Source organism: Telmatherina bonti (genome assembly GCF_933228915.1).
Source record: "Telmatherina bonti genome assembly, chromosome: 24".
Taxonomy (NCBI): domain Eukaryota; kingdom Metazoa; phylum Chordata; class Actinopteri; order Atheriniformes; family Telmatherinidae; genus Telmatherina; species Telmatherina bonti.
This window is the reverse complement of record NC_136633.1, coordinates 19,735,284-19,863,380: the sequence shown is the minus strand read 5'-3', so window position 1 is coordinate 19,863,380 and position 128,097 is coordinate 19,735,284. Positions and strand designations below refer to the sequence as shown.

The 128,097-nt window shown below is 40.1% G+C and overlaps 4 protein-coding genes across 4 annotated transcripts; 1 reads left to right on the top strand and 3 right to left on the bottom strand.

The window, feature by feature from the left end:
• Positions 1–2,286: 2,286 nt before the first annotated feature.
• On the bottom strand, positions 2,287–5,681 carry LOC306774131 (protein boule-like; the record flags this gene model as incomplete). Its single annotated transcript, XM_079264114.1, has 10 exons — positions 2,287–2,433; positions 2,548–2,619; positions 2,822–2,938; positions 3,446–3,517; positions 3,702–3,862; positions 4,068–4,137; positions 4,251–4,305; positions 4,423–4,514; positions 4,684–4,830; positions 5,658–5,681. The coding sequence occupies 10 exons, from the start codon at positions 5,679–5,681 to the stop codon at positions 2,287–2,289; spliced, it is 957 nt and encodes a 318-aa protein (XP_079120240.1).
• Positions 5,682–34,493: 28,812 nt separating this feature from the next.
• Positions 34,494–55,927, bottom strand: LOC306773743 (DNA-binding protein SATB2-like; the record flags this gene model as incomplete). Its single annotated transcript, XM_079263641.1, has 11 exons — positions 34,494–35,117; positions 37,503–37,694; positions 41,388–41,540; positions 41,799–42,011; positions 42,086–42,600; positions 42,808–42,858; positions 49,729–49,831; positions 50,691–50,814; positions 51,375–51,501; positions 53,688–53,867; positions 55,726–55,927. 11 exons carry the CDS (start codon positions 55,925–55,927, stop codon positions 34,494–34,496), a joined length of 2,484 nt encoding a protein of 827 aa, XP_079119767.1.
• An 8,391-nt stretch (positions 55,928–64,318) lies between these two features.
• On the top strand, positions 64,319–65,999 carry LOC306774130 (gamma-crystallin S-like; the record flags this gene model as incomplete). The annotated part of the gene is made up of 3 exons (XM_079264113.1): positions 64,319–64,327; positions 64,780–65,022; positions 65,727–65,999. The coding sequence occupies 3 exons, from the start codon at positions 64,319–64,321 to the stop codon at positions 65,997–65,999; spliced, it is 525 nt and encodes a 174-aa protein (XP_079120239.1).
• Positions 66,000–67,424: 1,425 nt separating this feature from the next.
• On the bottom strand, positions 67,425–118,281 carry LOC306773988 (voltage-gated delayed rectifier potassium channel KCNH8-like; the record flags this gene model as incomplete). Its single annotated transcript, XM_079263949.1, has 15 exons — positions 118,059–118,281; positions 103,288–103,521; positions 103,054–103,185; positions 101,659–101,804; positions 101,198–101,456; positions 99,994–100,151; positions 97,958–98,165; positions 88,681–89,058; positions 88,398–88,597; positions 87,459–87,708; positions 83,894–84,108; positions 78,822–79,096; positions 70,716–70,825; positions 70,522–70,574; positions 67,425–68,147 (listed from the first exon to the last, which is right to left on the bottom strand). Exons 1-15 carry the CDS (start codon positions 118,132–118,134, stop codon positions 67,425–67,427), a joined length of 3,417 nt encoding a protein of 1,138 aa, XP_079120075.1. The 5' UTR covers positions 118,135–118,281.
• Between the last annotated feature and the right edge of the window lie 9,816 nt (positions 118,282–128,097).

The window sequence follows — 128,097 nt, the reverse complement described above, 5'->3', positions numbered from 1 at the left end:
TATTTGAGCAATTAACTGCAGATCTCAAGCATTTATTACAGCTTTAAAAGTGTCTCTATACAGTACAAAGCTCTTCATGCATTTTTGGCCGACAGACACACAGCTGCTTTATAAACCACAGTCTGAGGTCACGAGATTCAGTCTTTTGTTATTTTAATAAGCAGACAGTTGAAGCTTTTGCCACTGTGCCAAGTTCTTTATCCCCTTCATACAGATAAAAACCCTGATTCATCAGCGCCGACGGCCTAACTGGCACATTATTGATCCCACTGTCATACCATAGCATCTCCATAGACATCTTTTTATTTGGTTTTGAGGGTTTCTTTAGTGCATCTGATTCCTGTAAATGAGGGCAGGCGCTGTAAATGGCACATAGCAATTTGTCCAATAAAAAAAATATCACACTGAATAATAGAAACTGTGTTCAGAAACTTTGCATCGGGAGTCACAAGATTTACACTATTTAAACGTGTTGTTTCCATTTATTAACATGAAACAAATCACTAAGTCAGAGTTACTGCAAAAAATTGCAAAACAATGTCTCTGCATTGAGGGAAACATCCAATTGTTTTAAACTAGATCAGTGTGAAAACAAAGCAAATGCAGTATCACAGAGCTGATATACAGTGGAATAATTGAAATATAAACAATCATTAACCCTTCTGGATGCTTATATTTGGGGTATACAATTTGTCTTGTGCTTAAAAGGCAAAAAAAACTTTTTTAACCCCAAAGAAATGTAAAACAAATCTAAAGCAATACAACAAATCTCAATGACATGAAAGAACACAAAGAATTTAAAGTGATGATTAACCTCGCCATTTTTGTGTTCAGTACTGTTACAAGTAATGTAGCCAAAAATGTCAGAACAAAATAGACATAAAACTAATTCAATATATATTTATTTTCGGGCAGTGTCATCTGGAAAAACGTTATAACTCTAAAATATAAAAATCCTAAACATGAACACAACACTTAAACTGCTCTAGAGAAACATTTCCTATAAAGGGATTATTTATTTACTTCCTTAACACCATATAACTACTATAAACAAAGAAATAAAACTTGAATAAACTTTTCTAATCACTTTTACACCCTCATCTGCTTGAAAATCTATCTTGTGAGATTTCTGACAGGCCTGTGTAACCTCTGAAGGCGTTCTATCAAGATGATAGATCAATTTAAGGTGAAAAACACGACCAAGCGAGGCTGCTGTTAAAGCAGGGTCCTGGAGGCAAACAGCTACCTACGCATTTACAGACTCATTACAGCCCTGCCTCTAACATGCTCAAATATAACATGTTTTCAGACATATTCTTGATCTAAAAACTTTCCAAGGAATCAGTTCGCTCACACCACCCTAAAATGATCATGTTGGTGTTCAGTCAGTAATGTCTCAGCGCCTGTTTTCTACCTTCTGGTTCTTGTATTGTATTATTATCACGTATTAAATCCATGAACAGCAAAGCAGACAGGTTTCTTGACAATATCATGTTGAAAATGGTAGAAAATGTATTAAAACCCTGCTTTAAAAGTAGGTGGACGAGAACCGTTTCTGGTGGGTTAAAACCTCCTGAAAGACTCCATCACTGATAAAACTGGTCAGGTGAGTGAAGACACAACTATACAACAACAACAACTATAATGTGGTGTGATAAACTGAACCCATGGTTCTGCATGTACAGCAAAAAGAGCCGGCATGGTGAGGAATACAAAAACATGGATTCAATAGCTGCATGACTCTGGCTGACAGATAGCTGCGGTTCCAAAATTATAAATATTAAAGTAAATAAAGGAAAACATTACAAAGTTGTATTCTAAGGTGTTGGATTGATGTTTGAAGGGTTTTAAGTCAACTAGGCTTTCCATCAGAAGCACACTTGGTGGTGTATTATATTCAAATGACGCTTTTCCAGAGAGAATTTGAGATTTTAAAAAAAAGGGAACACAATAGGGACCCATGATGTGATGCTGCTGTAACAGATTTCTGACATATCTGTATTTATTGAGTTATAATAATAATAAAAGTATTTTTGTAAGCGAATTGAAGCTTTTCTCTGCAGTTTAGTGAGTCAATGTGGAGCAAAATGAATGTAAAACAACCCCTGTAACTGTAAGGCACAATTTGAAGCAGAATAAACATCAGTCTTCCAGACCATCCAACTGCAAGGCTGACAATGTGAGTGCCTACCTGCTTTATGCTGTGAGGCACAGGGTTAACAGCTGATAGATCGTCACTTTAGAGTCACAGTGCTGAGTGCAACATGCTTCCCTTGAGAAAACAGTTTAGCCCACATGAGACGCTGGGATGGTGTGAAACATAGAGCTGTCTGGTGAGTCTGTGAATTCTTGCAGATAGTGGTGGTTCTTTCTGGGCAGGGAGCGACGGTATTTTGGCTTCAGATGGACTTGTGGAGGTGGGAACGTCAGGTTCTGCAGAGAAAAGGGGATATGAGTCAGTAAAGAAGAATCCAGTGACATTAATGTATGTTTTCATTAAAATGTTTCTCTTTAGTGCAGCTTGGATCTGCAGAAATGTTTGATTACCTTGGCAAGGTCATGCTGCAGAATGATGGGTGCCATTCTAGGGTAAATGTGAGGCACTGTCGGGTCTACAAACTGTAAAAGAATCAGTGAATGCTGATTCAAAAAAACACATCTCCTGAATACCTATAAATCCTGTACAATCATCTGGAGATGTAGAACCAAGTATTACACTAATATTTCAGAAATCAAGCCCAGAAAATGAGGAATCTCCCACATAAAAAGAGCCCAACTTAGTTTGATTTAAATCTCCTGTTAACTCTTGTAGAATCTGTACCTCTAATGCAGCATCTTCCATTACAGGCACAGGAGGCTGGAAAGAGCTTCCGTCACCAGCTTGATACAGATACTCTGACTGATGAGCATACATAACGGTACTGGATGGTATCGGCACCTGGACAGTAAACACAGAAAGTGTGTAAAGGGGACATAATAGGACAGATGTCTCATGCAGTCATATGATTTGAGGTGGAGAGAGGTCAGAGAGAAAAATGTCTAGCTTCCTTGTCTCCATCTCTACTCATCTTCAACTTTAAATCATCTGTTGCATCTTTGAGGTGAGAAGTGGAAACTTTTTTGCTTTCTTCCTAAACACCTAACTATGACCAGGAGTTAAACATTTCCCTTCAGTATAAGCAACGGAAATGCAAGTATCCAAAAGTAAAGAGTGACATTTTATACTAATTCATGTAAATATTGAAGACTTGCATCTGTTCATGAAAAATATGCAGAATGTCTGCTGTCAAACAAAGAACGGCCGTATTTCACTGACCTGAACTGCACTCCACGGACACTGGTTAGGAACACTCTGTTGAGAAGATGAGGCATAAAAGAACAACCCTTTTAATCTGGACCAAAACCTGACAGTGCTGGTAAATAATTAATGATATGAAGAGCTGACCTGGTAGTGCTGATATGTTGGCTGTTGGGGAACTGGCTGTTGAGACTGAGAGACCACCAAATGAGGTGCAGGCTACAAGAAAACATAATCAGACAACAAAAAGCGGTATTCGTTATCTTAATACAACTTAATTGCCAACTGAGCAATGCAACCATTCAGAATGAGTTTTCTTTGTTTATGTTTTTAGGGACCATTAGTTTTCTTTATAGAATGACAAACATGAGCATATAGGTGTAATTTCTCAACTAGCACTTACAGACCAGTGGTGGGCCTCAGGGTACATGTTGGGGCAGTGGAAGTAGGCCACTCCATTATGGTAGGTGTAGGGATAACCTGTGGATGTAGTCAGGTAAAAAGTCCCATAGGACATTTGATAAGGTCTGGTAGGTTCAGGGTTGACCAGGGGGGGATTTTTAGCTGGAATCAGAATCAGACAATGAAATTACTTCCAGTACAACCCGTCCAGACAGGATCAGGAAGACTGAGGCAGAAGCCACACCTTTTTGCGCGCCGTACATCTCTTTAAATGGAGGGAAACCATCAAACTATGAAACTTCAAAGCTGGTAAAAACTGGACTTTAATAACAGAAAAAGGATTTTGCTTTACAATTAGGAACAATACCTGAAGTTTGATGCTTTCGGACAGCTTGGCCAATGCAGAGCTTCTTGTCTTTGAAGAAAATCCCATTCGCCTTTAGGTAAGCAGTGGAGGGGAAAAATGTCTCATGAAACAAACTCTGGGTATAAAACCTAAATTTTATATGTTCTGTAGTTACAATTTGCCAGTTTTAGGTATTGTACTTACATTACAGAGAATTTTCAGTACATCCTCTTGAGTTTCAAACGTAACAAACCCATATCTGTTCAAGCAGGCAGAATCAAGACAAATGTTTCAATTGGCTAAAAATAAATCTAAACAAACGAACAGACTTGGAGTTTAAGGACAAACAGTCGAAGGAAGGATCTAGTAAATTTACCTCTTTGACATTCCAGAGCGATCTATGACTATCTTCACCTCTTTCACAGCACCGTATTGTGAAAAGACATGCCGCAGGTCACTCTCATTAACCTTAAAACACGCATAAACATAAGTAACTAGAGACTGGTGAAGCTCAGAGAAAGTAGCAGTAGTGGAAGCAAGTATCATCTTCCAAAATATTTCTCTATGATCTGATTTTCTGCACAACATACATACAGACCAAACATTTACAGAACCAAAGTGTCTTTGCAGATCTCACCTTATAGTCAATTCCCCCAACAAATATTCTGTTAGGGATAACAGTGCAGAGGGTGGGACGAGTCAGATGGTCACTGTGGTATTCAGGAGGTAAAATATCAGGGGTGGAGGAGCTGCTACCATTGTGAGATGAATGGTATGATGAAAACTTAAAGAAAGACAAACAATTATGGTGTAAGTTTGGATTTTAACAAAACCCTTGCTGGACAGCTGTAACACCATTGTATCACGCTTTTTTCTCACAAATATTTGGAGTTTTATTTTTACTACACCCGATGACACTTGTTTCTTTTACCAGATAGCATATTTAAAGTGAATGAGTATCCATTTTCAACATGTTGACAGAGTTTAAGTAGTTCCCTGTCTGATGAACAAAGCACATATGGAGGGAAATGTTTGATCTATGTATGACCTCTCCCCCCCCCCAACCCAAAGCTGAACAGTTAAACAGCTTTAAAAGCTAATTTAAATTGATTAAACAGAAACAAAATATTTGTAAAGTCTTTGAAGCAAGACGAAGTTGACAAACCTGCAACTTGCAGAAACCCCCCCCCCAAAACTAACAATCATTGACAAAGCACAATTTAAATAAGGTGAAAAAAAATCTATTTAAAGCAATTTAAGTAGTAGTAGTCTATATAAGCTTATTTCTGTGCAAAAATCACTGAACTATCCAATGAAATAACTAACTTTTAACTTTAGGTTTTGTTTCCAATCTTCGACATCTGAACCTAAAAATTGCATTGCTTTACTATCAAAGTAGTTTCAGAAACCCAGGCAAATGCTAAAATATTTCTACTCCAAAGGCGCTAGTTTACATAAACCAGAATATGTAAATATGTCGGGTTATAAAAGTTAATGACACTAAAACTTTAAACAACTCAACGTAAAATAACTTCACTGTGTGAAGAAACTCAAGTTTAGCACTGCTAGCTGGCTAATCGATTAGCAAGCTGTTCGGGCCAGTTTACTCACCGTGCTTTGGTTTTCCACCTCCATGGCCACATTAATCTAGTTAATTTCTGTTTTTAGACGTTTGTGAAACTTATTGTGTAAGATTAAACATGGCCAGGAAGGGTTTAGCTACGCTGCTTCACTGGCCGCCTCCAACGGTCTGACTCCTTCCGTCGAGCCGGAGACCCAGTATCCGACGGTTACCTCGTAACCAATCCCTTCATTAACTTCTTTAAACGCAGGGTGGCGCTGCAACAACTAGTTTAAAATTAGTTGAATAATTAGATGATTTTCAAAACATGTTGTTTAAACCACAGTTACTTAAAACACGTATTTGTCATTTAGAAATATATCTTCCTCGGTGTTATGGAAGACATTGAGTTTAATTGATAATAAAAAAAAATCTTCACTGGGTATACAGAAGTCCAAGTTGTAACGTTGGATTGATTGTCGTCTTAAATATATACCAGACAACAATAGGAAGAAAAGTAACACATTGTTATAAAAGACTAAATTTGGTAGATTTTTTAGTATAATTATGCAAATAAAGGAGAAGGAAATTGGATTATAAATGAGAAAACTTGTTTTTTCAACATGAAAATGAGTGCAGTACCACAACCTCACCACACAGAGGCGCCACTTCACTGAAAAAGTAGATCTTCCTTTTTGCCTTAAATAAACTAACTTTACATTTTGAAAAATAAACGAATAAAATAAAAAAAAAGTCAATCACGTATTATTATTATTATTTAAATGTACAAAACTCATGCTTGTGTTTAAAATGTTCAATTCTAAAGCTTGTTTTTTTATTTAATTTTTTTCTTAGTGTCTCCTCTTTGGAAACGCTTATTAGTGACCATTCACTCTGGACTGATGAATAATGCAGAGATCACGGTAGAGGAATCGAACAAGGTTTCAGAGTCTGATCATGTGAAGCAATCTTGGCTTCTGCTCTTTTCCATTTGAGCCACTTTGAATGTTGCACTCAAACCTTCAGAAACTATCATTTTTCAGTGTTTGGGATTGAAGGCATTTACATTTTCTGCCCCTATGTTTCCCTGCCTTTCCTCACACCACATCAAGGCCAGTGCGCATTGCACAAAGTGTCTTCAGTTGTAAGAAAATCACTTGCTTTAAAGTCAACAATACAAGAAATGAGTGAACAGCTGAGAGCAAAAGCAGCCTGATTAACATTTTTTCTTTTTCTAACATAAATAGAGCAACAAACACAATGTGGTAATTCTCTCTTCTGAACAATAAGCACATAACACGTTTTAAGAACGTATCTATCTTGAGCATCTTCTCTCAACAATCTTCAGACTGGTCACTCTCTTCTGAGTTTCCATTACTTGTGACTCATTTAAAGTTTATCTTAATTTTGGATGTTTGAACATTTCAGCAATGTAAGAGCCTTTATTTTCAATAAAAGATAGGATAGTAAATGAGAAATCTCAGGGGAAACCTGTTTGTGTTTTATGGCAAGCAAACAGAAATACAATCAGTGCTGAGACTTAAAGAGTAAATTACAGACAAAGAAAGGTTGAAGGTCAAATATCAGGTCAGACACGCATGTCCCATTGAGAAAGTGTCCATTTTCCTACAGTCGGTCAGTTAGTCAGACAGTCATGGAGACAGAGTTTGATGAAAAATGAACCATAACAGAAGGGTTCAACACTGGCTCTGTAATTACTCTACAAATCTCTGATTTCCCCTCCTTCATCTTCAGGCTATTTATAGCTCCTGCATTCCTCTTGGAGAAAGAAATGATCTCTTTGAGACAGTACAATGCCAGAAATAACAGGTTTGGACAAACATTTGCTGAGGCGTGGTGGGCCTGGCTGACCATCGCTGAGTTCCACTGTGGTTTCAGTCTACTGTTTTTTCCCCACGTCCATTTATTCATCTGTTATTCTAAATGGCAGTGGGTTTGCTGGGGTAGGTGAAGGGGGCGGCGGTGAGTAAGATGTGTTGGTTCAACAAAAGAGCTCTACTGAAATTGCTTTGCAGTATGGCAGAGCATGGCCTTTCCCACCATTTTTCTTCTCTCTTTTTTTTTTTCTTTTTTTACATGCGAGGATATGGGAAAAAGTAAAAACACACGCTCAGATCTGCAAACACTCAGGTGACTACAGGGCCCAGACCGCCTGCTTTGTGCTTTGTTTTGTTTGTGTTTTAATCATATGGCTTCGCTGGAAAATATGATCAACAAAAACATGTGGCTTTGAACAAGAATATGTGCAATTGTGTGTGTGCGTCTCTGCATGCCCTGTCTTTAGGTCGTCGGGGAAGCAAGGCTTCATTTATGATTGTGTTTCTTGTCACACTGAGATCTCAGGTGATCAAGGATCAAATCTGACCTCACTTGGTAAATTTCCACATCCAGATATTCCATGCATGTTGATTAAATGTAAACTGGTAAATAAATGAGTACAAACTTTAAAATGGTCTTTTACTGTCAGTGTTTGATTTTATCTCTGGTTAAATATCTACGTATGTCAAACAAGCTGAAAGCAAATGTGGATGTAAAACTATGTAACTAGTTCTCTGTGTACATCCCTGTTACTGTTATGTCTCATATGCCTGAAGAGACTATACAGAAATATGGTTTTTATTATTTCTAAGCCATTGTAGTTGATGGTATTACAATCCCTAAAAGAACAGTTAATGTATTCCTGAAGGTATGCATCTGGATCCCAGATCAGGCCTGTCTTTTTAACTCAAAATGGTCCAATTGTTTGAAATATTATACATCTAATGGACACACATGGGTGATAGACACAGACAGGAGCTTCACACAATAATCTTCACCACTCAACACTTATTTTCACTCCTAGATGAAGTAGATCTTTGTCCACTTTGGACTCTTTTTTTTTTTTTTTTTTTTACAGCAGAGCACAACAAAGGCCCATCATCAGCATAAAGACAATGAGAAGCAGCTTAAATACTACAAAATATAGGCCTTGTCCACACGTAGCAGAGTACTTTTATTTGATTTAACCTGTCATCCACAAAGCGTAGATATACGGCTTTATTTAGATATACGGATTCTTTCAAAAACCTGCGACTAAAGTTAAGATTATTGAATACTCAGTTTGTACATCTGCAAGTGAACATACAAAACCAGAGTTTTAGGTTTTGAAAAATCACTGGCTGTGAAAAAAAAGTTCCCCATCACTTGTGCGACCACGTTAATACTCAGAAAAAGCATGGAAGCCTTCTTAACGCGCTTATGCAGTAAGGTGTGGACTCAAACACCCGGCTAATGTGTACACGGCCTTTGCCTCATGCTTGCTAAAGACAGATTGCGCATAGAAAGGAACTTTGCCTGATCTGTCACAGCTAGTTTCCATTGTTTTACCAAAATCTATCTGCTGCAAACCTGAATTTGCCATTTTGCACTTTCTCACTACAACTGTGACAACCTTGTTTTGTTTTAAGTGTCTTTAGCTGTTTTCACTTGCTAATGTTTTCTCAATTCGTGATGTTTTAGCAAAGAATACAATGTGCAAGAGTACAGTCATAAGCCATAATTAGGAAAAATGGTTCATGGTTGAAGAGAGCTGTCTCTAAATACAGAGGCATTACAAAGCTGGTTGCTGTGTTAGCCTGCTTTTCTACAAAAAAAAAAGACTGGCTGGTATGAACCATGTCTTCATCACAGCAGCTTTCATGGTGATCGAGATACACCAAGGTGAAGAAGCCTATGTATGCATTTATGGAGAAGTGGATGTTTGAGAATCCATTATTTATTTGTATGAATGTGACAATGCATTTTAAAGAAAAAGAAAAAAAATTGCTTTTAATTTACCAGATTCAGCAGAATGCTACTTTCCATCCGTAGTCCCATGACAGAAGAAACATCTGAGTGCCTACAGATGTGGTGAATTCAGCATTGCTGCCACTGTGCAACATGCAGAGATCACATGAGACAACAAAGCACCTGATTCATTGTTCATTTAACCTCTAAAAAATAAGATTTAGAACAGTGTCAAATTATTGGGAAAATATACTTTAAATAAATCAAAAGTTAAACTTTCCTGCAACAACTCTGTGATTGTGAAGTATGGTGGAGGAAGGATAACTTCATAACTTCCATAACTTCAGGGTTGAATCGTTACCTTAGGATATGGACACCTTGCAGTCCAAGCAAGACGTATGATACGGGCAGCAGCCTACAAGTTGCTTCGCAGCATCAAGACAGTGGTGCAAAGTGTTGGAATGAATCAAGAACAAAATGTCAGAAAAAAGTAAACCATGTTTTGGAACATTGAAGAAGAAACCAGATCTTTATGACAGCCCGAAGGTGGTTGATTCATACAAAAAAAAGAGTGTTAGAAGATGTCACTGAAGGAGGCTGAAAGTGTTTGTTCTTCCAGGTTGGACTGATCGCTCAAGGTTTCAAGAAAGAAATGAATCATACAACTGTATCTGCTCCTAGTTTGTGTTTGGAAAAATTTCCTCATTGTTTATTTATAAAAACACAGTCTGGTCTAAACCCTTCTTGTAAGGTTCAGAGTCAGATTATGTGCTATAGATATAAAAAAAATGCTCCTGTGCGTTATTTCCTGTTACAAAGTCCCAGAGTCCTTTGGTTAAACATTTACGGTATAATTTTTAAAACTCTGTTTCCAGATCTAAATGAAAAAGTCTGCTCTCGATGGTGCCTCTCATGTCCCTTCTGTTCACACACATCATGAAATTTCAGAATGATCGTGTGGAAGTAGATAAACAGTCAAAACTAAAGATACAAGAAAAAGAAAAAGAAAAAAAGATAAAATTGCAGCACACATAAAGTATTCCAGTAGATCAAGAATCCATACTAATAATGTTACACATTCAATATTCCTACTTTCAGACTGTTCTAAGTGACGAATCAGGAGTTTTGATCCTGTTAATGCTTATTACAGAACATTTACAGAAAGAGTGGATACTCAAACATTCGCTTTGAGACCGCCAAAAAGTCCCCAAAAGGTAAAAGTGTCAACCACGTTGTATCCTATCCAAACAAGGATCATGTCCCTACTCTGGCTTTCTCCAGTGGTTGTTTGCTCTTTGTGAAAATGCTTCACCACGATGGTGTTGCATTCCACAGCAACACCCGATGATTTCTCTAAATGTAGACATATTATTTAGGGTTTTATATGCCGGGGCCCCGGCTATAGTTAGTGGGTGTGCACACACTGACCTATAATAAAGTCAACTGAGCTCTGACCAGTGAAGTCAAAGTGAAGCCAAGCCTCCCCCCTGTTGTTTTTTCCTTCTCTTAATTCCTTTAATGGATGTAGCAGGTAAATAATTGCACAATTCTGGGAATCTGAACATCGGCTGTGGTTTAATGACGTAAAGTCAATCCAGCTGGAGTGGCCTTTGTCATTAACCACAAACCCCCAATAACCATCGCCCCGGGTGGCAGAGGACAGATTTACTGTGACATTAAATGGAAAACAATGTTTCATTGACCTCTTCTGCTTGGAAGCTGAAAGCAGTCATAGACAGAGTGAAGTGACACTAGCAGCGATGCTGCTTTTCTTACACAATGTAACACCAATGCATCTTGCATATAGTTACACCTTCCTATAACATGTAAAATCCACTCAACTATTTCATGAAAATCTCTCTAGTTAAACAACATTTCAAAATAACATCAGTAAAAATTTGTTAATATATGTGATATTTAATCTTCCCACCATCAGATATTAATAGATTGCATTTAAAAATGTTTTCTTCTCAAAGTGGCAATGTGTCAAGTAGAGCACTGTGGTTTTTTTTTTATTTAACCTGCCTTTACATCTCTATTCTTTTCTTTAAAGTGGAACTATTATGTGCATTTCAGGCTAATTTATTTTTTATTTCTGAGCCCAGAAGGGCTGGGATTGATCGAGTTATTGTCACAAATCGCTTTATTTACTTCAGACCGACCCTCTCCGTAGGCTGTCAGATCAGCCTGTGGGCAAAACGAGTGGATTGAGACTCTTCCGCATTAAGCCCCGCCTCCCGCCACTGCACTACATCGGGAGCGTGCACCGCAACTGCTTTCGCCGTCATTGTAACATCTCATAAACAGAAGGATTAGGCTGATATGAACTCTATAAAAAAAACAAAATACCATGTCAACACATAGCATACAGTCCTACATGTTGGAACCTGAATCAGACCCTGAAAACGAAGTGGAAAACAGCAACCCGCAGCAACGAATGCAGCAGGATGTCTCTCTTTGGTAAACTCACCAGCCATCGTTGGAAATAACTTTATCCCACGTTTTCCACCCGCCTGATGTATTTGTACATGCCCTTGTTAACCAGTAGAAGGTAACCAATCACTGAACCTTATCCCCCGGGACATCACAAGGATTTCCAAGTAGAAAAAACTCTCTAAAACAACGCGTTTTTCGTCGCCATGGAAACCGAACGGAGAGAGTGCGGGAACTCAAACTCAAACTCAAACATGCGTTTAGGTGATAAAAAACAGTGTCGTTCACATGTCTGATGAGGATTCAACACTGTAACACTGTAGAAAGCTCAGACAACTTAAAATACCATAATAGCACCCCTTTAACAAAGAAAGTTGCTTTATAAGAACAGTATTTGTGAAGGAGCCCATTAACCTTATCACTCATGTGCTGGACATCTATTGGGGATGACTAGTGGTCCTCAAACCGATGTCTCAACTTAACTTTAACATTTTGAGCAACAACTGTTTGTGTCAGATTTGTTTACTATCTATGCTTTCATGCATGTTAAAGCATTTTCAGTCTTGTCTTGCAATAAAAAGTGAAATGGTTGCATTCACTTTCATCGGGTCTCTCCAAGGGCCTCAACATTTAGTATTGGGGCTCCCCGATTAATCAGCTTAATAAGGCAATTTGTTTGGGTGAAGATTCCTTCACTGAAACTTTAGTTGGTAATAATAAATAATTTCCTCCAGAGAATCTATTCTATTAACACTTGTTATTTTTCTATTAAAAAAAAAAGAAAAAATGATATAATTTTATTTTGGATTATTATTATTATCATGATTACATCATTCTAACTTTAATTGTTATAATAAAATACTATTATGTTATTATTCGATTACTATTATTTTATATTGTTAATTATTCTATTAACAATTTTATGAACAATTGTCATTAACTATTAATAACAATCTTTGTGATTTGCCAAAAGCTTGAAAACACATCTATGCAGATGACACTGTTTTTTTTTTAAATAGCTGTGCCCGATCTCTTACACAGGCTCAGGAGTATTTACAGTCCCTAGATAAATCTCCACCAGATCATAACTTTAAAAGGAAGGGCTTTAGAGAGAGGCACAGACTGCAAGTACCTATGGGTTTCTAATGGACCCAAAGTAGTCATTTAAACAGATCCTGTTTCTCTTTTTGTGTAAGGAAGCATCTGATGTTGCAACCTTTTATTTCTTCTTAATTACACTGAGATCTACAATCTTCAAACTCTGTGTGTGTGACTGTACTTTATGATTCATAACAGGTGGCAACATTTTACCTCACCACCATGACTGCAATGCCAAAAAACACAACGGGTTCCTTGGTGCTTGGTAATCTCATTTCAAAGGACTCAAAGGCAGTGTGTCTTGCATTCTTGAGATTTTTATAGTTTAACTGTCCATCATGTGTGCAATGAACTCAGGAATACTCTAAATTTTTGGCCCTTTTTTTAAAAAAAACAAAAACAAAACAAACAACAAAAACACAGAATAAAAGTAGCCCAGATAAGGCAGTTTCAGAAACAGTGACATGTAGAACTACGCTACATAAATCCACCAGTATATCTGCTCATCGTCACATCATTTCTGCTATTTGGTTTCAGGGAGGAAGAGTTTTGGAATAACTAACCAGTACTGGCACACTGACTGAAGAGAGACAGGCTCATAGACATATTTATCTGTATTATGTCTATGTTAAGGCTGAAGTTAACGCAGTTGATGGTTAACTGCACCAGTGTAGCATACTGGTAACCTTATCTGAGCTGCTGGGCGACGTAGGTACATGTGTAAGGATGTTTGTAAATGTATAAGCAGCATCACAGGGAGTTTAGAAGTGGGTATACTAAATTCTGACTGAAAAAGCAGTAGGTATACGCCGTATACCTTGGACTACACCACTGATCTTAAATAAGAAACGATGTGAAGCAGTGGGCAGTGCTTTTGTTTTTAAACTTCTTTCTCTAGTTGGTTTTGCTGTTCATTGTTATTACGTTGACTTGAGTTGCTGATCTTTCAGCCAGATCATCCTTGTGAAAGATGTAGTGATCTCAGGGAGCTGAGTTTATATGTAAACAATGATCATTTCCAATAATTTCATGTCCAAACAGAAAAACAAACATGATGAAATTCAAACCACAGTTGACTTGTCCGTCCTGTGAAAATACAGACAAAGTTATACATCAGCTAAAATGATGCCATTTTCTGGCTTTTGCGCGTTGAGTCAGGCCTAAAAGCCACCTGGGATCAAATGTTACAACTGTTAATCGTAGCTGCACTTATTTACTAGTTTCTGCTCCATGTGACGTTTTAAATAAAACATCATTCATGGGGGAGAGTGACAAAGACAGAGGGGATGACAAGTCAAGTCATTCTGCAATCATTTTGGGATCATGAATTATTTGGCAGGAAGATAACACTAATTTTGCATTAGATTCATGGCCCAGTGCACCTGCAGAGTTTCAATCCCTACACACACACACACACACACACACACACACACACACACACACACACACACACACACACACACACACACACAGGTGCGCGCACACAAGCCTGCCTCTCCTGACACCTTGTTGTTTGTGTATAATGAATGTAGGTCAGAAATTTCTGCATGCATATGTGTATGTGTGTGTTGCAGTGGACACGCAGTGTTCTCTTCAAGCGTCTCCACATATAAATCACATGCACACATACACACACAGACACACACACCTACACACACACACACACACACACACACACACACACAATCCAGCGGTAGGTCAGTTTAATATTTCATTTGGCTGATGGACGGCGTCTGCTGCTCTGTGAGCCAAACATCATTACAACACACTAAGTGACTTAACTCTAATTAGAGCTGAAAATCACATTAAAGCTGCTCTGTGATACAGGAAGTAGCTCACCTTTCCCCAACTACGTACGGAGTCCTTACGTCCACACTGACTGGGTAAAAATCATCTCAGAACTAGTCAGAATGAAAGACACAAATGCTGAAGTTCCAGGGAGTGAAAATCACTGTATACTGACCTAAGTTTTCCTCTAACTTCAGTATATTCTGCACATTCTTCATCCCACTCAGTTCAAATAAACACATGTTTTGTACTTTAATGTTAACTTTTATTTTTAGCTGATATTTGTCACTATCTCAGCTTACACAAATAAAATAACAGCACTTTTGTCTGTGATCCTGTGCATGTGTGTGTTTTTGTGCATTATTTATGAATGTGAAGGGAGTAAACAACTTCCCCTTTGGTTACATGTTTTTGCACTTTATATACACATGTGTAAACGTGAATGAATTAACAGCCATTTTTAAAGTTTTTTTAAAAAACTTTTTTAATATGGACATTTTACATCTAATGTACATAAATGATTATGAACTGAATTTGGCTATGTTTCAGTGTGCGTACAATAATTTCCTATTTACATTCACGGTAAAGTAGTTGTAAAAATGCTATAATACTTACGTCTTAGAAGTTTGTATTAATGGAAAATACTACTGTAGATTAAATCCTTTATTTATGCTCATTTCCAATCTAAATTACCAACAGTATGTATGGTTTCTTTGGGAATATAGAAACCCCACACTGTAGTTCTGAGAGTAAAATAATTTCCCTTCTAACTTAGATGTTGTAATGTTTGTTTCCAAATGACGACCAGTTTGACTAGTTTAACAGCTGGACTTATTTATTCTGCGTCGATGCATTAGTAATGTGTGAAGAAATTGGCTTTGTCCTCCTAAAATAAGGAAATTCTTCCCTGAGGAAGAAATCATATGAATTTTAGCAGAATATATCAGTGCATATATCAGTCAGCAAAGACTTTAAAATCTGTAAAGTAGATTAATTCTGCATTAAACATCACACATGGTGATTTCTGACCTGTGAGGCGAATGCATGATATCATCTTTGCTCAGCATTATTTTTTAGTCAGCCATGTCATTGCTTTTAAAAATGTTCTCTGGAATCTTTTATTATTATCATCTTTGTTGTTTTCTGTAGTTTGGCCACTGATTTAATTTTAGTGTGGTGAAGACCTCATAGTCCCTTCTGAAGCATGTTTCCTTATGATGTAACTACAGCACCCATCTGACTCCTCTCTACAGTTGTAATAAAAAAAATGTTTTTGATAAATATCGTACATACTTTTGAAATCTCCCCATCCTCCCCCTTCCTCCTTCCTGCACAGCATCGTGCTTCACCTATGGTGGGAATCAGAGATGCCCTTGTTTTCTTCTCCTTCCATCCCTTCATCCCTTGCTGTGTTTGTGCTGAACAGATGCCAGTGCTGGGTAAAGTCCTCTCCGGAGGGACTGCCAGCAGCATATTGGTTTATAATTAATGAAATTAGGGCTGCTGTCTGTTGAGGAGGCTTTGGTCCCACTGTAGGATAGACAACTGTCTGCCTGGAAGACAGACTGCTGGAGAGATTCAGGAGGACAGACAAAAACAGAAAGATACTTTTGGATTATATATGTCAATCCACTGTAAGGACGTAGTATTTCCACCAGCTTCCATTCATTATAAAGTAGGATCTGATGTCATCGTGATAGTATTAATGGCCTAATGCTGCCTACTTTAATGGTAAATCATGAAAAAGGGCATATAGTTACAGGATGGGGGTGTAAAATGTGTTCAAATTACATGATGACATAAAGAGCAGCATCATTTTTCTTCTTTAATTTAATTTCCAGGATGACAACTGCCATCCCAAGAGGTGACCAAGATACCGCTGCTTTTGTGGGGAATAAAAGCTGTAAGAGGTTTTAGTCACACTTCATTAACATGACAGCCAAAGTTTTATGTTTATGGTGACATGTTGCTGCTCAATCCTCAACTTAACCAAAGAGTTTAGTGCCTAAACCTCACCACACGAAACATCAGAGCTCTACAAGTGAACAAAAAGTTTATACTTAAGTTCAGCTAAAATGGAATGATGTGTATTGTACTGAGATACATTTTTAAACTTTAAATGGTTGCTCAACTAAATGCTAATAAAATGCTGCAATGCAAAGATGAAAAATAAGTTGTTTTTTTTTTTTTGTTAATTATAATTAAACAAAAACATTATTATAAAATCTCTTTGTGTTTTTGCCTTTAGCTCTTCACTGTTTATAGGACACTCAATGAAATACCTTGAAATGAGAAATTTTGTTACTTTTTTTTATTAGTTTTATGATGAAAATGATGAAAACAAAGTGATGAAAAATAGTCACTTGCTTGATAAAGGGTAAAAAGTATCAGCAAACTTAGAGCTGAACCAAAAGTAACACAGGAATGCCCAAATGGGCTGATGTATTAGGATGACATCATCATGCTGTAAAGATGCATATCAAATATTTACAGCTGAATAAATAATTTGGTACTTTCTGGATTAAACATTGTTTTGCACAGATGACATGATATTAATAGAATCAAGTCCTGGACTTGACTTTGCTATTGTCACCAACCTGAACACATCTGGAAGATGTGAGAGACCTAAACAGAAGTCTAACATCAGCAGCTGAGAAATTCATTGCAGGTAACTCTTTTTTATGGTTTCCTGCCAAAATGTTATTATCTGTATGCATGTTTGAATTAATAATCGACAGCAAGTAGCCCTTGCTTTTGAGAATACTTTCCTATTTGCATCACTTCACACTGACTTGTATAGATGCTGCAAGTCTTCACAGTGAAATGTGATGTTTGGGATGAAGGTTTATATATTGTTCAAAAAAGAGGACGCATCCCCATGATGTGGCTGTGTAAACAAATTAATGTCCCCACGACGTAAGTACACACACGCTCGCTCCTAATCATGTCCACTAACCTTATTTTAGTCACTTTCAAGCTCTTCTCCCAGTAATTCAGTTAGAGCAGCTCAATCCATCAGCAGCCATTAAAACTCTCCTGCTGTGTCCTGATGCAGTCGTTCTTCATTCCACTTGGACGTGAAATGATACTGTGGCCATTTCATGTGCACGTTTTATTTTAAAAGGATTTCCCTGAATCACAATGTTTAAACTGAACCAAGCCACATAGTTGTATTAACAAACCAGCTGCTGGGGACAGGCAGGTACATCCTACAGGGGAGTGCAACAACCAGGCGGAAAGAGAAGTAATACGTTTCTTTTTTTTAAAATTTTTTTTTAAGCCTTTTTCACTTTTGTTTTCTTAACCCTTTTGGTCATTTTTAACATGGTGATTTGACACTTTGCTTCTGTCCGTAGGTACATATTTCATTTCTATGTTTTTTGCTTCTTTTTAATTTCTTTTTGTGCTCTTGTTGCATAAAACCTGCCTTTGTGTTGTGTCTGTGGTGCTTTAATATCTTTTTGAAGTTGTTTTGGTCTCTGTGTGTGATATAAATACATGCCCCTATATCAGGGCTACTCATTGTGCTCCTATGAGGGCTGCAGCCCTGCAGGTTTTCAATGTATCCCTGCTCCAACACACTCATTGTGCAGAACTTCATAGGCAGACGGGTTCATTTAATTTGAGTCAGGTATGTTGGGGCATCTTGCAAACCTGCAGGACTGTGGTCCTCGTGTTACCAAACTGAGAAGCCACGTCTTCTATTAAGAGTAAATATGACATATATTTTACATATGCTGTGATATAATGCTGTAACGTGACATAAAGTATTTGGTTATAGTAGTAATGAGGTACTTCTGTAGAGTTTTAACCAGAACTAATAGATCTGAACATGATATCCCACCAGTTTTAACATCTTCACACTGACTTCCCGCCAGTCACAGAATGGATATTGAAACCCTTCTGATAGTCTATAAATCCCAGAACTTTTTATTTCACAATATATCTGTGATATGCTTAAAATATGTAAACCATGGCTCTTAGATCCAAAGACTCTGGTCAGTCCAGATCAGGGTCCAGACTAAACGCAGAGAAGCAGCATTTACCTGTAAACTTTCACCAAACACCTTAAAAAAAACATTCATTTTCTCATGCACCTATGCATGAACTGATCTGGACTGCCTTTAATTGTGTAACCAGGTGGTGGGAAAACTGAATATGTGGTGTAGAAATAGTTTATTTAAAATTGCTGGTGAGTCTGGGAGTTTATCCTGATTGGGAACAGCAGGGGGCCTATCCATCTGTTGCTAAAGGTGATCTCCTTCTTAAAGGTGCTCATGGGAAAATAGCTCCAGGAAGTAGACAGGAAGCACTCTGGAGGGGGAGATTGCTAATGCCAGTGGTGAGGAAAGACATTTTTAACTGTCCTATGCTATTTAATAGGGGTGGGAAAGTTGAATCGAAAAATTGGAAATCAGGATTTTATTCTTCACAATTTTAAAATAGATTTTTTAGTTAAAAAATCTATTTTTTAAAAAATAAATAAAATTAATGCACTATAAAATTTTTGTCATTTTTACTGTTTTTATTGAACTTTTTACTTGTGTTCTTGGGCATTATAGCAGCAGAATGATGGTCTGGCTACTGTGTTGTTTTTTCCTCATTGAAATCAAGAAAAATGACGAGCAAAAAAAAAAAAAAGTTTTATAGATTCATTTTGTTTTTAATCTACAAAAATCAGCAATATTGGAGAATTGTGAGAATCGCAATTTAAATCGAATCGGCACCCAAAAAAAATCAGAATCGAATCAAATCGGGACAAAAGCATGTTGTCACACCCCTACTATTTAATAAACAATCAGGACTTTCCTGTTATATAATGACTGAGTTTTGTTTAATATATTGATTACAATCTATATTTTGTGTTGTTGCCTTGCTAGGAGTGTTGATGGTAATGGGATGGGGGAGCAGCATGTGGGTTGGATGTCGTTGCATGTGCTAGGTAGGAAACTTTTACTTTTCTCCTAAATGCTGTTTTGTAATTTTGCTTGTGTAACATGTTCTTGGTTAGGATGGTTTGATATGAAGGAAGAGTTTTTTGTTTTATGTTTGCACAGCAACTGTATTACGATAAGTAGGCAACGTGGCAAATATTCTTTTTATTGGTCCATTTAGATGCCACTGCCGTGTTGTACCACCAAATTAATACCCATATTTCATATTTTTCTGTGTTTTTTACATATTGGCAAATATTATTAAAATGTGCCTGAAGTTTGCTGGATTCTTTGTTTAATCAGAGTTAAAATGCACTGGCAATTAAAAAATATGGGGCACCAAGACCCCACAAAGACGAGCTGTATTTGAAGCTTTGTGTTCTTTCTACCTCGGCTTTGATTGTTTTAATTAATTTATTTTACAATATTTTATTATGATTTTATCTTTATATTCCTTTTTAATGCTTCTTCTGCACCTGCTGTAGTGCTTATAGTGGTTTATGAGGCATTTCAACAAGTTTTGTGCAGCTTTTTTTTTTTTAACCAATATTTTAATTCTTTAGTCTGAAATAAGCTTTTTTTTTTCCCAATGTAAAGTAAAATATATCTTTCAGTGATAACTAAGTATAATAAATAACAATAATTTCAGTTGATATTGTGACTGAACAAAATATAATTTAAATGAAAAGAAAACTCAAACAAAACGCTGTACTTGTCTCTTTCTTTTTTCTTTCTTTTTATTTATTTATTTTTTGTAATGAAAATGAATTAATTCACAATTGACAATGAAAGTGTTGTTACAGAAATGATCCATCTGGAACTCCTGGAGTTTCTCACATGACAATGTGAGCTGAATAGTTTTAAAATGTGTTGAAAATGACAGAACATGACCCTTACTGTGCTGCTTCACTGGTCCAGATGACTGTGGGCTCGCAGGTAGAAAAAGTTCATGAAATGGGATCTGAAAGATGATCAAAAAGAGGAACCCATACATCTTTCAAGGACTTCTGGGATATAAGATATTATTGGGGCAATTAGTCTAAAGTCATTTAATACAAATAGTTGCAATTTTTAACATTACTTATACTCATTTGTTACATCATTTTGTCCTGAAGGTTAGGTGTTAAAATCGTGGAGCTGCTGTGTTGAAGTGTTCAGCTTTCAGTAAAATGACTTCAGTGAGAATTCCTCAGTTTGATTACATACCTGCATCTTCAGCTCTCCTTCCTGTTGTTGAATACAGTCCAGACTCTTTGGGCATCATGCTGATAGTGCATCTTGTTTGTCTCAAAACTTCACTGTTATGACATTTGTGCTCCATCACATTATAAACAGGCAGTGTGGCTGGCTGGCAATTCCAAAACCACTAATTGTTGTAATTGTTAGCAGTTGTTTGAGCTGCCTGGGCTGCAGACTGTGTGTATATATGTGAACATGCTCCCAATCATGTGTGTTAGTGCATATTTACATTACTATATGCTTTCCTTGCATATATACCCAAGCTATTTATACTTACATATGTGGGTGATGCTGACAGCAGACCTGTAGTAAATGTGTCTATGCTGTACCATCACACACTCTTGATTAAATGGAGAAAAAAAGAGAGTAAAAGAAGGCAGGATGGTGAAAATAATGAGGTAAAGATGATGGGAGAAAAGTTTAAAAAAAAAAGTGTGTTTATCGAACTGTTAGCTATTAGCATTAAAAATGTTAGCTTTAATGGACCATTGTTATTAGATTTTTACATGGTCATACTGAAATTAGCCATGCTCAGGCTTTTACAACACAATCTGAATTTACAGCTGAATTCAGAAGGCCTGGTCTGACCAAAAGTATGCCATGAGGTGGTTACCAAGTGTCACGTCTTCACCAGTAATTTTGTGAACGTCAAAAAACTACCCTCAGCTTGTTTCCATTCAAATGAAACTCATGAGCACTAAGTGGGAAGCGTCTCTCAGTAAAAACACACAGTAAAAACCTTGTTGGTGATCATGATGACCATTTTAGCAACAGTATACCTTTCACTTTCTTTTCAGTGTGTAGGCAACATGCAACAACCAACGACATGGATGATGTTATTTTAGCAACTTTCATGCCCTTTCTCAGCCACAGATGTCCAGAACTCTGCAAATCCGACCATTCCTCCAGGCATGATATGCTAAAAATGATTCTGCAGGCAGTATCTACTACGGGAAGGTTGAATATAAAGATGCCGCCACAATGCAGCAGTTCATGCACACACTAAATACAGTAGTGTACAGCCGATCCAAGTTTAGAAATATTTGGGGAAAATCTTTCAACATTACATTTCTGGCTTTTATAACAGTATCCAGACAAAATAGAAACATCAAAGGCCATAAAATAATGCAATATAACTTTCCTAGTTTTAAACTTGGTGTTTCTGCTTCATTTGCATGACACATTGGCCTTCATTATGCACATTCTTGGGGCTGTAATCCTGTAGATTCCACAACATTTTTCCAGACTGGGCAATCACATGACAGGTCATTTTTACTTTATTGCACCGCATCATGTTGCAGCAACTGGATGTCAACACACTGACCATGCACGCAGCAGGGCTAATTTATTAAAGAAACTCAAGGAAACATAATCGGAGAAAATGAGCAAAATAAAGGGAGAAAGTGACAGAAGGAGGGATTAGACAAGAACATTGACTGTATATAGAGATGGATGTAGCCTCCGTGACGACACCCATTGGTTTATAAAGAGCTGAATTGAAGCTGAATTGAAGCTCGGTGGGCGGTTCCTACCATCGCCATCTTGGCAGAGGCATGCGTCTTGCCCGGAAAATACAAATATGGGCAAGGAGGTGGATCTGAGAGGGGTGGCTGTGAGCGTCTTGGTGGATGACTGGCATCGAGTGAACTCCGATCTTTCTGTAGCTAAGAGCTAACCCAGAGATAACAGGAGCTAACCAGCTAATGGAGGTAAGCGGGCTAAAGCTAAGTCATGTTGTTAACCAGCTAAAAACCTCGGTTGTTCTACGTTCTTCTTACTCGAAGTGGGAGATCGGGTACCTGTCAATCAAAAGGACACGGCCCTAAATATGCCGAACTTCTCGATTAAATTACTTTTAAACGGGCGAGTTAGGAAAAATTTCACTCCCCCCACAGTTGCCAAGAAGGTAAACCTGATCTATTAAACCAAAAATGTATTTTTGAACCAGGCTGTAAACATGTTTATTTCTGCTGTGAAGTTGGCCTTTTTAACATGGGAGTCTATGGGGATTTGCTCTGTTATAGAGCCCCTAGTGGATGAAGTGGGAGCTGCAGTTTTCTACACTTCCGCATAGGCTTCACTTTTAACCGCTGAAGGCTCCGTCCATCTTTCATATGGATAAGGGTCAACATCCAACTGATTTTTACTGGATGGAGAGAGTTTAGAGAAGAGACAGGATGCAAGATGCTCAGTTAGCCTTCATTAGTGTTTAGTAGTGCTACATTAAGTTAGAACAATAAAACCAATAGAAACAAAAAACACAAATGATCTTTACTTTTTAGCTCTATGGATCAAAGATGAAACCTAGTTTGATTAGAAGAGTTGCCTTAATTGAAAATAAAAATCCTGTGCAAATGTAGATGGTCATTCCCACTAATGAGTATTAACGGCATTAAAATAAATGACGTTACTAATAGAATCTTATATTTCAGTAACGGATAAATAATCTAACAATTACTGTTTCTCTTTAATCAACGCTGTTACTGTTACTGATAATAAAATGTGACGTGATGTCATAATAAAATACACTGCACTGCAGCCGTCTTCATCTGACCAAGGTTAAAGGGCAAATTAACTGCAAAAGTGTTAATGATTGGTGTTAAATGTCATGGTAAGCAAACAGAGACGAGACTTGAGAAGGTCTGTGTGCCCAAACACACACACACACACACACACACACACACACACACACACACACACACACACACACACACACAGTGTTTTTAAACTGCAAACATCCCAAATCCAGGTTTTTCCCAAGATAAACTCTATTAATAAAGAAGCTAATGAAGCCACTTTATCCAAACAATTTATGCTTGATATTTCTGTTCAACAAAAGTTTGGTGTCTGACTCTTGTCATGTATCCAAAACATCTGGAAACAAACAATGTAGCTGTAGCGACACATGTAGCTTACTATCCCCAAGTATGGGTGAAGAGTTAAAGAATAATCGGACCGATGCAAAGTGCTTTAGGTTCCTTGACAAGCGCTAAATAAATCTAATCCATTATAGTTATTATAGTGCTGCACGGTGGTGTGGTGGTTAGCATTTCCGCTTTACGGCCATAGTTCCTTATATACCAAGCAGAGTACTTCGTTCGCAGACTGCAGGCTTACTTGTGGTTCCTAGAGTCTCAAAGAGCCGAGCAGGAGGCAGAGCCTTTGGTTATCAGGCCCCTCTCTTATGGAATAAGCTCCCAGTTAGTGTTAGGGAAGCAGACACCCTCCCCACCTTTAAGACTAGGCTGAAGACTTATCTTTTTGATAAGTCCTATAGCTAGGGATGGTTAGCATCCTTCAGTTATGCTGCTATAGGTTTAGACTGCTGAGGGACATTTCCTGATACACTGAGCTTCTTTCTCTCTCTCTTTCTCTCTCTCTTTTATCCCCCCTAATAACAGTGTTGCATCATTAACATGTATGTCTCCTGTTTCAGCAGGTCTCCCTGGCCGGGAGTAGCAGTTCCTGTTGTCTGTTGTCTTTCTGTCCTCTTTCCCCCACACAGCAGAGGCAGATGGCTGCCTGTCCTTGAGCCGGGTTCTGCCGGAGGTTTCCTTCCTGTTAAAAGGGAGTTTTTTCCTTCCCACTGTTGCCAGTGTGCTTGCTCAGGATGGGAGATTGAGTTGGATCCTCCAACTCAATCTGTTGGTTTCCTTATTAAGAATTGAGTTTCATTATGTTTTTTTTCCTGTCTGTAAAGCGTCTCGAGATGGCATTGCTGTGATTTGACGCTATATAAATAAAGTTGAATTGAATTGAAAGTCATTGGACTTGTACCGTTGTCGTGCTTTTACAACCATGCTGACCCCTCAAAGCGCTTGGCACTACATTTCACAGTCACATTTTCACACACATGCTCATATCCTGATGGGTGCTTCAGGGTGCAATGCAGGGTTTAGTGTCTCGCCCAAGAACACTTAGGCATGTAGTCAAATAAAGCCTGGAATCAATTCTCCAACTTTCTAGTTGAAAGATGACTGATCTTCCTCCTGAGCTACAGCTGCCTTAAAGTTAAATCTTCAGCTGGGCTTTGGAGCCAGGACTTTCTATGTATGCTTGCATGTTCTCCCCGTGTGTGTATATATGTGTAGACGTGCACATTAGGTTAATAAATGGCTCTAAGTTGTGCATAGGAGTGAGTGTGAGAGGTTGTTTGTGTCTTTATTTTGACCCTGCGATGGACTGGTGATCTGAAATTCTCATCCTGGATGCAGTGTAGTTTTTTTTTTTTTTTTCTCCAAGAAAGACGTTTGCATGATTTAATAAGAGAATTCATAGAGTGGGAGGTTTTTTCTGTTCCATTCACCTAAAAATAAAACAAAATCAGTGTCTCAAAGTAAACTTGAAAATGCAAACAAACATATTTCGTTCTGTCTCGTGAGAGGGAGGCGAGCAGCAAAGCATGCTGAGCTGTGGGCCAGTGGCGGCCCTGTGGAGGAACAGCCGGTGCTAATCCAACCCAGTAACGGTTCAGCAGGCTGCAGTGGGAACCAGTGGAGGAGGGAAGCAGCGTGAAATCCCAGACACCTGGTGGCTTTTTCTGCACAAGAGTCTGCAGCTGGTGTCGAGAGCCCACAGACACCCGGCCAGCTGTGCTTCCTCGATGACTCCTCTGGCTTCCACTGAGCTAAGACCAAAACATGTACATATTTAAAGGGTTAAAGAATTCAGCTGTGGGAAGTTTGTTTAGGTGTTGTCACACTGCTTCTTTGAGAATACGATTGTAAAGAAATGTTTGTGGCATTTTCTGACGCTTGAAGCACAAATAGTTTGAGCTCGCTGACACTAAGAGTTGAGTTCACATAAGCTAATTAGCTAGATGTCCTTTAGTTTGGAGTCACCAAAGCTGGCAGTGGTGGGCTTCCAGTGGTGTGAAATCCAGGTTGCTGAAGGGATTTAATTGTGTAATGACACATATATCTACAGAGCGTGAATGAAGCCACTTCTGCTTTACATAACGCCTTAGCTGTGGCTAAAGGACAAATGTTTACAGAAGCATCAGCCTCAACAGTCCAGCAGACAACTAAAAAGTGAAGTTAATATCATTCATGTCCTTTTAATGAAGTGTTCTGTTCCCACTTGGTAGCAGAATGTCTCCTGCAACACTTTGCATAGAAACTTCAGAAGCAGGGTTTACTTTGCAAAGCTGGACAGATATACACCCATCTGATGGAGAATCTGCTTAAGGAGGAGAGAACAATTTCATGCAAATCGCACATGGATCCATGTGAATCCTGATCCTCACATCCTTACATCTTACATATACATACATCATTGTATGTATATGTGTGTATATATAGATATGCGTGTATTGGTATGTATGGATGTCGAGTAGGCCTATGTTATGAGTTATGTGTATTTGTTGAGTTATGTGAATGTATATTTCTTGTATTTATCACACTGGATACGGTTACATGATGTTTTTTAATTTGGAATTAAATAATTTGAAATTAACGTATTCTCTTATGAATTTACATGAAAATAATAATTCCGAATGAAGGTTTCATGTTCTCACCTAATTCCTCTTTAGAGTGCTGGGTTGGAAAGGGTTCTGATTATGAAAAATAAACACAGTTCTCTCCCTGCTTCTCGTCTTTTCAGTCGTAACCTGTAAAAACTACATAATAAGTACCAGTTTCGCCACTATTTTATTATAAATTTGAAGTACCATTAAATAGTTTGGAATTAAAATGGGAATAAACCAGCCAATTACATCGGAATTAAGTTTAATTCAGAATATAAATTTGCATTAGGAATTAAGTGTTTACATGGTCGTTTTTCATCAGTTTAAAGCGGAATGAACTTTTATTCGGAATTAAACAGAAATTAAAACTCCCATGGAAACGTAGCATCTGTAAGTTATATGGACCCGAGGAAGAATAGCTGCTGCTACGCAAAAGCTAATGGGGATCTTGAATAAACAAATAAACATCAGTGTTTCAACTCAGCCTTTAATCAATCCAGTAAAGCCCAGAAAAGCTGTCTTATGAACAACCATTACCTTGATTAGCTTATGGTTGATCATCACCCAGACATTTTTTTCTTTTACAGGAGAAAGACGGAAATGAAAGATTAAATAGAAAGCAAAATTAAAGAGTATTTCTGCAGATGACAAGACTTAAAGTTGTCTTGGTTGTCTGATCCAAACTGTCGTCTGTTTATTTACTCATAAAGTGGTTGTGGAGGCATCTACCTGAATCTTCTCACATAGCAGTGCAGGTCAGGTGGACAGGTTTTTTGAGTCCTGAAAGGTGTTTACTTGCTTACTGCGATTAGTCAGTAACAATCTCTCAAGACTTTTATATGGGACATTTTTTCCTATCTTTTTCAGACACTGTGTGTGTTGAGCTGAGGGGTGGGACTCTGCAGCTTGTAGTCCACAAGAACTATATTTTGATGCATTATATTTTTACAAGGTTTGTTTTCATGCAAAAAACCTTGACCAAGCAGTTGTCTGTGTAGCTGTCATTGCAGAGACTATGGAATCAGATTTGTTTCAGAATCTCCAAACAAAACATTTTAAAACTCAAGCAAAAAACAATTAAAACCAAACTTTTCTAAAACTTAAGTAAAATAAATGATGTCAAAATAAAAAATAATCAATCATAATGAAAACTATGAGACTTTTATTTGGTTAAATTGTGTAGTTTTGTTTGCAGTTTCCTCTTCCTCTTTCTCGCTATTTTGGTTGCGCTTCACAGTCTTTGGTTTTGATTCACGACTGTTTGGTTTAATTTCTTACACAAACCTTTCAAGGGGCGGGCTCTTTCAGGGGCGCATTCCGATTGGCTGGTGAGTTTTGGAGTGACACAGCTGTAGCCCAATGACATGTACAAAGACTCTATTAGGAAGTTTAAGGGGTTGAAAATTAAAACTACTTCTGATTCTCTGACAATGAATTCAAAACGGTGGAATTGTTGTTGTTTAATGGTCATTTTCTTTAATCATCAGCATTTATCTGTGCTGCTTAACCATAACAATGTAAACATCCTTAAAACCAGCCAATCAGAATGCGCCCTTGAAAAGAGCCTGCCTATAAAAGGTTTGTGTCAGAAATGAAACCAAACAATCGTGAATCAAAACAAAAATCACATGGGCGATGATGATTCCTTCAACCAGTCCACCGATTGCAGCATGGCTATCTCAACCCTACTGGGTCACATTGGTAAGACTGGGATCTTAATGGATTGCTTCTGAAAATATGATGGATTGGATGGGATATTCTGCCACGCTTTCCATGTCCTGCATGTGCTAGTTAGTGGAAACAGAACTCGAATGACACTATAAGTGCCCACATTTGTGGACACACAACATTTTGTAAATATCATGTTAAGTAAAGCTACTTGAAAAAACACTATGGTCAGTCGACTCAATTTATCTCTTCCAAGTGTGGACTCTTTCACTTCCTTAGTGTGAAGAAACAGTTTTATGACAATTTGTGATGCAAGTTTGTTCCAGAGTAACTTTTCTGTCCTACAGTAAGAACAATTTACTTACCAGCAGATGAAGCTGACACAAGTATTCAGTGGATTGGTGAGAGTAGTTGTGCTGGTTATGGTGGGCCTATTTGGGACAAAACCTGGTGTGGATTATAGTAGATTCATCTCTGGCTCAACTATCCCTAGAAGAGATTTTTCCTCTGAAGAATGAAAAATCTGCTTTTTACTTTCTTTCTTTGTATTGATCCGAGGGATGCTACAGTCCTTATAAGCATAAGTTAAAAAAAAAAACAACAACTTTTTCTAAGTTTTTTTTTCTTTGAAACAAATTCTCAGTCAGAAAATTCCATTAAAAACTCACAAAGCAGTCAAAACTAAAAAACTGACATCAATAACTACTTAAATGCTTAAAGCATGCAATGTTCCTGGAAAGGATTGATCACACCGCTGTGTTATTTTATCAGTGCCGCTTTAAACAACATCAGACAAGATGATATGTTGGAGGCAGATGTGCCACATGGCTTTGTTGGGTAAATTAACGCGCACAGAGAACATTCCCAACTTTCTTGTTCTTGATTATGAATTCTGGCTTTGTGAATCATCACCGCAAGCAAATTCCACATTATTTACTTGCTTTCTAAACAATACAAGGCAGCGAGAAACTCCCACAGGAGACCCTGTGTCATCTCAATAGCTGCGTAGGAGGTAAACAGTTTCATAACTTCTGAGAACAAATCCATTCAGCACGGCTTCTTAAGAAGCTAAACTGTAACAAATGATGGTTGTAGGCCTACATCATTTCAAAGAACCTGACGTTTCTTTATTGTAACAATCCAAAGTGTACTTGAAAGGGATTTTTAGCTGACTTGTGAGTGGAAAAAAACAACAGGTTTCCCTCCTGATGCAGAGCTCAACAAAATGATCAGCTGTGGAGAAAAAGCAGCCACCTGCATGAAGTATGTGATGCAAAAATAAAACACACATTCTCTGAGCTGCTCAGTAAAGAGCGAACACCCTAATTCAGCTTTAAAACGATTGCTGGCAGGTTTTTACATTTACAAGAAGCAGAGCTTTTTATTACATGACATGGAACATTAAATGATCAGATTCCAGACTTTTAGAAGTTAAAGCCTTATTAATCTTGAATTGTTTTTCATTTCCCCCTTAAAAGGGATTTGCTTTGAGTGTCTTTTTGTGGGTGTAGAAATGTTACTGCCTCAAAGTAACGCTATTTAGAGGCACACATCAAAACCCGCTTGGCGGCCACTAATGCAGCTGAGCTGCCATAATTAAATGTTTGTTTTTTGAAGGAGATGTGATGTGGTTGTTTTCTGACTTGTTTCATCTTTGGCTTTTTTCAGGGGTGTTTCCACCATCTGTGTGTGTGTGTGTGTGTGTGTGTGTGTGTCTGTATATGTGGACTGAAAGCTGTGAAGCAAAGTCTCACAACGTGTAGCTGATGATGAGTGTATGGCAAAGACCAAACCCATTGTTTGACCCACTAAGCAGGTGATGAAAGTAATAATTAGCTGACAGAGATACCCTTCTGGAAGCTTTGTAGCTAAATAATTAGCTTTGCAGTTGTGACACTCAGGAGGTGATTTGGTTGTATTTATCAACTTCCTGCCACCAGCTTGCAGGACAAAGTAAAGTGGGCAAAGACATTGAACACAAAGCAAGGTGTTGATGTCTGAAATGTCCATATGTGTATCCTGCCTGAGTTTGAGAGGGCCTACTTGACATTAATGCGTAGTATTATCACGGACTGTATATAAAGAGATGGATGGAGTCTCTGTGATGTCACCCGTAGGTTTCTGAAGAGCTGAACTGGAAGCTCATTGGGTGGTTCCCACTGTTTCCATCTTGGGAGCATCATGGGCAAAGAGGTAGAGCTGAGAGGGGGGCTGCGAGTGTCAAAAGTTGCCACTTGGTTATTACTTACATGTTGGCATAACTGTTAGTAAATATACTTGTAATATCTAAAGCATTTTATTGTCATCTAACAAGAGCAGATGTTACATTTATGTTTTCATAACAATAATGCCTTGATATACCTTGGTGTTTTGTGCTGTGTGTGTGTGTGTGTGTATATATATATATATATATATATATACACACACACAAACACACACACACACACACACACACACACACACACACACACACACACACACATGTATATATATACATGTATATATATTAGGGCTGTGATGATATGTTTTTGTCCCGATTTGATTCAATTCCAATTTTTTGGGTGCCAATTCAATTTAAAATGTGATATCTCAAAATTCTTTGATATTGCTGATTTAGATTAAAAACAAAAAGAATTTTTTTTTTTTTTTTTTTTTTTTACCACATCATTTTTCTTGATTTCAATGAGGAAAAAAAACACAGTAGCCAAACAATCATTTTGTTTCTATAATGCCCAAGAAGACAAGTAAAAAGATCAATGAAAACAATAAAAATGACAAAAATTTTATATTGGATTATTTCTTTTTTTCTTTTTTTTTTTTAAAGATTTTAAAATTGTGAAACAAGAAATCGAGATTTAATACAGCTGCCTGTAAAATAAGCTGAAATTGACTAAAGTAATAATAAATAAAATATTTTTATGAAAATCATTACATTATTTTCTAATTCTGGTTCAATAGAAATATATATTTTTTTAAAGCAAACAAATAAAATAATTTATTACACATTACATCATACATAAACTAATATTTAGTTGAACAATCCTTTAATGTTTCCGCTACAGTCAGGTGTTTTCTGTTCCTCTCAGTCAGACTTCTGCTCCTGTTGACAGGTATTTTGTCCCACTGTTCAACAGAAAAGTGCTCTAATTTGTCCAGGACCAATTTTTTTTTTTTTTTTCTTTCTTCAACTCAATTAAATGAACAAACAGTGTCTTATATTACTAAATTATATTTTTTGCAAATTTTTAGTTATTGTTCCTTTTTTAAGTCTCCAGTTACTTGAGTGACTGTTGTAAATTCAGCCTTTTCTTTAATGAAAGGGGATGAATACATATGAGCACAACTATGTATGTGTGTAAGTGTAATATATATATATATATATATATATATATATATATATATATATATATATATATATATATATATATATATATATATATACACACACACATACACATATATGCCACGAAATACGTGCAAGCTTCTATTGAATATCACACAAACATGCTTCCTGCCACGTGTTAGCTTCACTGATTACCGTGTGTTGCGTCCAGTGGTGTGTAAAGAGCTGCCACTGCGAGTATTAGCCTGTTTATCAGAGTGTGTATTAACGTGCTGCAGCGAGGGAGACAGAGTGCATATGTGTGTGTTTGAGTGTGTTAATATGTTAGTTGGGGATCACAGGTGTGATTGCAAACTCCATGGAGAGCCTTCTTCCCCCATATAACCTCCACGCCCCCACCTTGGGCATCCAGGGTAATATCAGCCCACGGAGCACCTGCGTCCCCGTCCCACAGCTCATACACACACACACACACACACACACACACACACACACACACACACACACACACACACACACACACACACACACACACACACACACACACACACACACACCTCTAATGGCCCCGTATCAGCCTGCCATACGGCTCTAATAGCCAGCTGTGTGAGCAGAGAAGAAGTGGACCGTACCAACATTCACTGATGCAGTTTTAATATTAGATGCGAGTTAACTGTGATCTCCAATTAGTTTTTATCACACTTCAGCCGATGAGCACACAAACGCTGCAGAAAACAAACACACAAATGATATTTCACGCTTTAGCCTGATCTTTTCAGCGCCACGGGGATCACGGACATTGACTTTTACAAAGCATGTTCTGGTTTGGACTCATTTTCATTTAAAATAAACATAACAAATAGGTTTAAATGTGCAGCTTGACATAAAGTTCATCATGAAACTCCTCAATGGGACAAGAAAACCATCAGGAAGGGGGACTTGTAGTCCTTCATTTGATGACAAACTACTCAGACCTTCTTTATCGATAAGGAGTCATGGTTTTCTTTCACACATGCTCAGTTGGTTTAAATTGTTAGCAGGTGTCCTGGCAAGCGAAGAAGACATGAAGCTGCACAAAGTTAGCACAACTCATAAATTAATCATCTTCTAATGACTCCCAGAGCCAATAAGTCAGCTCAGACATCTGCACACATAGCAGAAGATGTCATGGATGCGAGGTAGTTAGAAGGATTACAGATTTATTACAGTTTCATTATTGAGATCTGTTGCAAAGTTTTCATAGAATACAGATAGATTAGTCAGATTAGTCCATTTTACCAATAAAAACAGTTTTGAATTGAATAAATCTAAACTGTTTTGTTTTGTGTGTTTTTATTTAAAGGACAAAGCCGGCAAGCACCCATGGACGATCACCTACTATCACGAGTTTCACTGCTTGTTTGATATGTGAAATTTGATTTTCTGCAGGTTGCAGGAATTAAAGTTGGTTTTTATGAGAGTTTTTAAAAGAAAGGAAAAAAAGTTTGTGCCTCCACCCATCTGAGTGCATTGTACATTTTATATTTTGTTGCATAAAGGAGCTAATTTTACATTCATGTGTCTGTGGTTGGGTTGTTAAAGACTGCATGTTTGCATTCGACAGATGTTTTTTGTGCGGTTAGTTATGGAATGAATGTGCAGTGACAACCAGTCTCTTGTCAACTTTAACCTTTACATTCTGTGCATTTCCCCTATTAAATGGCAACTATGTAGCCTGTTGTCTGGGATTTGTAATGCGTAGACAGTAGTGCCAGTAATGGGAAATAAAAATGACTGAAAATGAACTGATCACCTCCTTTGGAAACGAGCAGATTTACTCCCACATTCCCACCAATTGTAGGAATTCTTGATCACAGAGCAATTAAAAACATCTAACTGGAACAAATCAGGAATGTTATCAAGCTAAAATGGAGTGAAAATTTGTTCACATGCCATTTTGTTTGTGCTCCAAGTCACTAAAAACAGTAAAATGACAGCAGATGCATCTGGATATATACAAACCTTTTACAATAATTACACACAGCTATTCTTTATAATAAAAGAAACTCATTTTAAACTATCAGGACATTAAAGCTAAAATAGAAATAAAGGATCACCTTTTAAAAAAGTTGTATCGTCCCATTTTTACTTACATGATGGCAGTTGTAATAAAAAATGTTTTAATTAACAAGAACTCAATCAATTTCAATAAATATAAAGTAGTAATGAATATTAATAAATAGTTAGGTAGTGTGGAACTTTTTTTTTTTTTTTTTTTAATTAAAATCAACAAAAGGCTTGTGTGACAGTTTCACATACAGATAAATCATTGCAGGGACATCCTAAAGCACCAAAGGCAGACACCAAGATAAGGAAATAGAAATAAAAGAGAGAAAAACAGACTTGAGGCTTAAGGTTTCCCCGTAGAAGTATATTTTGAATACATTTCACAGGAGCTACGACAGCCCAGTGTCAGCTGGTTATCCTCAGTCTCCGATACAACCGCGCCTCACCTGAGGAAGATGAGGATGAAGCAGCCTGTCCAGTCTGCAGGTTTTCAATGCATCTATTTGTATTCATTTCTAAAAAAAAAAAAAAAAATCACTGATCATTAGCAGGTTTGGGGGGTGGTGGTGGTGGTGGTGGCGGGGGGGTGACAACATGCGTACAATCATCATGTAAATGCACCGCTGCATGTGAACCTACCCGGGCAGCAGGTAACTGGGTTGTGCTTTAGGAGCAGTTTAAGAAATGGACGTCAGATTCATTAAAAGCTGAAGTGAGCTCTTGTTCTAGACTAAACTGGTTTCTGGGAGTTAAGAAAAACTCAAAGGTTAATTCATTTCCAACAGAGTGCCTGGTGGTGGTCAAACAAACAAACAAAGCAGAAAAAAGTGGAGGAATCTGTATTTTCCGTTTTCATCTTGTTTTCCTTAAACTGGCATTAAATAATGTCCCAACAGCATTTAGCAGGTAACATGGCTAACATGAAGGAAGTCTTGGTACCTCCGGTTGCTCTGCAGTCAGTCCACATAAATATTTCCCACAGTTCTTCAGATATTAACGAGCTCTGAGTGCCAGCTCTGGTAAAGGTGATAACACTGGATCTGTGCGTGATCCTCACAGTTTACTAATGTCTTCAACTTCTCTGCTGTTATCTCTGCTGTTCCGTGGAGTGGGGGCTGTCCACGCTGCTGTAAGGAGACAGAGAAGAAGTTGCTGGTCCTTCGGCTTTCCCATCTTCCGCGTCTTCCTTCTCTACCTCCATTTCCACGTCTCCATCTCCCTCCGTTCTGAACACCTCAGCTGAACCTCTGCCGTCCTCACTCGACTCCTCAGACACAGAGAGAGCCTCCTCCTCCCTGCTCTCGGTGGTGCAGACGCCTCTCTCACAGGGACTTGAGCTTTCCCGATCGTCCTCCTCAGCGACGGCCTCTCTGGCTTGGTTGTGGTGCTTGACGTTGTAACGCTGGTTCTGGAAGAACTTTACGATGGTGTGTTTGGGCAGGTCCAGCTGGGCGGACAAGGTGTGGATAGCCTCCTGGTCTGGGTAGAGTCCCACATCTCCAATGAAGCTCTGCAAGATTCCCAACGCTTCCAGAGAAATCCTGGTCCGGGATCTAGCCTTCTTTGTTCCTCCACTTCCGAGACCAGGACTTGGACCACACTGTGGCCTCTCCTCGGAGGCTTGCAGAGCTGGCAGCAGTGGAACTGGCTGTGGGTCTTCATGAATGGGGGATGGAGCAGTAAGAGGGGGCAGGGGCTGCCTGTGGAGGGTCTGTTTAGAAAATCAAACAGTAAACTTCAAGTTAAACATGATCCTGCGAACCCTTTTAAAAAGTTCTCTCCAGAAGAGAAGTCTTCAAGTAATTTTGGCGCTTTGGTTGTGAGATTGGCGACATATGAACAGTAAAAATGACGTACATGGATGGAAGCCTAACGTTGCAAAAAGGTTATTTAACCATCAACACGATTGTTTTTAATCTCCAACATATTTAAGTCCAGAGATGTTATTAACCTAAACCAGCAGTGGGCAACTCCGGTCCTCAAGACCTGCGGTCCTGCAAGAGTTCAGAGTTTCCCTGCTGCAACACATCTGACTCAAATCAATGACTAATTAGACTGGTGCAAAGTTTATTGTCAAGCTCTGCACCAGTTAAGCCTGATGTGTGTCAGGTGTGTTGCAGCAGCAAACACTTGCAGGACTGCGGCCCTCGAGGACCAGAGTTGTCCATCCCAGACCTAAACCCAACTGGGAGAGGACACGTTTTAGTGAAGGGAATTAATTCGACAGAGGTGGTAAGATGGTTGTTACACTTTGGGCTTTAACATGCACATAGTTACTGAAGCTGTGTTCAGTCTTTGTTTTTACATCAGAGATGACATCATTCTCACGTTTCCTTCAACAACCTTTTCCTTCATCCAGCCTGTAAGGATGGTATTCTACAGGACACCGATGTCCTCTGATTGTAAGACTTGCTTTGAGACAGATTAAAATTCCTGCTGCATGCACACTTTACCCTGTGTGTGTGTGTATGTATATATATATGTATATGTATATATGTGTATATATATATATATATATATATATATATATATATATATATATATATATATATATATATATATATTATATATATGTGTATGTATATATATATATATATGTGTATGTATATATATATATATATGTATATGTATACACACACACACACACACACACACACACACAGAGGCACCTTTCAGATGAGCCAGGTCTACACTGACATCAGCTGCGACTGTAAATGGGTCCTGAGTTATGATTCCATTTGTTTACTTTTAGCATAAGTTTTGTCTCTTTGTGTAACAAATCCCACCTTAGAGCCTAAACTTGAGAACTTTGTGCAACACTGTTTATTAGCCATTGATGCTGTTAATGTCTCTGTTGAGTTTGAGGTGGTTGTGTGTTTTATTTATTCTGATGTTAATAAAAAACAAAATTCTTGTCATGTTTAATCCTGAATAATGTTTATCCAAATACTAATAAACCAAACTATTAAAAGTCTTGAAGTATAAAAAGAGACATGCTAACAGTAGGTTATGAGATTTACATAGAGACAAGCAGGCAGTTTGGGATGTAAATAAAAAGCAAATAAATCAACATTTAAAGAAACTGTTTTCCAAAAGACACTATTCTTAACATGCCAAAAAGCAAAATAAAAGTAGAAATGATTGTAATATGAACTCAACTTTACCAAAATGCATCATTTAGTTATTTTTCTCTGAATGTTTCTTACTGGAAAAAGTAAACATGTTCAAAATAAGTGCACAATTAAACATCATATGGACTTATCTAAAATTCTATAAAGCTGACAATCAGTTCATGGTGCTCAACTCATTTTACATCCTGTGTTCAATAAATGAACACAGGATGTAAAATGAGTTGAGCACCATAAAGAGAAACTCATGTGAAGACTTTAAACTAGTGATCAGCTTGTCTGTCAGAGCTGCTCTGCAGAGTCTAAGATATAATGTCTAACAGGAAGTGTGACTGACCAGCTTCCATCACCCACCAACATGCACGCTAAACTCCCCAAGTCATCATACAAACAAATGCTCTACTAGAGCTTATTAACAGGGTGGGGTGACCAGCACTCCCAAACACAGGAATCCAACACCATAAATCTGTGGTCCATCAAAATTAAAGGACCTAAATAAAGATAATGGCAAATCCTTTTTTCTCTGCTTCAATAATTACAGGGTATGTTCTGAATAATATTGAGGTTAGGGCCAGACTGGAGAGCATTTTGGTTTTGGGAAGAGGGTGGGATGGAGGAGTGTTTAGCAGGAAATGTGTGGGCTGGTCATTTACCACTTCTATTTTCAATGACTTATGGGACACAAACATGACAAAGAGGAGGGCGGCGAAGAGGAGCAGGTGGTGGATTCAGACAGAGGAATATTTTCTCTGCTGCACTCACATGCTGGTTTCCCCATTTTCTCACTCGTAAAATGCTTTGATTTGTATAATTTGCCTTCACATGGCTGCTCTGTGGTTGAGAGGAGCTGTATTTTTATAAAGATATGGATTTTTCTTGCTGAGTTTCTACCGCTGCACAGAAACAAAACAAACCCGTGGGGATGATCTATGGAGGTGTTAAACTGTGCCTGCTAGCTGCATATTTACCTGCTGGTCTGGGATGTGCAAGACGGTGTGAAGCCTGTCGCTGTGCTGCTGCCTGGACTCTTCCTCATAGACCTGGTCTCTGTCAGCTTGTGGTAGAGCCAGGAACCGCCGGATGGTGCACAAGTTCTCCCACAGTGTGCGGTTTTCAGGGCTCGGGCTTTCTTTCCACCTGAGCAGCTCACACAACCAACCCTGAAACGGCACAGAAGAACATCTTTTATTCGTGTTTTTCTACACTACAGCACAATCTGACGCATCTAGCAGACAAACCACAGCTCCCAGCTATAGAAGAGAATCATTACAGTGTAGGGTAACCATGGTGAGCTGGGGAGAGGGAAGTTTGGGGCTCCCTGGTTAGACTGCTGCCCTGCGACCCGACCCCGGGTAGGCGGCAGAACATGGATCGTTGTAGAGTAACGTGAATGCAAAGAAGTTCGCTCCTGTCTAGGATTTCACAACAAGATGATACAACCCTGTGCAGAGTGGCTTAAGCAGCATAGATGTGATGATCTGGCTTTGATACCAACTTTATATTTAAGGCGAGAGGTTCGAAGCGTGTCCTTTCTGTGTGGAGTTTGCATGTTCTCCCAGTGTGTGTGTGTGTGTGTGTGTGTGGGGGTTCTCTCCAGGTACTCCAGCCTCCTCCCACCATCCAAAGACATGGATGTTAGGTTATTTTGGCGACTATAAACTGTCCCTCGGAGTGAGCTTGTCTCTGTGTGTTGGCCCTGTGATGGACTGGCGACCTGTCCAGGGTGTACCTGCTTCTCGCCCAGTGATTGCTGGGATAGGCTCCAGTTTCCCCGTGACCCTTTACAACACTAAGCTGTTCGGAAACTGAATGAATGAATATTTAAGATACTGCAGTAGTGGCTGAAAACTTGCTCAGTAATCTGAAAAGGAAAGAAAAGACTCCGAGGGAAAACTTTTTACAGATTTATAAATGATGAATTTATGCATTTTTACAAAAACAGAAAAAACACCAATAATCTTGCACACAGGTCATAAAACAAAGCTTAAGAGAAGGAGACACATCAATCATGATAGATCTGAACTTCTATATCTGTGATACAAATGTTGGATTAAGATCGGGACTTAGAAGTTTTTCAAACGTCTGTATGATTCAACACAAAGTGTTTCCATGAGGTTACAGGAAGCTGAGATAAAGAAGACGGAAGATTTTGGGTACTTTAGGTCGACAGTCTGGACAACAGAGAGAGAGAGTGGAGAGGAGCATCAGCAAGACAGAAAGAAAAGGTGGTGAGAGGACTGATTTGCTGACAGTGATCCAGAGGAAAAGGCAGGAGGCAGAGCAGGAGGAAGTATAGATTAAGAATCAGGAATGATGCCGTCTGAGGGACAGCAGAGGCCAGAGGAAGATGGTTTGGTACAGAGATAGTAAACATATTGGTAGGACGCTGAAATTCGAGCTGCAGAGCAGGAGGTCTCGAGGAAGACCAAAGATGTGGTGCAAGAGGACATGAAGCGTGTGTAGGAGAAGGTTAGATGGAGGCAGATGATTATCTGTGGTGTCTGTCTCATGAAGGAAACACCTGGAAAGATGATTCTTCCGCTATTCTTTTATTAACCTGTGCAGTTTGGATCACTGGCCTGTTGCACGACCAACTTGTTGCTGAGACTAAATTCATCTTGACATTTTTTTTATAGATCTGTCACAGCTCAGGTTTCATTATTCCAACAGTGATGACAAGCCATCCCGGTCCAGACACAACAACACAACCCCTATCGGAGCATTCGATTCTGATGCTGTAAAGAAGAATTCACCAAAACATTTATTTGAATTTTAGTTTAATCCACCTATAAAACATGTCTGACAGGTTTTTTAGCTTGTTGCTTTGCACACAGCCGACAGCGAGTGTGTTTAGTGCAGTGGTTTTACTCTTCATATGTTCCTGTTTACATCAGTATTTTCCTGATGTTGGACTCCATAACATTAACTCAGAAAGTGGCCTTTAGTTGCAGAGAAACTCACCATTTACACCCATCATCTACTGTTATGGCTTCTGTAAAACTGATGCGGTTTTTCATTTGAACACAAATCACACGTCAGATCTATCTATCTATATATATATATCTATATATATATCTATATATATATCTATATCTATATATATATATATATCTATATCTATATATATATATCTGTATATATATATCTATATATATATATATATCTATATATATATCTATCTATCTATATATCTATCTATATATATATCTATATCTATCTATATATCTATATATATATATATCTATATATAGATATATAGATATATATATATATAATTTATATATAATTTGCGTGTATTTATCAACTTTTCATCCATTGAAAATACATTTTTAATGGCTATATATGGTATTTATATAGGCTAATATAATTATATATTATATATTTTATATTATAGGTATATGCCTACAGTATATAAATAAATGATCCTGCTCTCCTGATGCTGTTAGATGTCAGACAGTCCACCGTGTGCGACTAAACAGTTGCTGACACGTTGTACAATCTGATTTATAAACATCTTCACTGACGCTGCGGCCGCATCTCTTCATGTCTATATGTGCTTTTTATTTTCAGAAGGTAGAGAACCAGGTAGGCTACAGGAGACATGTTTAAAAGGCGCGGGTCTTCTGAGGAGCGTGCATGAGTCATGGCTGTCTCGAGGCAAACGTGACTGTCCAACAGGCGCAGAAGGGAAGAAGCTTGACCTGCAGATTCTGCACGACAAGAACATTTTTGCTAGCTGCTGTATTTTCTGTGTTTTATTTAATTATTTTTAGATTGAGTGTTGATGTGTGTGACCGACATGTGTAGGCTGCTGGAAAGTCATGAAAATACGGAACACAGTGCATCCCGGATTGAACCAATACGGGATGCACTGTGTTCCGTATATTCATAACTTTCGTTTCGATAACAACGTTTGTTAATTAAAGGACAATTCCGTATTTTACGGGACGGGTGGCAACCCTACTCTGAACACAACTAGAACACAGTTATTCCCCATATGGAAGAGGAACAGAAGGAAAATCAGAGATGAGCAGCGAGTACGTGTGTGTGTGTGTGTGTGTGTGTGTGTGTGTGTGTGTGTGTGTGTGTGTGTGTGTGTGAAGATTGCATTATCTCTGCTAGGCTGACCCAGGATCTGCCACCAGCTGTTGTTTATGCACAGCCTCCAGTCTGAAAATTAATGGTAATAATGTGATCATTTCTCTGTCATCCTGTCTATCTTTTCTTCCATCTTGCAACTCCCATTCTGCATCCTCATCCTTTGCCGTTCACCACCTTATCATTGTAGGGTTCTTTTAGCTCTCATACATTTACTTTCTCCAACTTTTAACATTAAATAGTGACAAAGTTAGAAAAAAAAAAAAAAAAAAAAAGAGTTTTTACTTGCATTCTACCTTTTCCTCGCCTCACCTTCTCTCCCTCTCTAGACTCTGCTTTGATCTCGATCACCCGCATTGTTTGTCTGAGGATGGAGTCATGATGGCATACCGCAGCGGGTAATCAGATACCCAACACACCCACACACACATTCACACACCTCATCAGCTCCTTCAAACATTATCAACTCAGCTAGAAGTTGTGTATCAGTGTGTACACAAGAAGGATTAATGTGTGTGTGTAAACATGTTTTTAGCCAAGCCAAAAAAAACTTCAGGGAACAGGATGCAGCAGGATGCTTGCTGTATCATCTCCGATCTGGACACAAGTTTAGGCTTGAGTTTTATTTCCATTACGCTCAAAGCCACGTGGACCATCACCAGAGAGCTGCAGTGACACGTCCGGTGCAGGATTTGACTGATTAGGTTGCCGTAATGAGATCGACATCCTTTAAACAACTTATTGTTGTGACTGACCTGACTCTTATTTGCAGCCACCTTAGCGAAGAGAGCCTGGGAGACCTTCGCCCTCTTCATCTCCTGTTGGATCTCCTCATAGATCCCCGATGTGATGTTCACCAAAGAGTCAAGCTTCAGCTGCAGCTCTGGACCAGGCAGGCTGCATTTTGTCTGCAAGGCGTGAGATGCTAGATTAACTCTGGGATGCTAAAGAATGACAAACATTTAAATCAGCTGCACAAGCTGAGAGCAGATCGTTTGTTAAACGTCTGGGACATGGATTAGTGCTGCGGTGGTTCAGTCCACTTTCCCTTCAGTTATCAGTCAGTCTCGCTCATGAAAAAAAAGGTTTATCTTCTCATACTAAAGGAGGTAAACTAGTTGGTGGACACACATCAGAAAGTAATCTTGTCGGGTTTGAAAGGCTACCTGTGTGTGTCTGTGTGTGTTGGTGCTGGAAATGTGCTGGGTGGCGTGGTTGTGGTTGTTGCTGGTGCTGCGCTCTCTCTCCTCCTGGTAGATGCGGTCTCGTTCGGATTCAGGCAGGTTCAGGAAGTTCTGCATGGCCTTCAGGTTGACCAGCAGCGACTGAGAAGCTGACCGCGGGTCCTCCTCTTTACGAAGGATCTCTGACAGCAAACCCTGCAGAACACTCAACGTTACATTTGAAAACAGGCAAATTTTCATCGTGTTCAGATGGTTTGAGGTAAATTTACCTGTGTGCGGTTGAAAGCCACGCGAGCAAACACGGCTTGGGAAACGCTGGCTCTTTTCAGCTCGTTCCGAACTTGCTGGTAAATATCAGAGGAGACTTCAGCTCCGGAGCAGTTGAGGCTGGGCTCGGTAGCGGCCCCAGACACCTTACAGGTCCGTGAGATGGGGGGGTGGTTAAGGAACTGCTGGTTGACTCCCTGTGGGTGCTGGTGGGTGAGCAGGCGGCTGACTGCCAGCTGCTGGTTGATGAGGTGCGCCATGGCGAGCTGTTGACGTACGAGTTGCGGGGAGAGCTGAGGAGAAAGGAGTCCGCTGTGGGCCAGGAGAGGTGGAGCCTGCGGATGCAGAGGAGGACTTGGGTGGTTCTGGCTGGCAGGATGAGGCAGACCGTGAGGCTGAGTCGGGGTCTGAGTGTCCCCTAGGCTGTTCTTCATAGGAAGGCCTCCCAAATGACTGGGAGAGGGCAAGAGGGATGGAGGGCGATGGTTGAGGATGCTCAGGTCCAAATCCCTCTCCACTGCATCAACACACACATACAGGTTTAACTTGTTATATTTGGACGGGGTTTTCATCCATTTCAGATCATGTCCAATAAGAAAAGTTCTGAAACAACAGGCCACGTACCGAATCAAATCTCTAAATGAACCTACATTGTGTGAATTTAGCCACAGTGCAGCTTTAACACAGCAGTACACGTCTGGACAAACACTAAGGATGCAGATACCTTTTATGTCAGACTTCTCCTGCGATGTCCACATTTTCTCAGTGTATTCACCTGAAAGACACACATCAGAACAGTAAGTCGACAAATAGAGTGTGTTTACTCCTAAACAGTGCAGTATGTCTATATTTTACCTTTACAGACATACAGTGAGGCTTTGTTTCCTAAAATCACATCTTACTTATTTCACCTGCTGTTATATTCTTTAAAGTGGCTTTATGATGCTATTTCTACTTTTCTGAGCTTTCTACAGTGTTATAGTGTTAAACTCAGACATATGAGAGGCGCCGGTTTTTAATCACCTAGATGCATGCTTGGTTTGGTTTCCATGGCAACCGAAATGATTGGTTTTAGAGTTTTTTTCGACTTCAACATTTTAGTGACGATCCTGGGGGAGATACTCAGTAATTGTTCATCTTCTCCAGGTTGTGTATGCTCACGAGAAGAAAGCCACTGCTCAGTATAACTACTCCTAGCAGTTGACCAATCAGACGCAGCCTGCAGGCAGGACATGGGGGGGGGGGGGAGGGGGGGGGGAGCTTTCTCAGGTCGCTTGTTTCTGGCAGAGGCTGATCTGAGAGGATCAATACAACATGAATGAAGGGGTTTGTGAAAAATGCTTGATTATTTCTTTCCCTTCTGGACTAGCATATTAAAATAAATTAAACTAAAAAAAATAAAATAAAAAATAAAAAATAAAATAAAATAGATTAAACTGAAATGTGCATGATAGAGACACTTTAAAAATACTATATAACATACAGTATGTTTTCATTTTATATGACTATTGTATGAAAAACAAAGCTGCAAACGGTTGAAGCAAACTGTAACTGCAAGGCACGTATGAAAGGGGTTATTTTGCACATAAGTAAATTTTGTGCACTGTTAAAATTCTGTCCTGATATGACCTAATTGACAAAGTCTGGTTGATTAGATTACATTAAAGCCTGTGAGAATAAGAAAAACTTTAGGGTGGATCAAGCGTTAGAGGAATAAGTCTTTTACCACAAACTCTATGGTTAAAACTTTGCCCTGCAGCCTCACTTTTTCACACCCTCCATTTAAGATAATCAACTGATCACTGCCCTCTGATCATCTTGCTCTGAACTGACAGCCTGTCCACCAATCTCCACATACAAACCTGACTTTCATTATACTGCCAGGTTTAGTTGAGAAGCACACTTTCTGTTATTAGTGTGGTTTAGCTGGGAATAGCATTTTCACATTCCCTGTGTGTGTGTGTGTGTGTGTGTGTGTGTGTGTGTGTGTGTAGTAAGTGTAAGAGGATCCCTTATTCCTGGATCCTGGTAGCGTGTGTCTTGGAGTTGCTGCTGTTTTCCATTAGGAGTTAAGAGCATTTAGTTTTGTCATGTGTATTAAGGATGACGTTAATGTGAACCATGTGTGACAGTTCCTTCCTACAGAGAGCCGTCACTCAGACATCTCATGCAGCACATTAGACACATAAACGCTGGCACACGTGTTTGCACACATACTAAGGGGTGGACAGCAGAATGAAAAAGCATCATAAATGGAAGGGAGTTTGACAGGGGGGACATTAACATGAGATGTTACCAGCAAAAAATGCATGAATGTTTTTACTTAGACATAAATAAAGCTGAAAAGTTGGTAGTTTAAAATCAGACAGCTAACCTCACAAACTGTAAAGGTTTGGTAGGAAGGGGACGTTTAACAACAGGGGCTTCTGAGTAGCACAGATGTACAGACATGAGTAATAGGGGTGGGAAAATCTAATAATTTATAATCACAATTTCAAAATCAGTTTTTTTTGTTAAAAAAGTTTTTAAAATTTAATTAATAAAATCAATACACTAACATTTTTGTCATTTTGATTGTTTTTATTCATCTTTTTACTTGTATTCTTGGACATTATAGCAGCAGAATGATGATCTGGCTACTTTGTAATTTTTTTATTTTTATTTTTTTTAGTCAGCAGTATTGAGGAATTGTGAGAATTGCAATCTAAATCGAATCGGCACCCAAAAAATTTGGAATCCAATCGGGACTAAACCATATCGTCACAGCCCTAATGAGTAACATTCAGGGAAAAGAAGCAGTTTCTGATACATGTGAAAAATGTTTTACCGCCACCTTCTTAAAGAGAAAAATGAAAAACTTTAAATTATGTTCATGTCTGATTAGATCTTGTCAGCTTAAATCTGAAGCATCTTAGTTTTCAAAGCCGACAAGGACACTTCCTAACTCGGCCTGTTGCAATAAGTCAATCAATCGCAGAGTAAGAAAAAATGCGAGCAATAAGTTTGCTGGATGCAATAATTTTCATGTCTCTCTTTTCTCTCTTGCTCACTCCAAGCGAGCGCTGCATTTGTTTTAGGACAATATTGACTGAACACAGCAATACTACAAGATTCCATCTGCACTTAAAACACAACCATCAACTGCAGTTTTCCCAGCTGGGAAAAAAAAAAAAGAAAAGACATGAAAGTGTTCAAAACGTCAATTCCACAACTTTACATTGACATGAAAAATGATGTACTGAAGGCGGTCAAAGACATTCAATTTCACCGTTCCACCTCTGGTCAAGTCCAAACATGTCCCCCTATATAAGCCTGACCATAGACTATGTAACTGTGTTACATGGTGTTTGGAGACCATATGTTCCAGATAAACACATTGCCAAAGCACCAGGAGTCATCTGGATTTGTTTTAGCAGACTGGGGACTGGATAACCATAAACTAGTCTGCACATCCAACTAAATGTTCTTTAGAAATTAAAGTAAGTTCTTGAAAGGGTATACTTGTCTAATTATGGCATTATTGGTATTTTAGTTAAAAATGGTCTCAAAATGACAAAAATAAATCGGTTAGCGCAATATTATCATTAATCGCAATCATTTCTGAAACAGTTAATCTTCATCTTCATGCTGCTTATCCGGGCTTAGCGGGGGCAGCAGCCTAAGCAGGGAAGCCCAGACTTCCCTCTCCCCAGCCACATTTGCCAACTTTGTGGGGGGGATCCCGAGGCGTTCCCAGGCCAGCTGAGAGATATAATCCCTCCAGCATGACCTGGGTCTTCCCCGGGGTCTCCTCCCAGAAGGACGTGCCTGGAACACCTCACCAGGGAGGCATCCAGGAGGCACCCTGACCAGATGCCCGAGCCACCTCAACTGGTTCCTCTTGATGCGGAGGAGCAGCGGCTCTACTCTGACGCCCTCCCGGATGATCGAGCTCCTCACCCGATCTCAAAGGGAGAGCCCGGCCACCCTGCGGAGGAAACCCATTTCAGCCGCCTTTATACGAGATCTCGTTCTTTTGGTCAGGACCCACAGCTCATGACCATAGGTGAGGGTAGGAACGTAGATCGACTGGTAAATCGAGAGCTTCGCCTTCTGGCTCAGCTCCTTCTTCACCACGACAATCCGGTGCAGAGTCCGCATCACTGCAGACACATCGATCCGTCTGTCGATCTTGCGCTCCATCCTTCCCTCACTCGTGAACAAGACCCCGAGATATTTAAACTCCTCCACTTGAGGCAGGACCTCACTCCCGATCCGACCTCTATTCCGGCTGAGGACCATGGTCTCAGATTTGGAGGTGCTGATTCCCAGCCACTTCGCACTCTGCCGCGAATCGCTCAAGTGAGAGCTGGAGATCACGACCAGATGAAGTTAACAGGACCAAGTCATCTGCAAAAAGCAGGGACCCAATCCTAAGGCCACCAAGCCGGATCCCCTCAACACCTCGGCTGTGCCTAGAAATTCTGTCCGTATAAGTTATGAACAGAATTGGTGATAAAGGGCGGCCTGGGCGGAGTCCAACTCTCACCGGAAACGAATCCAACTTACTACCAGCAATGCAAACCAAGCTCTGACACCTGTCGTACAGGGACCGGACAGCTCGCACAAGGGGGTCCGGTACCCCATACTCCCAGAGTACCCTCCCACAGGAGCCCCTGGAGGACACGGTCGAACACCTTCTACAGGTCCAAAAAGCACATGTAGACTGGTTGGGCAAACTCCCATGCCCCCTTCAGGACCCCAAGAGGGTATAGAGCTGGTCCACTGTTCCGCGACCAGGACGAAAACCACACTGCTCCTCCTCAATCCAAGATTCCACCATCTGGCGGACCCTCCTCTCCAGGACCCCTGAATAGACCTTCCCAGGGAGGCTGAGGAGTGTGATTCCCCTGTAATTGGAACACACCCTCCGGTCCCCCTTCTTAAAAAGGGGACCACCACCCCAGTCTGCCAGTCGAGCGGCACTGTCCCTGAAGTCTACGCAATGCTGCAGAGGTGTCAGCCAGGACAGCCCCACAGCGTCCAGAGCCTTAAGGAACTCTGGGCGGATCTCGTCCACCCCCGGGGCCTTGTCGCCAAGGAGCTTTTTGACCACCTCAGGGACTTCAGCCCCAGAGATAGGAGAGTCCAGCCCTGAGTCCCCCAGCTCTGCTTCCTCATTTGAAGACGTGTTGGTAGGATTGAGGAGGTCTTCGAAGTATTCCCTCCACCGACCCACAACGTCCGAGCTGAGGTCAGCAGCTCCCCATCTCCGCTGTACACAGTGTTGACAGAGCACTGCTTCCCCCTCCTGAGCCGCCAGATGGTGGACCAGAATCTTTCTCCATGTCCTCGCCGAACTCCTCCCATGCCTGAGTTTTTGCTTTGGCGACAGCCGAAGCCGCATGCCGCTTGGCCTGTTGGTTCCCATCAGCTGCCTCCAGAGTCCCACAGGCCAAGAAGGCCCGATAGGACTCCTTCTTCAGCTTGACGGCATCCCTCACTATTGGTGTCCACCAAAGAGTCCTGTGATTACTGCCAAGACAGGCACCAATGACCTTACAGCCACAGCTCCGGCTGGCTGCCTCAGCAATCGAGGCACGGAACACAGCCCATTCGGACTCAATGTCCCCCGCCTCACTCAGGACATGGTTGAAGCCCTGCTGAAGGTGGGAGTTGAAGCTTTCTCAGACGGGGGACTCAGTCAGACGTTCCCAGCAGACCCTCACAACACGTTTGGGCCTGCCAGATCTGACCGGCTTTCTCCCCCACCATCTGGGGGCATGCCTCCCAATCACTCCTCTCCAGGTCTCACTGTCATTGCCCACGTGAGCATTGAAGTCTCCCAGCAGAACAATGGAGTCCCCAGAAGGAGCACCTTCCAGCACTCCCTCCAAGGACTCCAGAAAGGGTGGGTAATCTGGACTGTTGTTCGGTGCATAGGCACAGACAACAGTCAGGACCCGTCCCCCCACCCGAAGGTGGAGGGAAACTACCTTTTCGTCCACTGGGGTAAACCCCAATGTGCAGGCACCAAGCTGGGGGCTGATGAGAATGCCCACACCTGCTCGGCGCCTCCCACCATGAGCAACTCCAGAGTGGAAGAAAGTCCAGCCCCTTTCGAGGGTACTGGTTCCGGAGCCCAAGCCATGCGTCGAGGTGAGTCCAACTATATCTAGTCGGAACTGCTCAGCCTCGCGCACAAGCTCAGGCTCCTTCCCCACCAGAGAGGTGACGTTCCATGTCCCTAGAGCCAGCTTCTGCAGCCGGTGATCGGACCGCCAGGGTCCCCGCCCCTTGCTGCCGCCCAGCTCACATTGCACCTGACCCCTACCGCTCCTCCCGCAGATTATGAGCCCACGGGAGGTGGGGCCCATGTAACCCTTTTGGGCTGAGCCCGACTGGGCCCCACGGGCAAAGGCCCGGCCACCAGACACTCGCTCTCGGACCCCACCCCCAAGGGGGTCCCGGTAACCGCATCCGAGCAAGGGAACATTTCTGCCCAGGTTTGTAGTCATTATAGGGGTCTATGAGCCGTGCTTGGTCTGGTTCCTCCCCTAGACACCTGCTTGCCATGGGTGACCCTACCAGGGGCATAAAGCCCCAGTTAACATAGCTGCTAGGATCTTCGGGACAAACAAACCCCTCCACCATGATAAGGTGACGGCTCAGGGAGCCATGGCAAAATTTGTTACCGTGACAGGCCTTTTCCTAACTGTAGAAACTCACATGAACTACAATGAAAACGACTGAATCGCTGACAGAGTTATTAGAAGTCATGAGCTTCATGTTTGACAAAGACTACAACTGGGATCCTCAATCCAGGACCTTGAGATCCGGTGTCCTGCAGGTTTTCCAAGTGTCCCTGCTGCAACACACCTGATTCAAATCAATGTGTATTTAGTAGACATGTGCAGAGCTTGTCTGCCTGAGTCAGATGTGTTGCAGCAGGGACACTTGGAAAACCTGCAGGATACTGGCTCCTTAAGGACCAGGACAGAGGATCTCTGGACTACTGTATCATGTGGGAAAGGAGTCTTTCCATGAGTTTCAGTGCATCCAACATCAATTTAAGAACTGTACAACCCTGAGTGAGATTAAGTACCTAAATAAGTCACCTTATTGTGAGCACTAATACCTGTATGACTGGATTTTGTGTCTAATCGTAGTATAAAAACTTCTGAGTGTATTGCAGAGTGTTTTGGGTCTAATAAATGTTAAATCCCAACATAATGTGATATCTCCTAACACAAAGACGCAAGCTGTGCATGGAATGGCGGAGCTTTGGAAACAATAATACTGCACGATGATGGTTATTACATTAACATTATAAGCAAGTCAGAAACAAATCCAAAAGTGAAAACAGCTTCAGACAGTAATTCAGGCAGGAATTTAGATGGCATTTTAGTACAAGCTCACACATACTGCAGCTAATTAACAACACAGGTCTGATAAGACTTTGCATGCTGTTGTCTGACAGCCAACAAATATGCAACATTGTTCCGTAATCCTGAAAATATGGACATGTTTCCCACGGATCAGCCTCCCCTTGGCACTTGAGGAGTGAAACAAACAACAGCAGCAACACCTGCTCAAACCTAACTCTGCTTGTTTTCTTTAGTCTCATTCAGTTGTGAGGTAATGTGAATATTAAGATTATAGTTACCTTTGATGCGTTTGTACCTCTTGTACCAGCGTCCGAACTCCTGGCATTTTGAGGTGGAGACGTTGGCGTAGTAGGGACTATTCACTATTGCTGAGATCATACTCTGGAGAATTTAAAGATTTGAGGTTAAAACCAAATAAACAGGAACATTGCTTTGTAATATTCTTTGTAATATTTGTACCAGACAGCCAAATATTGAGGAAAAAACACAGTTTTTACCCTCTAGATTTTTTAAAACTTACATAAATTGACCGGTAGTTCTGCAAGTCTGGACGATAAACTTCTGTTAAACTAAGTTCTTTCAAACTGACCGACACACACTGCTGATTTATTAAAGCTCATCACACACCCATCCTTTTCTAACATAAGCTGTGGTCACTTCCACTAAGCAGGAGATGCACAAACTCAACATGGGAAACGCTGAGGATGAAAACTCACATGAGTCAGGCTGCAAATGCACACCACCCACACACTTCCCCTAATCACTAATTACATCATGACTAAGTCTTGTGAATAAATCACAAGTCGAAATGACACACTTGAGTCTAATGACTGCAGGGTGTGTGAGCAGGATAATTGAGGTGTGCATGCTCGTATCCTTTCCCATGGGATGGTATCAATATTTGCGCGTGTGAGCGACTCAGATTACATACTGCACTAAGTGTGTGGTGAACTGATGATGAAACATGCGTTTAGAGAAAATACTCAGCTGCATCTCTGCTATCTATGTGTGCATATTTGTGTGTGTGTGTGTGTGTGTGTGTGTGTGTGTGTGTGTGTGTGTGGATGGAAACAGAATTAAACCTAAACATTAAACACATTCTACTTGCATGGAAAACTAAAGGTTCTTTCATCTGATTATTATTGTTATTTTAGATTTAACAGCTGTTTTAATTATACTGGCTTTTAAACCAATCAGCTCTTCTGGACAAGGTGGTGATGCAACATCACCGTGCAGTTACCTGAGAGAGTGGACACTCCTTTGCCAGAGCGCTCTGGTTGGTGTCTCTCAGCAGCTCTTTTAGGGCATTTCTAACTGTTGCATGAGTCCACTGCTCAGACGGCAGCTCCTCCAGATGGGCAAAGCTGCAAAAGTTTGTCAATTTATTCACCTTCACAAGCAGGGCTGACAAGAAAACTCTCAAAATTAACCAGCAAACCTGCTACAATCACACAATAGGCTGATCTACAAAAAGTTATTTACTTTTCTGCCTTCTCTAGTCATGTGGACTTTGACTTTTACAACTTAAAGTAGGTTAAACCTTTTCAGTTTGTGTACACCAGACATCTGTTTATATTACAGTGAATTTATTGCATAGAATAACTGAGCAGTGGGACTGTAGAATACACAGTATATTTATGTACCTGTTCACCTATTTACTACCAATCACATTAGATGAATGGGTGTTTTACTGCAAAACCAAATGTCCAAAAATCAACTCCTTTCACAAAACCAGATGTGTGTGTCTCTAGTGTGACTGTTCATCCTGATTAGAGAGAAAAAACAAAGCGTGACTCGCTGGTTTGTGGAAACCATTACAGTCAAAGTCAATGGTGTTGCTGCCACAAAGTAAAGCTGCGGAGTGTGACTTACATTTCTGCTTAATAAATCTTTTGCAACACACACACACGCAGTCAGAACAGACCTGTGCAGAAGGATCCGCAACGTGACCATGTGGTAAACATCCAGCAGCATGTCGGCCACTGTTGCCTCTGGAGCGTCTGTCAGGTAGTGGATGGGCATCGGTTTCCATCGCCCAACTTTAATGATGCCTGCAGAAGATGCACACACGTAAAGGACATCAGCCATGTTCAAGTCTGGATTTAAATAAGATATCCGAGTAAGTTTAATATTCCTGTGTTTTCTAATCAGCATGAGCAAGGCACAGTCGTGTTGCCAGTTTAACGTCTTTGGCCCTGGAGCTCCATCCTAAACCTCCTGGCCTTGATGCGACCCTTGACTGGAAGTGCAAATCTAAACAGACCTAATCACATTATGATCTTCTAAATCAAACACAGACTGTCTAGCCTTAGCCTGTCTGACCCAATCATGTGTGTGAGTGTCTGTGGCTTTGCTGCATGAGGATGATGGTGATAGGGGCACAAGAACAAAGGCTTCTCTTTTTGGACTCTACAGCTGATTAATAAGAATGGAAATGTAAAAATCAACCCAGCATTGAAGGCTGAATGCAAGTGCTGTTTGATGCTGATGTGCTGGAGAAACACTGAGGTCATCGTTCTGCCTCACAGCAGCACGTTTAATTCTGATAACTGGGATTTCTTATATGTTCTCCTGGCAGGTTGGTTCAGAAATTACTTTAACTTGGGAACAGTTTGACAGCTGAACTTTTTCCTAAATATTTGAATTAAATACAATTAAACCAGTTTCTGTACAAAAAACACCCAACTGATAATTCTTTAATTAGAAACAAAGAATCTTAATGTATCTTTTTCAAATGTTTCATAAATTAATGTAAATAATTTAAAAAAACGCTCAGCTAAAAAACAAAAAACTCATCCAAAACAGACCAAATAACTTTAGCATCATGCAGTTGAACTAAAAACAGGGATGCACAGGTGATGTTTCAGCTTTACAAATGTCCTAAATCATCTCTGATCAACTTTAAGTTAAATATAACCTGATCACTTTGCTCAACAATCCACCTAAGCATTAACAATATTTTCCAAGGCAGATAGCTGCTTTTTAATGTGCAATTAAAGAAAAAGCCCTGTGTGAGTCAGTTAAGGATTTAAAAATACACATCGAGTCAAAGCTATGCAAGATGCAATTCAATCACAGAAGAAAATAGAAGCGACTCTGTATAATTTTGGTTGTGACCACACTGGAGGAAAAAATGCACAACTCCAGCCAAAAATTATTTATTTGAAAAGAAAAGGCTTATTTCTCAGAACAAAACCTAGCTATTTGGGTGAGGCGAGGGGGGTCGCAGGGCGGTGGCCACTTGGTTAGACTGCCCTGTGTTTACGGGACAAACCAGGAATGTCAAACTGCCCTACTTTATGTGTTCACACACACACGCACACACTAACGTGCCTGTAAAGGCTGTTGTTCGTCTCGAGCTACATGATGTTTGCTTCCAGTTCTGATCTCAGACTGATGAGGAAAAGTTTTGGTGTAGGTCTGAGATGGTCAGATATGAGCTTATTGTATGGTTTAACCATCTTGCTGCTTGTTGCTTGGCTGAATGAGTCACACGGGGGAGATAAGAGGTAGAGAACACAGACAGAATTATCTTTAAAATACCTCTCCTGCAGTTGTCTGAGGACTCACTGTACCCATGTAACAAAGCCCACACATCTGGGAGCCAGTCATTCTATTCATCTGCTGCAGTAAATAAGTACTAAACAACAACCCAGGAGTGAGAAAGGGAAAAAAAAAAAAAAAGATCTTTTTTAGCGTGCAATTGGAAAAAACTAACAGAAAGTTACACCTTTACACCGTCATGTGCTCTTGGTGGAGCCCTAATGCTCAAACTTGAAGACAGATACCAGAAGAGTTGTGTGTAACATGATCCAAACCCAAGTTTCTCTGTCAAACCCAGTGTTAGATCTGATTTACTAGTCTGGGTTGCGAGTGCGACTGGTGCATCAGAAAAGCATCATGTCACGCTTCTGTGGGATTTTTCCTCTTCTTTATGAAGTCCAAACACACCAGAGGTGAGAATATTTAACTACAGACATTCATTCAAGTCAGGAAATCTGGTTACAACAGAATAAAAAACTTTGTCAATGTTGTGACATGGTGTGTAAATCATTTAGCAATATCAAACAGCCACCATTTAAATCACCAAAAAAAGAGAGAAATTCAGTTTTTTGAGACATTCAACCAGCTTAAATAAGACTAAATGTATTGCTTAGTATGTCATGTCAAAGATGCAGAATAATTAAAAGCTGTTTGCTACTTGATAAAACTGCAGAATACGCTGCACGCTACTCACCCCGTGCCTGCACGGCAGAGCTGTGCGAGTATCCGAGAGCAACCAGCGCCGTCTCTACCAGCTGAGTGAAGAGGACATCTTTACGAACCAGCACAAACTCGGCGTGGCGATCACTCCGTCCCTCACAGTCACCGGCCGCGTCGGCATGCTCGACCACGCAGAAGACGGGGATCATCAAACCTGGCATGACAGCAGAGTCCGGGTCACTGAAGTAGACGTGTGGTCATGTAGACCAGATCCCATCAGACCAATCAAAATTCTATCAGATGATTTAGCAATGATTTGATAAAATTAAGAATTTTCCATTTTTACAGCTGAAAATAATAAAAATAAACTGCGTCTGACATCACCCACCTTCAAAATTCAATGATTTACGGAGGGTAAAATCCTATTAATGAGAGCTGAGGTCACATTGTCTCATGTGTGGCCTTTCTGTCGGGCCATGGTGAGGGTCCACTAGTTAAAGGACCAGCCTTGTGACTGCAGTAGATCAAATTATCCAGATCCGTTTGGAAAAGGTGGGAGGAGAAAATAAACTTGCGATTCTTCCTCTTTTAGAAGCTTCTCTTACATAAAGCACTTCTTTGCTAAAACGAGACAAAAGATCTGTTGCTATGTAACCAATGTGGCACGTTTCAGCAACATTCCTCCAGTAGAGATTGGAGCTGCTGTGTGACTGCCTGGTGGTCGTCTTGTGCGACTTTGGTTAAACTGGGCAGCTGCCAGTGTGCATGTAAGTCCTTGTAAGATTGTACAACTGCATTTGTGTTTGAACCACATATTAAAACCCACATTGGATAAGACTGGTTTCCAAAAGAGCCATTAAAGTTTAGCAGCGCTCAGGAGAAATGACGACTCCGGTGGCCAATCGGATCCCTGCATGCTGGTCTGGGCTCGTTATCAGGTGAAGTACTGAGAGCTCCCTCCAAGTGTGGAACCACTCACACCCATCCAGTCCACCGGTTTGTCCCACAGGAGCTGTTAATTAGAAAGCCATCAATCCTCCTCCTGAAGAGGCCGGGACGGATCAGCCGGAGCCAAACCACAGCAGCACCAGGCACGCCATCGGCCAATGATCCCACCGCTCAGTGGAAGGGTGGAGCGAGGCAACGGCACAATCTGTGTGCACCGTTACAATGTTTGTGTGATGATGCATGATGATGTTTTCAGCATGACAGGATAATGGGCATCTCTGCATGAATATTTTGTGTTTTTTTTGTGTACATGCTGCTCTGTACTATTAGGGCAGAATACACACGGTGTGTGTAGACTGTACATGTCCCTGGCAGCCTGGGACGGTGTGCTCTGCTTATGTACCGTCCGTCAAGAGATTTACAGTAATTCACTATAAACAAAATCATTGCCTCCTTTTTACAAACCCCTGTGATGACCGTGTCAGAAGGATGGGGGGGCAGTTTAAACCTAGGTTTATTTTGTTTTGTTTGTTTAAAAGAAAAAATCAAACATTGTTCGGACATATTCACACATGTTGGAGTATTTTATGAACTGAACATGAAGCTGAGATTACGGTTTCCGGGTTAAACAGAAACGTGGAGCAAGTGTGAAACATGAGAGGACTGCAGCAGGAAACTGTTGTCATTGTCAACTCATCCGCCTTTTCTCAACTGATACCTGATTATTTCATGTGAACCATGTGACACATCGTCTGAAACCTGAACGTATTCTGTTTGGAAATGATGAACATTGTCATTTATTAACCGATTTAATTCCAGACAAAAACAAAAACAAGACTGCAGCTGCTTTACAATAAGAGACTAATTGGAAGAATATGTAAATAGGCCATAAATTATGGGATTATTACATATTCAGACTGATTGCTTAATGATTAAACAAGAAAAACAAAAAGTGAACAAAACTGTCTTTTCTCCCTAAAACCACCCATTTCTGTTAACTGACACTCGTATTCATATCTGATACAGTAATCCCAACTATTTACCACCTGCAGCGTCAGTAAATAAACCAAATCTTTGAATGGAAGTACTTGTGTATTTACGTGTCACATCTGCCGACACCCCACCTCCTTGTGGTCTTAGCGGTGTGCCGTTCTGTCGGATTCGTGGGTTTGTTGGGCTGCCGTTCACCTCCAGGCAGCTTATCTTGCAGTGTGATGGGCCGCTGGAGGCTGGACGTTCCCTTTTCTCCCCTCTCTCCTCTGGGCTGGCGCTGTCCCGAAGTCTGGGGCTCTCCGTTCCCCCTCCTGCACCTCCACGCGGCTCCATCCCCCCACAAACTCTCAGTGAAGCTGGTAAAACAAAAAAAAGGTTTCCCTTTAGTGATATGCTGACATTGAGCATCTTGTGGTGTTTACGACACTAAAAACCAGTCGTCTGAGCCCCAGTTTGGACTTTATAACACACAACTACCATCACTTCCTTAACTTCCAGCAGTTTGGGTAGAAAATTGGTCTTCAGATGGTAGATCATCTTTCTTATTTTGCAGTTGTTGACAGTGTGGAGCCATTACAGCCCGTCTCATCAACCGCTCCGACTTTGTTCGTTGCCTCCACAGCCAACGCATTTCTTGTTATTTATACAGAAAAGAGGCATGGACAGCCACACCAGACTAAACACAGACCTGTTAGTTATCCTCTGTTTAGACACTCACAAATACACAACAGGTTATAATGAAAGACGTGAAGGTGTTTAGGGTGTGTGTCGAGTATTGTCACAATGCACTCTGCACTGTAGTTAAAATAAACAAGCATAAAAGTGAGTAATTAAGAAAAGGTTTTGTATGAAGTCGTAATTTTCAGATGTCTGCTGCAGACGCAGTTACACACCCATCGATCATTTCCAATTTTAAAATCCGAATTTCCTCATTATTCAAGTATTCTAAAGACTATTTCCTTCTAAACACACTAATATGTACATTTCTGCAGTCAGTTGCACCAATCTACACCATGAACCTGCCCAATGGGGATGAATAAAGCAGCAATCTATTTCAGAGTCTGATTATTTCCAATGAAAAGTGCATCGAGATGATTTTGTTACAGAAATAAACTTTCAAGACGTGACCGAAATAATATGAATAAACCCAGACAGAGTGCATCCCATTGCTGCAAAACAATAAGTTCTGCTTTGTAACATCAGAGTCGCTTAAAACATTATATTTAATGGCTTCACTGTCCTCCCAGCAAGGCTTTCTACTCTCAGCTTCACACTGTGGTTTCCACTGGTGTGACTAAAAACACATGAATCTGAGTCCAAAAGCTACACATGATCATCATAAAACTCACAGGAAAATTAATAGCTGCCATTTAAAACGTTTTCCAACACAAACAAGAAAAAAAAAACAAAAGAAAATATGGAATATTACTTAAGACAAAAGGGGAAAAGGGCTAATTTTAGTTTGGGCTTTTTAGATGAATTTTCACTGAAATAAATGATTTTAATAGATTTGCTCTAAGATTTAAACACCACTTTAAAAGGCACAGGCCTTGGAGAGATACTTCGTATTTCTTTACATCCTAAAATGTTTACATCAAAAAATAACCTGCACAAAAAGTAAAACCTCGACCTCTGGCTGATGACAGATGGCATTTTCATCCTAATCCACGAGACAAAGCAAGCAGAAACATATCATAAAGCAGCTTCCCATGTGTCTTGCTGCGAGGTTGCCCTCACACTCCAGTGTTGAAGTTAAACGTTCTCTGTTAGCATCCATTACAACCATCACTAGCATCTTCCATGACAAGAGAAGGAGGCGCTCAACCAGGTGGTCAGGAAATCCTGACCTTTTCCGTTGAGGTGATGGAACAGAAGACCAATTACTTTAAAAGATGCTTAATTAACATATTGCAGTGAAGCTACACACCTTTTTAGGTAGAACAGTTTGGTAGCACACTAAGAGATGCTGGCGATACCCTCCATCAGCGTCCCTCTGGGTGCAGCTGTCCATCCTACGCTGCCTTGACTAATTCACCCATCAATGCATTATCAGATAACAGATTTAATGATCCAATCCAAGAGGAAAAACAGCCTGAAATGTCCTGAGAATCCTGTCTGACTTGACTCAAAATAAACCTCCATCGTGGCAATAAAACGTTTCTGCTTTAATAAAACCTAAAGGTCATCCAGACAGACGACTAAATGAATGCGGGCTCATTGCACGACATGTAAACTTTGTTAAGCCGAGCTTTCAACATGCGTCTGCTCTGTTTCTAATAAACACATTTTTGGAATATTTGGGGTATTATAATCAACACCCCCCCCCCCCCCCCCCCCCCCCCCACACACACACACACACACACACTTTTCCCCGCCTTCATATTTTTCCCTCTAACCAGACCAATTATCAAGCCATTAATGAGGATACATAAAATGCGGAGGAGGAAAAACAGACAGCATGGCGAAGGAGCCAAACAACATACACTACCAGTCAGAAGTTTGGACACACCTTCCCCACTGGATATGATTGGAAAGTGTGTCCAAACTTGTGACTGGTAGCCTATATAACATGAAAGTCCGATCAGAGTAAGTCTCTTGTAACTTATAGTGCTATAAAAATGACAAACAGTAGGATAAGTCTGCTGTTTTCCTGTGAAAAACTGGAGCAGATGAAACGATCACCTTTATAGAAGCTTAAACTTGTGAACAAATTGTGTTTCGGGAGGTTTAAAAGGACAGCTGTTAGCTCGACACACCACAACAAACTCCATGAAACGACACACGTTCAACCAAAAGAGTAACACGATAGAACGTTAAATTGCATTTCATGACAGAAGTTTGTAAAACTCATGCGATGCATGATGAATTTCGGCCTGACAGCAAACATCTTACCCCCTCCCACTTGTGTCTTGCAGGTGCTTAAACACTGTTCTTTTCTAAAATGCAACTAATACCCAAAATATGCGACTTTAAAATCAAAACTGTAAAAGAGGAGGGAAAAAAGGGACCTAGCCACACTAGGTACTACTTTCCTGAACACATATATACACACACACAACCCACTTCAAGCAACACACTCAGTGTGTGTGGAGCGTGGAGACCACACAATCCCTGCACTGACTGTTCGCTTTACAAGCGCACATGGAGGCCAAATGTCACAATCAGTAGCGTCCGACTGACAAATCCCCAAGAAACACACACTGCCTTCGAAATGGCAGATTCATCTAGACAAGGTGTGATTTAAAATGTGAGTAGTTTAGGTGGGAGGGAGGCAGGGTTGAGGGTCTTTACATGCATTAGAAAGTAAACTGAATTTGTGAGGTGGAACTTCAAAGTGTCCTTTAGGTTGTTGAAGGAGTCCCTGTGCGACTCACTAGCACTCTAGGCATAGCTGTGACTTGTGCTGGATTTTATTGTAACTTAGTTTAGCAACGCGTTGGGGATCTGGTGACACCGAAACGTTTGTTAGAAGGGGCCACAGGGTCCAAGAGTATTCAGGGTCTTTGACACTTGTTCCAGTAAACTAAAATAAAAAGGATACTAATGATGAAAAGTCATTTCAGCACATCATCTCTCTTTCAGGAAGCATAGAAGTAAGGATAAATACTGTGTTCTTAAAGCACAAAGAGGTAAAACCACAATAACTCCATGCATTTTAATACAAAAGTTTATTTTTTATGTATAATTTACAGATTTTATTTTGTTCAGGGAACAGCTTTCCAGTAGGCTGTTCATTATAATGACAAACGTGATCAGAAAACCTCCTGATTTATTTATTCAAGAAGGAATCTGGCAACCTGGAATGATTTTTTTTTTCTCGTTATGTTTGAAGGATTTCTGTTTCATAACAAAATGTAAAATCTTTATTTTTCCCCCATTTCACAAGACTCTCCTTGTATTTTTATACTTTTCCCAGTCGATACAGGCATATTAACATGTTATTTACTGTTGACTTATCCAGCTTATAAAAAGCAAAGCTTTAAACAACCATGTAAGAGAAATTAACTTTGTACGGGAAAATGTTTTTATAAGTTTGCATCTGGAGGAGCCAATCTTTGATAAATGCAACGAATCCCATTCAGATTCCTGCAACTTTAATAACATCTTCATTATTCGTCGGTAATTCTGAAGACACGGACAAAGCTTTCAATGTTGTCTAAAGCTTTATGATATCGTGGTTAATTCGTCTTACACATTACCAGCCATTACTCACTGTACGGTCGTCAGTGGAGTTAACTTTTACCCAAAGCTGTCGCAGATATGCGCAGCTCTCCGCGTCGAGGCGGCGCAGATGCAGCTGCGGCTAATAAAGTTAGGCTAATAACAGCTCCATTTGATCCAGGTGTGCAAAATGAACCACGATTTAATATCAATGAAAGCGGAAAAAACAACAACAACAAAAAAAAAACCCACTTCGGACAAAACAGCCTTTTGTTAATGCTCTATTGCGCACTTAATCAGACGTATTATTAATTTTATAAGCCGCAGCTGTGTTTAAGCAATTACGCGTCTGTGAAAAGGGTCAGCTGAACTAAACCGCATCAAAATAATTGGTGGCATGCGCCAAACTCAAGGATGCTGCTTTCAAAAAGTTAATGTAGTATAATGAAATATAATATCTCGGAATTCTGCATGGGGTTGGGCTTAAAGGGAACACAACTTGCACCACACTCCAGCTGTAAACAGACGCTTCAGTAAGTTAAGTTAACTCAGACTTTCTTTATGCAAACTCATATTAGAGAAGTAATGTGTGGTTATTTATCACAGACAAAGGTTACTAAATATGCTCTCTCTTTAAACCCCACAACATGTTTCCCCCACATTAAAACTTTAACCTGTACCAGAATAAGTTATAAAATTGACTGACTTTACAGTCTTTGACATTTCTATTTAGAAATAAAAAAATCTTTAGATGTGATTATAAAAAAAGTACTTTTCTGAGTTAAAATCAAGAATACATCACTTAATGTGTAAGTGTGACATATATATATGTGTATATATATATATATATATATATATATATATATATATATATATATATATATATATATATATATATATATAAATGGTATTACTAAAGGTGCCTTTTTCCTTTAAAACCACAGCAAACAGCATGTGGAAGTTGTAAGACAGAAGCAAGATAAAAACAAAAGCCTTTTTCATTGAGCTGAAGGTAAAAGCTTAATACAACTTAAATGCATAAAACAACTTATTGTCTGACTGAATGCAAAGCATTCAAATGCAATGCTCTTTTTTTTTTAAATTTTATTTTATAAAAGGTATTTATTTATTTATTTTAAAAAATGGACAGATTTAGGAGTTTCACATCCTGAACTCTAATAAAACCTCTTCTCTTGACTTCATTAAATGTGTATCAAAAGCAGGACATCACTTACAATATTTTTTTTTTTTACTTGCAGGCATGTCTAAAATCTTGCCTTTAAAAGAAAGTCATTTACTTCCTGTAATAAAAATTTGATCCTGCAGTGTTTCCACAAAGCCATGTGTCATTCCCTGCATACCTGCAGGAAAGAAAAACTTTTCAGTAAATGCTCACTCACTTTTCAAGAAGTCACTGTGTGCGGGGGGGTATAAACTCCATCCATTGGTGAAAACGAGTGAATCCAGCCTGAGAGAATGTGAATTTCCCAACGTTTCCCTTCCTGACAAGACGTGTGCAGTTGAACGAGCAGGGAGACGTACACAGACGAGGAGGGATGAGGACAGACTGCTGCTGCCGGCTGAGTAAAGAGCAGTAAAATGACACATGCAGAGAGAGAGAGAGTGAGAAGGAGGGAGGGAGGAAGAAGAGGGTGGAGGGGAGGGAAACCTGAAGACAGAGTGACATGCAGTCAACACAACAGTTTAACCTTAACTAATGTCAAATAAATACAGTTTTTCCCATCAGGGAAAGCACAAATTGGGAAGAAACAGGGAAAACATGCTGTAAAAGAATAATGCGATGGCAGATTTAGAAAGGTTAATTAATATCCCAGATGCTGTGATACTGGAGAACAAAATGGGGAGGAAAAAAAGTGGAAAATGGAAGGTGATTAATGTCAGAAGTTCATTGTGCTTTAAGCAGTGGATCCATCTGATTAAAGATGCTTAAACTGCTACAATGTAACACTGTGCTTAAAAAAAAGATGCACACATTTTAATTCTGATTCATAAAAAAAGACTAAACAAGATTTACCATTTCCTATTGGTTAGAAAACAAACAAATAAGCAATCATTCATTCATCTGTATGATATTTATTGCATTTAAAGACAAACGGTAAGAGTGAGGCCACCTCATGGTCCATCCATCACTGTGTTTGTTTGTCCAAATGGCAGGCTCACCAACAGTGTGGTCAGCATTTTGGGATTTATTTTAGATGGAAGAATAGCCACCTATCATTACAAGTCAGCCTGTCTGCCTGCCTGTCCCTCCTCCTCTGTGGTTTCTGTGTGCTTAAGTGTGTGCGTACGCTGCCAACACTTGTCTGTCTTGCATCATCTTAAATATCTTTGACAGATCGCCACAAGCTGCTCACCATGAGGTGTGCATGTGTGATAGCATGTATGGCAGTAAAGGAGGGACTTTATGAAGTCTCAGTGAGGAGAAACCAGCTCTTACTAGCAAACACTGAGGTTGTGCATGCTGTTAAGTTCTACGCCTGTAATAAAGAGCTTTATTACACGTTTTAAATCTGTCAATATTTTAGAATATTTAATGAGGACTAAATTGAAATACTTTCTTTAAGCTGCTGCAGCTTTATGTTGTTTCTGTATATGCTGCATCTGTCACTGATGCAGAGACAAGAAGCTGATCAGCCAGGCAGACTTGTTAAAATTACACGCATGAAAACCTAAACTTGGAGGAAAAAGAAGCCGGTTATTGTTTATTTGCTGTGGAAATGCTGCCTCACTGTGGCGCCATTACGGTAATGACGTGCACTGCTGAGGGCATCAAGGAAACCCAAAGACTGATGCAAGGAGGACATGCCTCAATGATCTTTTAGAGTTTTTTTTTAAAACCAAAGTTTCATAATGTTACATTTTCCCCCTTTTATTTATATTGATATAAATTTAGAAGAAAAATGAAGGCAATTTGTGTTTGTATTATTATTTATCCTCTTTATCAATACTAACTGGTGTTGCGTTATGTATTGTCAGACAGCCTGATTAGTCTTCTTAACAATGAGGTTTAACTTGTGAGGATTATGCTTTACATGGTTAAACATGTGGGCAGGGCCCCTCAAAATTCACTCATATTCACTCTTGTCATGAGTTGCTCGATGGATTGGATGATTGTATTCATCCAAAGTAATAAAGGAACAAGATTTAGCTGCCATTTTTACACTTTATTCCCTTTGCAGAGTCAGTGACTGCAGCTGCATGTTTGGCACCTCCTCCTCACGCTGGTCACCAGCTGGGTCACATTTAGTGGCGGGATAGCATCTCATTCCTCAACCAGGAATTGTTGAAAGCCAACCAGCATGGTTGTGTATCGTTCAGCAGTTGGCTTGAGGTCCGGACCCATGGCAGGCCAGTTCTAGTTCTGTGGGGGAGAACGTTGTCATCGTGGAGGATGGAGTTCAGTCCCAGATTCAGGAGATATGGGATCACCGCTGGCTCCAGAAACTCATTCTGGCGCGTGTCTATCAATCAGCTGCCAGTCTTACATCCATGCCTGACACAACTGGCAGCACTTGATGCTCAAAACGAGTGAATGCCAACAGGAGAACTTTGCAGGGGGTTTTAGGAGATGTTTTGTTAGGCGTCTATCAGCATGTTTAGCTGTGTTGCTCATCATTCTACAAATGCATGATCCTTACACGTTGTACCCCATTGTAAAGAGACAAATCAGGCTTTTTCAAATGACAAACTGCACCAATTGGTATCATCAAAGAGAAGAAATAATAAACCAAACAGAAATTTCTTGTTGTCTTTATGGGTATATAAATGGATTTGATCTAAACATGTGGATAAGTCTATATTGTAACAAATATCCCTGCACTGCAAAAGATCAGTTTTTAAACTTGTCTTGTTTCTATCAGCTGGTTGTTTGCACAGTTTGAGGGGAGAAGTGTGAGCTGAAAGCAAGAAATCATAATCTCAGGTTATTTTTTTTGTAAGGAAGCATTTAGTGGCAGAGTTGAACATCTGTTTCTAGCAGTAATGAGAGTTTTCAGTTACAGGAACACGAACTGGGCGACTGCGTTGCAGAAAACTGTTACATATATCTGTTGCACTGGTTGAACAAAGCTGCCATGTTGGGAAACCGATGGGCTGATGTTTGAAGTTAGCCGGTGCAGATGGAGAGCTGACAGGGCTGTCGTCCCCCCCTCATTACATGAGAAGTTTTGAGCCACCAAATCAAACAACCGGTTCAGTTTAACGTGTATACAGTCATCAAATAGAGTTGCATTTGTACTTATGTCTTTGTGTGTGTGTGTGTGTCTGTTGTGCAGCGTGTGTTTACAGATTTCTGTAAAGAGTTGGTCAGTGGCTGAGGTCTTTATGCAGAGTAATCCCACAGCCTCTTTCTGGAAAACATGAGTAGCAATGGAACCACTGAGTCAAATTTTGGATCTGGTTCTCATGACAAAGCAATTGTCTCAATTATAGAGAGCTGGGCAGGTATAAAAGAGAGCAATATGAGCCGGCACACATGCGTTACATAACAAATATACACATTTATAAAAGGAGACCACACGGTGGCATGCGGCCAGTCCCAAGATGGGCAGGGTGAGTATAAATAATCTAACGTTTCTCAGCATCTTTGGGAATTTGCGGTGTTTAAAATGTGTTCACACTGAATTAAAGGGTAGTTTAATGTCTATTGATGCAAGACTGTCTGATGAGAAATTCAAAGTCAGATGAGTAGAGTGAGGAACAAACACTGGTATGGGAAAGTTTACATATCAGCTTTGCACAAAATACTGAGGGCAAGTGGTCATTTTGTGTGTATATGTGGAAAACAACAGGAAAGAAAATGCTGCACATGTGTGGGCTTCCTGGTATTTATTGTAGTTTGCATGTTGCATGTTCACCCATCCTTAACAATGCAAAAACTGTTTGTTTAGTTGTTACAAATTATGCTCAGCACAAGCTTAAATGTGCAACCTGCAGAGCAAAGCTTAGAGCACTATTTTCAAGCAACATCTTTTCTAGATTTTGTCTCTCATGCCAACCTCCAGATCATCTTCTACGAGTACAAGAACTACCAAGGTCGCAGGTATGAGTGTGACAGTGACTGCACCGACTTCCACACTTACCTGAGCTGCTGCAACTCGGTCCGGGTGGAGAGCGGGGCCTGGGTTATCTACGAACGACCAAGCTACTTGGGATACCAGTACGTCCTAACCAAAGGGGAGTATTCCAACTTCCAGAGCTGGAACGGCCTCAATGACAGAATCAGTTCCTGCAAGATGATTCACTTTGTAAGCCATCCAACAAATTCCTACAAGACAGATACAAAAGATCAGCTAACACACTTCCATTTAACTCATATTTTTGTGTTATAAAAGTCGTCAGCTTTGTGCTCCAATGACGACAGCAGTCTTGTTTGATTCAACATATTTAAGTGTTTTTTTTTTGTTTTTTTTTTAAAATCCAGCTTTGCTCTGATTGGTCAGTTCCAACAGCATGAGCACGTACCAACAACTATCCCCTGCATCGACTTTGCAGAAATTTAAAATGCATGTTTGCATTTCATGGGGCATAAAATTAGTGTTCAGCCAGAGGATGCATCAACCAGAGCAAGTTAGGGAATGACATGCAGGCTGTACGAAGGAATGCATTATGGGAATATTGCAGGGACGCAACACAATCAAAACCTCAGAAAACAGAAAAGCAAAACAGGTGAAAAGTTTACTTTATTTATTAAATTTGTTTGAATTTAGTTTGTTTTCTCATTTACTTTGAAGTTTATTACGCATCGTTTATTGTTATTACCGTACATATGATGTATTTTGTTAAATGTGATGTTTTGAAGCTTAGGGTTGATTTCTGAAAACTGTACAATATTTTTCCTTCATTTCCTCCCTCACCTTGTTATCTCATCGTTCATTTTCTTTTGCAAACCTACATCTTTTCACCAACAGCCAAACTCAACATCACTCTACCTGCTGTTTTCTTCATTCAGGCCCCAGGAGATCCTTATATGATCCAGCTCTACGGCAAAGGGGACTTTTCAGGTCAGGTGTTTGAGGCGAGTGACGATTGCCCCTCTGTGCTGGAGAAGTTTCGCTGGAGAGAGGTGCACTCCTGCAGAGTCCTGGGAGGATGGTGGGTTTTCTACGAGTATCCCAACTACAAAGGTCGCCAGTACCTGCTGGGGAAAGGAGAGTACCGCAAACCTGTGGACTGGGGCGCCGTCTGCCCCACAGTGCTTTCATTTAGACGACTAACTGAGTAGCCATTCCCCCTCCCCCCCTTTTTTTTTCAGTTTTGTTGCTTACCGAGCATCAACGGTGCAGATTTCTCAATAAAACTGAATGACAAGGATTGGATGGGTGTTTCATTACTGTGTGTGTGTGTGTGTGTGTATGTGAGTGTTTACAATGTGTATAGATGGGTGGGGGAGATCTAGTCTGAGAGCAGATGCCTTTCTAGAGCAGGGTCATTTAAAATCACCAAACTTGGCTAAATGTACATGCATGTGTTCCAAAGGAGCGGCAAAAAGTGAAGCCTATGCAGAAGTGCATAAAACTGCAATTCTGCCTTCATCCACTAGGGGCTCCAAAACAGAGCAAATCCCCATAGACTCCCATGTTACAAAGACCAACTTCACAGGATAAATAAACATGTTTACAGCCTGGTCCAAAAATCCGTTTTTTTGGTTAATATGTCAGGTTTACCTTCATGACAACTGTGGGGGGAGTGAATATTTTTCTAACTCGCCCGTTTAAAAGTAATTTAATGTCGAAGTTCAGCATATTTTGGGGCGGGTCATTTTGATTGATAGGTACCGGACCTCATGCTTCAAGTAAGAATAAAGTAGAACAACTGCACCTTTTAGCCAGTTAACAACGTGACTTAGCTTTAGCCCGCTTACCTCCGTTAGCTAGTTAGCTCCTGTTATCTCCGGGTTAGCTCTGAGTTCGCTAGATATTAATCACCCACCATGACGCTCACAGCCCCCCTCTCAGCTCCACCTCTTGCCCAAAAAATGACACGGATGCCCCTGCCAAGATGGCAATGGGAGGAACTGCCCACCGAGCTTCAATTTAGCTCTTTAGAAACCTATGGGTGATGTCACGGAGGCTCCGTCCATCTTTTCATATACGGTCTATGGTTCCAAACTCTGAGCACTCTGCCATTCCTGTCTTCTCCACCCCAACCAGTCGAGGCAAATGGCTGCCCTCCCTGATCAGGTTCTGCCGGAGGTTTTCTTCCTGTTAAAAGGGAGTTTTTTCCTTCCCACTGTCGCCTCATGCATGCTGAGGATTGGGGATTAGATCGAAGTCATGATTCGATGCAATGAGTTGGTTTCTATTATAGGCTATTTATGAACTGCCTTGAAATGATGTGTATGTAAAGTTCCCTGAGACAACATTGTTGTAAAGTGGCACTATACAAATAAAGCTGAATTAAATTTAAATTGAATTTCATTCTTTGCTATTAGAAAAGTTTGTGTAAATGTTAAAACTATTAAAGAAACTGTTAAAGAGCTTTATTCTCAGATCTTCTTGGTGGTGGTCATGGTAACAGTTTAAAAACATATTTACATTGGAGCTGTCATGCCAAACTTTGGGCAAATGTTCATCATGCAGTAAGTCCTGTGGCATGCTGGTCCATCTGTCAGTCCTGTGTCACAACGTTCGTTCTTCTTCGCGTCTGTTCACACTGACGGCTGTCCTTCATCGATGAAGCTGAGCTGGGTGCTGTGCTCCCCCCACTCTCCCTCCTGCAGATTCAGGAGGGGCATTTGGGGATTTGATGCCATGCTGGAGGTTTGGGGAAGGGGACAGGGTTGGATGTGAGACTGGGAGAGGGAATGGGAGTAAGAACAGGATGTGAACTGAGGCTGGGAGGATAGTGGGAGATGTGACTGAGGATGTGTTTGTGGCTCTCGGCCAGGTTCTGATAAGTCCACCAGGAGGGGGGTGATGCATGACTGGTGGCTTGCTGTGGAAAGAGAAGGGATAGAGGAGTAAGAACAGGGACGTGGCACCGCTGTGTGTCCATTAGGAGAGCTGTTAAGAGAAGGTGGAGCTGAGTGATGAGAGATCGGTGGAGCAGGATTGATCTGATGGGTGACGGTTTGGTAACCATGAATTGGATCAAACTCTCCTCGCAGCTCATCGCTCTTGCTCAGCTGAGGGGAGGATGGGTCAGTAATGAGGACGGACAGAGGGTCTGGCTCGCTGGGACAGCCCACAGGTAGTTGTTGGCTTTGGATTGGTGGAGCTGGAGAGCAGCTGTGGGAGGATATGCTGGGAGGTGGAGTCACGGCGTACGGCATGAGCAGTGCAGACGGGTTGTGAAAGAGAGGTTTGAAAAGACGCGTCATTTCCTGCAGCTCCTGACTCACAGCGGTTACTTGACGGGAGAGGACACACATCTGGGGGGGATAAGATGAATGATGAGTCAGCATCACTATCATTATGCATTAGCATATAAAAGACCATAAAAAAGTTACCTGTTGGACGTATTTTCTAATTAACCAGTTAAAAGTTACCCTTGTTAACAAATCTTGGCTTTATCCAGTGTTTAGAATTTTGTTGGAGGATTTTACAACCTTAATGGCAAAAAAAAAAAAAAAAGCTCATTTGATGTATAAAATGTACATAAACACAAAGTAAAATCATTTGGAAGTCTAATAAACTCAAAGTTTATTCCCATTGTAGTATAAACAACATACCAGATGTTGAAGCAAGTGTTTTCAGTCACAGAGAAATATGAGCTCTTTTAGCATTTGTAGGCAGCAGCACATGTCTAAAAGCTGGAACAGGGTGATGTTTACCATTTAAAAATGGATTGATTAATTTTATGAAGCTCCAAATGACTGGCGACCTTTCCGGGGATGTACCCCGCCTCTCACCCAAATGCTGCTGGGAAAGGCTCCAGCTTGGCCATGACCCTTAATTAGTTCAGAAAATGGATGGATATACGAAGCTCCAGATGTTCTTTGTACTGTCAGGTAGACCAGCTCTTCACCCGGACTCTTCTCCCATGAAGCCATGCCGTTGTGATGGATGCAGAATGTGGTTTAGCATAACCCTGCTGAATTCTGCAAGGCCTTCCCTGATGGAGATGTTGTCGGGAGCAGATGTTGTACTTTTCAGCATTGGTGTTGCCTTCACAGATGTGGAAGTTGCCATGGACAGTAATGCAACCCCATCAGAAATGCAGGCTTTTTAACTGTCCTCTGATAACAAGCTGGATGCTCCCTCTGTTCTTTAGTTGGCTGGGCAAAGTGTCAATAGTTTCCAGAAAGGATTCCTTTGCCTGAAAGCGTTTAAAATGAGCGTTGCTCCAGAGAAGTCGGCAGCGTTTCGGTATCACAGCCACACACGTCTTCTACTTTCCATGATGGAGCTTTAACTTGCATGTGAGGACTTCATGTTGAACTGTGCTCACAGAGAGTGAAATGTTTGTGCGTCTTTACGTTGAGGAAAAGTTTTCTGAAATTGTTCCAGAAATTTTGAAGGCAGTTTGTTGCAGACTGCTGAACGGTTGTCCGTGTTGACATCTGAGAAGCTCTGAAATGCTCCTTAGTCGCCAAATGCTCCTCCAGGCATTTTGATTTGTTTCAATTACTTTTCCAACTTTTAACTTTTCGAGCTTTGTAGGAATTAACTTCAAAATGAGCTGATATTTTCCGTGAAATGATAAAATATCTTAGTTTTAACCTCTGATATGTTGTTGTTGTTGTTTTTGTGGGGAATAAAATGTGGGTTTGTGAGATTTGCTAATAACTTCTGTTGCAAGCTGCAGATGTAAAACCGTCTTGTTTTTGCCCATCTTTCTTACTAACGTAAGGTTGCACAGTTCAGCGCTGTTAGTGTTTTAGTTACTGATTGGGTTTTTTTTTCGGAGTGTAGAAAAAATATATGGCAAAATATCTAAAGGATAAAAATTCATTGTCTTTCAGTTACAAGTTTTTCCTTTACCACCTACAGAAAAATATCTAGACTGTGTGTGTGTGTGTGTGTGTGAGAGAGAGAGAGAGAGAGAGAGAGAGAGAGAGAGAGAGAGAGAGAGAGAGAGGCTAACAAAATCAATTTTAAACAGGCATATTGTAAGGTACATGAAAGAGCTCAGTTTGATGGCACAAGCTTATGAATATTTTGCATTAACTGGTCTAATTTATTCAGGTTCCTCCAACTTCGTGACATGAAACATGAAAACAGAAGCAGCGCTTCATAGAAGCAACATGCCAGGTTGTCTCTTGGCTGAGACACTTCCTGAATGTGAAAGATTTTTCTTTATCCTCTTCTCTTATAAATTCATATAAAAATGAATTACTTTGAAACTAAATGACGCCAGTTCAATATCATTGCCATTTAGTATCCTATTTTGACATATTGATGTTGCTATGGGCAACATGTTCACATGTTACCTTGGACAGAATTAAAAAAAAAAAACCCAAAAAAACCACAACAAAACAAGTACAACAAAAGAACAAAAGAGCAAAAAAGGAGAAATATTTGACTGCAGAGCCCTCTATGTCTCCTCTATTTCTATTTGGCATTAATAGAGGGCAATACTTCCCTGTATATGAAATTTACCAATACCAATTCCAGTCCAGTTTAATCTTCTGCAATTAAAGTTAAAATACTATTAATTCACTGTGACAAAGTTTAGAATTAATCTGTGGTTAAACAAATATTTCACCTCCAGTTAACAAGCGATGGAAATCTAACTTTTTTGGCATATATAGTCTGTCTTATATTACTGTTAGTTTCTGGCTGGTACAGTCTTTTCTGATTTACCTCATGTTTTAGCTTTGCAATAGTCTTCATGGTGTCCACGTCGTCATGGATGCCTGTGTGATGGACATAAAGTAGGTGAGTAAAAGCATCCGGGACACACACTACTGTCTGAAGTGAGTGTTTTCAATGCTTTTTGTGTTAAAGAACATTTTAGTTTTGTCCAGGAACACCTTTATGTTTGCATGTGTGTTCACCTGAGGTGGCAGAATCAGGGCTGGGTAGGAAGGTTTGGGTCGGACTGGGAGAGAAGTCAAACTTCTGGGCCGAACCGCTGTGGTTTTCTGTCTCGATCCCATCCACAAAGCTGTAGACAGATATTTGGGAAATTCACATAATCCTGAATTAAATACCAGTTTTGTTAGAATATCTGCATGAAATGATGGTTTACTTTGCAACTGTCACATCATTGTTAGTCAGGATACCAGGATGTTGTAGGTATAGACGTCAATCTGAACACTGACTCACTGAAATGCTCTCAGACTGATTTATTGCTGCGACATGAGCAGATAATGTCCACCAGGTGGCAGCAGACCATGACAGCAAGATCTACTCTAGAACACATGGTAAAGATAAAACATATTCAGTCTGCGTGCAGATTACAGACATCCAGGCAACATATCGGAGAACACATACTCCATGAGACTCAACAATGTTCATACACACACAATAAAAAGCAAACTGCACTAAAGAAGCAAAGTGAAAACTCCTTCGTTCATTCAGCACGTAGAGCTATGAATCCTGTAATGATGGTGTAATAATAATAAGCCAATCATACTGAAGCACTTAAGAGTTTCTTACTAGAGATCTTATATGGCTCAACAGGATATTGTCAGCAAAAAACCTTTCAAGGATGGATTCAGCACAGCTGTCTCATCTAAATTCACACCCAGCCTTGTCAGCGGTGGCAGCGAACAGCCTTTTATCACAAAGGTTCATCTCGTAGGGATAATGGATGCTTAGTGAATTTCATGGTAAAACTGTATTAGATTCAGTCTGAGTAAGTTACAGACTGCAGAGATGACGGTGCAGGACTGGGATACATGTGATGGGTTTTATGTGCTGCAAAAATGTAACCCCTTGCAGTTATTGGAGAGAAATAGGTTGAATACATACGTTTGCATTTTGACCATTTTGAATAGGACATACTGTATTTGCTCACTCATTTAGCAGCATTTTTGCATTTGTATAATTTGTCTCTCCTCCATCGTCACAGCCAAGTATTTAGACTCTTAAAATGCTCCTGGAGGAGGAGGAGGAGGAGGAGGAGGAGGGAAGTCAATTTCCACAGGTGCTAAACCTGAAGATGCAGCTTTTTAAAAAACCCTGAAAGAAAAGTCCACATTGCTCTTCTTTATTTGATTTACTTCAGTGTGTGTGTGTGTGTGTGTGTGCGTGTGTGCATAAATATACAGCGCTGTTCTGTGTATAGCCTCTGCAGTAAAAAAAACTTCTTGTAGAAACTCCTCTGGTAAAAGTCACTGGGACAATGAGCTCTCTCTCTCTCTCTTATTCAGTGATGACAATCTTTGAATCATTCTCCTTCAGAGATGACACTCATTCAGTCATCCGGTTGTGTGTATGTGTGTGTGTGTGTGTGTGTGTGTGTGTGTGTGTGTGTGTGTTGCTAAGCTGCGGTCTTTACTTCTTGGCTGATACTTGAACTCGGCCTGGAAAACCCTGCTGCCTAAGATTATATCATATTTGAATATATAATCAATGATATGCAAGTGTTATATGTAAGCCTTAAACAGCGAGGAGCCGTGCGTTTGACAGTTATAATGCACGACGCGGAGTCTAGCAAAACCACGACACGTAGTGCATTATAACCTTCTAATTCACAGGTCAGTGGCGGAGTCACAACGTAGCTTAAGGGTAGGCCTGGAAAAATCACTGTAGGCTTTATTTACTTTTAAAACTAATATGAGTTGTGTGTGTGTGTGTGTGTGTGTGTGTGTGTGTGTGTGTGTGTGTGTGTGTGTGTGTGTATAAACCTTTTATGATATAATAAAAGCTGTTGGGCTGCTGCGAATTAATCTGTCATATGAAAACATTTCTATAGATATCAAACAGTAGAGATCTACACTCCACAGCTGGACCTGTGCTCAATTTCACTGTTAAGACCAGAAAAGGATAAAGAAGGAGAGAATGAGAGGAACTGTATTTTCTACTTTACTGTCTTTTATTGTTTTGCTGCTATTAAAAGGGAAACATGTTTTTGTCTGTTTACTAAGGTAATAGAACATAACTTCACACTTTACAGGTAAATTGAAAGACAGAGAGCTGCGCTGCTCCCGTTTGGCACCTTCCACAGTTAGTGTGCAGAAACCTAATAAAGCACAGCTATTGAAATGAAATACTGGGCAAATTACATGAGCTGAAGTTCAGAACATACTTACACAACCACATTCATAACATGCCACAACGGGCCAGAAGAATATTAAATAAATCCACTAAACTCACCGGCAGTTTTTACAGGCGGAGCCTTTTGGGCTTTAGGTTAAACACATTGATTATGTCATCATAATCAGAACTGTCAATCATTTCTTTTTCAAATGACAAAAATAGTTTTTGAGGCATCCAGTAAGCATGGATGATCTCAGGCGCGTCTGGATTCTGTTTGTTGCAGAGAAAAGTGCCTCAATACTGCAGGAGGTTAAAGGTAGAGTATGTAAGATTTTCAATATTTTCAAAATAAATTAACTAAAAAAATAACTACAATCATAATTAGATAGTTTTTGTAAACATGTAGGTTCCAGTCTGTCCATATTTGATGCGTTATTAAATTACAAGTTTAATTAATGACAAAGACCCTTCTTGAATGTTTTCTGACCAGTAAAAAAAAAAGTACTTTTTCTTCACCAGTAGAGGGAGTATAAGCCCATTTATAGCAGAGCGGCTCTGAGCTACAGCTCACAAGCGATTCCTGCCCTCATTGGAGCTGGCAAGGAGGAGGGGTGAGGGGTGAGTTTTGCTCATTACTGCCAACATGTGGTCGTTTGTGGAGGTAGCAGTTTTGCTCACGACCTGGTGTTTGCCACCTGGTGGTGGAAAGAATCGCCTTGAAATCTTACATACTCTGCCTTTAAAGAGAGCGTTATGATGGCCCTCAACAGACTGTTCATATTGCGAACAATGTCTGAAGGGCAGCTGTCCAGTATTTATATCAGTGTTGGGAACTTCTCCTGATCCATTTTCCTTCAAATATGCTGAGTGAACACAGCATGTTCAGCATCAGCTATTTCAATCCCAAACAAGTCACACAGAACTTTTAAAAGGTCTTTGTTAGCAAAAGTTTCAGATCCAAGTGCAAATGACGCTGATGCTCTCATTACTCCGTATGTTTCCTCTTTAAATTGGCAGTTAAACTCTGATATCTGCCTGTCCAGACCACACTTCCACAAAGCTTTTAAATCGTCGTTATTCTTGATGGCTAAAATTTTCTCCAATGTTGTACAGAAACACAGAAGAGTGAATCTTTGAAAGCAGCTTGCGCTCATGAGATGCAGCCACATCCCAGTAAGCTATATCGTGCTTTTCCTTTAAATCATCCGTCTGTCTCAAAATCGCATTCTGAATCATTCCAGAAAATTGCGTATGTAGCTTTCAGTGTTTCTATAAGGGATATGCAGTCTGTTGCACATAGCGTTGAGCTTTGCAGCCCTTTTGTGGCAAAATCACTGTTGTCAAAAAGTTTGCAAAATAAGAGCAGCATGAAAACAAACTCTTTTGTTTGTATTTGCAATATTTGCTCTGCTTCTATTTTAATTTGTCCACTCATTTCTGCACATTTAGCTAGAGCTTCCAGTAACACATCCAATAACTTCAGTATCTTGTGCACTGACCCAGATTTTGAGCTCCACCTGGTGTCACCAGATCACTCCAGTTCCATGCTCTGACGGTCAGGGTCCATTTCCTTTTGGATCTCCATAAAATGAGCATGCCTCTGAGCCCCCATGAAAAAACTGTGAACTTGATTCACATAATCAAAAAATGCGCTAACGTGCCCAGATTCTTTGGCTGCAGTGAATAGCACTGATAGTTGTAGCAAGTTAAGCCGTGAGAGTTACAGTCTACATAAATGGCTTTCGGGAAATGCTCTTCCAATTCAAGTGGATGGAAAACCTCCAGAATCTTTAGTGATAGTCCCTTTGCAGACAAATCTGCTGCCTCCACAAAGCCCACTGCCCGCTCCTTGACTACTCCTCCATTAATGAATCTCACATAAACAGAAACCAACTCTCATTTTGCCAGATCTTTATATTCATCTGCAAGTTTTGCAAAATACTGTCCATAGAGTCCAGTCTTTATCTTACAAAGCAGGATTGATGCTGCAGCATCAAGTAGCTCATCCTGAACTTGGTGGCTCATCAGTGTGGCATTTCTCGGCATTTCCTTCAGTCAGTTTTCAATTTCTGGTTCATATTTTGACAATAACTTAAAAAGTTCTAAAAAATTGCAGTTGCTCATGTTGAGTACATCCTCGGTTTCTCTGTGGCCAATAAGTGGAATTTCAAGCTTGGCACACAACATAGCAATGCCCAGTCTAACCTTAACATGTTCCCAGTTTCTCTCCACAAATGCAGGCGGCTTTGCGGTGCATGGCTGCTCCTGTATGATGCCAGTTTTGTTAGTGCAGTGGCATGTGGCTTACTACAATCATGTTTGACACAAGCGTCTCCAAGACGTTTCCTGTGTTTGAAGCCATCTACAAAAGTAGTATCAATGTGAATCTCCAGAATCTCTGCAAGCTTTACAAAATACTGCATCTTGTTCTTTACTGTATTCAATACATTTGTACTTCCCATACCAGTTGGCTTTGAATGATTGTGATTTTCCACCCATTACAGTGGATGGGAATCTTATGAGATTTGGTTGAGTGTCGGGTTCCTCCACTGAAGATAAGTCCAAAGATGTTCTGATTTGCTCATTAAATAGCGATGGTGTGTTGGTTGGAACTAGTTCATTAGCACAAAGGCTAACATGACTCTCCTGGAATGATGATGAGGATGCTTTTTCCTCATTCCTTGTGCCAATTGGTGCCTCTTGATGATTAACCTCCTTGAAATCTTGATCTGAATTTTTTCAAGACGTGGTTTTTTTGAAAAGACGGTTCAAAGATAACTGTTTAGCCGTTTCTCAAACACTGTATCCAGTTGTTCTGGTAGTCTAGCATAACAACCTACCTTTAGATCACTGTTGAACGTAAACATCAGTCAAGATTAAAGTCTTTCTATTGATGTATAGACTATAATAAATTTTAAATGTTCAAGAAAATAAAAAATACAGTAAAAACATTGAAATAAAATATACATAAGAAATAAAAATTCTTCCTTTTTCATGGCTGTCATTGGTGGGCAACCTGTCAATCTGGATGGGCCTGTTCACATCTAGACCCACCCTTGGCTCCGCCCCGTCACAGATCCAAGTTGTTTAGCAAAAAACATTTTATACAAATTTGTATGTTGGCCTCGATGTACTTTTTAATGCCAAACAACCTCTGTCAGGCTACAGCGCTTTTCTCTCATTCACCTGTTAAAAGACAGCTGATCTGAACCAGATGATTAACACGTTGCTATGGTGATGCCCTGTAAAGAAGGGGTGCTCACCACTCCTCCTCTTCCCATTCATCAAATGTTTTATTTTGGCCACAAATATTGAATTTCCCCTAAAAATCCACACTGCAGCGTGTTTCAATCATTTGCCTGCCAAAAAAAAACAAACAACTTATCGGAATCAGTTTTTTAACTCATTGCTATAGTGACACATAGCGGAGTGATAATACAGTGATTTAACTCGCCGAACTACGTATGCATATCATAGACTGTATATAGAGATGGATGTAGCCTCTGTGACGTCACCCATAGGTTTCTGAAGAGCTGAATTGAAGCTCGGTGGACAGTTCCTACCGTTGCCATCTTGGCAGAGGCATGCGTGTCGTCTCGCCCGGAAAATACAAATATGGGCAAAGAGGTGGAGCTAAGACGGGGGGGGGGCATGAGCTTCATGGTGGATGATTGACATCGAGCGAACTTCAAGCTTTCTGTAGCTAAGAGCTAACTGAGCTAACCCGGAGATAACAGGAGCTAACCAGCTAAAGGAGGTAAGCGGGATAAAGCGAAGTCACGTTGATAACCGGCTAAAAACCGCGGTTGTTCTTCGTTCTTCTTACTTGAAGCGTGAGGTCTGGTACCTGTCAATCAAAAGGACACGCCCCTAAATATGCCGAACTTTGAGATTAAATTACTTTTAAACGGGCGAGTTAGAAAAAAATTCATTCCCCCCACAGTTGTCATGAAGGTAAACCTGACCTATTAAACCGAAATTGGATTTTTGAACCAGGCTGTAAACATGTTTATTTCTGCCGTGAAGTTGGCCTTTTTAACATGGGAGTCTATGGGGATTCGCCCTGTTTTGCAGCCCCTAGTGGATGAAGGCGGAACTGCAGTTTTATGTACTTCCACATACGCTTCACTTTTAACCGCCGGAGGCTCTGTCTATCTTTCATATACCGTCTATGGTGCGTAAATACGAAAATAATGCATGCCAGTAGTTATTACAATTCTCAGTGACCATGGTATAAATATATTTAGAGTGATAATTCATATTTGCGTTCGACTGTATGTATTTTACTTGTGCTTACAAGTGAAATGTATGCATTTCACTTGTATTCTGTAGTTAGAAAAATGTACTGTAATGTCACATGACTTTGTATAGCCTGAGCGACAATGTGATGTGGGCTTTCGGGGGTAGGTGACACCATCCATGTGGTAGTAAGCCACTTAAAAATGCTGAGTAGGAGTTTTAATACACGAGTTGTAGTTATGAAATCTAATGGTGTAACATAATCTGGGATAGATGCATAAAAATGAGGTGGCAAGGCTCTAAGAACTGTATCCTTACAGCACCCCCCGGGGGAGAAAAATCAGTGTCGGACTTGTGCCTTTGTTGCCTGTATTTTCGCTGCTGCTTGTACCTTGCTGTCTTCAGACAAAGTTTGACTCAGCACTTAGATTTTTGTTTTAAAGAACTACTTTCTGAAACATGTTTTTACGTTTTTGAGCCTCATGCAGCATCACAGAATCAGAGTTTTATGTTGGTAACCTTCAACACAGTCTTGTCAGCGTCCCTAAGAAATGAACGAAGACTTGGGGGGAATAAATGAGTAGGAAAAGGAATAAGGATTCCATCTGAAGTGTGCCGAGCTAATCACAATGAAGGCATTATGGAAATGTGTTACATAGTTTGTAAAAAAAAAAAAAAAAGGAGAGCAAATGAGGCATTTCACACATTTTTGGAGTGGGAGTGAATAACTGACTCTCCTCTTGGTGTTGACTTTGGACTTTGTTTGAGTAGCCTTATATTAATAGTTAAGAAAACATCCATGACAGTGTTGAAAAATATCATATCAAAGAGACCTAACTGTATATCAGTGCCATGCTTTCTACCTTTCTTTGGCTGAATTACTAAACTAAAACATATGTTCAAGTTTTTCTTGCCAAATGAAAATATTTTAACACGGGTAAAAAACAGGATTTTTGTCAGCTTTCTGCTGAACTCAGAGCTGCCTGTTTTCTATAAATGAGTGCACAAACATATGACAGACTTCTTGCACCTGCCTGCAAAAGCATCATTACGGAGCGAGATTGTGGAAGCGTTACCCAGCTGTCCACAGGCAGCAGGTCAAAGGTCTTGCTCAGAGACAGCAGATGATGGACTGTTGGAGAGGAGCTGCACACACCTGCATAACAATCAGCCACTTTCACACACATCTGAGTCTGACTGCAATCTCTCCTACACACTCCCACCCACCACTCACTGGAAAGACAGACTTTGAGCCACTTGTGTTACCCCTGATGAGTTTTAAGAGGTTTATGTAACTTTTTTTTTTTTTTTTTACATTATTTAAAAATCCAGATGCAAATAAAATTGTCAAACAAAACTGAGAGGAAATGAATAATGTAAATGTGTATGTAGGCCAAAGGAAGTTGTTGAATATAAATGCATTAAGTAGCTGGGAAGAACAATTAAACCCCACTTTAAGATGACTCACTGGGTTCCTGGATCTTGTTGTGTAACACTGAAGACCTGCACACAGTCTACATGCAGCCTCTCATGGCTGTACGGAAATAAACCGAAGCTTCCACATCTCCGGGGACTTCATGCAAATTAGCTGGGTGTGTTTGTGCACAGCGTCACAAGTCAAAAGGAAATGGAGCTGAAGTCCCACCGAGGACGGCTTATCACTTGATAAGCTCGTCCAGGTGTAGCTATCGCTGAGTACCTGATGAATAGCTTCCTACCGAGGGCTGAGGTCCGGCTGCAGGCAGCTGAAGCTCACCACGGGGATCTGCAGGCTGGTGGGCCGGGCGTGGTCACTCATTGGTCTAAAAGGTCTTGGCGGCAAGAGCGGGGAACGTAGAGGGGAGCGCAGGGGGGAGCGCAGACCTCGGCCCAGCCTTCCCAGAGAAGGTATCTTGGGGAGAGGAGAGTGTTCCCCGTCTGAGCCCGATCCTTCCTCGTCCTCCTTGATGGAGGGAAGCTTCTTCATGATTCCTCCGTTGCTCTCACAGTCTACCTGAACAACAGAAAAAAAGATTTCATTTCATCACCGTGAAATGTTAAACGAGGATACAACAAGGAAAACAGATTTTATTTCACATGCTGGGTGTATCTTTCTGTCTCCATCTGCTGTGTGTGTGTGTGTGTGTGTGTGTGTTTGTGCTTGATTACAGGAGTGCAGCCAGTCATTCTGCAGTGGAGGAAAGTCCCACCAGCTGCAACCTCTTCAAACACACTCTGCTAACACACTCTGTGTCAGCTTCCCACTTTCCAGCCAAACATACTGGAACAAATAGCCGTTTGCTATCCAGCATCAGTTTCCCTGTAGCTTGCAGCCCTCATTCAGTCCGGACTCTCTTTCCAACCGCAGATTTTCTTCTCCACCTCCAAACCAACTGTCCTTTCTCGGATTCCCCCTCCGACATGTCTGTCTCTGGATCCAGCGCCAGCTCAACTCTTACCTCTTGCCTGCAACTCCTCCTTTGGGTTCTCCTTTGTAGTTTACTAGCCAAGCCAGCAAATTTGAAGGATTTATCATGACAGCAAAATGTCCCTTTGCACATGAATGCACAGCTGAGGACTGAAGAGACTCCTTTTATGGCATACAACATCATGCAATGTGATTTTATGGTAATAATCCATTTGAGTAAAGCATAATTTTGGAGATAGTTAGCATTTTTAGCCTTCATTAAGCTTCTTTTATCATATGCAGTTGGTTTTTTGCACCTCAACCCACAGGAATGAACAATGCCGTAAATCACAGCAAGGGGGAGGCTGTCACTTCACTCTTTGACCAGATGGTGGAGCTACTGAGTCGGTTAAGGAACAGCTTCCATTCATAGCTGCATTAGCGCTGATGTCCATTCAGTTTATCAACAGAACTGCAAAGGAGCATTCTCATTCAAAGGCAAGCGAGCGTTGAAATCACTGACTGTTACTCTTTCTGAAGAGTGAATGGTCTTTTTTTTTTCTCTCAATGTTTCCAACTCAACTGAGAAAAAGTTGCAATCGACAAATGTTTGCAAGTTAAATTCCTGCAGAAGCGCGTTGCAAGCGGTGGCTTGCAGATGCTTTTATTTGGAATCATCCTTTAGGTTTATATAAAGGTTACCGGTTGTGCTTTCTGCACCTTTTCTCTCAAAGCTGATTAAAATTCCTCATTCTTCGCTTCTCTTCATCTTTTCCCACCCATCACCGCCACCCTTCCCCTTCTCTTCTCCTCTGTTTGTTGTCTTCTTCATCCAAGTCTCTGGCGCACGTGCCCGGGTGGTATTTTTAGATCACAGTGGTTTAATTTTAGCAGAGGTTTGCCTGGAGGGAAGAGAGCGGAGAAGGCACTGTTTGGAATTGTGCCTCTGTATTTTCATGTGTGTTTTGAGTGCAGCCATCTAGATGTGCAGCTTTCCACAAAAATGTCCCCACCCAATAACATGTGTTGTGTTTTGCAGGTGTAAATGCATGTATTCCCTGAGAGACATAAAGCTTGTTGTCCTGGATGAACTCTGCATCTTTTAGCAAGGACAAATATACTGTTTTCGAAGGGTGTGTGTCAACGTCTGTAGGGATCTCCAGTGAATCCGCACACACAGTCAGTGCATCAAGGTGAAAGCTTGGTTTAAGGATAAGGATGGTCTCTGTGTTAAGTCTCCAGGAAAAAGAATTGGATGTCTTCAGCACAGACACGAGTGTGAGTGTTGGCACGTGAATGCAAATATCCGCACGGTTGTTCCTCTTCCTTCCCCTGCCACTTTCCTTCAACTTGATGTTTGCTCATCTCATCTCCATCTGGTTGTAGCTCTATTTTTATCCAGTTAGGGATGACCCTGCCCCTCCCCCAGCATCTGACAGAACTATTTTTAGTCCCTCGCCGCTGTCGGTTGAGGATGCACTGCTACATGTGCATGTGAATATGTTGTTTTTAACACACCAAGATTTACATGCAATGCAGGACTTATTACATTCCTCACAATTATTGCAGAGATTCAAAGTTTATCATCTGCTCAACTTTGTGTACTTGATGGCTTAAAGAGATGCGTGAAACCTGAATTTTTTGGTTTCAGTAGGATCTTATAACACTGATGGATCACTGGTAGATGTGAAAGTCAAGCCAGGAGACCAGCTCAGCTGGCACGGGATGAGCACGGAGCAGAACGAGCATCCAGGCAGAAATGATGCAATTTTAACCTGGTTCGGGATTACCTTTGAGGTTTATAGAAAAATAATGAAGGTTTTTTTTTTTTTTTTTTTTTTTTTTTTTTTAAAAAGAGCACCTTTTATTTCCAAGTTTTTGACACAATAATGATGGTTTTTAATAAATCCCACCAGGTCTTGACCCTGAATGAGTGACACAACAGGGTAATTACCATTAAAAGGAACCATTACTGAAACAAGAGAATCAAAATGCTGCAATGAACCTGTTCAAGACTTTCAATCACATTACAATGTGCAGTACTGGAAGAGCACTGCTTTATTTCAGTTGTTTTAATTATTGTGTCCTTCCATTTTGTTTTTTGTAAAAGACTTTGAGTTGCTCTCAGGTGTTTAATAAAGACTGGAAGAAATAAAGTTTAGTCAAATATCATTAAATATAAATTTGTATTTTACTCATAAATAACAGAAGGTGAGCAAAAAGGTGGTTTGAACTTCGGCTGGGGTTCAAAAAGTGATCTTTTCTGTGTGGAGTTTGCATGTTCTCCTTGATCCATGGGTTCTCTCTGTGTACTTGGCTTCCTCCTATAGTCTAAACACATGCATGTTAGGTTCATTGGTTACTCTAAACTGTCCCTAGGAATGAGTGTGAGTGTGAATCGTTGTTTGTCTCTTTGTGTTGGCCCTGTGATGGACTGGCGAGCTGTCCAGGGTGTACCCTGCCTCTTGCCCAGTCATGACTGGGATAGACTCCTGCTTCCCCTAGATTGGACGAAGTGGTTAAGAAAATGGATGGATGGATGGATGGAAGTTTGCAACTGACAACATTGTTGTGAAGTAGCGCTATACAAATAAAGTTGAATTGAATTGAAATGGATGGATGGATAACAGAAGGTGACAATAAATGTACCAGATGTATTTGTTCAATAAAACCAGTTTTACATACAAGGCTAATCGGTGTGTGAAATATGTGTCGATTGGTCAAGGGAGGTGGGGTTTGATGGGTGATCTCCTGTTACCCGTAAAAATAAAACCACATTTCAGCCACTAGAATTCAGCTGTTAACGACAAAAGTTGGGGAATTTAACAGTTTCCAGACACCCACAAATCCTTGTATTTTCCACTGATGCTTACCAAATTTTCCAATGAACCAGTGGACATCATAGCTAGTGATATTTACTGATTAGCTACACAACACAAACTAGTGTCTGATCTTGGCCACCCCATTAAAACCGTTCTAGATGTGCCACTGCTCCAAACCGCAACGCACTAAAAGTTGTAAAGTTGTCACAATGATGTGAGACACGGACAAACATAATGCAGAGAATCATTACTTCAAGGTCTGAAATACTGAATCATTGGGTGTACTTAGATTTTCACTCACAACTCCTTCATTTGGGTAAAGTTTATATATAATTTGACAATATACAGGACTATCAACATTATACTTTGGCTACTCTTGTTGGCACATTGAACCACCAGTTGTTAATGTCTGAGTGCTCTTTTTTTTTTTTAAATTATTTTATATTTAAGGTTAAGTATGTTTTGTTTATAATGCAGGAGATTTTTTTTTTTTAACGCTGCTTGTCTTTGAATACTGCTCTAATTACCAGGCTTACTCACAGAGAAAATGTGACTTAGCTATTTCCAACATAAGCTGGTTATTCATGTGTACACTACAGCTGAGATCCATCTGTAAACGCCTGGCATGTGAATCGCCTGCGCCCAGCTCGTGTCTTTATCTGTTGGCTGAATCTCAAGCAGAAGCAGACGATTCCTCTCCACTCCCAGTCCAGATGGCTAATCCTTCTCAAGTGCAAAGCCATTGCATAAAAATTTGAGGAAGAGGAGGTCAACCCGCCAAGACAAGTCCAAAAACACAGGCAGTTCTTTGAGGTGGTATTCAGAAAATAATGATTCATCACCAGTAGAAGTGGTATTATTCATAATCCCACTCAGACCTGAAAGCAGCTGGACGCAGGTATTACACATGATTACAATCATCAACGATTATTTAACTAATCAAGTCCAGGTAAAAACACAAATCCCGCATTTGCCCATTTTTTACAATGATCAAGACAACCATAATGTGGCCGGTTGAAGCACTCTGATTGATTTGTTTGATTAAACACACATGAAAGCATGTGAACGGTTGAAGCTCCTGACATTAATGGGTGGATTGGATGCACGTGAAAAGTCATGGCAGCGTTGCACAATGATGTGATGAAGATGGAATTGAGGTTAATGAAAACACTCCAACGGTCACTTGTGCTCATGAGCTAATGGTTACAACATTAGTCTCCTCTGTATGTCTTAGAAGCAGCTGATGGTATTTGTGCATCAGATTGCGATACATCAGAGCATGTTTGACTGGGGAAGGACCCCTGGGCAGGCCTAAAACCTGCTGAAAGGGGGTTGGGGCTGCATATCACATCTGGCAGGGAACATGTTGGTATTCCCCTGAAGGAGATGGAGGATGTTGCTGGAAAAAAGGATACAAGTTTAAACGACTTTACTCAGGTTTTCTATGTTTTTGTCCCTAATTTGTCCTTTCTTCTCCCCAAACAGTCTAACATCCACGATCAAACACAATCCATCTGACCTGTAGCAGCTCTCTGCTTTGAATCAGCCCCCATTTTATCACCGGATAAGTTTGCTGCCGTACCTCTGTGTTGTGTCCTTCTCGAAGGTTGTACGTCAGGTCGTGTTGGATCTCAGTAATGAACTTCTGGGCGTAGTCAGGATAGAGGCAGAGAACCTCACGCAGACCTTTGAGGCTGATATACTGCAGGTCACAGTAGGTGAGCGCCTTCACGCAGGCATTGGTCTTTATCACTTCCTCCTGTGTCAGACAATCGGAGCCAATCAGGTCGCCCCGTCCTAAAAAACCACAGATGCAAGAAGTTGAACAACATCTGAAACAGAAAGGGTATTCTGCTACACAGCCAAAACTTTAGTTCAATTTGATACTTTGGGGAAGACTAATGGGATAGGCTCCAGCTTCCCTGCAACCCTTAACTGGATTAAGTGGTTAGGATAATGGATGGATCTTTCCAGAATATGATATACAATGAAAAAATTGTGCTATGACCAGTGACAGGTGGACGTGGTTCAGGCAAGAGTAGTTTCCCTTTAAAAGGGAAGGATGGCATTAATAGCTAGACAAGTTCATTTGAATATTGCTGAACAAATTGAGTTATACAAATGTAACACTGCAACTTAATTGCAGGTCAGAAATTTCCACCTCACTGCTTACACCGGTGCTTGTATGTCCAAAGTGGCAATGCCAAAGCAATTTAGGTTTTACGTGTGCACATGTGTGTATGCAAGAGACAGGCAGGATAAATCTGTAAAAAAAAAGATAACCGGTATGCGTTTTTTATTTCTGTTTACGCACATGAAAGAAATCCAGAGCGATGCCTATAGTAGAAGCGCGTTTGTGGCCGCATGTGTGCATAAAAATGTTTCTGGGAAAGCACAGGAGGAGGATGAAGAGGAAGACAGTGCATGAGTTTCTGCATGTTTCAATATTCACATGCATGTGCACAACCAGCACGCTAATGAGTTCAGCCTCTATCCTCTGTGGGATGTGCTTATTTCATTATTTAGTTGGCTCATTGATATGAAAAACAGCGTTGCTAATTTGCTGCCTAGGCTCCACGTGGACCTGAACCGAGTCCAGGACTGTTAATGATTCTGCTTCTGCATTCTGTTTTATCCACATTGTACAGAACTGAAGGAATGTCAGTGTATGGGTAGTGGGACATGACTCTGGAGAGGCCCGCTCTCTCGTGGAACGATGTTGACACAGGTTTATGTTTCCAGCTGGCTGATCAGCCTGCCAGTTCAAGTTAGAGGGGGAAATTGCAAATATGTACATGGTTGTGACATGAAACTGCTTTGGCTTTTGGTTTAAGATTAGGGATGTTCGATATTGGCTCAATTTTACCTGATATACCAATTTTGTCTAACTCTTAAATTCTGATACCGATAGGAACTGATACTGATGTTTTTTGGAGCAAGTTATGCCAAACAAACACAAAGTATCTGGAAAACTGTACATGAAATCTTCTATATTTTGCCATTTTTAATTAGAGGAGACAAAGTTGAAAAGTTTCAGATATAAAATGTGCATGTTGTGTAAAGGTTTTGTATTTAAAAATGTAAAAACTGACAATTTCCGATAATGCCTTTTAATGCCATTATCGTCCGATAATATCAGAATGCCGATATTATCGATATGCCGACAGTATCAGACATTTGTATTGAAGATGACCTGAATTTCAGCTTTTTAGCTTCTTTTGTCTTTTTGCTTTGTTTTGTTCTTTAGTTTGCAGTTGTTTTTCAGTAATTTCCCTTGTAGAGCAGGAGAAAATATTTGTCTGTACGTCAACTGGATGTTTGTAAATTATCTTTCATTACATTATCAGGGAACTTGACAAAAATCCCAAAATGTTTACAGCTTACCCAGAACATAATGACTCGGTTCTTTCATTCATGCATTTGTAATAATTGTGGATTTTCTTCAGGATTTAAAGGTGGGGTTGGTAACGTTGGGGAGCTGGCAAGATTTGAAAGTAGCGTCCTGTCTTGGCTCCTCCCCCTCTGCTTTTGATCCAAGACTTTTTCTTACCTTCACCAAAGAGGTTATGTTTTTACCGACGTTTATCTGTTTGTGTTCAAGATAACTCAAAAGGTTATGGACAGATTTTAATTCAATTTTCAGTAGTTGTTGGAAATGTATAAAGGGAGAACTGATTTAATTTTGGTGGTGATCCGGATCACCGTTTGGATACCAGGGATTTTTTTAAAGGCTGTGGCGGAGGTTTGCGCTCTCCGAGTGCTTTTCTAGTTTGCAACTTTTTCCACCAATGGCTTTTTCTCGGCTGTTTAGCGGGAGGAGGCAAATAAACCGAGTTTTTACAGATTTACAGTAAACTGAGGGGTCTAACTACATTTCTCATTGTTATAAAATGTATAGACTACTATCAGGATGAGGAACCACTTCACCCAGAGTAAAAAAACAGTCTCTGAACAAGATTACTTACTCCATCTTTAATTGTCTCATCAGTGTCTGATGGAGTGTTGAACTGTTTATCCACAGAAGCAGTTTAATCTAGAGATGATTGCAGTTTGCTGATCTCTGGGTCTCTTCTTGATTATGGTCTTGTTTGGTCGTCTATTAAATGTTGGATTTCTTATAACTTCATCAGGGTAAACACTGTCTTAAAGATCTTGCAACCGCTAATGTTTTCTTCTCTGCTTTCTGTTATTGTTGATTTTGCACCTGTTATTAAGAGATTTTGTATTTTTTGTTAATAATTTGCCAATATAAAGCACCAGTCTTACTTTAAGAAATGTATCAAACAAGTATTTCTTTTAAGCTGATATATACTTATCAAGGCAGTAAATTTGCCTTGATTAGTATTTTATTTAGCTTATGTATCCATTTGGCTCCATCTCATCTTATGTCATTTGGCCTGTGGTACTTCGACTAATTACAGTACATTTGAGGATTATTTAGTCAAACCTAGAGTGGGATATATGCCTCATGTGCCTACCAACAGCTGATTTAGATCCTTTTTTTTCTTCTAGATATGCATCTCAGAAGTAAACGATTAGTACAGTGGTTATACATTCATGTACATTTCAACTCAAGCTGGAGCCCCTCTGGCACATGTGCACCATCTGGACCATCTGTCTTTTTGAAGCAGAGGCTTAACTTAAACTGAAGCCAAACGTGGAGAAAGTTTGGCTTCAGTTGTCTTCAGTTTCGCCACTTAATTTTTTTTTTTTTGATGACCAAGCTCGAGCTGTGACCTCGTAGGATGGATGTCTGACACCTAACATAATGATTACTCTGTTTTTCCTTGCCGAGCACCTTCATCCATTCAGACAGAAACTCATCTGAACTCCATCTTGCATCTGGACAGCAGTGTCGGTTTTTTGAGCCACTTTTCTGCCGGAATCTAGGAGGGCTTCTTTGATTCAAGGTTCACAACAGAGAAGACCTTCAAGATTCAGGTAGAAAAATGACTCGCTCAGGCTGCAGGTCCATGATCCGCTATCTGCTTGCTTTGGAAACACAAAAGTGACGCACCCACTTCCATTATTATATTTGGGTTAAAATGGCGCCGTCCATGATGCTGAACCTCGGCTCACATTTACACTTCATTAAAAACGATCCATTTAAATTACTAAAAAGCGTAAGCTGAGCAGATTTTCTTTACCTAAAATGGCAAGTACAGTGCTGTCTTTCAGTACTTCCATGGAGCCTGAGCATACAAAGTATATAGCCTGGAGCGCGTCACCCTGTCGGATGAGGAACTCTCCTGGAGCGCAGAAGGACGTCTTGATGATTAAGGAGAGGGAACGCAGACACCCCCTGCTGGCTGATTCAAACAGCGGAAGCTGCAGCAGCTCGCTGTTCAGGTGCATCGCAATGTCAGCTCTCAGCTCGTCTGGGAAGTCCTTCAGCAGCTGCAACAGGAAAGCAAAGGAAAACTTTTCCTTTCTGCTTCCATTATCTGAATGTGACTGTGTGGGAAGGTGAAAGTGACAGTACAATAAAACCCGCTACCTTCCCACATAATCGCAACCAACTCATGCAAGCAAATTGAGCAGTTTTACAGGTTTAAAATACACAATTTTCACACATTTACAATCAATGCAAAAGCTATACAGGAAAATGACTGCAAGCTCTGCAAGGGAAAGTTGAGGGTTACTATTTTATGGTGTGTACCATCATGTTATCCCTTTACAAAGTGTTGTCTAGATAAAACCTTTGTCACGAAAAACACAAACAAGAGTGAATTGAATGTTTATCAGGTCAATAATCTGTTAAATCAAGTCAGCTGCTCCAGCATGATTGAACCCAAAACAAACCACAAATCCTCTCAGTGACGTTTCTCCAGGCTGCCTGGAGGGCAAAGTGCCAGATTTCTACTTTCAGTCAAGCTCATCCCATTGAAATCAACACATTCAGTCTAAACTTCAGAAGTTTTTTGAGATATAAATTTCAGAAAGTCGGAAAAAACTGACAAAACACTTAAAAAGATATATACTATTTCTCCATCAAAACCAGGTCAAGCAAGACTTTCAACCAAAATGGCTTATGTTTACGCTGTTCTGGCAAGGTAAATAACAGAACTACAGTTGATCCCTCCCACCTCGCTGACATCGATACCGTTGTTGACAGACCAGGTTGTCTGGAAACACTCCATCATACGCTGCTCCAGAGCCTTGGGCAGCCGGTGCACACGGATGAAGTCCTTGAGGTCTTTGGTACGGGTGTGGTAGAGGGAACGGCGGGAGTACATCCTCTGGATGATGGCAGTCACGTTACCAAAAACTACAGCATGCATTAATGCTATACAGGAGAGAGAAACCAACACTTGGTGACCATGATTGCAGTGATTACTAAATCTGGTTGGACGTTAATGTTTTGCTCACCTCCGATCAGCATGGTACAAATGGAGAAGATCTTCTCAGAGTCCGTGTTGGCCGAAACGTTGCCAAAACCCACGCTGGTCAAACTGCTCAAAGCGAAGTACAGCGACGTCACATAGGAGCTCCTGACAGACGGCCCTCCGTTCAGCGTCATCCCTGAGCCGTTCAGAGTCCTTGATCTTATCCTGCTGCCGTTCCACTGACCTGAGCTCATCAAACCGCTCCCATTTAACGACTCCGAGCTCGAGCCGTTCCATTGGCTGTAGTTGGCGAGTCCTGCTGCCATGGCGCCTTGAGGGCCATCAGAGACTCCCGGCAGGGAAGTCAATGGCGTCAGGAAGTATGGAGTTCCCAAGCGTTTAGCAAGTTCATGGAGCCAGCCTGGTGGGGGATCAAGGACAGTTAGTCAGTTTTATGAGAATACATCTATATTTTTAGATGACCTTCACTAGACGACTGAAATATGACACAGCAAATACTGCTGTGTTGGAGCAGCTCAGACACTGACTTAACCTTAATATATCTGCATCTGTACTTAAATATTTTTAAATTACTGAATACGTTTCAGATCTAAAATGGTTTTCAGACTATATTTAGTGAGTTTATTCATATTTAAAACTGATTGTCCTTTCAGAATTGGCCGGGTGACTTAGCATTATTTTTTCAGTCATTCATTTCCATCTAAAAGGGACTATCTCCAAAAATGAGTGTGTTTCCTTTGAATGGATGATCATGAAAAATCACGTTTGCCTGAGGAGAGAAAGCTTTCCCATGATGGTTTCCTCTCTCTAAATTTGAGAGAGGAAAAATGAACTCTTTTGACTGATGCAAATGTACATGTGGTGACCTGTAAGTTCATCAGGGCAGATGAGACGATGTTTTGGCTCAGGTTGTGAGTTTTTAAAATAAGCGGGAAAAGCATTTTGTGTTACATTATTGCTGAATTATTTCCCAAACTCTGCTACAGCACACCCTACTTAATACAAAGGAAACGGGCATCAAAATCAACCTGATCTTATGGTGAAATGCATAATAGCTACGTTGGTCCAAGATGCAAATTAATGCAGTTTCATAATAAAGGAAGAGTATTAGAGCTACATCATGAACTGATGGCAATGGGTGGGGTTTAACAAAATTTTTACTTCTACCTACTCCTTTTCGAGTATGTCTTGTTTTGTTTTTCTTAATTACTTTTTTGTTTGTGTCTTTTATTGGATAAATACATAGACTGTATATAAAGAGATGGACGGAGTCTCTGTCACGTCACCCGTAAGTTTCTGAAGAGCTGAATTGAAGCTCGGTGGGATGTTCCGACCATCGCCATCTTGGCAGCGTCATGCACGTTGTCTCGCCCGGAAAATACAAATAGGGGCAAAGAGGTGAAGCTGAGGGGGAGCCGTGAGTGTCATGGTGGATGATTGACATCGAGCTAACTCCAAGCTTTCTGTAGCTAAGAGCTAACTGAGCTAACCCCAAGATAATGGGAGCTAACCAGCTAATGGAGGTAAGCGAGCTAAAGCTAAGTCACGTTGTTAACCGGCTAAAAACCGCAGTTGTTCTACGTTCTTCTAACTTGAAGCCGGAGATTGGTACCTGTCAATCAAAAGGACACACCCCTAAATATGCCAAACTTCGAGATTAAATTACTTTTAAACGGGCGAGTTGGAAAAAAATTCACTCCCCCCACAGTTGTCATGAAGGTAAACCTGACCTATTAAACCGAAAATGTATTTTTGAACCAGGCTGTAAACATGTTTATTTCTGCTGTGAAGTTGGCCTTTTTAACATGGGAGTCTATGGGGATTTGCTCTGTTTTGGAGCCCGTAGTGGATGAAGGGGGAACTGCAGTTTTATGCACTTCCGCATAGGCTTCACTTTTAACCACCAGAGGTTGCTTGGATATATATCAAAATAAACTTTACCAATCGAATCCAATCCAAATAATACCATGACCAAGTTTTCTTTAGTCTTTATGGAGATGCAACTTACATGTGATGATGTTTAACTGCTGCGTGTTTCTGTATTAAGATAGCACTTGATTGTGTTTTCATTTTTCACAACATGACGTAATATATGGAACATGTAAACAAAATTAATTACCATATTTTATCTATGTCTGCAAAAGGCATGAAACCTTAAAACAAGTAGAAAGTAGCTAAAGTACATTTACTTTTGGTTATTTGTAACAAAAAATGACACTGAAGGGTTTTAAGACACCTGTTACAACAGTAAGAAAGCAACCAATCAGAGCAATGTTTCAGCTAAACCATGGCAATCCACTGTTACAACATCATATGGTCTTTGTAGAAGATTTCAACTGATCTTAAAACATCTGGAAAAATCAAAATACAACAATGAAAATCTGGCACAGTTAAGCAGCTAGAATCAGTGGATTAAAATGAGACAATATTTCTCTCCAGAAGGTCAAGATACTGCTTTCCTCAGCTTCCAGTGCCCATTGATGCATTGTGGTCACAACAGTAGATACCTATATGTAGGCTATTTTCTAGTCTATGCATGCGTCTGGATGTTATAGTAGCAAATTAGCCACTTTATTGGACATTAGTGAGTCATCCAATATGCTGCCACTCACATAAGAATAAATAAATATATAAAAATTTCATATATATACTTACATTGTTAGTACCAAGTTTGACTCAGTGGTAAACATGACAAAAAATGATGCAACATTCTTATAAAATCAAATAAAATTAATAATAAAGAAAAGAATTGTTGTACGTCTGTAGCTGTAAAGTGTGGGTCTGTATTTTAATAATTCATTGATTCAGTGATAATAATGATTCAGTTTAATGCATTAAAGGGTTAACAAAGGCAGGATGCTGCACAGCAGTTAACAGGATCCTGTTTTTATAAGCGTTTTTAAACGTTTTTTAAGATCTTTTGCTGCCACTTTTAGACAATGTGTACTCACATGGTGAGTCTGAGATCTTTCCCTTTGTGACTTATGAAAGGGAAATAACCTCTGCCACTGACCCATACGCCTGGCTAGCTGAGCGTGCCCTCTGATATAAAGGAGCTATCGCTGAATGAAAGAGATGTGGAGTGGATGTAGACAAGCACCGCTCATGAACATTTAAATCAGGGGTAGGCAACTCCGCTCCTCGAGTGCCACAGTCCTGCAAATGTTAGGAGTTTCCCTGGTGTGATAAACCTGATTTAAACCAATGGCTGATTAGCAGACCTGTGAGTTTGATGTCAAGCTCTGTACAAGTCTGCTGGTCAGGTCTGATGTGTGACAGGTGTGTTGCAGCAGAGAAACTACTAACATTTGCAGGACTGTGGCACTTGAGGAGCGGAGTTGCCTACCCCTGATTTAAAGGATCACACACTGAAACAGCCAATTCTAACTATTCAAGTTATGAGCTATGACACTCATATGAAATTGTTAAAAAAATGTATAATGTGACCTTTAACTCATCATATCTTTGACATGACATTTGACTTGTAGATTATACCTCATATATGTGCAAGTGTTTTGTTTAGATAGATGGCATGAAGTCATGGAACTAAAGTACATCCAAAAGATAGCAAACCCATTAAATTTAACTCAATAACGACAACATTTATGATCACCAGCAATTTGTTTTTAATCATTATTTTGCTTTTTTCCTTGGTAACTACTCGTATAACTAACTGAGCATGAGACGGCCTCAGGGCTGCTGACTTCTTGCCAGTTAACCTGATTAGCTGTGAGATCATTTAGTGTTAGCAAATTTTCCAGTTTATATCCCACATCTTGACCTTGTGGTGAAATTCATTAAATAATTGGCATACAGTAAATATCGTTATGATAAATTTAAGAGCTTTAGTTGTTTTAAGATCTTAAAAGGAAAACAATCATATTTAATTAGAATATGTTGGACTTGCTTTTAATAAAATTTGTGAAAAACATCTAGATACATGACAGATTAACTTTCTAAAGGTGTTTTCTTAACAAAAAAAACCAACTAATTTTTCCTTTTTGTTTACTAAATCTAAAAAAGAGGACAAAGGGGAGTGAAAGGGTCAGCTGGGTTTAAGGAGGAAAGGAAGATAGATTTAAAAAAAAAAAAAAAAGGGGGCGTAAAGATGGTTCTACATCACCCAGAAAATATCTGGTGAATAACAGAGGTAGGATGGAGATGTATAGGAACTGGAAGAAGAGGATTCCTTGGAGAGGCAGAGGGATGGATTGGAATAATCTTCAAGACTTTGAGAAGACATTAAAGGGTTGATGGAAAGGCAGAGATGTAAGAAGGAAGCTGTAAGGATTGACAACAGGGAAGTCTTAGAGGAGGTATGAAAGACAAAGAAATGCTCATCAGGCTGGCAGACGATGGATCTGAACCACTTCCAAGTCAGAGGGATATTCTTGGAAGGGAGAACAGGCAAAGGTGTAAGAATTGTCTGAGGGTGAGAGGGGATCAGCTCCGGCGTATTCAATATTCAGACAGATACTCCAGGGAGGGGGGAGAATCAAAGGAGACATAGGAAGGGTCAGAGGAGAGAGAGGGGATGTCTGCTGCTCAGGCAAAGGAAATTTCAAGTGGTCTTGTGAGGAGGGTGGAAAGAGCAAGATAAAGAACATCCTCCATTTTCATTTTCATGTCCTGCTTATCTCTTCTTGTCTTCTTCCAGCTGCTTTTTCTGCTCTCTTTCTCCAGCAGTGCCTTTCCTCTCTGTTTGTATCTTTTCCTCGTCTACATTCTTGTCCTTTACTCCTTAAAATCTGTCTTTTCTGTCTGTTCTCATGCTTTGCTTTGCTGCGTTAAGGATGGTTTTACAAATTCTCCATTGTTTCTCGGTGTCATCACAGCAGAAATTCAGCAGGTAGATGTTTTCACGAGACAGCTGCACAAACTAGCAAATGTCTGTCACACGACTTGGTCTCTTACTTGTTTTTGTTGTAGAACAGGGGTGTCAAACTCAAATGTACACTGGGCCAAAACTTTAAATTGGACAAACTTGCAGACCAACATTGACATTAAGAGGGAAAAAAAAAATTCTAGACATGACAATGAACCTTATAGTAGCCGAACATGCGCGTTTCTGTGTTTCTGCTCAGGCTCTTGATTTAAAAGCTTGTTTTTTCTCTGGGCGCACAAACTTTCATCATGCACCTTTTGTCAAACACCTTCATTGAAGGGCGAGTCTTATTTTACCATCTCTGCTGCAGTAGCTTGAAGTTGCTATGACTACTGTCAACAGAGGCGAAGGTCCTGTCCTGATTGACGCACCAAACCACCAGCGGAACAGTCTGAGGTGTGTCATATCAGCAGTACATGTGCTGTATAATACCAGAGGGCCAGCTCTCCTAGTTATTTGGTATTGCTTCGTTGGACAAATATAATTCTACAATTCTATATTTTACAGTCATTTAGCAGACGGTTTTGTCCAAAGCGACTTACATATATACTCATACCCCAATAGACAACTCAGGGTTCACTATCTTGCCCAAGGACACTTTGGCACATAGTCAGGGGAAGCCTGGAATTGATCTCTCAACTCTCCAGTTGAAAGATGACTGCTGTTCCAGCTGAGCTACAGCCGTCAATAATACCACTGAAAGCCAGAATCTGACACCAATGTTGTAAAAGAAGGCGGTAATCTCAAATTTTATACTTATTTGCACTGCAGTGGTAAAATCGAAAGTGAAAAAGGCAAATAAAAGATTCTAGGATATATAATGTAATCATCAAAAGAACTTGATACTGTCAGGCACCATACACAAAGATATGAATCAGCTCTTTAATTATAAAATAAATTACATAAGATATTATTATTTTAGTATAATATTCAAACTGCAGTTTTAGTATAAAACAGTATCAGTATCAGTGTGATGCATTCATATGGACTCATTTTGTCTATTTATATTTGGTTTTTTGGTTTACATACTTCTAGTTTTGTTGTTTTTTTTTTTGTTTTTTTTTACAGTTTTTGTTGTATTTTTTAAACTTATTTTCATTAATACATTCTTCGAAACAATCATTCCTGACCATTTTTGTAGTTCTGTCCCTGTATCCAATGCAATAACCTTATGAAACGTATAGTTTTTTATACACACAGTTTCTGAGACATTTTGCATCACTTTATGGTAAAAACTTTGCTCAGATTCCTGCTGAACACAATCTGACACTTGTCGTTTGTCCCCTGATGCATACCAGGAAGCACTATAATAATTTTGACATATCACATGATACTAAATGCTAAATATCCCGACAAAAAGGTACATTTTTTGTTTTATTAAAGACCTCATATTAAAGAATTTGACTTTTCTTGCCATTTTTGACCATTAAAGGATTCAATTTTCCATCATTTATTATTTTAAGTAAAGTTCACAGCCCATACAGTATAAGTTGCTTTACATTCATTAAGCACATACGTATAGTGTTGTTGTTTCCTGTCTCTGTCCTTTCAAGTCAAGTATTTATGTCTCGTATTTTTCATTCCTCTGCAGAGTGCCACTTTTCTGCATCACCTTTGGGGCACAATGTGAAAGCAGCTGAAGAGTAGCACTTCATTTGTAGCTGAAAAATCAGCAGCATTTATGCAAAAGCATGTCAAGCTGAGCATGACGGATCTTTTAAAAGCCGTGCGCACACACTCATTAAAAAACAAACGGCAGAGCGCAGCTCTATATGTCATCAGAAGCAGTTCGCTTTTGCTCAATTACCAAACCTTCGACTAAAGCCTGACTTGCTTTTCCACCAGCGCCACAGCCAGCCCCTGTGTGTGGTCACATCCATGTGCATCCATGCACCAGTGGAGACCTTTTACGTTCGAGCATTTTCAGCTTTCATTCCCACCTTTCTGATTTAAATCACTTGAGCAGGATTACCACGAGACCCACAGTATTGTTGTTTGGCACCGGTGAGCACAGCAGGAGGGGGAAACAGATCGCCATAATTAGAACTGTTTTCTCAGGAAAAAGACAAGCATCGCACATAAAGACATGTCTTTATACTTTGCTAAGGAGAAGACAAACTGCCACAAATAGTCTTTCTTTTGGTCCTTTTGCAAAAAATATAAATGAAATTGTTTGGATGAGCAGCGTTTCCAAACATTGTAATAAAATGTACAGCGTTTTAAATCAAATTGATGGGGAAGAGGATTACGCTGCACAAGCGGTTAAATATATCTTTGATATCTGATAATGCTGAAAACATGCCACATTCAGAGGATGATTGTGATGTGGAAGATGTTATAACCTTGACAGCCGTCGTAGTTTTTTATAGCCGTGCCTCTCAGATTTTCTCTAAAACGCCATCTGACCAGCTGTAGTTGCCCATGGTTTCTGGCTTTTCAACAGTAATAAATCAATGTTTTATCACCTTTAACTTTACCCAAAAATGTTTTTGTTTTAAATGTGCAAATAAATCAATTTGTCAAGTAGTCTCAAACATTGTCCAACAATACTTTTAAGCATCCTGGCTACTATCGCATCATGGTTCCCAGATGGTATGGTAAAATTCCCCAAGGTGTGTGCACCCAGTAAAGCTTGCTTATAATCCACTGTGACCATTTTAAAACCAAACATTTTTGCACAACTAGAAACATATCCTGGCTCCAGTAGGGGGTGAGGTATTTTGTGGATAATTTAGCATGTGCAGTGTGAAATGGCTGAAATGAAAAGCTGGTAATAGTCACAAGGACACATCTGCCTGGGAACAGAAGAAACTTCCTGTTAGCCACCAGGATAAGGGCCTCCAAAATGCCAAAATCTAACCGAACAAGGTCAAATTAGCAAATAACATGCAGCAAGTATTGGGATTCAGGTAAACTTGGCCTGTCCAGGCTATGGCTCTTACCTCCATGTTAGCATGTGCTAGCTGTTAGCTCAGGGGCTAAGTGAGCAAGCTACTGACAGCAGCCCTGAACCTGCTTACCATAAATATTTAAAGTGTGGAAATATTTTTAAAACTAGCAAAACTAGCAAAATGCTAGTTTTTCTGTTGTTCACACTGACACTGAATCTGTAAACTGCACATTATTTTTGTGAAGCTTGTTAAATCATTGACGAGAAGTAAGACCTGAGTGCTTGCTATCGAGGCTGCAAGAACAAGAAAAAAAAATCTTTTCCATCAGGTCCATACATACTTTACAAGAAGCACGCCTGCAGCGGGAGGGGTCACTGCAGGGCAGCGATGTCTGCTTTTATTTGAACCCGATTGTTGTATCCGCTAAGGAGGTCATGTTTTTATCTTATCTATCTGTCTGTTTGTGTTCAAGATAACTCAAAAAGTTACAGACGGAGTTTCATGAAATTTTCAGGAGTTCTTGGAAATGTGAAAAGGAAGAACTGATTTAATTTTGGAGGTGATCCGGATCACCGTTTGGATCAAGGAACTTTTTAAAGAATTCTTTAACATTGTGCTTGGCGGAGTGCTTTTCTAGTTTCATATTTAACGTGCAACTTCGTCTGCGGCTGGGTTCGTGTGTAAAATGTCACATATAAAAATGTTCTTACTTTCTCAAAACCTCGATCAGCAGTTTTATCAAAACAACCTGTTTTACTTGCAATAGCAAACGCGCGGAAGCGGCAACTTTCCGCTTCATGCTTCTCCGTGTTAACCACGCCCACCCCAAATTTCCGACCAATCACGCGATACTTCTCGGAGCCCCACAAGAAAAAAGTTCAACCAGCCTGATGTGTCAAGAACTCTCTTGAAACACGTCCTCAAGAAGAAAATTTTCTTCTCGTGACCTCGAGAAAAAGAAAAAAATTATTGCTTCTCGTGAAATTTGTAACAAGCTTATGATGAGAGTCAACAGCACCTGCTTGTACACTGCGTACAAGCAGGTATCAGCTACTTAATCTTTGATAACAATGAGATAACGTGAAAATATTACATTTCTGGATCTTGAATCAAACATATCAACAAAATATCCTTCTGTAGTTACTGTTCATTATGCTGTTCGCCTTCGTAGTCCAGATGGAAAACTAGCTCTTACTGCTGGATCTGAGGTGATGTTGTGCTTGTAAACAATGTGTTTGTCAGTTTTTTTTACCACCTGCAGTAGTTTTCCAAACCAGCAGTGCACATTCAGGATTTATAATCGCCCCCTTCTCTCACCCACTCAGCAATTCAATCAGTCAGAAGACACTTAACCAGCATGCATCCTTTGTTCTCCTTGTTCTGAAATAATTACAACCTAATTGTTGTTATAATGGGCGCAAATCTAGAAAAGAGGCACTCACTAGGAGTGAAATGAGTGAAAATGACCGTGCACGATCTGGTTTAAATAAACCAATTTCGAGATTTTAAACTGAAAGACAAACCTATGTCCCAGGAGGCAGGGTTGTTACTTTCAATCTCACTGCGGCCGATGAAGTACCAGACACAAGCCATCCAGTGGGCAAGCAGGGCGAATGTGGACATGAGCAGTGTGAGGACCACAGCGCTGTACTGGGAGTAACGATCCAACTTCTGCAGGAGGCGCAGGAGACGTAGGAGGCGCACTGTCTTCAGTAGGTGAACCCCGAAGTTCTGGAAGGGATGAAGCACAAAATGACAGAGCTGATTATTTCCTGCAACTTTAATAAGAAAAGATCAATTTGAATCCTTAGTGTCACATCTTGTGGAAGAGTTTAGTCATTATACTTGCATACGGACACTTTTAATCATTTATATTGATAAAGATGCACTCTGAGGAGCCTCGCCTTTAATGCAGAACAGCGGGAAATGTCTCCTAAAGCATAAAGATACTGCACATCATTAAAAATTGATAAAATGAAGGTCTGTTATCCTGATTTGCTCATCATAATCTCCCCTTTCTCAGCAGTTTCCTGCCAGCAAGTCGTGTCAAATAGAAGCTCCTTAGTTTTGTAACAAGCTGATCCTGTAATCCAGCCTAGAAAAACCGTATGGACATGTAGGCTTTTGCCTTTTGTTAATGTCCACAATCAAGCTTGAAACTCATGCTGCAAAAAGACAAATGGAGAAAATAAATGGTCACATGACCTGTTGTTGAGTGGGGATGTGACAAAGTGGGTGAGATTGTCATTGTTCACCACTTGTCCCTAACATTGACCTTTTCTCATATTTGTTCCTTTAACTTTATTCTGTTATTTCTGTTGCCAGGTAACCATGCTGCACTTACTATCCCGGGTTGTTAGTGTTTACATTGTGTTGTATTTTTCATTGTGTTATCATTTAACATTATTCTTTGTGTAACTCCACCTTGCACGACAGGAGTTGGGAAATGGCTAACCCAGCACTTCCTCATTGCAGGTGTGAGGGACTTCCTAGATTAGATGATTGGGAGAAACCAAGTGGAGGATTTCCTCTTCTGTAGTTTCTTTAAGTGTGGGTTTATTTGAAATAATGTATTAGAACTGGTATCCCTTTTGTGTATTTTTGTTTGTTTAGGAATTTGGTTTGTTTATTATTGATGGTGTAGAATAAGGTTGCTGTTGATACTGATATGGGGAAATGGTTTCAGCTAAATCAAATCAGGTGTGTGTCTAATGCAGTATATAAGTAATCAGTTTTAGGAGTTCGCAAGGAGAGAGAGGGAAGGAAAAGATGTGAAACTGGTGACTGATTGCCCTGATCTTTGAACTGTATGATGGACAATTCATGGAAAATAAATGTTCATCTTTAAGAAAATCCCAGGACTGTTGATTCTGTTTACGGCTAATCTTCAACCTTGGACACACTACCTCACAGGGGAAAAATACAAAATGTAATGGGACACTGGAACTGAAGTTCTGCAGCATATATCAAGTAGGAAGGGTGAACAAATGACTTAAGACATCATGCGGTCAGTGAAATCTTTTCAAACCAGAAAAAAATAAATACATGGTTATAAATAAATGATTCCATATATGAACATATGGTAAAAAAAAAATCTATTTCCCTCAGCCACTCAGGTAGCCGAGCTTTCTAAAGATCAGATGACGATAGAGTGCATCAACAGCTGCCAGGATCTGCACTCAACATCATGTGGCTAATCTGCTTGTTTCAAACTGTAATTTACCCTCAACGTGCTCATTTATCAACCTAATGACTGGTTAGCTAATAATGAGTTACTAGTTGAAGCTTAAACTGTGTTTTCTATCTAGTGGCTCTAACAGTCGATTGAGGACTCAAAAATAGAGCGATTTCAATGAAATATGCAGTAAATGCTCATCAGATGTCCATATGCGTTTATATAAAATACCATACTGGGAAATTAATGATGTCCGGCCTCAGTTTTATTAATAATCATATTCATATAAACACAAAAGCAAAAATGCAAGTTAAGCCAAACATTCGCAGAGCTTCTAAGATAGCACAGCAGCTGTGTGTTGTGTGGGGTGTGTATCAGACTCACCACACTGATATTAAAGGCGTACAGGAGGTCAAAGGGCAAGGCAGCGATCAGATCCACAGACAGCCAGGAGGTGACGTAGTGAATGCAAATGCAGCGGGCGTCGTAGACCACCTGACCAGACGTGCTCACGTAAGTTGTTCGGAAGTTCAGTACGATATCTAGAACAAAAGCACATTTGGCACTTGCTTGGCTTATTTCTCTTCCTGGATGACGACTACAAGGTTACAGCTGGCAGTCAGACGGCATGAAACGGTAAACACACTGGACATAAGGAGAAACGGCTAATGTGAAGGTTGATAAAATGTAAAATTGAGCATATATGGCTGACAAAAGCTCCTCTTTCCTTTTAAAATAGTCACATTTTTGGATGTTGCACTCTCAGGTTGACCTAGATTTACCTATGTACAAGCACAGGGACAAGCTGCCTCCATCCCAGCCTGTAGGTTAGTCCAGATGGGATGTGAGCTTGACCTGGTTCGTACAATTGTACAGGGAAATAAGACACTCACATGGACAGTCAAACGGCCTTTAAAAAATAAAAAGAAAGAAAAAAAATCTTTTTGAATTGAATTGAACTGAATAATATTTCTTTTTTTTAAATCCATAAAGAATAGGGAAAATCTCCTACAAACTAAAACTTAAAAAATAATGTTTAAATTAATACAAAGAAGAAGAAATAGTAATGGCTGCTGCTTTGGGAAGAAATGACCTCGTGTACCACTTCTTTTAAACAAGAGCATATAAAACAAGTAATGTTTATCACTGTAGGAAGAGTTTTAAGGCTCATGTTGGCCTTATTTATGTTAAGCGGGTCTCTAACAAACCAAAGGTCCTGATAGGAGAACTTACAGCCATACCAGCACAATGATAGCATGAACCGTGCTTTAAAAATATTTCCTTTAATAAGCCTTGTGGCTGTAAATGGGATTAGTAAACAGGGTTTAGAGCCAGTACACATGATGGAAAAGAGGTGATTGTTAAGCTTTAGTTAGAGTGAAATGTGGAAAATAGTGCAGCTTGTAGAAGCCAATTAACAGAAAAGCAGTGATAGCTTGTTTTAAGCCGGCTTGAGTGGAACATGGAGTCCAGCAGGGAGTTCCTTCTAAATGGAGAAGATATTAATAGCAAGCAGGGATTAATAGGAAAGTTTAAAGCACAAAAAAAGAAAAAAAAAAAGCAATAAATCTTATTGGAAGCAGCTCACCGATGATAAACAGTATCTCCACCAAAATATCACTGACACTTGGTGGATTTCGAGCCGCAGAGCCTCCGTCCTCTCTTATCTCCACAGCGGTGAAGCAGACGTTGTAGGGAACAGTGATGGCTACGTAAAAGGTGGCCAACAAAATCAGCCAATCCCAGCCGGCCTTGAACGCACCATAGTGAAGGAGGATGAAACGAGACTTTTGGACGTCAGCCACTTTATACTCTGGGACCGGGTTAGCGTTGGCTCCAAGAACGCTCTGGAAACACAGAAGCATTAATAATGAAAACGCATAAACCAGATCAGATTTATACGTTTGCCTCATTAATTTGGGAGCTGATCTCCACCAGCCATTATAAATGTTTTATTAATGGTGCTGGTTGTGGAGCTGTGATATCAGCGTATGGAAACTAAGTGTTCAGTAAACACAGAGATCTCCTTTTACAAATAAAATGTCTCACATTGTTGATCTTCAGCTTGCTCTTGCTCTTATCCTGTTTCTGCAGATGTCCAGACAGCTGGTAGAGGACGGCCCGACTGCGTCGCCTCTCCATGTTGCACCCAGGAGGCCGACTGACCTGGTGGATCTCCAGTCCGGTTTCCTCATCTGAAAACAAAGGCGCCCAATATTGGAAAAATGCAGGCAGGTGGCAGAAGCTGTTTTACAACGTGCAAATATACTGAAATGTAAAAGTTTGGTCATGCCGTGACGCTTAATGGATATTACATTTGTGAAAAAAAAAAAAAAAAGCTGGATTTCCAAAAGGCAAAAGCAAGATCTGTCTTTCAAAAGCTAGAAAATTCCTCCATCTTTCCCTCTACAAGTAAAAGCTTTTTCTGTGCCACCGCCTGCAGCAGAAAGCCCAAGTATGCACAACCTCTCCAGAGTCTGTGAAATCCATGTTAGGTTTCTTTTTTCTTTGTTTTCTTGTGGCAAACGGAGCAAACAGCCATGTGGAATTGCAGTGATGTCTTCCTGTATTCCACCGCTTTAAAGGGATTAATTAGTTTAATCGTCAAATTACAATGCAGCCACTCGGAGTCTCCCAGAACTAAGTTTGAAGAGTCAGAGTGTTAATAAATAATAATATGGTTTAGCCTTAGCAAATCAGAGTGATGCTGAAACATCTTGCAAAGGGAAAACTTTTCCAAACAAAAGCAATGACTTGATTTTGTTTGAAATATTGAAAACTCAGCTATTCATCATAATAGAACCTCTAATCAGACTTTTCCATGCAGCTCCACGGTGTGTTATCACCGTTCTTTACAGCTACGAAAGCCCACTTATAATGTAATTCTAACATATTAGTTGAGGCAAGATAAAATGAACTCCTACAACATAAGGTGTATTGTACTGGTGTATTGCCAGGGATAAAATTAGCGAGGACACATACACATGCTCATTTATTTAAAGAAACAGACATCTGATGATGTACCCATTTATAATTTAGTTTCCCATGAGGACTGAAGTCACTTAGTTTATATTGCGAGAAAAATAAGCAAAACCACAATTATGTCAATATTTGTTACAAATTTCGTATAAGAACAAAATTTACAAGAAAAATGCCTCATCATTTTTGATTGGATTATGATTTTTTTTTATTGTTGATGCAATAACTGATCAGCAAATCTGGAAGGACAAATAAAAACCAAGCCTTGCAGTGCATGACAAATGACTGCCACCAGTTTTGCAGAGTGGAATGAACTGCTAAAAAAACAGAGAGAGAGAGAGAGAGAGAGAGAGAAAGAAAGCAAGAGGGGGTCTTTTTTATTTACTGCAACCAAATTCCCCTCATAGTTATTTCTCAGGGCACCACTGAATCATTTTATGTGAATTATAGAGCAGTTTTTCTCACCAGTGTCAGATTCATTGCCATGGTCCAAATCCTTATTTTCTGTAATATCTTTATGTGACACCAGGAACAGAACCACCTCACTCTTCTCATTCTTGATGGGAACTATGTCCAACAGACACCAGAACTTGGAGCCTTTTCAGAAAGATCACAATACAAACATGTCAAGTTGTGCGAAAAGATTACTCATGCAATGAATATGATTCCGTTTGACAGCGACCTGCAGCAGTGTCTTACCACTCTTCTTGTACAGAATGATCTCAGTCTTGAATTCACTGCGTTCATCCAGAGCTTTTTGCATCTGTGAAGTGAGGCGATCACTGGTCTCGCTGCCATACAGGAAGTGGCACATGCAGCTTTTCTGCATCAGCTCGCCACGGGCAAAGCCCGTCAGCTCACAGAATCCATCGGAGCAGTAGACTATGGGGTACAGAGATTGGACCTGAGCGTTCCCAAGGACAAAGTTGCTGTCTGTGAGGGGGAAAGATGGGAAAGTAAATGAGGACAGACACAAGAAACAGAGATGGAGCATGATGAAAATGACACAAGTGGCCTTTAAAAGAGATGCCTGCTTCCTTGCTGGTACCAATAAAGCAACAAGATGAATTTGCTGCAGTTGTAAAGCACGAGTTTTACAGCATGTCCATTTATTCAACAAAGGTGTAATGGTCTACAGTTTCCCCAGAATTTCATAATAATTCACAGAGCACATTATTCACATGTGACTCGTTTTTCCCCATGTCCGTCCCTCTCTGGCTCAGTGGTCTAGTCTACAACATTTTCATTCCAACTATGAAGGAACTGTCCTATGTGAGAAATTAATGCAACTGCTGCTTCATGTACCGTAAATGTCTTATGTATTTCTCCTTTTCTCTGTTCTTTTATTTTATACGTACTCTACAGCAGCTTTACAAAAAGAAAGAGTAAAAAGTAGGTTGATATTGTCAACACATATACTCCTATGTACAAGGCTAAGACAGATAAGGGTTGACTTCATGTGCATAGACTTGAAAAATAATTCATATTTTCTAGAAACAAACAAAAATAAATGTGTTCAGAGTGGCGATGTCAATATCATCTGTGGACACTATAGTCTGTTTGTTAAAGCACAAATCTAAGCTAGCATCATTATTCTTAGAACTTAATCCAAGAAGTCTTTGCACTGCTTACATTTTAATTGTGTTTCAGCCATGAATTCCTTTGTCAATAACAAATGGGATGTAAAAATAAAAATGAAAAGGCCACTCATTTTCAGATTGTTGAGCTAGTTTTAGCTACGACAACAGTTGTTAGCTTAGCAGTTAGTTAGCTAGCTGCTGTTATCAGACCAGAAAAGGTTGTTGGAGAATTACACGTTGGCATAAACATGTAACTCTGTGGTCAAATGATTATATATTTATGGAATCCATTTAATAAAATTCACTGGCACTCTGCAGAAAAACTATATTAAGTGCACGTACTTTAGGGAACATTTTCATGAGTTTTTTTCAGGTGAGAAATTGAAGTTTCTTAAAGAAAACAAGCCAGAGATTTAAAGAAAACATAAAAAGATTAGTGTTTAATACAATAACTACCCCATTGGCGAGATTTGCTGTTGGACCCTTCCCACTGTTTTGTTAATTACACAAACTGTATGTGTGAAATTAATCATATTTTGAATTTATCAATGAAATTGATGAGCCAAAACTGAAAGACAACAAGTCATGTAAGCAGAAAGAAACTGGCCGTAAGGCAGTGATATGAGCTGGAGCTCTGACAAATAGTTTGATAGGCTAAGTAATAAGAAAAATCTTGATTAAGTTATAATGACTGAGTCTGGTATGATAAGTTATTCACGCAGCCAAGACAGTCCGTCCAATGACATTATTAAAGTCCGTACATAAATGAATCTGGAGGGCTGGAGCTCTCACTTTGAAGAATGTGAGCAATAAAGGACACGAGAACAGGCAAGAAAATGATTGAATAAGAGGGGGAAACTGAGTGGGAGAGATTAGCAGAGACGCTGAGAAGTGAGTCGGCATGAAAATTAAATGGGGACAATGAAATTCCATGATTTGGGCATTAATAAAGGATGTTGAGTGTATATGGTTATGTCAGGTTTCATCAAAACACCAGTGTGAACCGCCTCCTAGGGCTGGAGGTTCATAGGACGATACATATCCTCTGAGGTAGTATGATGAGGATGTACATTAGCATTAACAACTGACAAAATAATATTAATGCTGTGTTTAAAGTAATAAATAAATCATAACAAAAGACACAGGGAGTGCAAAAACACCTGGGTTGTGATTACAAGCCACAACTGCTATAAGCTATATTATAATAAATACAGTAGATAGTAAGACATTTCTTTGTCTTTACTTCCATTACGGTTAGTACTGGTCAGAGTGGCTATTCTGGGATTCCACTGGGTGACATTATGATTGCTACATTTTCATAGTTTCTTGATTCTTTCTCAATACAATGAGGTAGAAAAAAAGTAGGAGAGATTTGGGTTTTGTGGCCACAGATAGCAGCTTAGTTATGTTCTATAGTCAATTACAATAGATGATCAATAAGGTCAGTTCATGTGAATGAAGAAACCATTATTGGAACTCAATAACTTACTTACTAACAAAATGATCCAAATATAGGTAGAATGTACAAGCAGCACAAATGTGATGGTGTGCTACGCGTATGAAACCTGATTAATTCGCTCTGACAGCAGCAAATGCAGTGTCAACTCCTTGCTGTCATCTTTAGCAGGTGTGCTAAGGTGATCCAGAAATGGCTGAAACAACACCCGATTGTTCAAGCCACTGAATGATGCAGCAGGAGGGGGAAGCTCTTCATGATTTCCGGTATTAGTATGACACAGGCAACTTGAAGGAGTGTGACAGTATATAATAGGATTTGATGAATCGCTTTTCCTGAGAAAAAAGCAGCCCTGCACTTTTCAGATGATTAACTGGCAGAATAGAGGAAATTATGAATATTAAAGTGCAGTGAGTCTATATGTTTCAAGAGAACAATGGAAGGATTTTCATTTAAGGTTAAAAAAGACGGGAAAAGGTGAAAATCATTAGTACTGAAAATGTACTAATGATGTAAGAAAATGTAAAAAAAACTGTCACTTTTATGCTTTTCAGTATAAGAAATCACAAATCTGGGCACGTATCTGAAGATGTTCCCTTATGTTTTATGGATTGAACTTAAACTTTGGATCTTTTTTTAATTTTTTTTTTTTAATGACCAAGTAGCAGCTTCCAGAGGTTTGAAGTGAAACATATGCAGAAGGGCAAAAGATTGCGGTTCAGCCCTCATCATGGGGCGTGGCTCCAAAAGGGAGTCAATCCCCTTAGACAAGGGGTCTCAGGCGCCCGTGGCCTTTTATTGTTGCCAGCATAAACCACACCTGTGCAATAACCATGCAGTCCATTCAGTATCTTGACATGCCACACCTGAAATCCCACCTGCGAGATGGGATGGATTGTCTCGGCGAAGGAGAAATTTTCGCTAACAGATTTAGACAGACTCGTGAACAATATTTGAAGGAAATTTTCTTTGCGTTTGGATAGAAAGTTTGAATGCAGCTCATGAGAAATGGTAGCGAACACAAAAGTGTTTATATTCTTGTACGTTGTGATTGGTTTGACATTAGCGGTGGGCGTCGTTAACATGGAAAGAATTGAAGCAGAAAGTCTGCATTTTTGTTGATGCAGGTAAAATGTGTTGTTTCAATAAAACAGCTGATCAAGGTGGTGAAAAAGTATGGATATTTATACAACATGTGGCATTTAAACACACGGACTCATTGATTTGCAAAACCTAATCTGCCATGGACGCAGTTCCTTGTTGAATATAAAAGAAGGTTCATTGCACATAAAAGCAGACATCGCTTGCGGTGTTCCCCGCCTTGTTACTGATGAAGCTTCTCGTAGAGGATTAACAAACCAGACGTAAAAGCATATTTTTCTTGCTCTTGTGGCCTTGAGAGCATTAACAAAGTTCTCGCTTCTTGTGGAGGGTGGAACAAGCTTTAGCTTGCCTAGCTGGTTAGCTTCAGATAGCTCCAGGTTAGCTAAGTTAGCTCTTAGCTACAGACATCATGGGGTCTGACAGATGTCTATCATCCACCCCTACGCTCAAAACCCCTTTTCAGCGCCACCTCTTTGCCCATTTCTGTATTTTCTGATTCCATGTGTGATGGTGCCAAGGTGGCGATGGTGATAAATGCCCAACAAGCCTCAATTCACCATCATCATAGCTCTGATCCATCAAAATATCAAGTGAATTTGAAGTAACTTTTAAAATATATTTCCACCACTTGCTTTGGAGGAAAAACACCTGGATTGATAAGTCTTATTGGAACGTGTCAGTCTAAGCTAGCACAGCGGAAGATTGCAGGAAAGGATCAATGTTTGTTTTGGTTTTTTTTGCATGAGGTAATTTGAGTTGCAGCTGTGCAAAATGTTGCCATAATAAAAAGAAAAATGACTAACTTAATAATTGTGCTAACTGAAGTATAGAAATGTATGTACACCATAAATACCCAGGATTTTTACTAGGGCTGTGATGATATGTTTTGTTTCGATTCGATTCGATTTCGATTTTTTTGGGTGCCGATTAATGTTAAATTGCGATTCTCACAATTCTTTGATATTGCTGATTTTTGCAGATTAAAAACAAAATAAATGTATAAAATGTGTTTTTTTGCTTGTCATTTTTCTTGATTTCAATTAGAAAAAAACAACACAGTAGGCAGACCATCATTCTGCTGCTATAATGCCCAAGATGACAAGTAAATATATCAAGAAAATCAAGAAAAATGCCAAAAATTTTATAATGGATTATTTTTATTTGTTTGAAAAAAAAATTTTTTTAAACAAAAAATCGATTTTAAAAGCAAAAAAAATCCCGTTTTTTTTTTTTTTTTTTTTTTTTTTTTTCGATTTTTCAATTCGATTTTCCCACCCCAAATTTTAATGAAACATTGGAATAGGATGCCCTACAAATGTACACATGTTGGTACGTTGGTTCTTTTTTTTGTTATTCCCTATAATTCAGACAAGCGAAAGCTGCAGTAGACACTGCAGGTAAGGAGCAGGTTGCTTCACCCCTTAAAAAAAAAACAAACAAAAAAAAACATTTTTCTTGACTCATTCTTACGTAATCCTTTTCCTTCTTTTTACTCAAATAAATGTGAATCAGTGGAGCTCCTTGTCAGCAGCAATGCTCATCAAGTGTGCACTCATGCATGTAAATTCTTGTACATGTGCATGAAACACACACACACACACATATACTGATAGAAACAGCGAGCCTCAGCATTAATAGTGGTCACAAACTCCACAGGGTGTCTTTAGCATTTCACAAGACTAATGAAAAGCAAGCCCACCGACATAATCCGCGTCTGCAGTGGAATTGTTCTCTTCCTGTTTGTATGGATGTTAAAAGTTTGTGGCTTTGTTACATGACGTGTTAAACCTTAATTCTTCTGTCAATTCCCAGTTTAGCTTTGCTGTTCTCCAGTGGAGGAATCCCCATTCTCAGTCTAATAATTGGAACAAAGGAGCTTAGCGCATGCCATAAAACAGGCCCCAACCTTATGTTCACAGAGTGTGTGGCCAAAACGACTACAGTCTCTTTTTATGAGCATAATTACAACAGTTTCACTGACATAACAGAACATGTTGATACGCTGGCAGAACTGAGCCGAGCCCAAGCTTTGCCGCTTGAAATATCATAAAAATATAAAAGATGAAGGGCTGAATCACATCTTTGCACTTGATTGTGTAATATTTTCTGCCTCAGCACACACATAGCGATCGCCCTCATAGTTACATGGCCATTTTCCCCCAGAGCTGTGATCTGGTCAGAGTTCTTGGGCTGTATCATTTTCCTGCTGGCTTCATGCCACCATCATATTTTCCTTTGTTTTATTTAGTCTCTGCACATTCCCCCAGGCACTAAGCAGTTCTGTCACATCCACACTCCGGTCCAGGTGTAATAGCATGAGATCTGCGCTGCAGAAGCACTCAGGTTCAGCCCTGAGCAGCTCAGGGAACCCCGATATGTCCTGGTACTGATAACACTGACAGCAACTCTACAGATATAACCATACACAATGTAAGCTAAACATTTTAAGAACATGGCATTTAATACTCATCTGGGAAGCATTCAGAAATAAGTCACTGTCATCAATTTTTGGTAACAAATAAAATTCACACTTTGGAGGAATAATTTAAAACTGTAAATCAAGTCATTCTGCTGCTATTTCCCATTCGTTTGTACCATTACATTACGACTGACAGCCTGAGCCAATAAAACAGAAAAAAAAACAAAAACAGGGACAAACCTTAAAAACAATAAAGAAATGAACACTGACAGCCAGTTGATCCCTGCAACAAGAGTGGCTCTCTGAGGTGTTTCCTGGACTTTAACTGGAAACACGTTTTCATTCCCCATCAGCTTCAAAATGTTATCGCCCAGAGCTTTCATCCTGACAAACACTCACAAAACTCTGCTGCCATGAAGCCTCTCATCTGTTTCATTTTCTTGTTTTCCAAATGTGTAAGAACTCGAGTGCTATCCGACCAGCAGCTAATTAAAAATACTGTAAATGTGAAGACAAAGATGACAAATTAACTATGAATTCCTTTGTAATGTTAGAATAACTCTGGTGTTTGTTAATGTATTCATATCAGCTCAACTATTCTTCAGGCAAGTTATTAAACACAAAAACGTCTTTTTGGCTGCATGTTTTACTAACTTGCAAATGAATTTAGCACAAAGTTGGGATTTTTGTTGTAATAATGCTTCTGGGCATCAAATCTTTTACTGGTGGAGAGCCTGTTTATTTTTAAGTGATTTGTGAAGGAAATGCTTTAGTGGGATGAGCAGCAGAGTTGAGTGTGTGAGTTGCACTCATGAAAAACTCCTCTCAACTTCTCTGCAAATAACAAAAAGCTTCATTTCCAGTTATTGCAACAAAATGATCCACCAATCGCATATTGGTTTTTATTTTTTGTGCTAAGTTAGAACGATTCTTTGACTCTTGCTCAGTTTTTAAACTTGTGTTATTACATGGAAGTAATACACTCATGTTATCATCTTGTCGTCTTAACTCTTATTTGGAAGCTGACATGCTGATAGACCCATGCATCTCCACCATCTCTGTTCCTGCTCTTCATTCCCAGCAAAGTGGTATCAGCTATAGCTAACTACTAGAGTTTTAAATTCCTGTCTGATTGAGTTCCCCAGTGATCTTCTGTGTGAGTTTAAACATTTGAAAACTATGACTTATGACACACGACGGGAGATTCTGAAGGCCAATCAGGGAGCATCATGTCATCTCATGAAGCATTTCGTTCTTTTAGGTTTCTCTGCAGAAAAACTTCCTTAAGGTCCATTCATACTTGATGCAGAAGACAGACACACAGACGGATGGATAGTTTTGTCCGTCTCCTGCGTCATATGCACACATAATTTAGTCTCTTTTCAAGGGGCTTAGCAATACCAGTGAGCAATACCAGTGGAGACCACTGGGGCAGTGTTGAGTTGCATAGCTGACACGCAACCAGCGAAAGGAAAAAAAAACAAAAAGAAGAAGAACAGGAACAGGAAGAAGACGATACAGAAAGTGCCAGATAAAAACAACTTTATTTTTTACTTATTTTAGTGATTTCCTGCTGTTTTAAATTACTTTATAGAGGAGCGTTTTCACTATGAACCGATGTCAAAGCCCAGAAGTCAGTTCTGCCCACTGCTGGATGACTTGACTTAACAATGGCAACGTAAAACACAAACCGATGTATGAGGGCGGCGATGTGTGATGCGTTTGAAAAGGAGGTCCCTGTTTATGTACGTGAGCGAGCATGTATGGGCTTTTAATCAGTAGCCTGCTTGTTGAAGGCAAATCCTTAAATAAAGCTTCAGAATATCACATGTTAGGAGTGACATCGGAGATGTAAACATATGGGGACGAATGTGTTTCATCTTTGCATTGAAAACAACTAAAAGCAGAACATTACAAAGCAATAATTAGCTGACAAATTGGTTCAGGGTGAAGAATCCACAGTTTATCCTTAAAATAAATGTGTTTTGTGATTTTTTTTTTTTAGCAGTTTTGAGGTGTAATATTTCTATCTTAAAATGGACACTGAGGGCCAAACACTGATCCCACCCAGCTGTGAGTTGTGCGTCTGGCGCCTGAGTAGTGCTACTTGAAACATTTGTCACAGCTAGATGATAACCTTCCGGCTGCTGGGACAAATGTTTTTTTAATTAGAATACCATTACACAGAACAGACTGCACTTACTCCGAGCTGAGTCCAACACGTTGGCTCCTCTGTTTGCTTTATTTCCCTTCCAACATAGTCTGCCTGCATTTACACCCACATCACCATCCCATTGTTTTAGACAAACAGAACTTTGTCATAGCATCTAACATAGTAAACACACACAGAACAAACAGTTATACAAGAGGGAAACAGAGGTCACTTATAAATCTGCACACAACGACAAAGCAGCTGTCTTAATTTTTTTTAACCTACCAAGCACTAAATAAGTAAAATACTGCTTTAAACAAAACAAAATGCCAAACAAAATCACATTAAATCAAAATACAGTAAGACTTAGAGTCAACCTGAAAGCAGATATTATAATATTCCAGTGTTATTGAACTAAAGTCTGTTTTTTTTAATTAGTTTTTATGATATAAACTGAGTTAAAAGGAGTAGAAAGCAGTGCAGGTCTTCTATTACAGAGTAAAAAACAAATAAAAGGAATTTCCTGAAGTCTTCTTGGTCATCTTGCTGCATTAATGTTGTAACGCAAAGATGGGAGACCCTGGCTGTTGACCTGAAAATAAAGCCCCACTCAGCTGGTAATAGTACCTTGAAACCTTCTAACTGCGTCAGTGAACAGGTCTTGTGTTCAGCATTAATTAAATTACACAGATCAAAAATATCCAAAGAGTGGAGCAAAACAATGCAGTGGTCAGAAAGAAGACATTCTTAAACAACACCCTTCTTTCCTGGTGTCGCTTTGATTAATTTAAGTCACATTTTTAAAATTCTGCTGCAGCTCTCAGTGCTTTCTTGGCAGCGCTCCATGTGCAGGATTGTACAGTTATGCTATTATATAAGGTCGGAGATGCCCCTCAATAGAATTCCCCTGCTGTGTTTTTTATTTCTCTTCCTTTTTCTTTTTTCATGCCTGCTGGGAGTCAGGAGCGACAGTGTCTCAGACTTCTTCATTCATCTCTTTATGCATTCGTTCACAGAGGAACTAATCTTCAAGCATCCCGGTTGGAACGTCGTCGGGGCTTTTTAAAGCGTCGCGCCGATATCCTCGCTGTGATGGGAGACATTTCAGAACAGGGAGCATTTCACCAAAGTAAATATGTTCAAGACATCACTCAGCAGGAGTGCAGATGCAGGACCACAATGTAGGATCAGCCCACAGTCTTCTGTGGCAAAAAAGGGAATAAAAGGAGGCCGTGAAGATAAATCTGATTCTGCAGCAGTCGTAAAGCTCTGAAAGGGAACCAACAGCCCAGGCTCTTCTCAGAGGATAAGTGTTGCTCTTGACTGGGGATTAAAGGCAGATAAGGAACAACCACTGGGAGGTCTTGAACTTGACTGATCCCTGATGGAGGAAGAACATCTCCTCTAGCTGAAGAAGCTCTTTGATGAGAGGTGAAACGTTTTTTAGAACCAAGAAAAACTGAATCCATTTTCATGAAACATTTGGGCTTTAAAGGGACCTTAGTGGTAGATGAGATCCTGACAGCCCAGGCTATTGGCTTATTGGCTCATTATACCAATTGTTTGCTATCTCCGGCTTTTTAGTCTTTGTCGATCCTTTCTTTCCTGCTCGGGAGCCCATATTACTGACTTTACATGCATAAAGTACTCACCAAATCACTTTGGGATGTGCAAAGTTTCCTAAGCTGGCAGTGTGACCTTTGCGTGATGTGTTGTCATGGGAATGTGGTGTTTCTTTTGCATTAAACAGTATTTCTCTGAAGTTAAGTTTCAATCAATGTTTTCCAAACCTTATGTCATGAGCGGTTCAGCAGTAGGGGACCAACTGTTGGGTCACTTGTGGACAATAAGGCAGAATTTACATACGCCCACCACACTATTAACTAATCACTAATAACGTGGCAGCAACTCAGTGCTTTCAGACATGTAAACAGGGTCGACATAAGCATTAGAATGAGAAATAATTCATTTGAATGTGGCATAATTGTTGGTGTTTCAACCAAGTTTATCTCTATCATCACCAATAATTTCAGCTGTATCATTGCTATATTATCTGTACCATCAAACTTTGAATCTGATGGGCGACAGCAGCAGAATACCTCTCCTGTCAGCTATCCGATCAAAGACTGGAAGAACGTGCCTGGTCTGATCCATCCTGTCTTCTACCAGCAGTTCAGGTTCTTTGTTGTATGACAGCAGGAAGGATATTTTCTTTGCAGACTTCAGGCTGCTTGTTAGGCCAATTGCTAATCATTTAAACGCCAATCTCCATGAGTTCACGGTATTGCAATGGCCTCCACAGTCCCAACTATCCAATAGAGTTGTACATAGTTCCAAACCCGGGTCTGGGACGCATTCAGAGCCATTGTGAATGATGTCCACACATTGTCCCTATTTTAGGAAATAAAAGTAAGGCTATATGAAAGACAGGGTTCACACAGAATATAGTATTCACAGGGAGAATCTCACTTTTGAAAGCTTAAAACTGAAAATGATTTCAGCACAGGGTGGGATGGGGTTTCCATGGCTTTTTAGTATGCGCATGAAGGGGGTCCTCAAGGAAAGTAGGTTGGAAACCACTGCGGTAGAGCACTGTTGGGATGTGGTGGAATGGGCGATTCTTATCGTGGATGTTGCAGCTGACAAATCTGCAGCAGATGTGTGATGCTATCATGTCCATATGGAGCAAATCGCCTCGATCTGTTTAGCTCACTCAGCCTTGCTATTTACAATATGGTAATGGATGCCCAGTGTGGAAATGGTGGAAATGAGAGATTAATATGGCCATGAGGGGGATGCATGGAAAAATCAAGGACTTCATAAAATTATATTTAGGTACTCTCATTCACCGGTAAGGTTACATAGACTGGACTTGGGTTAGGGTTAGGGTTCTCACAATCAATGTGGGGCTGCACTTTTGCTGGAAAGGAGCTGTTGGAAAACTGAGCAAATGGTTTGGAAAACATGCACTGGAATCCTCCTGGCTCTGCCGTAGATCAGGAAGATCTAAAGCAGAACTCAGCTTGGCACGGACACGCTTCATCACAGCAGCTAGAACCATTCTTTGCTGGAAGAGTGAATGGATGAAGCTGATGGCAGAGAAGCCATTTTAACCCTTTATCAAGCAAGTGACTATTTTTGATCACTTTGTTTTCTTTCAATTTCAGCATAAAACAATTTTTGGTTTTTTAAATGTAACAACAGAATGGAGGTCTTGATTCATACCAGAGGGGCAATTTTAGGGTAAAATGTCTAATTTCAAGGTATTTCATTGAGTGCCCTGTAAAGGGCTAATAGTTAATGATAGCAAGGCTGAATGATAAAAAAAAAAAGTCAGTTTGACTGGGTTTGGGGTCATTTTCTGTGTTACATAAGAGGGGAAGAGGTGCCTCTAGCATGTAAGAGGAGGGAGACTTGCATTATGTATTTTGCCCGTGTACCTTGTTATGTGTATGAATATTTTGTTTATACTTTATATATTAACATGGTTGAACTGTTTGTTTTAAAGAATTTAATACAAATGTAAATGACAGACTGGTATGGTCTGATGAAGCGGGCAGTGTGTGTTTATGTGTGTTTATTTCACATTCAATGTGATGGACTGGCGAGCTGTCCAGGGTGTACCCTGCCTTTCGCCCAAAGTCATCTGGAATAGGCTCCAACTTCCCCGCGACCGTTCATCGGACGAAGCGGTTAGGATAATGAATGAATGAATGTTCTTGACATCTTGTCTTGCCAAACTGAATTAAAGGTCTGTTTTTGTTTAATAAGCAAATAATTCTTAAAATAAAAGGTAAGCACCAACTAATAACGCAGCAACTCAGGCATCAGCCAATCAGCTAGCCCGACCTGTTGCCTGTCTGATTCCAAGCCTGACATTTCCACTATAACCCCCAACATCAGAAACACTCACTATGAAGCATTAAATCACCATTCCCTGTAGATCAGTACTGCATCTGAAAACATGGCATATGGAAAACTGACTGAACCGACTGTAAGGAGGGGAAGCCTCAGACTATTGTTAGCGATTCGAGCCGGCTCCTGCTCTTGCTGGATGGTTTATGTTCTTCCATCCAGTGCATGCTGGTAAATACCTGAAGGCATCTTGCTGAGGGCATTATGTGTGAAGAGTTTTGCTCTAGCTCTCATAATTCTTGTGTAATCAAAGCCAGCAATTAGCTGGAAGAGGAAAGAACAAATGACAGGAGTCCCCAGTAGGCATGGCAGAGGAATGCCCTTTGAGGGGGGGGGGGTCTTATGAAAGCAGAGCTTTAATATCACATTTGTTTCCCAGGAGAAGCAACTCTTCAGGTGTGGCGCGGGATTATCCAAACACTCCTGCGTCTAATCGATCTCCTTCAGACCGCGTGTATTTCCACTCAGGCCAGCAGACGATCACAAGTCACGTTCAAGTGCTTTCAATCTCTGCTCTCAACTTTGAGTGAAAATAATTGCTTTTGAGGCTAAATCCGTGTTATTTCATAAAGTTTTCTCTCCTGAGGACTGAGAGGAAAAGAAAGCCCAACCCTGCATGTGAGTATTAGAAGATTGCTGATTATTGCAAGGCATATTACAGCAGGAAAGGGAAATGGAACCAACACAAGCGACGTTTATCTCATTTATTTACTGTAATGCAAAGCTCCCTTTCAGAAAATAGATGGATCTCACACTGATTGCATTGACAGCGCCTCCATGCCTGTTAATATGCGCCTTCAGGACGATGTTATATAACAGTCTTAAGCTATAATAATAACAGTTTGGATGAGTGACAGCTATTTCTCTACAGGTTTACAGAATGTGAGTTCAATGATGTGGATGGTGAGTGGAGGGGGTGAACAATAACTGGAGGCTCGGATAGATTTATTATTATTCGTGTTTTTTTCCACTGAACGATGCGTAGATGCTGACACTTTGTTCAGCTTAAATCTCTCCTTCTTTCATGTAAAAACAATGTTCTACTTAGATGATTGTAATGTAAAGAAAGTTAATACCAGTGTTCCAGAGGATTTCAGGTGCTACTTTGAAAATGCGCTTTTTTTTTTCATCTAGCAGCTGATGTAACTGTTTGAAACGTCTTGCTCACCGACGATTTAGGTTAAGTCGACGTCTTCACACTCAGTGCTAAAGAGGCAGACCACAAGGTGCCATCATTCCATTCCTCATGTGCATTACGGTGTATTTATGTAGGTTTAACTGAAAATGTGTTTTGGGAAGCACTGAGCCATGCAATTAACTGGCGAGATAATGGCTTAAACACAAGTCTTGGTTTATTTTTTGATCCCAAAGCTCTCTCTAAAAGAAGGGCATGACCTTCATAATTGGTTTTCTGCTCATGAATTGATGTGTAGAGTTAAAATAATAAAATAGTATGGGAAACTGTCGCTTCAGTAAATGAAGGAATGATCAAGGTGTTACTAGAAGCCTTGCAGCCAGTTTAATTACATTTCCTCATCTTATTCCTGCCATGAAGTGACTGATTGAAATGTTTGAATTTAGAGTAAAGGCTGTGGCATATTGAAGCATGACTTTTTGGACTGATTGGTAGTCATTAGATGCCAGTTGACAGCTAAGAGTAATACCTTTAAATGATTAAAGCACTGACTCATTGCATTCATTAACACTGTACTCTAACAAGAAATTGGTTAATTATTATTTAATTATTAGATACTGTCGGGAAACCAAATATTTGCAAAGTGAGAATGATTAACCCAATGTATTTTTCCTATAAAGTAACAACAGTGCATTTGATTTAAATTTGATGATCACTTTGACTGAGTCAACAAATCTGTGTACTTATGTGGCTTATGAAACAGCCAGTGCTTGGGCACAGCCAGACACTGAAAAGTACCAAAATTGTTCTATACAAAAAGTTAAAGGGACGAAAAAAAAAAAAAAAAAAGACAAAACTGGAATAAAATATTGTTTCTTTAAGTCTAATTTTTGTGGCTTTGATCATCTTCTCTGTACGTTCCTGCTGTTTTTGTCCCAGTCTTTTAATGCCTTACCACATTTCAGTCATTTCATGTGCCATTTTCACTCATTCAAAGCTCAGTTTGGGGTTTTTCACATCTTTAAATGGTGATATTTAAACCTCTTTGCTTATGTTATGCCTCATGCGGGTAAAACTGTGTCATGACAAGTGATGACAACTTAATGTCTGTCTATTATTTTGCATTATTTTATGTTGTCTTTAGTCGTTTTTTTTCCTTCCATCTTTTGTCCCTGGTAATTTTACATTTAATCATTTAACATCTTTCTTTGCAGCTACTTTTCATTTTTAGTACTGTTCCTATGCATATTTGGCAGTATTTTGTGAATACCAGGGAGCCCTCGGCTCAATTGTACATAATTGTGCAATCGTACAATAATACATTATAAGTCCACATAATATTTCCATGAAAAAAACAAAAAAAAAAACAAAAAAAAAAAAAAACCAAACAAACAAAAAAAAACCAAAACAAAACACAAAGCTTTCCTGTTAATTTTTGCATCGGGCTCAGTGATGACTGTTCATCCTCTGGCAGGAGCCTCATGAATACTTAAGATGCTTGTCTGTGCCTTCATTCACCAGAATTCATTCATCAGTCACTATCTGCAGGCTCTTGTTGACGCTTTGGATGCAACACAGCACAGAGTTCAGATATTGTTCTATTTAAGACTCATGCACAAGTGATGAAAGGAGCGTAAAAGAACTGATGCGCGCTAGAAATTTATCATTGTTGTTGATATTGTTTTTATAAATCAGAAACATTTACTCACGGGTCCCATCAAACCGCGTGGCAATGGTGTCCAAGAAGGTGTTCTGAGGCGCGATCAGACCCCGCATCACCGGCATCCGTGAGCGGGTCGAGCCGCGTCTCTCCCGGCGCTCAGAGCCATGACTTTCCCCGGCGGTGGACACGAAGCCCGGCAAAAATCTGGAAGAGCTCCCCGGTGCTCCTCCTAATCCCTGGAGGAGGCCACCGAGTCGAGACAAACGGGACTCCACGGTGCTAAAACTGGACCACCAAACAGGTGATCCCGGCTCATAGGAGGAGAGAGGACCCGTTGGAGGCAACAGTGGTGAAGGATGGAAGCACCACAGAGAGGATGGTGAGATTTACGCATGGATGTGCTCCAATGCAATCCCTCTCTCCTCCCCCTTTTCCTCCTCTCTTTTCTCTCTTCTCCTCGAGCACAATAAACACTTCTTACACTCCAAACATTCTCCCTTTCTAGAGGTGTGGGTAACACTCTTTTCTCTCTCTATCTGTTTGAAATTCAAGCTGACTGGCCCCCTCATCCTCTGATGTCCAGACAAGCGCAAAAAGCGGCAAATGAAAGCGCAGTATTTTCCTTTAGGAGATTACTCAGACTATTTAATGAATTAAAGCAAACACTGACTGTCATGTTTCACACTTAAGCTGCTAAATTTGTCACTCCAAGAACAAAATGAGCATTTTTGTCAGAATTGACAAGAATATCTTTTTTTAAAAAAGGATAATAAAAAAAAAAACTGCCCACTTGTACATTAAGTAGAATAAATACTCGATAAAACCGTGTCATATTTGATATAATGGTGTTATTTCACTCTCGCTTTTGAGAGTGAAGCTATTGAACTAAATGAACTAAAACGGATTTAGCACATAAAGTAAAGACATTTGTTTTTTTCTTGTTATAATAAGAATTAGTATTATATTACAGGAAATCCTAGTACTTTAAGATAACTTGTAAAAATGATGTGAAACGAGCAACACCTTGAAAATGGACTAAAATTTCTTACAATATAGTCCTGTTGGTGTTTACTGTTGGTATAGACGCTCTTGTTTTGGATCTGGTCTACTTGGTGGATTGTCTGCACTCTCCCACTGCAAAAAAACAACACATCATGTCAAATATCCAATTGTTTATTTTTTCCCCATTTTATATGGACATTAGTAGCATGTGGAAGATTCATATGGAGCTACAATGGCTTCAAAGCGCCTCGTGTTGGTCAAATAAGGTCATCACATGGTTGTGTTGGCCATGTATAACCCAGTTGAGTTGAGGTCTGGACTGCAAGTACACTGTGATGATCTTGGTGTGGGGAGAGCGTTGTCATCCTGGATGATGACATGAGATCTTGTCACTGCCTCCAGAATTTCATTTTAAAGGTCTGTCTGTCAGTTAGATGCCGATCAGGTGCCAGTCATACGTCAGCTGACACATGCCTGGCAGAACTTAAACCCGAAAACTGCATTTGTACTGCGTGGGCCCTCCAAAGGCACTTCGTTCAGACAGTCAGACGGTCTTGGAGGTTCTTAGATCTGACTTAAAAACTAGAGCAGACGGAGCCTTTGCAGGTGTGGCTCCCACTCTGAGTTGCCTTTAACTGTGTAGCCTGCAAACAGTCTGTCAGCTTTTAAATCCATGCTTAAGAAGTGTATGTTGGCGTTTGGCTGAGTACAGGCACCCTACTGGAGTTTCATGTTATGACTTTGTGTGTTGTCCATGTGTTTTTATGATTTTATATTTCATTGGTTGTGTAAATCCCCAATTCTGGTCCTCGAGGACCAGTGTCCTGCAGGTTTTCCAAGTGTCCCTGCTGCACCACACCTGATTCAAACCATTGTTTATTGATCAAACATGTGCAGAGCTTGTCTGAGTCTGAGTCAGGTGTGTTCCAGCAGGGACACTTGAAAAAACATGCAGGACCAGGGTTGGGGATCCTTGGTGTAAAGCACTTTGGAGGCTTCAGTTTGTGAATAATGTGAACAAAATTTACATTGTCATTGAAAACAACAGAGAATACCAACAGGAAAGCACTGCAGGGGATTTTGGAAGAGTTTTTGGGGTTCTGCCAAAACATTTAGTTGCATTTCTTTCCAGAGAAGCACAATCCTTACAAGTTCTACCTCATTGTAAAAGTGACTAATCAGGCTTTCCAGTGTTGTACCATCCAATAGTTTATTATTTCAACACAACAGTTAATTTGAAAAAAATCCACATTACGTCTGTGACACATTACGTTTGTGGCCACAAACCCCCCCCCCCCCCCCCCCCCCCCGAACCCAAACGGTGTTTTGTTGTTGGACTTCTGTGCTCGTCATGGATTCTCCATAATGAACACCATGTTCACAGCATAAGAGTGTTCATATGTACACCTGGCACCAGGCCGCAGTTTGATGATCGATTTTGTAGTCGTATCATTGGACCTGCGGCCACATGCTTTGGACACTCGGGTGAAAAGAGGGGAGGACTCCCACCTTCAGCAGAGCTTTGACCATGTCCCAAGTGAGGCAGGGGACATTGAGTCCGAATGGGCTGTGTTACGTGCCTCCATTGTTGAGACCAGAAGTGAGGGATGCTGTCAAGCTACAGAAGGGCTGCTGGGCTGTCATGGCTGACACACCTCTGCAGCATCTCGTGAACATCGGGGACAATGCCTCTGGACTGGCAGACCGGGGTGGTGGTTTCCCCTTTTTAAGAAGGGGGACCGGAGGGTGTGTTCCAATTACAGGGGAATCAGACTCCTCAGCCTTCCTGGTAAGGTCTGTTCAGGGGTCCCAGAGAGGAGGGTTTGTTGGATAGTTGAATCTCGGATTGAGGTGGAGCAGTGTGGTTTTCGTCCTGGTCGCAGAACAGTAGACCAGCTCTATACCCTCTCTGGGGTCCTAGAGGGGGCATGGGAGTTTGCCCAACCAGTCTACATGTGCTTTGTGGACCTGGAGAAGGCGTTCGACCGTGTCCCCCGTGGACTCCTGTGGGGGGTACTCCGGGAGTATGGGGTACCGGACCCCCTTGTACGAGCTGTCCGGTCCCTGTACGACAGGTGTCAGAGCTTGGTTCGCATTGCCAGCAGTAAGTCTGATTTGTTTCCGGTGAGGGTTGGACTCCACCAAGGCTGCCCTTTATCACCGAATCTGTTCATAACTTATATGGACAGAAATTCTAGGCGCAGCCGAGGTGTTGAGGGGATCCGGTTTGGTGGCCTCAGGATTGGGTCTCTGGTTTTTGCAGATGACTTGGTTCTGTTGGCTTCATCTAGCCGTGATCTCCAGCTCTCGCTTGAGTGATTAGCAGCCAAGTGTGAAGTGGCTGAGGTGGAAATCAGCACCTCCAAATCTGAGACCATGGTCCTCAGCCGGAATAGGGTGGATTTCCCTCTCCAGGTCGGGAGTGAAGTGGGAAGACCCAGCACATGCTGGAGGGATTATATCTCTTGGCTGGTCTTTGAACGTCTTTGGATCCCCTTCACAGAGTTGGCAAATGTGGCTGGGGAGAGGGAAGTCTGGACTTCCCTGCTTAGGCTGCTGCCCTTTATCACTGAATCTGGTGGCGACCGGACCCCGGATAAGCGGCAGAAAATGTATGGATGGATATTTCTTCTCACTAGTATAAACTACTTGAGTCCTTTGAACTCCATAGAAACCAGTTAAGATTTGCTTTATTGTTAGAGAACAAACAGCAACATACTTTTTAAACATAATAAATTGTTTTGTTTTTTTCAAGTTTTGAGCAAAAAGATCAATCAAGCTGTATCTAATCCTTCTGCATTTTGACCTATGTGTAGTTAAAATGATCTATATTCAGAAACACGCCAGCCAGTCTGCACCAGCAGCCTCTTGAACAACCACCAAACATCTGTACACAAGCTGACAGCGAAGGAAAGGAGGGCAAAGGGTCTTGCCTGATATATTGACAGGGGGGGAGGAGGATTCAAACCCACCTTCCAATCATTGGATGACCTGCACTATCACCAGAGCCTCCTTAAAACAGCAGCTATTCCTTACCTGCCTCCTTTAATCACCACTTTACCAAAAAATAATTGATAACATGTTGATCTGTTTCCTGTCCTCTCCATTCCAACCAGTCCAGGCAGATGGCCTCCATCCCTAAGCCAGGTTCTGCAAGAGGTTTTTCTTCCCACTGTCGCCTTGTGCATGCTCAGGATGGGGAATTGGATAAAAGTAAAGCTTCATTGCAATCTTTTGGTTTTCCTTAAGGCTTTTGATTATAAATTGGCTCAAATTGATGTGTCTGCAAAGTGTCCTGAGACAACGTTGTTGTGAAGTGCTGCTGTACAAATAAAGCTGAATTGAACTGAATTAAACACTAATACAAGAAAACTTACTTTGAACCAGTTCACAAGTTTTTCCAACATTTTTTCATCATTATTAGTTTATCGTTGCACAGCCATCATAGTTTTGTGACTCTAAAATTGTCTTCACAGAATGTAATTAACAGTGTGAACAAACTACATAGAGAGAAGACGCTGCCTGGATGCTGCATCATGATAAATCACATGGCAGTATTGCTGTAGAACAACATATAAAACCATGTAGTACACAGCATGGTGCATTCATGCACATTTAGACTTGTGAGACATGTGAGTCTATACTAATTATTTGTTCTCATTTAATTGTCTCTTTGCTGCACCTGAAGATCAGATTTTTGGAGGACTGTGTCCCCTCAAAAACACCCCTCTGGGCATGAACTTGGAAAGAAGGTCAGGAAACATCCGTCTCTATGAAGTTAAAATCTATGTATAAATAAATTTAAAAAAAAAAAAAATCTTGCTCTATAGTTAAGGCTCTAATTTGATTAAATATTATGAAGGCCAACAGTTAAACACTGAAAACGTTCAAAAATATTTCTTCCAAATTCAGAAAGATTAAAAAAAAAAAAAAAAAAATAGTTATATAAAGAGGATTTTAAGAAAGAAAGCAATGCAGTGGGGTCAAGCATTGCAACTTGCACAATGTCACTGCTTCTAACAAGGCAGGGCTCAGAATGGGGGGAGGGACCCAGAGCAATCTGCAGATGGTAAATTAAACTGTCCCCACCAGTCACCATCTGAAGCTGCTGCAAGACTAAAGAAAGAGGAAATACTGACACACAATTACAAGCAGCGCTTGGAGGTGAGCTCCTCTATGACCCACTGCAGAGGGACGTGTCAATCAAAAGAGGGGATGGAAGAGGAAGATGATGGGTGGGGGGGGGGGGGGGGGGGGGGTTGTTATGATGTGTGTGGATGCAGTGAGGATGCAGTTACTGGTAGCCAGTTCTGATAAAATGGAGTCCAGTATTTTGGTTGAATAAACCATGACCACACTGTGTTACTATTCTGGTACTGTTCATACAGACTGAGTAATACCAGCGGGGCAACGGTGCCATCTAGAGGAAGTATGATCTATACTTTATGGTTCTCATAACTTTTATTTTACCCCAATACAAGTGTGGATAGCAAATTCAATAAGGACTGATCATCTGCATGATTTAGAAGTCCAGATTTAAATTCTGTTGGATTTACTTTATTTCTAATTAGCCAGTATTTTATTGTTTTCCAGTCTTGGTCATTCCTTATTGGCTATGGTACGAAACACCAGGTGGAGCATGAAGTATTCACTTTCACAACATTTTCATCATTTGGGTCAGAACTCTGAATCAACCATTTTAATTTGGAAGAGTTTAGAATCAATAGTTTGATCATTTACTGCAACTTCAGCAGCAAAACTGACCCATACCATAATACTACCACCACCATGTTTGACAGATTGATTCTTCCACTGAAACCTAATGCCTCTCATCAACACATTTTTCCAACAGCATTATACTTTGTTAATGGGATTTTTTAAAGCAGTTGTGGGAACTTTTCTCTACACCTGGGAAGAGTAGCAACCAGGGCTTAAACTGGGCTGGGGCTGTACTGCGGTGGGCTGAGCCCAGCACATCAGCTGGGCACAGCACCGCATGAGTCATAAACCTTTCTCACAATATTTTTAACATATACAACAGCAAACGTCCTTTGTAAAATACCAGATATCACAAATTAAGTGATAACTTAAATAACTTATTAAGTAATTAAATCTTCTTTTATTTTTAACTTGTCCCGTCCAGCATAATAGCAAGCAGAACAATGGTGGTCTTTGCTTTGCCAAGAGGAGCTTTAGGCATATAAGACCTTTCTATATTTAAGTATTATTCTTTATTTTTGAATTAGTCAGTTGCTGAATGTGCATCCTAATACTGGACCTCACAAGAAGGATGGGGGCAAAAGAAAGGAGTAAATAGAAGAAAATAAGAAAGTAAGGAGATGACAAAGGAGAGAATGTATACAGCACTTTGTATTACATTTTGTTGTAGGAAAAGTACTAAAATTTAATTTGAATTATTTTTATTTTAAGGATAGACAAGATAGAAGGTAACATCAGCTGTTTAATGTCACAACATTTAACCCGAATGAGGGAAAATCTGTTGCTACCTGCAAGGAAACAACAATCCCACCTGTAACACCTGCAAGAACAATGAACAGTCACAGGAAAACTTATAAAAAGACAGACAAGCTGGAAGAAAAAAAATCATGAATTACAACAACAAACACATCCACAACACAATGAAAAAAACATAAGCATAACTGTAGTTTTTGCTGATTAAACCCACAAGACGGCACAGTGACTTCATCTGCATGCAGGTTAGTACATATGGGGGCAAAATATCAGGCATGTTAAGTGATCAGGGATGAGTGTGACGCTCTTCAAAGACCACAGAGTCCACTTGCCACCCCAAAGCACAAATTCCAGTCAGCCCACCTTGAGCGACAATGCCTCCGTCAGGACCATCCATCTGACTTAAAGATAAAATTATTCCTGTAAGAGAAAACAAGTAAAGATATCGATGATGCTACACTTTATGTGACTTCAATAATTGTTGTACACAGACTTATATTTGAGTTCAAACTTTGAACCAAACTACATGTTTATAAGTTTTTCTTTTGCATTAATGGTTGTTTAACTTTGCACAGTCGTCACATCTGGTGGTTTTATGTTGTTTACTTCCTCTTCATGAACTGCAAACAGTTTGGAGGGACAAATACAATCACAAAAGATAACTTGTTGAGATAATGTGGCGTCGTGATCAAGAGCATGGTGGCATTGATGCAGAACATCATTTTAAAAAAACACATACACACATACACATACGCACACATTACCAGGGCCGGATTAAAAGTGCACAGGCTTCTGGGCCCAGAGTGTTCCAGGGGCCGCCCTCCCCCACTGCAACATTGTGAAAATTGTGAATGATACATTGTGAAACTACATTTCTAACATCTCTCAGCCAGTGGTACCAGTAGCAATGCACTAGAAACTGTGGTGTAACTATCTGGCTTTTATGTACATTTTGTTTCATGTCCAAACTGGTGGTGTATGCCCTACATGGCACCAAGTGGGCATGCGCTCCTGTTCTGTTCCCATAATTCCCATCGGATAATCCAGCCTTATTACATGCTGCATTCACTTGCACTAGGACATCTGAATTTTACCCAAATAAACATAACATAAACTACATGAGCTCTACAGATGCATGCAAAGATAAGGTATAAAGTCTAATGTTTTTGGTTTTTTTCTTTTGTTTACAGCTCTCTGTTTGTGCTTGTGAGGTTGAAAGACACTTCCAGTCAAATTAAAAGGCATGACAGATGATGTTTTTACTGGCTTTTCAGGTAACCAGCTCATTTTATGGGATTCCTCTCAAGTTAAACATGAAATAAAAAGGACAAAACAACATCAGAATGGAAGCAGAAATCCGACCAAGCCATTGGGATTGTGGATCTTTGAGTCAAAGCTGCAGAATCCCTCATAAGAGTGTGTGAGCGGGTTCACCCTGCAGCTCTTTGTTTGCACTGATCTCGCTCCTGACCTCATGGCTTGGTCTCCAATCACTTCTGACAATTTCTTCTCAAACCTAAAAGCAGCTGGTGTCGAGTCAGACGCCACCGGATTAACAGAACTTGATACACCCGCCAGCAAACGCAACGCCCAGCCTCCCTTCTGTAATATCGGGTATTTGAAATTCATGGCCATGTTTTAAGACGGATACGATTCAATAAAGGCAGACAGAAAAATCAAGAGTTTCTGACAAAATCCCAGCTTGACATATGATATGAAAACTCCCCCTCCTGACTGCTTTGAGTCAAAATCATAACCCAGGATATATTTAAGTGCCTGTTAACTATGGTTTATGATTTATCCCAGTTAATCCAAGTTTGCAGGCTTTGTTTATGCACTTTTCCTCGTTCACTGTTCTCTTAGAGTCAGATTTCATTTGTTCTTTCATTCATTAGCTTAACCTTAGTACAATTAAGGGTGGTGAGGAAGCTGGAGCCTTTCCCAGTAGTCATCAGACGAGAGGCAGAGTAAATCCTGGACAAATCGCCAGTCCATCACAGTAGAATCATATTTGTATCTGTTTATTCATTTTAGTCCAGTCCCTGGTACTATTAGTCTTCTCCACTAGATGGACCCAGTTGTGCTGCTTTGTCCTGCAGTTTGCCATCTCACCGCATCCCCGTTTAGCTCAACTGCAATCACTTACATCATCATCATCTCCTTTCTCACTGCCATTCTCTCAATGACTGCCATGTTTTCCATCAGCTCTTCATCAGTGTTCTCCTTGCTGCTCCTGTTATAGGAGTTTGCTCTTCTTTTTGTTCTTGGCGGAGTTTTTTTTTTTTTTTTTTTTTTTTTTGTTAAAACAAGGTTTTTGCAACAAGGTTCAAGTTTTAAGTCCTGCTTTGCACGGTTTTATGGATGGTGAAGGGCTGATCAGTCTACTGTTTTGTCTACTTGTGTTAAATCTAAAGGGTTTGAATTGGCTTATAAAGTTGTACAGTGCCTATTTTTTTAGGCACATGCCACCATGTTAACAAAGGTTTGACAATAAAAAATGAATATGTACACAGAGGCATCTCTTCTACTTTACTACTTACCTTGTTCATGATTTGGTTTAGCCGGATTTGTAGACTTTTCCTTATTTTTAATATGAGACTGTCTGAATAAATCAGAAAATGTGAACAGTGTCAGGATTCAGTGGATTTTGGGTGCAAACAGAGGCTTTCCTACCACACAGAGATGGAGTTTTGCTTTTAATCTTCACTGTACTGTCGGTCTATTTAAGTACCATTCCTCTAAATCTGCGCCATTTCTGTACTCAGGAGATGATATAAATAACAGTGCAAAGTGCCCTGCATATGGATCTGACTCTAAATCTAAATGACTGAAAAGATGAATAGAAATAAAAACTATGTAAAAAGCCAAAAAGAAAGAGCATTTGTTACTTGTCCCAAATCAAACTTTATCATGAAATGCATTTGTTAAAATAATCCAGACTTTTATTTTATTTTATACATTGTCTAACTGAAAGTTGAAACGGGTTTTCTGTTGAGTTTTAAGGTCAGTTTCACAATTTGATTACAAGACTCATACACAACACATGTTTTTGTTACCCAGTGCTAATTCCTATTAGTTTTACCATATTTTTCCACCTAAAAGTTGAAATAAATCACTTTCTTTTAATAATGTTTGGTCTACAGTTAATCTGTTTCTATATGATATCACCATAAATTAGTGAAATTTGACATTTGTGTCTGTTTGAAGAGATTAAAAATAGCTTTAGATTTCTTTCAAAAGAAGAAAAGATACCATTGGCTCGTATATAGAAGTTTTTTTTGGAATAACATGTTTTTAAAAATATAACCAACCATTTCCTTAACAAGAAACATGAAGAGAAAACAAAATGTCAAGCAGTTTTGGTAACAAGAAGTATAACAATTTCTGCCCTAAAATCGTCTAAAGAAATAAAGTTTCTGAGATTGACAGAGACATTAAGAAGAGGTATATGTATTTAAAAAGATACACTTTAAGTTTTTCACTTTAGGTTAATTTGGGCATGTCAGAACCAGGACTGAATGACAGAATCTGACAACTAAAATCAAAGCCAACATGTTCTTGAGTACATCCATTGTAAGAGGATGCTGAAAGAAAATTCTTTAATAAAACAT